General features: G+C 39.3%; 3 protein-coding genes and 1 long non-coding RNA gene across 15 annotated transcripts; 2 read left to right on the plus strand and 2 right to left on the minus strand.

Annotated features, from left to right (window-relative positions):
• The first annotated feature begins 264 nt into the window (after positions 1-264).
• Positions 265-25,072, plus strand: CLCC1 (chloride channel CLIC like 1). Of its 4 annotated transcripts, none has more exons than XM_078451599.2 (11): positions 265-355; positions 9,766-9,907; positions 10,326-10,427; positions 13,475-13,582; positions 16,049-16,270; positions 16,512-16,652; positions 18,530-18,623; positions 20,103-20,200; positions 20,460-20,606; positions 22,870-23,211; positions 24,630-25,072. In XM_078451599.2, exons 2-11 carry the CDS (start codon positions 9,779-9,781, stop codon positions 24,885-24,887), a joined length of 1,641 nt encoding a protein of 546 aa, XP_078307725.1. In that variant the 5' UTR covers positions 265-355; positions 9,766-9,778; the 3' UTR covers positions 24,888-25,072. The 4 variants fall into 4 exon arrangements, with proteins under 4 accessions (XP_078307725.1, XP_078307726.1, XP_078307727.1 ...); XM_078451600.2 differs by having other exon boundaries at positions 279-359; positions 9,767-9,907; XM_078451601.2 differs by lacking the exon at positions 265-355 and adding an exon at positions 428-717 and having other exon boundaries at positions 9,767-9,907.
• A 2,088-nt stretch (positions 25,073-27,160) lies between these two features.
• GPSM2 (G protein signaling modulator 2) lies at positions 27,161-74,906 on the minus strand. 5 transcript variants are annotated; one of them, XM_060624253.3, is made up of 15 exons: positions 74,578-74,687; positions 62,978-63,282; positions 54,612-54,833; positions 54,094-54,229; positions 53,622-53,764; positions 52,955-53,078; positions 52,726-52,841; positions 50,037-50,192; positions 48,803-48,911; positions 47,504-47,633; positions 44,939-45,009; positions 40,730-40,906; positions 38,048-38,207; positions 36,967-37,184; positions 27,161-28,459 (listed from the first exon to the last, which is right to left on the minus strand). In XM_060624253.3, exons 2-15 carry the CDS (start codon positions 63,031-63,033, stop codon positions 28,232-28,234), a joined length of 2,046 nt encoding a protein of 681 aa, XP_060480236.1. In that variant the 5' UTR covers positions 63,034-63,282; positions 74,578-74,687; the 3' UTR covers positions 27,161-28,231. The 5 variants fall into 5 exon arrangements, 4 of the variants coding, with proteins under 4 accessions (XP_060480236.1, XP_060480235.1, XP_060480234.1 ...); XM_060624252.3 differs by lacking the exon at positions 74,578-74,687 and adding an exon at positions 74,369-74,460; XR_009607482.3 differs by lacking the exon at positions 62,978-63,282 and adding an exon at positions 29,730-29,913 and having other exon boundaries at positions 28,352-28,459; positions 74,578-74,906.
• Positions 74,907-95,831: 20,925 nt separating this feature from the next.
• On the plus strand, positions 95,832-137,352 carry AKNAD1 (AKNA domain containing 1). 5 transcript variants are annotated; one of them, XM_060623118.3, is made up of 15 exons: positions 95,832-95,959; positions 98,397-98,623; positions 99,270-100,367; positions 102,492-102,531; positions 103,156-103,304; positions 103,398-103,460; positions 108,384-108,514; positions 116,040-116,196; positions 122,174-122,259; positions 125,627-125,724; positions 129,275-129,397; positions 129,489-129,596; positions 133,544-133,625; positions 136,154-136,208; positions 136,964-137,352. In XM_060623118.3, the coding sequence occupies exons 3-15, from the start codon at positions 99,378-99,380 to the stop codon at positions 137,093-137,095; spliced, it is 2,214 nt and encodes a 737-aa protein (XP_060479101.2). In that variant the 5' UTR covers positions 95,832-95,959; positions 98,397-98,623; positions 99,270-99,377; the 3' UTR covers positions 137,096-137,352. The 5 variants fall into 5 exon arrangements, with proteins under 5 accessions (XP_060479101.2, XP_060479100.2, XP_060479102.2 ...); XM_060623117.3 differs by lacking the exon at positions 98,397-98,623; XM_060623119.3 differs by lacking the exon at positions 98,397-98,623 and having other exon boundaries at positions 99,275-100,367.
• Positions 101,577-128,317, minus strand: LOC132671819 (uncharacterized). Its single transcript, XR_013557459.1, has 3 exons — positions 128,108-128,317; positions 125,367-125,476; positions 101,577-101,698 (listed from the first exon to the last, which is right to left on the minus strand). It is a non-coding gene; the product is annotated as an uncharacterized LOC132671819 (long non-coding RNA).
• Positions 137,353-139,548: the final 2,196 nt, after the last annotated feature.

Here is a 139,548-nt window from a genome sequence, read left to right on the forward strand (position 1 = left end):
CGCCCATACATAGGACTATCCTCGTCGTTCATTATACCTTACTTAAACAATTTTTGTAGATGTTGCACATTCGGACTTAACAAAATACATCAATACTAAGAAAACACGCTACCCATTCGTATACTTTTGGCTTCACTTGCAGAGAGTTCAGCTAGCTGATCAAAGTAAAAAACCCTGGCCTAAACCTAGCGGACAGAGTCAGGCCCCGCCCCCTCGGCGGGCCAATCAGCCGCGCGCCCGGGAAGGACACACAGCTGCCAGCCGAGTAAGTCGATGAGGCGGTGCCAGAAACCAGGCGCCCGCTGAAGCGTTCGGCGGCTCCGCTAGGCGGCTCGCCATCTTTTCCAGCAGGCCGGCGGGTAGGTGCCCTTCTTCCCGAGACGCAGGCTGGTGACCCGGCCTTGAGTCGGCGCGGTTGGGTGTATGTGCGGGGGGCGGATTACGGCTTCGGCCCCGGCGGGTTGGGCGGGCGCTGCCCGGGGCAGGGGGCCGCGCTCTCCCGGGCTGCTGTGCCTGGAACGGCGAGGACTGGCCGCCTTATCATCGGGAGCAGAGCGGGCTGCTGGGGAGTTACACTGTTCAAAGAGCGGCCTAGGGAAAGGGGCAGCAACTGCAAAGCCAGAGTCGAGCGAACGCTGAATTTCCTGGGCTTCAGTTATCTCTGAAAACTTTACGCAGCGTTTGATCGAATACCGCCAGCGGAATAGCTCGGGTTTGGTTGTAGTTAATTTTTTAAAACTTCAAATCTGATTTGAATATAAGGATTAGAGATACATATTTATGAGTGGGTGGTGAAAAACAATTCATATTTTCTCCATGGCAGTGGTTATGAAGGTGTGGTCCCCAGATTAGTGTCATCATCGCCATCTGGCAGGTTGTTAGAGACGCAGATTCTCAAGTTTGAGAGCCGTGACTCCAGCAAACCAGACATAGGCACACGAACTAAATTGCGAACTCCTGACTTTTGTGCCATGCAACTTCTTGGTTAATACAGAATTTGACTCAAGTTAGTCTTGTCTTTCTCATACGTGTGTAATTCATTGAAATCAGATACTTTTCTTTGCTGATTTCCACTCAGTAGCTGTAACTTTCCTTGGAGATCTCAGTCTTTCTTGGTAGCTCTCCACTCAAGTTATTTGTTATCCCAAACTGTAAAATGAAGATGACAGTACTACTTCCAAGAGTTTTTGTGAGGACTCAATGAATGAATGTATGTAACAGTGTTTGGCATGTAGTAAGAGGACTATATATAATATATATCTAATAATTATATATTATGCATGTTTTATTATATTATTATATATTTATATATATTATATATACTTGTTATATATATTTGTTATATATATAATAATTTTGATATTAGTGTCAAAGCCTGAAGCAGATGAGAAAGGTGATTTAAAGTAAGCTTATTAGTCACTGTCAAGTAGAATCACAGGTGCCCCTCATTAAACTAAACCAACACAGGATGGTTACTTTTCCTTAACACTTTGCTGCTCAGAGTGTGGTCTGTGAGCCAATGTCTCTGCCATCACTAGGAGCTCTTAGAAATGCAGAATCTCAGGCCCACGTCAGATGTATTCAATCAGAAGCTGTTTTTAACAAGATCCCCAGCAGGTTTAGATGCAGCTTTGTTTGGAGGAAGCGTGAGATCAGCTATAAGATTGCTCAAGGAGTTACAGCCTTCAGTCAGTGACCACTGGGATTTGGCAGGAGGACTTGAGTTTGCAGCTGGTTCCACTCTTCTACCTCAGCTCCTGGTCTTGCATGATTTTTCATTTCTAATTCTTAGTCCTGGATGAAGCTCTGGATCTGCTGATCATTATTGGAGAAAGTAGCATAATTGCTAATAGCATGACTTTGTAGGGGTCATAGTCAAAACTCAGCTGCTCAAAAGGTTGTGGTTTTTTTTTTTTTTTTAAGGAGTGGCTTTTTTTTAATTTTTTAATGTTTATTTGTTTTTGAGACAGAGAGCGTGCACAGGGGAGGGACAGAGAGAGAGGGCGATAGAGGATTCAAAGAAGGCTCTGCACTGAGAGCAGAGAGCCGAACGTGGGGCTTGAACTCACAACCTTAGCTGAAGTTGGGTGCTTAACCGATTGAGCCACCCAGGTGCCCCTGCTTGAAAGGTGTTTGATTCATCTCCCTTTACATAATGCTCCCTATAGAGCTGTTTTCCCAAATCTCCATTCCTGCATCCCAGCTTCCTCACCCAGTGACATTCCTGGCTTCCTAGTGGATCATTTCACCATCTTCTTGATACATGTAATAATGTGAACTCTGTCAGCTTCTCTTCTTTTTGCTTTAGAACCTTTATTTCCATTCCTCCTTATTCATTTCTGTTTATGAAGGAGGGTAAAATCTTGTTGCCTATGAAAAGCCTTTTCTGTAGACTTGATTTTATACACTGCCATCTTCTCAGAGCTTCTGCTCCATTCAGAGATGCCCTTTGTCACCTACCTAGTTCTTCACTGCTTAGAATTAGGTTTCTCCCTTTTAGTCTGTGAAAGTCATTTCACACATGACCAATGAATTAAGCAATCCTGTGTGTTTTTTCCCCCAGACTTTATTTTTCTCAGCTTCTTTGAAGTATTTAATAACAGTTGACTAATGCCTCTTTCAAATTAAGCTCCTCTCATTTTCTACACATTGCATTTTTTAGCTTGTCTTCTACCGTGCTTATTAGTCTTAAGTGTTTTCTTTTGTGTTTGGGCCTTCTCAAGGCTTTATTCCTTAGTTTAACTCCTCCTCTCCCCCCCCCCCCCCCAATAAAGTATACAGTCATCCAGTATTTCTAACAGTCTCTAGAGTGTGACAGGGATCCTAGGATACCTTTCCCGCTGTTGTTTTACTTCGTATTTGGGTTTTACATTTTTTTTACATTTACATTCTGAGGGGTGGGGGGATGAGAGCGAGCAAGCAAGCAAGCGGCAGAGGGACAGAGAGGTAGTGAGCAAGAGAGAGAATCCCAAGCAGGCCGCTGTACTGTCAGCACAGAGCCCGAGGCCAGGCTTGATCCCACAAACCATGAGATCATGCATAACCTGAGCTGAAATCAAGAGTTGGACACTTAACTGACTGAGCCACTCAGGCTCCCCAGTTTTACATTTTTAAACATAAAAAGTTGTGGGGTAAAAAGAGTTGTGGGTGTTTTGTTTTTATTAGTGGTTTACTTAATTAGTATATTTGACCAGTTCCTTTGCTCATCATTGTTTCTTTTATTCACACCTTTTCTCATTGAGGTTAAACTTCTTTAACATATCAAGAGTCTGTGGGTTGGAATCTTTCTTAGTCTTTTTATGTCTGAAGAAATCTGTGTTAGTTTGCTATACCACATACCACCAAATTCCACAGATTGGTGGCTTAAACAACAGAAGTTTATGTTCTCACAATTCTGGACACTAGAAATCCAAGATCAGGTTGTCGGCACAGTTGGTTTCTTCTGAGGCCTCTCTAGGCCTGTGGATGGCTGCCTTTTTCCTGTGTCCTCCTGTCTTCTCTCTGACCTGTGTCTAGATTTCTTCTTCTTATAAGGACACCAGTCATATTGGATTAGGGCTGATGCTAATGACCTCTTTATGACTTAATTACCTCTTTAGAGACACTATCTCCAAATACAGTCATATTCTGTGAAACTGGGGTTTAGGATTTCATCGTATGAATTTTAGAGGTATACAGTTCAGACCATAACGGTATCTCATTCTTTTCCATTTTAGAAAAGGCTTTTGTAAAATCTGAAATACATATACAGAAAAGTGTCTAAAATATTAATGTTCTTATCAAATTTTTAAAAAGCATACACCTATGTGACTACTATCTAGATTAAGAACTAGAACACTTGTTGGGGCACCTGGGTGGCTCATTTGTTGAGTGACTTCAGCTGAGGTCATGATCTCTTGGTTCATGGTATTGAGCCCCAATTCGGGTTCTGTGCTGACAGGCAGAGCCTGGAGTCTGCTTTGGATTCTGTGTCTCCCTCTCTCTCTGCCCCTCCCCAACTCATGCTCTGTCTCTCCCCATCTCTCAAAAATGAATAAATGTTAAAAAAAAAAAAAAAAGAACTAGAACACTGTCAATATCCCAGAAACCTTCCAGAGGTTTTCCCTTGTCTCCTTGATCTCAGAGGGAAAGATTTCAGTATTTATCAAGTGTAGTGTTTGCCTGTAGTACTCTGGCAGTTTTCTTTTATTCGTGGTTTGCTAAGTGTTTTAATCAGGAATAAGTTTATCCTGTTTCATTTTTGATTTGGGGAAGGGGCTTCTCTTTTTCTTCATTAATCTTACTATAGGTATATCAAACTTTTTTAGTCATTTCAAAGAACTAACTTTTGGTTTTATTTTCTCAATTACGAGTTTCCTAAATTTTTTACTCATGTTTATTTTTTAATTTTTTTTAAGTTTATTTGAGAGAGAGAGCACACACGAGCAAGCATGAGTTGGGTGAAGGGAGAGAGAGAATCCCAGTCTCTGCACTGTTGGTGCAGAGCCAGATGCAGAGCATGGCTGATTAAGTCATTGGCCATGTGATTGAAATCAATCTCCACTTTCCTTCCCTCCCCTGAGGTTGGATGGATGAAAGTTCCAACCCTCTAATCCTGTGCTTGGTCTTTCTGATGACCATCCTCCACCTTGAAGCTACCTTGGGCCCAACGTAGTCACCTCATTAGCACCTCATCACAGACACTGCCATCACTCAGGAAATTTCTAGGGCATTTGGAGGAACTGTGGTCAAAGACCAGATATCCTTTATTATGTGGCAGGGACCCTCTGCACATAATAAAGGGGTTCTGTCTCTCTGCAGCTTTCTCTGCCTTGGTCCCCCCAGATACTCAGCTCTGTTTCCTCTGTTTTCTGGGCTCTGCCTGAGTTCCCCCTCCCTGTGCTCATGGCCTGCAAACTGTTAAGACAGTAAGCTGGGGCAATGGAAGGACTGTCTGTGTTTGTTTCCCATTTTTCTTTCTTTTTTTTTTTTAATTAAAAAAATTCTAAATGTTTTATTTATTTTTGAGAGAGAGTGGAGTGGGGTGGGGGACAGAGAGAGGGAGACACAGAATCCAAAGTAGGCTCCAGGCTCTGAGCTGTCAGCACAGAGCCCAACATGGGGCTCAAACTCATAAACTCTGAGAACATGACCTGAGCCAAAGTTGGGAGCTTAACTGACTGAGCCACCCAGTCGCCCATTTCCCATTTTTTCAAAGACAATTAGCCTTGCTCACCTAGTATCCAATGTCTTGAAAATTGTTGTCTCATAGATTTTGTGCAGAGGTTTCGGTTTTTCAGGCAGGAGAGTACATTTGGCCCCTGCTACTTCATCTTGGCCAGAAGTAGGAGTCTAGGGAGTGCTTTGGAGTACGGTGTACTATGCATCTTGACCTTCCTGTTCTTTGAATGCTTCAAATTTTCTCCCCACTCTGATCTTTACGCTTGCTATGCCCATTCTCTAGATATTCTTTTCCCAAGTCTTCTAAGGTTAGCTTCTTACCATTTTTCTGCTTAAATGTCGTTGTGGTTATCTACTGCTGTGTAACAAACCACCTCAAAGTTTAGAGGCATTTAAACATTTTATTCTTATGATTCTGTAGGCTTATGGGGCTTGACTGGACTCATCTGTGTAGCTCTTTTATTCCACATGATGTTGGCTGGGTCACAGGCCCAATACTGTGGGATTGGAATGGAACTACCAAGATGGCTCATTCACATGGCTGGCCATTGATGTTGGTTGCCAGCTGGGAGCTTAGCGTGTCCCAACACATGGCCTCTCCATGTGGCTAGGTCTTCTCACAGTATGGCAGCTGAGGTCCAAGAGCAGGTGTTCCAAAGTGATGAAGTAGAAGCAGCTGGGTGTCACATAGGCCAGGCCAGGCCCGTCCCAGAACCAACACAGCATCACTTCTGCCACAATATTTTGGCTAAATATTGTGAACCTGTGTAAAACATTTGTGCATAAGAGACTTCATTTTGTGACTGAAACTTCATCCTGTTTTTATTTATTTATTTTCTTCATTGTTTAGAGAGAATGCAAGGGGTGGGGGGGAGAGGGACTGGGGTGGAGAGAGAATCTTAAGCAGGGTCCGTCTGGGGCTCAAGTCTGGGATCATGACCTGAGCTGGACTCAAAGAGTCAGATGCTCAACCAACTGAGAGCCACCCTGGTGCCCCATTCATTCTGTTTTTGAAACAGGAATTGCATTCCACTGTTGAACTGGGCAAGGGCATATGACTGAGCACCTGACTGCTGTATCTGTATTTTTAACAAAAATTGGTCACTCTGCAAAAGGGACTTTGCTAGCAACTAATGCAATATACCTAGGAAGCCAATGAATTATAAATTGTAATAGTATCTCCCAGTTACAATACTTGGGAAACAACTGATGTAAGGTATTTTGTTTCCTCCTTTTTCTTATAAAAACCCCTTTTTCGGGGTTTTTATCTCACGGTTTGTGAATTCAAGCCCCGCGTCGGGCTCTGTGCTGACAGCTCAGAGCCTGGAGCCTGTTTCAGATTCTGTGTCTCCCTCTCTCTCTGACCCTCCCCCGTTCATGCTCTGTCTCTCTCTGTCTCAAAAATAAATAAACGTTAAAAAAGAAAAAAATTAAAAAAACAAACAAACCCTTTTTCCCTGCAGCGGGGCCACAATTTGGGCTGCTCCCCAAATTATAGTTCTAAGCCCAAAATAAATGCTTTTGTATCAGTTCTTCCTCTCTTCTCAGTTGACAGTGGTCACAAGGTTAGCCCAGATTTGGGAGGAGGGAAAATAAACTCCATCTCTCGCTGGGGACTTGACAGCATTTGTGGCCATCTTTAATCTCCTCAGAGACCTTCCCTAAAATACTCAACATTTCCTAACTCATCCATACCATTGTCCCCCTTTATTTTTTTCACAGCACATATCACTACCTGAAATTATATTTATTTTTTGGTCAAGTTACTGTCCCATCCTGTCCCCCATCCCCGTGTGTTCCTCCTTCCATGTAGCTTCTTAACAAATCATGGTCGGTCTAGTGTCTTGGTATCCCTGTCACATAAGATAGTGCCCAGTATCCAGTAGGTATTTAGTAAATGCTGTACAAACGAATGCCTGACTTTCCCCCAAAACCATGTTCTCATTCTCAATTTCTTTTTGAGGTTAATAATACCATGTTTTTGTAGTTGGTCAGCCTTGAAATCTTGGTCATGCCTGCCATCTTTCTTCTCTTTTGTGCATTCAGTAGCTGAGGCCTGTATGTATAGCCAATCTTCAGAATGTGATTCGGCATCCTTTTGCTACTTCAGCCTCCTTGGAAGACTCTCAGAATCCAGCTTTTCCCCCTCATTCTGTACACTTAGTGCTACCTTCATCTTCCCCAAATGTAGCTCCCATGCCTTTGAGAACTATTAGCCGAGAAGTCTGGCCATAACCTTTCACATCAGCATTGTCACTACAGCGTTGCCATCCCGCCATCTTCCTGTCTATCTCCCACCATGTCCATCCTCTGATGGTTTCGAAGGTTCACTTTGCTCCTCTGCCTCCCTTACCTTGCACACTTCCCGGTCTATTTCCCACACCCCATTCCTCCATGAAATCGTGCCTATGTCTTCCAGTCAGAGAGTGGCCTCTGAAGCCTCTAAACCTCTAAAACCTTGTGAATCCCTGTATGGCTTTCACCATTTGCAGCTTAAAACTTACTGGGTATCTCATGCACCAGCCACCGGGCTAGGCCTTGGGCTTGGAGAGGTGGAGGGGACAAGATGAAGAGCCATCAGGAAGGTGAATTCCGATACCTTCCCCTGGAAAAGTTCACTTTATAGCACAGTGGTTTTCTATCCTGGCTGCGTATTGAAACCACCTGAGGCGCTTTAAAATTCCAGTGCCTGGGTCCCACATTTAAGAGATTCTGATTTAATTGGCCTGAGATGTGGCCAGAAGATTGGGATTTTTAGAAGCTTGTCAGGTGATTCTTTTTTTTAAATTTTTTTTTTTTTTTCAACAGTTTTTATTTATTTTTGGGACAGAGAGAGACAGAGCATGAACGGGGGAGGGGCAGAGAGAGAGGGAGACACAGAATCGGAATCAGGCTCCAGGCTCTGAGCCATCAGCCCAGAGCCTGACGCGGGGCTCGAACTCACGGACCGCGAGATCGTGACCTGGCTGAAGTCGGACGCTTAACCGACTGCGCCACCCAGGCGCCCCATAGAAGCTTGTCAGGTGATTCTTAACACACAGCCAAGATGGGCAGCCACTGTGCCAGTGGAAGAGATTGGCCAATAAGTGGCTAATTTTGTTGTGTGTTGTGCTGGAAGAATAAAGAGAGCACTCGGGGAGCACAAAGAAGTGTTTAATTTAGCCTGGAGCTACTTTATTTCTACAGGTAGACTATAAACCCAGGGCTTTCTCATCTTAGAATTCTCTTATTTGATTTTTATTCATAGTAGGTATAAGATAAGGTGTCCAACAGAACTTTCTGCAGTGATGGAATTGTTCTGTGTCTGTACTGGCAGGCACAGGCCCCCTGTGGGTGTGTGAACACTTGAAATGCTGCTAGCATGATTGAGTAACTGAATTTGTAATTAATGTAATTTAAATTTAAATAGCCACATGTGCTTGGTTGTTTATGTATTGGACAGTGTTGAATAGAAGAGGTATTAAGTATTGAAATGATTTGGGGCACCTGGGTGGCTCAGTCGGTTGAGCATCCAACTCTTGATTTTGGCTCAGGTCCTGATCTCAAGGTTTGTGGGTTTGAGTCCCACATTGGGCTCCACACTGTTGCTGTGGAGCCTGCTTGGCTCTCTCTCTCTCTGCCCCTCCCACACCCTCCCTCTCTCAAAATAAATAAATAAACTTAAAAAAAAATGATTTGACAGTATTTCTGCCGAGACTTAGCTGAAGCAGGTTACTTTCTCTGAAAGGTTTGGGAGTTCAGTCACCTCATTTGAATCTTAATTTTATACCTTTCTAATTTTCCATGTGTTAAAAAAATTGGGGGGAGAGGGTTTGGTTAAATACCTGTTTATTTTAAAGCAGTTTTACTGATAAATGATTCACATACTGTATATAATTCACCGATTTAAAGAGCACGACTCGGCGGTTTTTAATGTATTCACAGATAATTGCAACCATTACCACAGTGAGTTTTCGATCATTTTTCATCACCTTAGAAAGAAGCCCTGTATCCTTTAACTACCAACCCTCTGTTATATCCTCAGCCCTGAGGACCTACTAATCTACTTTCTGTCTCTCTAGATTTTCCTGTTCTGGCCATTTCACGTAAATGGAATCATATTATGGTCCTGGGTGACTGACTTCTTTCACATAGCATAGTGTTTTCAAGATTCATCCATATTGTAGCACTTATCAGTATTTGATTCATTCCATGGCCTTTGTATGGAATGAATAAGATTCCTTTGTATGGCTAGACGACATTTTAGTTATCCATCAGTTGATAGACATTTGAATTGTTTCTGCTTTTTGGCTATTGTGAATAATGTGGCTATAAACATTTGTGTATCAGTTTTTGTGTGGATAGGTATTTTCATTCCTTGGATATACACCCGGGAATCGGATTCTTCTGAGTCTTATGAAAAATTCTTACTTTCTTTTTGTCTTGGCAAAAATATGTGTGTACATGTTTATATGTGAATACCATTTTACTGAGTATTTTTATTTCAGTTATTCAGAAAGAAAGCATTATCTTAGCACTAGAAGGAAGTAGATAGCCTTTATTACAAAACCATGTCTTCTAAAAATAATTCTATTTCATTATATCTATTAAATTTTTTTTTTTTTAGCCTTCATGCAGGATGCTGTATTCTCTGCTCCTTTGTGAATGTCTGTGGCTTATAACTGGTTATGCTTCTGATGATGACTGGATTGATCCCACAGACATGCTTAACTATGATGCTGCTTCAGGAACAATGAGAAAATCTCAGGTATTAAAAGAAAAAGAACAGCGTGTGTGTACGTAAGACCTTCCCAGGTCTGTACTGGAAATAGTCCACTTCGATTGCAGTTTTTCACAGAGCTGTAAGAATTGTATATCAGTGACTAGTAGCCGTGCAGATTATCTCCCTGACCTGCTTCATCTAAAATGATTTCAATCCCACCTGGTTATTTTTGTTTTGAATTGGAACGTAAAGCCCATTGAGCAGCAACTAATTTGATTTTAGCTCCTAGTATAGAAATTTGAGACTCTTTCTTTTTTGATGGTTCAATACAATTGAAGAATATAACAAAGTCATAAAATGAAGTCAAATTTTAGTCTTAACTATAGGTTTTACAACTTAACTATAGGTTTTAGTCTTAACTATAGGTTTTATAAAGGAAATAAAAATCTCTGTTTTGCTTTAGGTGAAATATGATGTATCAGAGAAAAAAGATGTCAGTCCTGACTTGTCATGTGCTGATGAATTGTCGGAATGTTATAGCAAACTTGATTCTTTAACTCATAAGGTTAGAATTTTTTTTAATTCATGAATTTTATATTCATAGTATGTTTAATTGCTGCTTCCTATATTTGCTAACATTACATATGCTTCTGTGTACTGTACAATATTGATATATAATTTTTTTTTAGTTACTCTGAACTTTTTTAAAAATAGTACTTTTATTTTCCTGTAATAACATTTATTTCACCATGTTGTAACTATTTCTTTATGAGATGAGCATTTCTTTTTTTTTTTTAAATATATGAAATTTATTGTCAAATTGGTTTCCATACAACACCCAGTGCTCATCCCAAAAGATGCCCTCTTCAATACCCATCACCCACCCTTCCCTCCCTCCCACCCCCCATCAGCCCTCAGAGATGAACATTTCTTGGGATCAAGAATGTTTTATTTACTTTTTTAAGATTTTATTTTATTATTTTTAATGTTTTATTTATTTTTGAGAGACAGAGTGTGAGTGGGGGAGGGGCAGAGAGCAAGGGAGACACAGAATCCGAAGCAGGCTCCCGGCTCTGAGCTGTCAGCACAGAGCCCGATGTGTGGCTCGAACCCACGAACCGTGAGATCATGACCTGAGCTGAAGTTGGACGCTTAACCGACTGAGCTACCCAGGTGCCCCTATTATTATTTTTTTATTTTTAAGTAATTTCTACACCCAATATGGGGCTTGAACTTACAACCCCGAGATCAAGAGTCCCGTGCTGTACTGACTGAGCCAGCCAGGCACCCCTGTTTTAGTCATTTTTGATTCTCTGTCACCTGTCACAGTGCTTGGTCATAGACTCATGACAAATGTAGCCCACGAAGAAATGGGCCTATGATCATCTGATGAGCATAAGAATTACTCTTGCAAATATAAGGGATTATTATAATTTAGTGTGTGGTAGCTATTCCTTCATTTATTCAGTCCTTTTATTTGTGAGACTGAAGTAGAGATGATGAGAAAGGAAATAAGTCACTATTATTAAGGGTTTGAATGTGTGTTGTGGGGTGGGAACCAACCTCTTGGCTGTGGAGACCATGAGCTGGTGGCCCCATGGAGAGGCCTTGGAAGGAGAGGGGGTGACAGGGGCCCAGCAGTGCTCAGTGCTCCAACCAAGGCAGTGACAAGGGTTGAAGAGGGAAATGTGGGACTTCTTCAAGGTGGAATAGGCAAATTTGGGTAGCTGAGGGAGAAGGGAAAGGGATGGAGTGAAGGACAGAGGTTTCCAGCTTGAGACACTGGGAGAGCTTGTGAATGGAGGCACAGAGATCTCGATTATGGATCTGTAAGCACTGCTGTGGTGCTAACTGGCTGTGAATGCTGTCTCACCCAATGCCAGTAAAGTAATGCTTGGATAAGATTTGCCTCAGTTTAGTTGTGTTTTGTAGTATCATTGAGTTTGTTTGGCTGCACACTAGGAAATGCAGAAATGCCTTTTTACAGAGATTTTTTATTCCATTCTTTGCAACATGGGCTCAAAATTGTCAAAATATGATTGGCAAAATGGAGTCTTGAGTTCTTATTTTTTTAATTTTTATTTATTTATTTATTTTTTAATGTTTATTTATTTTTGACAGAGAGAGAGGCAGAGCATGAGCAGGGGAGGGGCAGAGAGGGAAACACAGAATCCAAAGCAGGCTCCAGGCTCTGAGCTGTCAGCACAGAGCCCGACGTGGGGCTCGAACTCACAGACCGCGAGATCATGACCTGAGCCCAAGTCGGACCCTCAACCGACTGAGCCACCCAGGTGCCCCTTGAGTTCTTATTTTAAAAAACATTGTCTTTGGGGCGCTTGGGTGGCTCAGTCAGTTAAGTGGCCATCTTTGGCTCAGGTCATGATCTCACGGTTCGTAACTTCAAACCCCACGTCGGGCTCTGTATTCACTGTACAATGCTTGCTTCAGATCCTCTGTCTCCCTCTTTCTGGCCCTCTCTCTCTCTCTCTGTCTCTCTCTCAAAAATAAACGTTAAAAAAATTAAAACATTCCCTTTTGGACGCCTGGATGGATCAGTTGGTTAAGTGTCTGACTCTTGGTTTTGGCTCAGGTCATGATCTCAGTCTGTGGGGTGGAGCCCCAAGTCAGGCTCTGTGCTGACAGCGTGGAGCCTGCTTGGGATTCTCTCTCTCCTTCTCACCCTCTCCCGCTCATGCACATGCTCTTGCTCCCTGTCTCAAAATAAAACAAAAACAAACAAAAAACCCCACACATTCTCTTAAAGAGAAATTTAAAAGGTTTTTAAACCTTGCCTGCAAGCAGAGGAAGCTGCCACATGACTTCTCAAGTGTCCTTCTATCCTAAGTCTGAGTGTAACGCTCGGTTATTCTGTTTATCATCTGAAGCCCGTTTCCATGCTAACTCAACTCATGGTCCACACTCAATTAGAAAATAAAAGTTGCTTATCACAGGTTCTAATGTCTGTAAGATAGGTACTACCCTCACCTAGCAACTTGACCACTGCGGTGTCTGTAGAGCTAGGTTCAGAGGAAATCTGAATGATGAATTACGTGCTGAGGGGTTGCCATGTGTTGGACACTCTGGAGAAGCCATGTTCCTGCCCTTCTGAAGCAGCCCATACATAGAGTTGGGGATGATCGATCATTTACAGGAAAAATTGATAAAAGGCAAAAAGTAATATGCACATTCAAGGAACTCCTTGCTGGGCCCTTCATTTCAGCTTCCGGCTTCCTCTTGTGTGTTTCTCTTTCTATCTCTCTGTTCCTTATTCTCTTCCTTTCTTCTTTTGTTCCTTTGTTCATTGAATCATTACTTTGGAATTGGGAAGAGGCAGATGGTCCTAGATGTTCTGCTCATCCACATCTCTGCCTCCTTGCTTCATGATTTTTAGCTTTAAAATTGCCAGAGCCAAGTGCTGAACGTGTGTTCCTCGCTTGTTGCCTTCCTGCCCTTTGCAAAGAGAACCCACGGAAAGTAGGAAGTTCTATAGTTTTCATGTAGTTGATAATCACAAGCTCCTACCTTGATCTTGATGGGATCTCTAGGCTAGAAACTTGACCCTTACATTAAACTTTGATGCTAACTAATGTTGAATTTATTCTGTGATTACAGATCAGTGAGTGTGAAAAGAAAAAGAGGGAAGACTATGAAAGTCAAAGCAATCCTGTTTTTAGGAGATACTTAAATAAAATTTTAATTGAAGCCAGGAAGCTCGGACTTGTGAGTATTGATGTGATATTCATCAGTATGGTGGATCTTTTCATTATTTATTAATTTCACATGGGAGGAGGTGCTTTAAATTTGCTATTTGAACTTTACTAAATGGTTGGAAATGTAATACACTCATGACTTGGCAAGGAAATTCTATGCTGGCCCTTGTTTTCTACCACTTACACACTTTCTCATTCTCGTGATGTAAGATCATTCTGTGTTGAGAGAGACAACAATGTTTTTTAAGTAGTTTCCCCCCATCGCGGAAGCTTTTTACTATGTCAAGTACTACTTTGTAGAATTGCATATCATGTGCATATTGTTCATAATTAATGTTAGGATTCCAGTTTTTAGAGTCATTGTTTTCACTCTGGGGATTCAAAACATCAAGAAAAGTGAATTTTCTTTTTAATGTTTTTCTTTCATTCAAGAGAGACAGAGCGTGAGTATGGGAGGGGCAGAGAGAGGGGGAGACACAGAATCTGAAGCAGGCTTCAGACTCTGAGCTGTCAGCACAGAGTCCAACACGGGGCTTGAACTCATGGACTGCAAGATCATGACCTGAACTGAAGTCGGACACTTAACCGACTGAGCCACCCAGGTGCCTCTAAACATCAAGAAAAGTTTTAAGGGGAAAGGAATGTTAGATGAATATTTAATCATCCCACCTTATTTTGGAAGTGAAAAAGCAGATGTTCTCATACACGCACCATTTAATTCAAGTCTTACAAGTGTGTGGGGTGAGGACACAGATGAAGGCAGAAAATACCTACGATGGAAATATTTAATGTAGTGTTTTTTAAAAATAGTAATCAATGACTGCTTTTTTAGCTCAGTGACGACTTGTGATACCACATGACACTTTGTTTTCTTCTGATTTTATATTTGCTTTTTATATAAATATCTGCATTCTTAGAAAAAAAGAATATTCTATTTGTGTTAACTGGTTAATGAAAGTAAAATGTCTGTAATGATTTTGCTAACCTGAATACATGCTAATAAAAATAGTTATAAATATGTATGTTCAGGGGCGCCTGGGTGGCTCAGTCAGTTGAGTGGCCGACTTCTGCTCAGGTCATAATCTCATGGTTTGTGAGTTCGAGCCCCGTGTCGGGCTCTGTGCTGACAGCTCAGAGCCTGGAGCCTGCTTCGGATTCTGTGTCTCCCTCTCTCTCTGCCCCTTCCCCACTCATGCTCTGTCTCTCTCTGTCTCAGAAATAAATAAACATTAAAAAAAAAATTAAAAAAAAATATGCATGTTCATAGAAACTCCAGTTGGGCTGTTTTTCGAGATTCATTTTCTCTTTTGTATTACTGCATATTTTAGGACTTCTGAAAATTCAGTCAGATGGAAAGTCATAAATGAATCCTAAAGTAAACAACTCACGTTCGTTATTTGTGGATTCCATATTTGCGAATTTGTGTACACACTGAACTTCTTTTGTGACCCCAGAGTTAATCCTTGCAGAGCTTTTGTGTCGCTCAGACATGCACAGAGCAGCACAGCATTTGAATTGTCTGGTGCACCCATTCCCAGCCGAGGCTGCGCAATGCTGTGTTTTGCCTTGTTTCAGTTCTCAGACTATAAACAATTACTTTTTCATGCTTTATTTAGTGCCACATATTTCACACTTACGCTGATGTTGTTATTTGGCTGTTTAAAACAATGCCCAAGATTAGGGGCACCTGGGTGGCTCAGTTAAGTGTCCAGTTCTTGATGTTGGTTCAGGTCATGATCTCATGGGGTTGTGGGATCGAACCCCGTATCAGGCTCCATGCTGAGCGTGTAGCCTGCTTTAATTTTTTTTTTTAATGTTTATTTATTTTTGACAGAGAGAGCATGAGCGGGGGAGGGGCAGAGAGAGAGGGAGACACAGAATCTGAAGCAGGCTCCAGGCTCTGAGCAGTCAGCACAGAGCCCGACGCGGGGCTCGAACTCACAGACTGTGAGATCACATGTAGCCTGCTTTAGATTTCTTCCTCTCTCCCTCTGCCCCTCTCCCCTACTCATGCACTCTCAAAAAAAATTCCCAAGAAAAATCCTGTCCAGTGCCTCCAAGCACATGAAGGCTGGGATGTGCCTTACAGAGAAAAATATGCATGTGAGATAAGCTTCGTTTGGGCATGAGTTACAGTGCTGTTGGCTGTGAGTTAAGTGTTAATCAACAAGATTAAATAAGGTATCTTTAAGTAGAAACACACATTAAAGGGCTGTGCATTGACAGGCTGATGAAAATGTGTTTGGAACCTGACCGTGTATTTCCTGTAGGATCCATGGTTCAGTATTTGTTGACTAGCGTCCAAGGTGACTTTATAGAACAAAATCTCTGGTTTGTATGTGAGAAAAATAGGTGGATAGTATTATCCTTATTTTATACATGTGAAATAAGAACCACATACATATTTAGTTCCAGATTGGCTGTTGTCTTACAATGTTTCTCTCTTCTATTGTTTGTTTTGGCAAATTTAATTCAGCCTGAAGAAAACAAAGGTGATATGCATTATGATGCTGAGATTATCCTAAGAAGACAAACCTTGTTAGAAATACAGAAGTTTCTCAGTGGAGAGGATTGGAAGCCAGGAGCCTTGGATGATGCACTAAGTGATATTTTAATTAATTTTAAGCTTCATGATTTTGAAACATGGAAGTGGCGATTTGAAGACTCTTTTGGAGTGGATCCGTATAACGTGTTGATGGTAAGATGGGATGAGGGGGACGTAAGTAACAGCTCAGCTTTAAAAATCCCTTAAAATCTCCACCATGATTGTTAGGAGCCTGTATGGAGACCCTCCTGCTGTACTGAGGAGCGTGCGGCAGAAGAGCACTCCCGATTCGGCCTAGGAGTCCGGTTCTTTGGTCTCTGTTGACAGTTCCCATTTTCTGGTGGGGAGGATGGTGTGGCAGTAACTTTGCTTTCCCCTTCTTCCTGTTTTTGAGGTGCTTCTGTGTCTGCTCTGCATCGTGGCACTGGTGGCTACCGAGCTGTGGACCTATGTGCATTGGTACACCCAGCTGAGACGGGTTTTATTCATCAGTTTTCTCGTCAGTTTGGGATGGAATTGGATGTATTTATATAAGGTATTAAATACGCGGGAGGCTTTAAAACGTTCAAATGCCATTTCATAATAGAAGAAGAAGACCATGCATCAAGAGCTGATACATAACCTTCCTGAGGGCTGGAGGCAGTGGTTGGAGATGAGGCGGGGGAGGAAACTGGCAGCTGCTCACCTGCACCTGGTGTTTTGGGTCCTTGACCAGCTGGCGTGGTCCTCGTCCTCACAGCCCAGTTCCTGACGGTGGCAGCTGGGCAGCTAAATCAGAATAAAGCTAGGTAGATAGACTGTTTAAAATTTTATGTAGGTAATTTAGGGTATGTCCTTTTATTCTTTGCCAGAAAAGATACCAAAAGATTATTTTTTAAAAGTTCGGTTATTTTCTGAATATGAAAGCGATATGTTGATGGTAGACACATCATCAACAAAAATAAAACATAAAAAAAATTTTTTTTAAATAAATTTCAGTTCTTTCAAAATTGGGATCATACTGAATACAGAAAGTCAAATGAAGCACTATTCTTCTTGTCAAAATAGCATAACCAATGAAGGGCAATTTTAGATCGTTTTCGCAGGGTGAGTCAGGTAGCAAAGTGTTTTCGATGCATTTATCTGATTTAAGTCACTGTGATACATCCTTAACTTTTTGCTCTAAGTTCTGCAGCTTCTAGAACTAATTCTTCACAGATTAAAGGAAGAAAGTTTGGTTGAATATTGTTATCTTGGTGATTCCCCCCAGGGCTTTTATATAAAAAGATATAGTATCTTTATATGGACCATTTGTGCTGAAAATCATCCAGAGTAAAACACTTTATTGTGAATTGTAAAAAGAAAATGAGAAGTAGTTATTTAATGTATATATTTTGGGACGTGCTGTGAATTATATTTGAACTGATATTTAAAAAAATTTTTTTAATATTTATTTTTGAGACAGAGAGAGAGGTGGGGGAGGGGCCCAGAGAGAGGGAGACACAGAATTGGAAGCAGGCTCCAGGCTCTGAGCTGTCAGCAGAGCCCGACATGGGGTTCGAACTCATGAACCGTGAGATATGACCTGAGCTGAAGTTGGACGCTTAACCGACTGAGCCACTCAGGTGCCCCTTGAACTAATTTTTTTTTTTTTTTTTTTTTAAAAGAGACTCTTAAATTTTTTTTTTTTTCCCAACGTTTTTTTTTTATTTATTTTTGGGACAGAGAGAGACAGAGCATGAATGGGGGAGGGGCAGAGAGAGAGAGGGAGACACAGAATCGGAAACAGGCTCCAGGCTCCGAGCCATCAACCCAGAGCCTGACGCGGGGCTCAAACTCAAGGACTGCGAGATCGTGACCTGGCTGAAGTCGGACGCTTAACCGACTGCGCCACCCAGGCGCCCCTGAACTAATTTTTTAAAACAATCTTTTTAGTACAAAGGTTTTCCTTTCTCATCAAAAGTATGTACAAAGAAGGCAACTATAATTCTTTATCCTCACTTGTTAATATTAAGACTGTGCTTTGAGGGCACCTGGGTGACTCAGTTAAGCGTCCATCTTCAGCTCAGGTCACGATCTCACAGTTTGTGGGTTCGAGCCTCACTTCCAGCTCTGTGCTGACAGCTCAGCCTGGAGCCGCTTCAGATTCTGTGTCTCCCTCTCTGTCTGCCCCTCACCTGCTCATGCTCTGTCTTTCTCTGTCTCTCTCAAAAATAAATAAATGTTAAAAAAAATTTAAAAAGAAAAAGAGACTGTGCTTTGCCATGAACTGAAAAGAGCTACTATTTTAAAATAATACGTATTTTTTTTTGTATCGAACAAAATGTGAACAGTCTGGGGTCTGGTACAGACACTCTTTGAAGTAAGGTTTTGGATATGTAGACATAACCTCCTGTTAGCGGCCGCTCACAGCTCCCTCTTGGTGTTGGTCAGCTAGCCTTCGCACAGCATCAGGCCGAGGTTGCCAAGATGGAGCCGTTAAACAACGTGTGTGCTGAGAAGATGGACTGGATTGGAAGTCTCTGGGGTAAGGTGTTGGTTCACTGGGCCTTATCTTGAGTAGAATTTCCGAGAAGGAGAGAACATATTAGTAATTACAGAGAAATGATAAAATGCCGGAAAGACGCTTCCCATGACCAAATGAATCTTCAGTATCAGAAGAACATGCCAGAAGCGTCGGGTTTCAGACCGTGACACCTGTGCTCATGTAACATCACAGGGAAGGAATAGGACCTGTCTTTGCTGGCTCCAGTGTCACCTGTCTTCTCTATTGGACCGTGATGGAGCCTGTGCTCATGTCGTTCATCTAGTCCTTAGGAAGAGGGTTCGGCATGTTTATTAAAGAAGTGAATCGTGTTTATATAAATTAATATCCAGCTTAGACTTAATCTCCTCATAATGACTTATGAAACCTCATATTGTAACTTTACTATACATTTTTTAAATAAGAGGAAAATTATTTGACGTTTTTTAATCTCACAGACTTTATAAACATTCTCACTAATGTGACTGTCTTTACTTCTGTATATCTAGCAATAGGAATGGTTTAGTGTTCAAAGGCACTTTATAAATGCATGTCTGTAATAGCTGACCCAGAATAGACTCGGCAGATTGTACAAAACAGGGTGTCCAAATTAGCGTTTCTTCAAAAGTTATGGGAACTAAACCAATCCAGCCTTGCTTCCTGGCTGCAGGAGACAAGTGAATATATCCTCTAGCCCAGGCTAGTATGCAATGTACCGTGTACATACATTTAGAAAAATTGGGAGAACTAACGTTCTTTATTTTGTAAAGTAAGAATTGGTTTCTTTTTTTAATGTTTATTTTGAGGGAGAGAGAGAGAGAGAGCAAACAAGTGGAGAAGGGTCAGAGAGAGGCAGAGAGAGAGAATCCCAAGCAGGCTGTGCACTAGCAGCTTGGAACCTGCTTGAGATTCTCTCTCTCTTCCTCTCCAGAGCCTGCTTGGGATTCTCTTTCTCTCTCTCTCTCTCTCTCTCTCTCTGCCCCACTCCCACTTATGCTGTCTCTTTCAAAATAAATAAAACTTGAAATTTTATTGAGATAATTCTAGATGCACACGTAGTTGTAAGAAGTAAAACAGATCCTGTGCCCCCTTTCCCCATTATCCCCAGTGGAACCATCTTCCACAACTATAGCAACACAGCATCACAGCCAGGATATTAACTTCCACATAATCCAGCGATCTCTGATTTCCCGTTTTCCTTGGATTCATTTGTATGTATAAAGAACAGTTTTTAATGTTTACTGTTTAGAAATTTTCATAAAGTATGTTTTATCTGCATAAGACTCGTATAATTTGAGGGGATTTTTAAACATTTTGGGCATAAGGTGAAAACTTTTTAAATCAGTGTTATAGGGAGTCTATTTGTACAGCAGTTAAAATTGGTTGGCGGCAGGGACAGGGACAAAACCAAAATGTCTTATTTGGGAATGAAATGCAACTTTTTTTTTAATGACTCAGTGTTTTGTCTGTTTCTCTAAATAGAAGTGTTTAGAAGTTCGTGGACCTATAAGGATGACCCATGCCAAAAATACTATGAGCTCTTGTTAGTCAACCCTATTTGGTTGGTCCCACCAACGAAGGTATAGAACACATTTTGTCAAAATTACTTATACAAAGTCAAAAATCCCTTGTATTTATTAAAAGTTAGTGTTTTTACCGTCATTTTGCTACTAATAAACCTTTGCTCTAGAAAAAATACTTCCGTTACAAATGATTTTCACATTAAACGCATTTTAGTTTATGAACATAATTTCATCCCAGTGCACAGCGAATTTTGGCTTGTTCTGTGCACTCAACCATTTGAGGGAAAAATTAAGTTGCTATTATGTCTTGTTTTAGGCACTGGCAGTTACGTTCACCAACTTTGTCACGGAGCCATTGAAACACATTGGAAAAGGAGCTGGTGAATTTATTAAAGCGCTCATGAAGGAGATGCCAGTATTACTTCACATTCCAGTGCTGATAATTATGGCACTGGCTGTCCTGGTTAGTACATAGCACTGTTGACTGTTAACAGGACTTGCAGGAAAAAGGCAGTTCTAAAATTGCAGACTTTTTTTGCTGTGTAAATCAGGCTAAGTCATGCTTAATGGTATGAAAAGATGATTTTAAAGTGATGCGGATTTATTTATACTTACGTGTGTATTCTTATGTGTATAAGCAAGGAGATGATTCTCAAGTTTGATTGTGGGTGTTGTGGCAGGGACTTCGAGTAATAACACCCTTTTAAATTTGTTCTTTAACTTGTTGAAGTAATACAGATGAAATCAGTTGTTTTGTCCTCTTTGAGAAAGGGGGCCTTGTTTCAGTCTGAGTTTTTGCAGCCCTGAGAAGGGAAGGGCGTTGGCTTAAGCGCAGAATCAGGCAGGGATGTAGAAGAAGGTGTTGTACTGGGAAACAGTTTGGGGATCCAGGAACAGACATTGATTATGTAGAAACATTATTCGTCATTCATCCACGGCCTCTTCAGCTTTCTTATTGTTGATTTTCAGCCCTTACCCTAATGAAGTAGTTGTCACATAAAACAAAATACAAAGAACCCAGATGTGCCATGGGAAAAGCCAAGTTTGCATCTGTAAAGAAATTAAGCTATTTAAAATGTACAACTTTAAAGAATTTGCAGCATTGACTTTCTATATTGGGTGTGAATATACACAACACATGAGCAATTATCAGACGATTAGTACCTTCCAATTTTAATTATTAAATTAAAAAGGATTATCTTCCCTAAGGGTACAAAATTTACTATGCTTTATTCATTTTGAAATTGTTCCTGTTTTGTTTTTGTTTTTTGGGCTTGTGATTTTAGGAGTCAGGTTTAGGGGGATGATTTTGTTAGGTGACATTAATTGTGTAGTAGTGCAGATTTCCCTTGACTTACGGGGTTACATCCCGATAAACCCATTGTAAGTTGAAAATACCATACGTCAAAAGTGCATTTACAATACCTAGCCTACCGGACGTCATAGCTTAGCCTAGCCTGCCTTAAATGTGATCAGAATGCTTATGTTAGCCTGCAGTTGGGCAAAATCATTTAGCACAAAGCCCATTTTATAGTACAGTGTCAAATATCTCGCACAGTTTTTTGGATATTGTACTGAAAGTGAGAAACAGAATGGCTGTGCGGGTAAGGAGTGATTGAGGTGAAGGGGTTGTTCATCCTTGTGACCGCGCGGCTGACCGGGAGCTGCCCTGCCCGGCATCACCAGAGAAGAGCATACCTCAAATTGTTAGCCCAGAAAAAGATCCAAATTCTAAATTTGAAGTACAGTTTCTGCAGAATGTGTATCACTTTCTCACCATTGTGAAGTCTAACAGTTGTAAGTCGAACCATTGTAAGGGGTGGACTCCCTATAATCTAGTGTCTGACAAAAGCCCATCATCTCTTGATTCATCTGCCTGCGGAAAGGGTTTTACTGCTTCTGTCTTCAAATAGTTTCTCTAGCTCAGTGATTTTCAACTTTCTTATTCTCAGGACCCTTTTGTACTCTTAAGAACCAAAGCCCACAAAACAAACAAAAACGGAGGACCACGAAGAGCTCCTATTTATGGTGGTTTTGTTTATTGATAGTTTACCGTATTAGGAATTAAAACTAAGAAAAATTTAAAATTCACATCTACATGAGCACACGGTCCATGAGCTGTCAGAGTGAGGAAGTCATTCCAGCCCCAGAAGATTCCACACTCAGAAGGGAAGAGTGAGAAAGACTAAGGTCTTTGAAGTAGAAAAAAGTTTGACCTCACAGAATCCCTGAACCTGTCTCAGGGATCCCCCTCGGGGTCCCTGGGCCACACATTGAGAAATGCTGCCTAGGTTTTCTCATGAAATGGGACTCAAAGCCTGTTGGAAACTTACCCTACCTGAGAATGTTTCCATAATGATGTGCAATTCTGATTTTTAGCAACTACCTTATATGGTGGGTGTGAAAATAGACAACTGATGAGCAGTTATCAGTTAGTACCTTCCAATTTAAGTTTCTAGACTTTAGCCAAACTTCCCTTGGTACAATTCATTCAGAATGTGTTCAGCTGATTGAAATGTCTACTTAACACTTCATGATTTCTCACATTTTATTGGCTATTCTGGCCCAGTATTAATCTAAAGAAGAGACCTCTAATGAAACAATAGTGAAATGAATATGTCTCCAAATGCCACAAGTCAAGTTAGGTAATTTTGTTAGCATCCTGAATAATTTCATTGTGAGTCAGCCATTAAATACTCAGGACTATGTATTTCTTTTCCTTCTAGAGTTTCTGCTATGGTGCTGGAAAATCAGTTAATATGCTGAGACAAATAAGTGGTCCCGAGAGAGAACCACCCCGGGCACTTGAGCCAGGTGACAGAGGACGGCAGAAGGAAGTTGATTATAGACCCCATGGTGGAGCAGGTGATACAGATTTCTATTATAGAGGCCCGATCGGCCCCGTTGAGCAAGGCCCTTATGACAAAACATATGAGGGTAGAAGAGATGTTTTGAGACAGAGAGATGTTGACTTGAGACTTAAGACTGGCAACAAGAGCCCCGAAGTGCTCCGGGCATGTGATTTACCAGACGCAGAGGCGAGAGAGCATCCCAAGGCGGTACCCAGTGTAAGTCAGCAACTGTTCATTTTGCCGTCCTGTCATGCTAGGCCTGAGTGCTTCCTACAGAGCTTCTGGTTAAGCGTTTTTTCCTCTCTTAACTTTCACAGTTAATTATATCGTTATTGATATAATTGTTTACTCTCTCCTCCTTTCTAGTCAAAAGTTTGGCCTTCTCAGAAGAAATAAAGCCAGATTTAATTTTTATGTAAAGTACTATTTAACAAGTTAGAACAGGTGGTAGTTCATAGGAAATTTCATTAGGAAACCGAGCGAGCATGACTAAAATTTCTACCCGTAAAGAGCTCAGAGAGAAGTCCCCACTGAAGGCCTGGAGCCCTGGGGAGCCCGCAGGAGAGCCCTAAAGGCTCAGCTGGGTGGAAGAGTGGGCGGGGAGGGGCCACACCACACTTTCCCAAGTCTTTGGTATCATTGGCTGGCTAGAGTCTACTTTCTACCTGCCGAATGTTGAGGTGTTTTCTCTACATTATGGGTCATTTGAAGAGACATTGCCATTTCTGTTTGTGAGAGGAATTTATAGTGTCATTTGCAAAGTTCAAGTTGCAACTGTAAACCTTTGAGAAATAGCTGTGAGTGCAGAATCTAGGAGATTATAGAATCCCTTCCACGGAGTTTCTTATAAGAATAAACATACCTGCGTACATCTAGAAAATTTTCAGATGTGCCTTTCAGCTTTAATAGGTAACGGTAAGATACCGTTCATCCCAAGCCTCAAGTGACTTCCCATCTCACTTAAAGGGAAAGCTAGTTATCATGGTGACCCGGGGCTCCCTTGATCTGCCCACAGCCCGGCTCCGTTGGTACATGGATCTCTTCTCCTCCTGCTCTCCTGCTGTGCTTACTCTCCTTCAGCCACAGGAGCCTCCTCACTATTCCGTGAACTTACAACCTTTGTACTTGCTGTTCCCTATCTAGAATGCCATTCCCGTATATTCACATGGTTCATTTCTTCAGGCCTTTACTCCTGTATCACCTGATGTAAACCCAGCGTGGTAGTTTGTTAATTTGTTGCTTCTTTCCCCCAAGCTAATTGGAAGTTCCAGTGAGGGCGCGGGTTTTGTCGGTTTTGTTCCTGCTGTATCCCCAGCACATAGAACTTAATACAGACTTAATAAATAATTCAAATGAATTACTCTCACCAGGCAAGAGGAGTTAGCAGTACTGTTTACCAGTCCTCTTGTCCCTTCCTAAACCTGGGTCACTAGACCACCTGCCATATCCTCCGTGCCCCTGCCCCATTCCTCCGTGTATAGTTCTGTGAGGCTTAATAACATCTGTATCCTTACAGTACAGCACTGGAGCTGGGATTCGAAAGAGTTCCAAGTTTGATACAACAGATTTGCATAGGAACTTGTTAAACATGTTTGATTGCATTAATTAAACAATTAAAATGTAATTCTCTACAGCATAAATTTCCTGTTTTGGATGCAAAGCCCAAAGAGATTGGAATACCAGGAGAAAGCACACTGCCAGAAAGCAGCACTGAAAGCAGCCAGTCCACTAAGCGTGTCTCTGGTGCAGAGACATCAGAGAAGGTGGAAGGTACATCTGCGGAGGAAAAGGGCCAGCTCAGGACCGAGGCCAGAGGCAGCCCAGAGGAAGGCGGTGGTGCATCCAGCCCCGCCAGCTGTGGAAAGGACCTGGATGCTGGCCCATGTGGCTAGAGGAACACAGACTCGGACCACAGCTCCGAGGTCGTCTTTGGGTTTTGTAAAGTATACTCTTCACAACCGTGCACTCTTCTCTACACATATTCTGACATTTACTATACAGGTGCCAACTTCTACATTAATATTTTTATTGACCATCAGAACGAATGAATACACATGTATTTCTGTTTAGTTTTTAATCTTTTGTCAGTTTAATTTCATTTTCATATTGAAACCTCCCAAAAAGTTTTAAAGTTTTAATTTTGGAACGGGATTCATCGATGAACACCATGGCAAGTATCACTGATTTCAAATAAAGAGGTCAGTTTGATTCAGGGGACAGTGAAAAAGAAGTTGATGGTTCACAGACTTAGATAGGAACCAACTAGCCAACGTGCGTGGTGCCTAGCGAAGCCCGAGGACACCTACCTTAGTTAATAATTTGTTAGTCGTGCATTGGATTCGATATGTTTCTGCAAGTGGGAGTACCCAAAAATAGTTTTTTTTTTTTTTTTTTTTTTTTTTTTTCAACGTTTATTTATTTTTGGGACAGAGAGAGACAGAGCATGAACGGGGGAGGGACAGAGAGAGAGGGAGACACAGAATCGGAAACAGGCTCCAGGCTCTGAGCCATCAGCCCAGAGCCTGACGCGGGGCTCGAACTCACGGACCGTGAGATCGTGACCTGACTGAAGTCGGACGCTTAACCGACTGCGCCACCCAGGCGCCCCCCAAAAATAGTTTTTAAGGAGAGTCCACTGTGGTCAAGTTTACTCTTGTCATGCACTTCGGTGTCTTCATGCAGCCATGGAGTGTGTGTCCGTTTGTCTCTGTGTAGGCTGCCTTAGCTCATCATGGCTTTGTCATTCCCTATCCCATCTCCGTCTCTCAACTCTCCCAGCGATGACTGGGCCTGCTTCCTGGCCACCTATCTTACTTTACCCTCAGCTAAGAACTGAAGATGGCCAGGAGAATTTAGTTATTAGCACAGTTTAAGTCGGTAATCTGGGTTTTACATAGTCCGTAGACTTTGAGAATAGCTCTATTTCAATATGTACTTTACACATTGGTCAAGTACATTATTTTTGCTAAACAGCATAATCTCTCTACATCCCTGGTCAAATACTAAAAAATGCCACTGTCAAGATTTTTAAAAACTTACCTCAGCAAGAGGGTGTAAAATTTAACGTTAATATTATTTTCTAGTTTAATATTGCAAACATCTTTAGTATTTCATCAAAAAGGCAGTATTCCCCCCCCCCCCAAATACAACAGAATTTTGTATAAAAATTTGTAACATAGTAGGTATGTGATATATGAACTAATGCAAGGATGCCTGCAGTTTGGGGATTTTTGAACATCAATACATATAAAGGCCTCTCTTGTGGCACCTGGGTGGCTCAGTTGGTTAAGCATCTGACTTCAACTCAGGTCATGATCTCACGGTTAGTGAGCTCAAGCCCTGAGCGGGCTCTGTGCTGACAGCTCAGAGCCTGGAGCCTGCTTCAGATTCTGTGTTTCCCTCTCTCTCTCTCTGCCCCTCCCCTGCTCATTCTCTCTGTCCCCCCTCTCAAAAATAAACATTGAAAAAACCTCTTTGAGGGCCAGACCTGTTCATGCTAGTTGGTAAATATGCACCTAGGGTGGTTAGGTGTCCTTTGAGCTGTGATTAGACTCTAAAGAGTATCGAATGCCTCAGGTGACAGACTGTAACAATGAGAGTGGAGTTAATGCTGTTTGAACTTTTTATCAATCTAAAAACAAGTCTGTAAAAAATTAAAATTTCGTCTTTGTATTATTTCATTACAGATAACTGTTGGGGATGCAGTCCACTTTGACAGCAAAGCAACATACATTCAACTGCTGTCGAATGACAGCAAATAGGGAAGACTAAAGCAAACTGAACAGATCAAGGGCAGTCTAGAACTTGGAGTAATAGGCTTGTTTATTGTCCAGCTCATATTTATCAAAATCAAGAATTGTAGCAACAGGCTTTTAGGAAAATCAGTAAGGTATACAGCTTTTTAAAAGCAGTTTTTAAATGGAATTAATGAATGTTTACAGGCTCTTAACTGCAGTATACACAAAATATTTTACATTATTGTGGTTTGGTATGCTGTCTTTGCTCATTGAATATGCTTATAAGAAAAAACCCATGAAACTTACATACAGGTTTTAAAAGGACGCTATCTAGGACATTATATCCTATATATAATATATACATCATAAAGTGATCCAGGTGTTAACAGAGTACTTTTGACAAAATTTGATCTTAGAACCAAGAATACTTTTTTTTTTCCTGAGCCTTTAATGTGATTCCAGATCGAGTAACTTTCTTCTGTTTTATTTTTGTGAACATTGGCCATTTGGAGAAGTGATTCTCACTGCCCATCAAGTCATCTGAAGGACTTTGAGAAAGGACAGAGGCCCAGAGCCCCAGATACCATCCCAGCTGTGCAGAATCAAAAGCAACCAGAGGTGAATGAGTTCTGGGTGTGGGCATTTGCATTTTACAATTCAGCCTTAGCCTGTCCCATCCTTGCTGTCTTCTTTTGCTAAATTTACTTCCTGTCATGTCGTATTGCGTACCCTTGTAAACTGCCTTCAGTTCCTGAGATGAAGGGAGGCTTAATGACGACTGAGAGCTTAACCTACATTTTTCATACTTAAATTTTGTGAGTTTTCATGTGTTCTCTATTTTCATGGCCTAGGTTCTTGATACAACCACAGGAGTTTGGGTTTGTTTTTTGATATTAGGTCTTAAACAGTATTTTGCAACAGAAGATATAATTTTAAGCCACACACACTTTAAAATTCAAGGGTCCAGAACATGCTAAAAGTTTATTTCTTAGAGCTGTTTTTATAATGGGTTTGAACTAATAACATACTGAAAATAGGATTTTTAGCAGAAAAAAGATCTAGATTCTTTTAATAAAGACTATATAACTTTTTTACACATTTTACACAAAGTATGTTATTGTTTACTAAACAGCCTAATTTCTTACTATATCCACGGTTCAGTATTTAAAAAATGCCATCATCAAGAGTTAAAAAAATTATCACTTTACAAACACTAGGTAAAGGAATCTAAAAAGTTGCCAAAGAACACAATCCCAAGCATTATTCAAAAAAGTTGATGAAGCACCTTGTAGAAGACACCTCCACCCTGAAACGAGTGTCCAGAGAAATGTGAATTAATGCTATACTATTAAAGGTTAAATATTTACATCATTCTAAAAACATTTTAAGCTGTATTACAGTGCTATAATTTCTCCTTTTAAGGAAAAAAATAGTTTCCCTGCAGTGTTCTGAAAGGAAATAAGGTCATTTAAAAAAATATATCCGTAATAACTAGTGGTTTATTTTTTTCCTGTATTTTTAAATTCCAACAAAGCATTACTTTGCAAAATGTCTTTCAGCCCAAATTCAGCGTCTCTGTTTTGATCTCTTTGTAAAAGAACTCTCTGTTCATCCATTCTTTTCGCCTGAGAACGTAAAATCAGGCTAAAAAAGTCCTCGTCTGGTACTGTTGGTCCCTTTGTGGTGGCAGGTGGTGGAGCACATCTTTGATCATCTAATCTGGACCCCTGAAAATTTATGAGAGAGAGAGATTGAAACACAAATATTGTAGGGAAGGAGAACACCACCTTATATTATGTTGTCATCACAAGAAAAACATTTTTTTTTCTTGCCTTGTCTCAGAAATTTAATCTTTAGACCTGAAACCTAATAAAACCTTTTCAAAGACTTACATAATCAGAACATAACAAGTACTATGTAGAAGTATAGCCATAGGGGCGCCTGGGTGGCTCAGTCAGTTAAGCGTCCGACTTCAGCTCAGGTCACGATCTCGTGGTCCGTGAGTTCGAGCCCCGCGTCAGGCTCTGGGCTGATGGCTCAGAGCCTGGAGCCTGTTTCCGATTCTGTGTCTCCCTCTCTCTCTCTGCCCCTCCCCCGTTCATGCTCTGTCTCTCTCTCAAAAATAAATAAACGTTAAAAAAAAAAAAAAAAAAGTATAGCCATAACCTCAAGACTTTGGTAAGATTACTTAAGATACAAGGTCAAATCTTACATAATTGGCATTGACAACTTACCAATCCTTAGAAATACAATGTTATATATAAAACCCCTGCAGCACTACTCTGTCAGGTCAGGGGTCAGCAAACCATAACCTGCTGCCTGTTTTGTGCATAAAGTTTCCTTTCCGTTTCACCACAATGCTCATGTGTCTACTAATTACGAATTAAGTGTGGCTGGCAGAGTCCAGCAGTTGTAAGGGCCTGAAAAGCCTAAAATATTTTCTATGTAGCCCTGTACAGAAAGTTTGCCTTGCCCTATCTTAAACATTTAAATCTGTTAAAGAAACAAGCCAGATTTTTTCCCTTGAAGTTCTAACTTCTGATTCTTCTTTTAGAAGTACATTACAAATGTTACCCATCAAATAAAAAATACAAGCATTTAGGGGCGCCTGGGTGGCTCAGTCGGTTAAGCGTCCGACTTCAGCTCAGGTCACGATCTCGCGGTCCGTGAGTTCGAGTCCCACGTCGGGCTCTGGGCTGATGGCTCAGAGCCTGGAGCCTGCTTCTGATTCTGTGTCTCCCTCTCTCTGCCCCTCCCCCGTTCATGCTCTCTGTCTCAAAAGTAGATAAACGTTAAAACAAAATATATATAAGCATTTAAATGTGTACAGTATAGTATTTGGTATTGTAGCTCCAGAGTGGGACTGTGACAGCTGACATTTGAGTGCCTACTATGTTGCTGGGCACCGTGCATTTATATGCCTTAACCTTTCGCCCCACGGCCAGCCCTGTGACTCTCAGTGGCTGCCTTGTCAGCAGCCCCCCACCACCCACACACCTGGCTCCTGCTTCTTCATTTCTCTTGTCTTTAAGTTGGGGTGATTTCATTGTCCTCCAATTCATCCAACACTTCGGTACTTCACACCTTAGACCTCCTCTCCTCTGGTCTCCAGTCTTCACCTCTGCCTTATAAGCTCCCATCGTCCTAGGCCAGACTTGGTCATTCTCAGTAACTGCACTGTCTTGAAAATCAGGATTTCAAACATCTCATGTTGACTGCCACCTCCAATTTTCCAGATCAGGCTAGAGAGTACTCCCCCAGGAATTTTTTGTTAAATTGTGGTAAAACAGAATGTTTACCACTTTAACCATTTTTAAGTGTACTGTTCAGTATTAAGCACATTCATACCGCTGTGCAGTCATCAGCATTATCCATCTCCAGAACATTTTCATTCTGCAAAACCAAAACAGTAGCTCTCATCCTCCCTTCTCCAGCCCCTGGTAACCACCATTCTTTGTCTCTGTGAATCTACTTTGCCTCATGTGAGTCGAACTGTATTTGTCCTTTTGTGACTGCCTACTTCTCAGCATAGTGTCTTGAGCCATGTTGTAACCTGTGTCAGGATTTCCCTCATTTTTAAGGCTGAAAAATACTCCATTGTACATGCACACCACATTTTATTTATCCATCTGCCAATGGGCACTTGGTTGCTTCTACCTTTTGGCTCTTGTCAATAATGCTGGCTGCCTGAAGGTAGGTGTACAAATATCTGCTCATATCCATGCTTTCAACTGTTTGGGGTATATACCCAGAAATGAGATTGATGGATCATATGGTAGTTCTGTTTTTAAATAATTTTTTGAGGAATCACCAAACCATTTTTCATAGCAGCTCCTCCATTTTGTATTCCCACCTGCAGTGCACGACAGTTCCAATTTCTCTACATCCTTGCCAACTGTTTTTTTTAATGTTTATTGTTTAGAGAAAGACCAAGCATGAGTGGGGGAGAGGCAGAGAGAGAGGGGGAAACATAGAATCTGAAGCAGGCTCCAGGTTCCAAGCTGTCAGCACAGAGCCCTACCTGGGGCTTAAACTCGCGAACTGTGAGATAATGACCTGAGCCAAAGTGGGATGCTTAACTGACTGAGTCACCCAGGCACCCATTTTTTTGTTTTTTGTTTTAATGGTAGCTTCCCAATGGGTTCGTGAGATGGTATCTCATTATGATTTTGATTTGCATTTCTCTAATTTGTGATGTTGAGCATCTCTTCCTGTGTTTATTAGCCATCTGTAGATCTTCTGAGAAATATTGATTTGGATTCTCTGCCCATTTTTGGAATAGGGTTTTTGTTTCTTTTTTTGTGGTTAAGTTTTAGAGTTCTCTATATTCTGAATTAATCCTTTTATTATGTTTTGCAAGTATCTTCTGTGGGTTGCCTTTTTACTTTGTTGATAGTGTCATTTGATGTACAAAAGTTTTAAACTTTGATCAAGTCTAGTTTGTCTATTCTTTTGTTGCCTGTGCCTCATAACTAAGGTCTCATAACTAAGAAATCACTGCCAAATCCAAAATCTTGAAGCTTTCCTCTTATGTTTTCTATAAGTTTAAAGTCTTAGCTCTTACATTTAGGTCTCTGATCCATTCTCAGTTTTTACATATGGTGTTAGGTAAGGGCCCAGCTTCATTATTTTGCATGTGGATAGTTTTCCCGGAAGCATTTGTTGATGAGACTCCTTTCCCCACTTAATAGTCTTGGCACACTTGTGGAAAATCATTTGAAGACACATTCAAGGATTTATTTCTGGGCCCTCTTTTCCATTGGTCTATATGTCTGTCAATATCAGTACCATACTGTTTGATTACTGTAGCTTTGCAGTAGAATTTGAAATCAGGAAGTGGGAGTCCTCCAAGTTTGTTCTGCTTGCTCAAGATTCAGTTATTTGGGTTCCCCTAAGATTCTATAGGAATTTCAAGATGGAATTTTCTGTTATATAAAATACCTTATTTACATTTTGATAAGGAATGCATTATATGAATCCATAGATTACACTCTGGGTAGTGCTGGCATTTTAACAATATTCCCATTTATGTAGTGTAATTTCTTTCAGAAACATTTTATAATTTTCATTGTTCAAGTCTTTCACTTCCATGGTTAAGTTCATTCCTGCTGATGCTGTTTTAGGAAGGTTTTCTTAGTTTCCTTTTTGGTCTGTTTACTGTTAGTGTATGGAAACACAACTGATATTGGGATGTTAATTTTGTACCCTGTTATTTTGAATTTGTTTCTTAGTTTTTTTTTTACGTTTATTTTTGAGCGCGTGAGTGGGGGAGGGACAGAGAAGGAGGGAGACACAGAATCGGAAGCAGGCTCCAGGCTCCGAGCGCTCAGCTGAGTCCGACGCGGGGCTCAAACTCACAGACTGTGAGATCATGACCTGAGCTGAAGTCGGACACTCAACCGACTGAGCCACCCAGGCACCCCATGTTTCTTAGTTCTAACAGGGTTTTTTTGTTTGGTGAAATCTTCAGGATTTTCTGCACATAAGACTCCTTTCTGAACAGAGATAATTTTACTTCTTTCCTACCTGGATGCTTTTTGTCTCTTTTTCTTGCCTGATTGCTCTGCTCGAACTTACAGTACCATTTGAATACAAGCGGTAAAAAATGAGCATCTTTGTCTTATTCCTGCTTTTAGAGTAAAGCTTTTGTCATTTACCATTATGATGGTAGTTATAGGTTTTTCATAAGTGACTTTATTGCGTTGTGGTAGTTTCTTACTATCCCTAGTTAGTTGAGTGTTTTTATCATGAAAATGTGTTGAATTTTGTCAAATGTCAATTTAGATGATCAGGTGTCTTTTTTCCCCCCTCTTTCATTCTATTAATGTAGTGTATATATTACATTGATTATTCCCCTATGTTGAACCATCCTTGCATTCCAGTAACAAATTCCACCTAGGCATGGTGTATAATCTTTTAAATATGCCATTTGATTCTGTTTACTAGTATTCTATTGATGATTTTTGCATCTATATTCAAAAAGGATATTGGACACATAGTTTTCTTGTAGTGCCTTGTCTGGCTTTGTTATCAGGGCAATATTGGCCTCACAGAATGACTTAGGAATAGAAAGTATTCCCTTTTTTTCAGTTTGGTAGAATTCACCAGTGAAGCCAGCAGGTCCAGGGCTTTTCTTTGTTGGGAGGTTTTGATTACTGATACAGTATCCTTATAGATTATGAGTCTGTTTTCTATTCATGATTAAGTCTTGGCTGATTTTGTTTCTGGTTATTTGTCCATTTCATCTAGGTTATCCAACTTACAAGCATTCACAGTATTATCCAAAAATTCTTTTTATTTCTGTAATTAGAAGTGATGTCCCTACTTTGGTTTGTAATTTTAGTAATTTGAGCCTTTGTCAGTTGTGTTAAACCTTTTAACTAACCTGCTTTTGGATTTTTTTTTTTTTTTTAATTCTGTTCTTCATTTCCTTCTTTCTGCTAGTTTTAGGTTTAGTTTGTTCTTTTTCTAACCCCTTAAGCTATAAAAAAGGTTGTTGATTTGAGATATTCCTCTTTTAACATAAGCATTTGCAGCTCTAAATATCCCCCCGAGTACCGCCTTCCCTGCATCCCAAGGTTTTAGGATATTGTATTTTCATTTTTATCAGTCTCAGGGTATTTTCTAATTTCCCTTGTGTTTTCCTCTCTATCCACTGGTTAGAGAATTCCCAAATTTGTGGAAATTAAAGTTTTATTTATTTAGAGAGAGACAGTGTGACCCAGGGGAGGGGGAGAGAGAAAATCCCAACCAGGCTCCTCACCTTCAGTGCAGAGCCCAGAACGGGGCTTGAACCCACAAGATCATGACCTGAAATGAAACCGTGAGTCAGATGCCCAACCGAGCCATCCAGGTGCCCCTCCTTATTACTTATTATTTTAACTCCATCCTGTTGTGGAGAAGATACTTTGTATGGTATCTAATCTTTTAAAATTGTTGAGACTTGCAGCACCTGGGTGGCTCAGTTGGTTAAGCATATGACTTTGGCTCAGGTCATGGTCTTGCAGTTTGTGAGTTCCAGCCCCATGTCTGGCTCTGTGCTGACAGCTCGGAGCCTACTTCGGATTCTGTGTCTCCCTCTCTCTCTGCCCCTCTCCCACTCATGCTCTGTGTGTGTCTCAAAAATAAAACTGTTGAGAATTTGTGGCCTAACATGGTCGATCCTGGAGAATGTCCCATATGCATTTGAGAAGAATGTGTATTCTGTGAGAACTAGCTGATTTATTGTGTTGTTCATCATCTGTCTGGTTGTCCTACCTATCACTGGGGTGGAGAGTCTTGAAATCGCCAACTATTTTTATAGAAATGTCCATTTCTCCCTTCAGTTCTGTCAATTTTTTTTCTTTATGTTGATGGCCTGTTACTAGGATTTCAGTATTTTTTTTTTAATGTTTATTTGAGAGACAGGGAGAGAGACACAGAATCCAAAACAGGCTCTGAGCTATCAGTACAGAGCCTGACACAGGGCTTGAACTCACAAACCATGAGATCATGACCTGAGCCGAAGTCTGATGCTTAACTGACTCAGCTGCCCCAGGTCTTCGCTATTAAAGCCACCAGGATTACTGACAGTTGTCACTTCCATACCCTTCATTTTCCTACCTCCTTTCTTAGATGCAGCCTAGGTTCCAAAGTCCATTATTAAAATCATTTCCTGGCATGTGCTTCTCTCCTCCTCCATCCTAGTCTATCAAATTACTGACCCTGATTAAATCTCTATCCTTAAGTAGCTGGTTATGCCTTGAGAAAATACATTACTTCAGTGACTGTGAACTTCGAAGGAGTCCTCAGTGTAGTTCAATAATCCTATTACTTTTTGCTGGTCAATATACTTTCAGTTTCTCAAAGTAACTATGTTCTATTCTCTTCAAAATTACAATGCTCCAACCCCAATCTCTGTTAATGGCCCTACTTCTTACTTTGCTAAGAAAAGAAAAACAACCAAATTTGTACACACATACTCTGCTGCATCACCGGTTCCTCCCTCTACTTGATCATTTACATCAGCAGACATGAGGTATTAACTCCCAAAATAAGAAAAAAACCAACCTCTATATACTTCATCTTTAACTCTGAAAATCCCTTGAAAGTTTTGTTTACTGTCTCCCCTTTAACACTTTCCATTTTCTCAACCCCCTCAATCCTTTGTCCCCATCACAGTATCTTTCATAATGACTAATAATCTCCACATTGCCAAAGCTAGTAGATCAGCCACTTCTCAGCAGTGTCTGACACAGTTGAACATTCCTTAAAACACTTTCTTCAATTTGCTTTCTACCACTCTCCAGGCTGACTGCTGCTTTGCTGGCTCATCTTCCTCTATTCAGTCAGATTTTGGAATGCTCAGGGCTTAGTCCTCCTGTTTCGGTATCTATTCTTTAGGTAGTATCTTCCCGGGACTTTAATACCAGCTATATGCTGATGACTCCCAAAGTCATTTCTCTCTGGGGCTATAGGTTTTTTGGGGGAAGGAGGGGAGAGTGAGTATGCATGAGCCTGGGAGGGACAGAGACTGCGCCGAGTGTGAAGGGGGCTTGATCTCATGACCGCAAGCATCACAACCTGAGCCAGTATCACTAGTCAACCTACTGAGCCACCCAGGGGCTCCAGATTTTTATATTCAGTTGTCTACTCAACATCTCCACTTAAATACCTATTTATGTAACTCAAATTTACATACCGAAAGTAGAACTCCTGCTTTTTCTTCCCAAACCTGTTTCTCCTCTCAACTTCTCTATTTTAGTAAACTGCACCATCCACTGACAACAGTTATTCAAAGCAAAAAAGGCAGGAGCCCTTCTTGATTGTTTCTTATACCATCTGATTTATTAACAGGTCTTGCCCATCAACCATAACTTCAAAATATATCCCTGTTCTGACTGCTTATCATCACTACTACCACCACACTAGTCAAAGTCGTATCTTTTGCCTGAATTACCACATTGGTTTTCTAGCTGGTTCTACTAACAGCCTCTGCCACTCCACATGCTTTCAGCAGTAGACAGGATGATCTTTCAGACCCTCCAATGTCTTCCTATCACATCTGGAACACAAGACCTCATCATGGCCTATAAGATCATAAGATCTAGGCTGGTTACTTCTCTATCCTTATCTCCTACCACTCTCCCTTAACCTTTATTTACTCCATGCCAGTCACACTGGCCACCTTGCCATTCCTTGAACCTGCTAAGCTTTTATATCCAAGAAGGGACTTGTCTCTGCATAGAATGCTATTTCACTAAATATTCACATGGCTATTTCACCTTATTCAGATCTCTGTTCATCTGTCAATCCAAGAACATCTTCCCTAACCACCACCACCCCCTGGCTACCCCACCCTTTTATCTGGCTCTAATTTTCTTTATAGCAAGTATCAGTACCTGTCATATAGTATCTATCATCTACACGTGCAGAGACTTACTTACTGTCTCTCCCATTAACACATAGGATCCTTTAAAAGCAAGTACATGGCAGGGCACGTGGGTGGCTCAGTTGGTTAAGCATCCGACTCAGGTCATGATCTTACAGTTTTGGGAGTTTGAGCCCCATGTTAAGGCTCTATGCTGACAGTGTGGAGCCTGCTTCAGGTTCTCCCTCTTTCTCAAAAATAACTAAAAAACTTTAAAAGCAAGTACGATATCTCCATAGTAAGTACTCAGTTTTTTTGCTGAATAAATGAGAGGTTGGTAGTATGTATCATCATCTCTTTTTATGAATGAAAAAACAGACACAACTAGGGTCAGGCAGTGGAAATGTCTCTTTAGTGAAAATAAGGATTATTTTTCTCATGGTCGTGTTCAAGCCATCTGAGGTATTCCTTAACCATTGTGGCAAATAATTATTAAAATAAAAAATGAAAGCTATCTCTGTAAGAACATTTCTCCTAAAGCTCTCAACAGCATAAAGGGCCCCAGCTAGACTCTCCCCATATTAATCACTGGTTGCTCCGGATACTAACATTCAGGAAAGTGGGGCTCTTTTCTAGGTCTCCTCCCAATGCCCTTCAGTCTCCTCTCCACCACAGGTCAGAGAGAGGCATCAGCAACACCTTACCTTACCACCCAAAATACAAAATAAGAAGCTATCACAGGGATCTATAGTGTCTGAAGGATCCCTGAATGATAAGTGTGTCCCTAATACAAAATGAGCCTTTCCCAAATTATAATCAAAATACTGCCAAAGCTCTCAACAGCATCTGAGCTACACACAGACCAATAAAAATATGCATACATACTTGACATTTTACAAGGATGTCAAAGAAGTCTTCATCAGGCTCTTTGTTGTCATTAGTCATCAAGTGGCCAAGTACGGACTTATTGTTGTTTTGTGTCAGACGAAGCCCTGGCAAATTACTGAAACTGGCCCTTTGGTCATCGAGACGACGGCTCTGTGAGCTGGCAAGAAGGTCTAAAAACTCATCTGTGTTGGGGGACACCACGGAAACAGACGGTGCTATGAACAGGGGAAAAAAGTCCCAAACATTATGAAAATATTTAAGCATATTTTTAACATACATCTAGTTCTTTCTGCCTTTTTCAGTCCCAACATCCACTGCCTCCTGCTTTAGCTCTCACTGAGAGGCTGGGGCCTGACCAGATGGGCAGGGAGGGAAGAATAAATCCCAGAATACTTCAGGTGATTCACTTGGAGGTTATTCAGATTTGACTATCTTTCCTTTTATCAACCACCTGCTCAAAATGTAACTTTACAAGATCTTGGGCTAGATTTCAGAAGGTAAATAATCTCTCTTACATAATTTCTCACATGAAGATGAATGAGACTGTTTTTATTCTCTGCCCTGCATGGGAACCACTTAGCTAACTTAAATTATTGCTGCTAAGTCCTGGTCTACAGAGGAAATCTTCTGGTAGCTGAAAGAGAAAATCTTAGATAATCCATTTTAGACCTTTCTAAGGCTCAGGCAGGCCTTAGCTTCCGCCTGAGTTAGAGGTTCCTCTTCAGTCCGTCTTGGCTTTTCTTTTTAATCCAGACAGAAAGCATTTGTCTTTTACATAGAATTATAACTAAATTTTTTCCTATTTTTAAAGTTAGATTTTTTTTTTCCTCCAGTCCCGAAGAATCTAGGGAGGAAATATGATATAGTTAGTAGAAAGTACCTGGACTAAAATACAGATAAACCTAGGGAAACCGAAACAAAACCTTGTTTCAAACTGAAGAAATACCAGCATTTCAGATACACCTGGATTCAGGCTCATTTACTGTACCTGCTCTGATGAGAACTAAACTCTCAGAAAGAAATCACAAGAATATCAAAGGGAACTACTAAAATTGGGGGAGAAGCACAGATCACTCACCTTTCATCATTACTCGAGGTGGAGTGGAAGAAGCCGCAGCTGAAGCAGTCCCGCAGCTCTGTTCTTGTAAGCAGCACCTCTGATCATCCATCCGATTGCTCTGAAATCGGCTTACCAGGTCAAAGAACCCTTCGTCTCCAATAATATCTGCACCGATTTTCTGAAATATTGAGAGAAAATCTGAATATTCCAGCATTATCATGAGATCAAGGGAACAATATCATGATATATATGCAAAAGGGTTAAGATTAAAAATTGACACTTTCGGGGTGTGTGGGTGGCTCAGTCGATTAAGTGTCCAACTTTGGCTCAGGTCATCATCTCGTGGTTTCAGTTCGAGTCCTGTATGCAGCTGTCTGCTGTCAGTGAAGAGCCCGCTTTGGGACCTCTGTTCCTCCCCCCCCCCCCCCCCAAAATAAATAAACTTTAAAGAAAAACTTACATTTTCATTATAAAGAATTCAAGATGGCAACCCTGGTAATCAAGTTATTTCAATCCAATTAACAAAAAGCATTTCTAGTTATTTTAGTTTTTAATCTCTGTATTTCCAAGGCTAAAGAATAAAGAAATGTACCTCAACTCTGGGGAACTGCTCCAGATATTGAATGAATTATGTAAATATTAGTGATCCCAGGCTCAAAGTTTGGTTCTAAGATTCTACAACAGAATTTAAAAGTAAACTAAGAACTGAAAACTAAGAAAGCACACTGATTTCCAAGATCCTTTATCATATTTACAGATTTGAACATCTTGAAAAAAATGTGAACTTCAAATAAATGAGTATTTGAGGCAGAGGGGAACTGGTCATACTTTATTTGGAAGGCTTCAAAGCTTAATATGACAGATGCAATGTTTAATAAAAGTTTCATTCTTCACAATGATGTAAATATTATAGTAGAGATACATATATATATAATGTCCTAGGCCTCAGGAAAAAGGCAGAACTAATTCTTCAGGGAAATAGGGGAAACTGGTATTTGAGTTGGCTCCTGAAGAATGAATAACCATTAGCAGGGCAGATATGTTTCATACTGATTAATGTGCAATTCCAAAGGTCTGTAGTATTCAGGGGATTAAGAACTGAAGGGTTGGGGAGGTGAAGAAGGAAGAAGCTGCCAAAGCAAGGGCCTCTGTATGATATACAAGTTATACTGTGTGAAATAAGAGAAGCACTGGTAACAATTTTAAACAGAACTGGCGCCTCCAAAAGGTTGCAGAAATTACGTAGGGAAAGAGATCAAGTTCAGGTGCCTATTCCAAAAATCTGGCTAAGAGATGCAGTACTACCCTAAGAACTAAGACACAGTAGCAGAGGTTTATTTTCAAAAGGTGGGGGTGGGGACAGATCTAAGGGATGTAGGGATTGATTGGATATGGTTAGGGGAGAAGGAGTCAAGAATGTCACCTAACTTGGGTGACCGAGTACATAGCATACATAAAGGAAACAGGAGGGTTTGAGAGAGTACAGTTTTTAATGTGCAATCTGAGGTTTGGTATTAAATATATACATAAGCTATAGTAAGATGTATTAATCACTAACAAGACTTTCCTAGGTGCAAAAAAGGCTCAAATTCAAACTTCTAAACATTAAAACGCAGGAAGGGTCCAGAAGTGGATGTTTTTCAGTTGAGCTAAGTGGGCTTCGCTAAAACCTGAAATCTTGAACAAAGGGTATGCCTTTGAGATCTGCTCTACGTCTATAAAAATATTCCTGAGCCATTTTTATATACCCATAAAGTTTCCTTTTGTTAGTCATACACATAAAAAACTGGTAAAAATCAATACAAAAGACACTACCAGGGTACAGATATGATGGGATGCTGACAAGAGGACCAAGAGAAATTGGTCAAAAAAATAAAAGACCAGCAGTTTTTCCAAAAGCTCTCACTGAGGGGTGCCTAGGTGGCTCAGTCGGTTGAGTGTCCGACTTCAGTTCAGGTCATGATCTCATGGTCTGTGAGTTCGAGCCCTGCGTCGGGCTCTGTGTTAACAGCTCAGAGCCTGGAGCCTGCTTTGGATTTTGTGTTTTCCTCTCTCTCTGCCCCTCCCCTGCTTGCACTCTGTTGCTCAAAAATGAATAAACAAAGAATTTAAAAAAAACTCACTGGAAAATGGACTTGATAATTGGAAGTATCATCTTTGTAATTTATTTTGGTTCTTTTATCAGAGTGTAGGGTAGCTAGACTAGAGATATTCCTGATATTTTCTTATTTCTAAATATTTTAAGTTATATTTAATAAGCTGATTCCTGTGATCATTTTTCATCAAAACAGTTTTTAACTGTTATAATTTCAACATAAATAGAAGTTGATGCTAGCAGATACTATTTTAAATCAGCATTTTAAAATCCTTGAACATATGAATTTAATTTGTACTAACTTCTACAATGAAAGGAGTTTTACTAGGAGACACTGTAGTAAACTAAAAGGTAGTATTTTTGTAATTAGTGACAAATAATTACTGTCCAGAGCAGTGAAGCAACATATCCATGAATGGAGTAATTACAGTTTCTAGCTCTGAAGAAGACTGAAAAGATAGGGAAATATGGAAGACTTCTTTGAATAAAAAAAGATATTTTATATTAAATGTCTAATATAATTTATCAAATATTCAGTATGAATACAAGAAAACTAAAATGTAGGTACTCAAAACAGAATACTCAAAAACTTATTTCATACATACCCTCTCAGAATTTGGAATTCGATTATCAATGGAATTACTGGCATCTTGGAGAACTTTAGTGGAGGAATTAGTTTTGCATTTTTTCCCCTTCAATCTGTTGACAAAGAGCAGCTTCGCAGAAGGTTTGGCAATAAGAGGTTTTTGTTTAGCAAGAATTTCACTGTTCCAGTTCTGTACCTACAAAATTATAAACAGATATGGAAAACAGGGCATGAAAAAAACCAAAGCTATTTCTGGTTTTCTATCATATTAACCTGCCATTGCCACTCCTCTAGTGTGGGGTGCAGCTAGATCTCTTAATAAATTCCTTTTTGCCAGTATATCTATTTTCAACAGCTTGTACCAAATGCATACTGTGAATTTTTCATCACCAAAACATTAAAGTGGTGACTTTTAGGAACTTAAGAGTAAGAAAACAGGGGCACCTGGGTGGCTCAGTCAGTTAAGCATCTGACTCTTGATTCTCACTCAGGTCATGATCTCAGAGTTTGTGGGATCAAGCCCCCATTGGGCTCTGAGCTGATAGTATGGAGCCTGCTTGGGATTCTCTCTCTCTGCCCCTTCCCTGCTTGTGCCCTCTGTCTCCCTCTCAAAATAATTTTTTAAGAAAGTAAGGAGTGCCTGGGTGGCTCACTCAGTTAAGCATCTGACTTCAGCTCAGGTCATGATCTCACAGTTCATGGGTTGGAGCTCCACATCGGGCTCTGTGCTGATAGCTCAGAGCCTAGAGCCTAGAGCCTGGAGCCTGTTTTGGATTCTGTGTCTCCCTCTCCCTCTGCTCCTTCCCACTCACACTCTGTCTCTCTCTCCTTCAAAACAAAATAAGCAAAAAAAATTAAAAAAAAAAAAAAGAAAAGTTTGCCAAAATCCCATAAAAATATGGAAGGTCAAAGAGCAAGTTTTATTGTGGATGTGAGTTAATTAAGAACCTGTTACAACTGGAAATTCTGGATATATGTGGAATTTTTAACGGTATAAATTAACATCTAAGCCATACAGCAGTAATTTTTTTTGGTCATTTTTTGTTTTCACTAACTACTAAATTCTCAATAGGGAAAACATCAGTCATTTATATAGGTCTAGACCTGGTTTAAATATACTTAACCTCTAAACAACAGACTCAATATAACAAATATTTACTGGGGGTTGTGGGAGGGGGGATGGGCTAAATGGGTAAGGGGCATTAAGGGATCCACTCCTGAAATCATTGTTGCACTATATGCTAACTTGGATGTAAATTAAAAATAAAGTTACTAAAAAAACCCCAAACCCTAAAATAGTAAGAATGACTAAAAACCATAAAAAACAAAAAACAAATATTTACTGAGTGGAAAGGAAAAACACAGTATGTATAGTAGCTACATGACATTTGCAGCTTTAACACTCGGTCTTAAGTGTTTGTAAGTCCAAAGGTCTATGTAATGTAGTAATTGATAATAAAGTTACATCACATGAGACACAAATTAGGATAAGTCTTGCCCTGAGGCTATTGTACCTGAGTGAGAGATAGCTAGTGAGTGAACAAGCCAGCTATCTGGGTAAGTTCTGGGTAACAAATGAAGTTTGTTTTATTTTTTTCCCTCTGTTCCTTTTCTCATACAGGTGATAAGGAGAAACTATTTGTTGGGGTGGACTACAGGGTCTATTGACTCGAGAAAAGTAAACAAGCCCAATTATTAGAACATAAAACTCGGGGTGCCTGGGTGGCTCAGTCAGTTAAGCACCTGACTCTCAATTTGGGCTCAGGGCATGATCTCACGGTTTGTGATTTGAGCCCCATGTTAGGCTATGTGCTGACAGCCTGGAGCCTACCTGGGATTCCCTCTCCCTCCCCCTCCCTCACTCATGCTCTCTCTCTCTCTCTTAGAAATAAATAATAAACTTAAAAAAAAAAAACACAAAACTCTACCTAAATCCCAAGTGGAAATGTGAAAAAAAAATTTTTTTTAATCTTTATTTTTTAGAGAGAGACAGCGTGTGAGCAGGGGAGGAGCAGAGAGAGAGGGAGACACAGAATGTTAAGCAGGCTTCAGGCCCTGAGCTGTCAGCAAAGAGCCTAATGCGGGGCTCAAACTTGTGAGCCTCAAGATCACAACCTGAGCCGAAGTTGGACGCTCAACCGACTAAGCCACCCAGGTGCCCCAGAAATGTGAAAAATTTTTAATGTTTCCTATATACTTATTTGGACTTCTCAACAAAAACACTGAAGAATACAGACTGGAACAATGTCTTAAAAATTATGAAGGAAAATTATTTCCAATTAGTAATTCCATAGTAAGAATTATCAGTCAAATGTGAGAGTAGCAAAAAGGCATTTTCAGACATCCAGGGTCTCAAGAGTTCCCTTCAACTGTGTTCTTTCCTAAGAAATATCTTTAACACAGAATCTCCTTTTTTCTTTACATATGCTTCTTAGCTTGGTTGAGAATAATGAAATAATGAATCGCAACTTTATTATGAGGGAAAGAAAACACAGAACTAATTCCAAACATATTTTAGAGACAAAACTTTGCCATTATTTGGCTCTTGGAAAATTAAAGGGTTGAATCTAGTCAGCTTCTTAATGAAATCTATTGTTAGTACCACTTCAGAGCTAGGCACAAGGCAGCAAATTAATTTTGCTAATTAGTATGTTCCTACAAGAAATAGGAAAAGAGACCTAAATTGACTTAAAAGTTGTTTGTTTTTTTTCTCTTAATAATTTGCAGGGGTGCCTGGGTGGCTCAGTCGGTTAAGTGGCCAACTTTGGCTCAGGTCATAATCTCAAGTTCATGATTTCAAACCCCAAGCCGGAATCTGTGCTGATAGCTCAGAGATTCTGTATCCCCCTCTTTCTCTGTACTTCCCCTGCTTGTGCTGTCTCCCTCTCTCTCTCTCTCAAAAATAAACATTAAATAAATAAATTGCAGATTAGCCTAATTAATTAATTGCAGATTAGTCAGATTTGCAAACTGACAAGATAAGATGTAGACAGATATCTGGGGAAATCACAAAGTCCTTCAGGAGTTAACTAGGATTTCTGAAGAACTTTATATATATATATCTGGCTGATTTGAACTTATGAAAACTTTTCCCACAAAAAATGTCAATATTAAAAAATCATATGCCTATTATAATAGGGCAGAAAAATTTTTAATAACATGGAAATAATATTAACTACACATTATAAAATATCTATAAAATATTAATATTCACATGAAAATGCAAGATGAATAAATACCAAAATATTACTTGTAGTTACCACTGAGGGTGGGATTACTGATAACTTTAATTTCCTTGTTGAAATTTTGAAGTTATTATAATGAACCTATTTTATAAAAAGTATTTTAAAAAATATACCATAAAAGAACAACAGCCTGCTTTAACAATGTAAAAATTAAAGGTGGAAGAAAGGACCTAGATTTCTTTTCTTCACTAATCTTTTCCCTGGGTGGGGGGATGGGTGAACTAGGTGATGGAGATTAAAGAGTACACTTAGCATGATGAGCACTGAGTAATGCACAGAAGTGCTGAATCACTATACTGCACACCTGGAACTCCCATAACACTGTATGTTAACTACACTGGAATTAAAAAACTTAATAGAAAATTATAAAAAAAAAAAATAACTTTTCTAATTATAAAGTCCCTTCTCTGTTACTGAAAACAAAAGCCTAAGGAAGATGCATCTTGAATAAACAGTTATTAGTGAAGAAAATGCTTTTAAGAAATGCAGCCAGAAAAACTAGCTTGATCATACATATCACTTATCTTACTAATAATGTTGCTGTTACTTAGTTGGGGGAAAAAAGCTTCCTAACCCTTTAATTTTCCCATTTAAAAAAAGTAACTAAGAAAAGTAATACACGTACATGTTAAAATGTTCAAACAGTTCAAACTAAAACTGTGTACAAAGTATCTCTTCTGAGACATCCACTCCTTTTCCCAGAAGCAATTGTTATTTTTATTAGCAGGTCTCTTAGAGATTCTTCCTGAAATGTTTTAAGCATCTACAAAGGATATAGATGCATAATGCTTCTCTTAAACAGATGGCAGCATATTAGGCACATTCTTTTTAGACTGCACTTTTTAAAAATTCTTTTTAAAGGAAAATTTTAAAGTGATACCCATACAACACAAGGTTTATTTAAACTATTCATGTAAGTTAAAAGTTACTTAAATATTTGATTATAACAGTTCAAGAAATTTAAAAACCTAAGGGCTGCCAACCTTTTCTGGTGTTAACTTCATAAGTTCCATGTTTTCCATACTGTGTCGGCGTCCAAACTTCGGGCGTGCACCTTTGTAAAAAAAAAAAAAAAAAAAAAAAAAAAAAAAAAAAAAAAAAAATTCAAATACATGGGGAAGTCCTTAAGACTACAAATTCAGCATGACTAGGTTATTCAATTTTAAAGTCTTTTACACAAGCCCATATGGAAGGAGGAAACATACAAACATGTATTTTTTTAAGAATAATAATTTTCCATACCAACTACATAAAAATAGAATATACACTCCCTCTAAAATGCTTTGATGTAGGGAAGTTACATTTTGGTTGGAAACTAACTTTGGTTACTGACATTACCCCTTAATTTAGAAAAGGCATTTTATAATAACTGGTTTTATACTATCCACAGAAACTCTTAAAAGAAAATGAGAAGGACAAATCCCGTATGATCTTATGGTGGAATCTAAAAAGAAAAAAAACAACCTGAACTAGGAAAAAAAAGAGATCAAACTTGTGATTTACCAGAGGCAGAGATTACGGAGGGGGAAAGGAAGAAGGTGGTCAAAAGGTACAAACCTCGGGTTATAAGGTAAATAAGTACTAGGGATAGAACGTACATCATGATGACTACAGTCAACATTGCTGTATGACACTTAGGAAAGTTGCTAGGAGGGTTTATCCTAAGAATGTTCATCATAAGAAGAATTTTTTTCCCTTTTGCTATCTGTATGAGAAGATGGATGTTAACTGAACCTACTGTGGTGATCATTTCACTAGGTATAAATCAGGTCATCATACTGTACACCTTTAATTTACAATCATGTATGTCAAATATTTCTCAAACTGGAAAAAACACAAATTTAAAAAAACCACTAAAATGATTATAGTAGGGGAAAAAACAAACTGTAGGGTAGTTTAAGTAAGTAAAAACCAGTTGGTTAAATCTCTGACTTTGGCTCAAGTCATCATCTCATAGTTCATGGGTTCGAGCCCTGCATAGGGCTCTGTTTTCAGCATGGAGCCCGCTCCAGATCCTCTATCCCCCGCCTCTCTATGGCCCTCTCCAGCTCATGTTCTATCTCTCAAAAATAAATAAACATTAAAAAAAATAATAAGGGGCTCCTGGGTGGCTCAGTCGGTTGGGCATCCAACTTCAGGTCAGGTCATGATCTCATGGCTCGTGAGTTCAAGCCTCGTGTCAGGCTCTGTGCTGACAGCTCAGAGCCTGGAGCCTTCTTTGGACTCTGTGTCTCCCTCTCTCTCTCTCTCTCTGCCCCTCCCCCACTCACATTCTCTCAAAAATAAACAAACAATAAAAAAATTTTTTTTAATTAAGTAAAAACCCAAGGAAAAGGCTTTAGGCCTTCAATTTCAAGGTAAGAATCAAAGTAACACCTCTAGTTCTATATTGTTACTCATATTCATTTTAAGATCACATTAGATGAGAGATTTAATGCTGACCAGGAAACATGTTAAATAAACATAAACATGGTCCTCAAAAGTTTTTTCAATAAAGTTAGCATTGAATATAGAGAAATATATTTTCATATCCATTTTCACATTTTCATATCCAATCAATATTTTAAAGATTAAGCAATATTTTAAAGGCATAATATATGATACCTAATACCCAGCTTAACAAATAAACCACTATCAACATATTAACTCCTCTGTGACTCTCTGAAAATGTGCCTCCTCCTCCCTATAATTTTTTATATTTTCATATATTTCATGTTTCATCTATATATTTACATATATATAGATCTCCAAGCAATTTAGTTTATTTTATAATAAATGCTCTCATACTGTATATATCATCTAACTTGCTTCCTTTGAGAAACTTTATGTTTGTGAGATTCAGCCAAGTTCATGTGTAGTTTAATTTTGACTGCCATTTTAGGACTAGGAAATTCTTTATCCATTCTACTGGGGACAGAGATTTAGAGTGCTTCTTATTTTTTGTTATCATAAGCAGTACTATTACAGAAATTCTTGAAAATGTCTCTTTCTCTTAGTGACACAAGCAAGTGTTTCTTCCAGTTTGGATATCAGTGGAAATGCCAGATCATATGCTCAGTACATCCTCAACTTTACCAGAATGTTGCCACATTGTTCTTGAGAGTAAACACATTTCTGTCACCATCAACACTGAATGAGAGCTTCCATTACCTACGTTTCAATACTGGTATTATCAGACCTTTTAATTTTCATCTAAGAGATAACCTTAGAAATGAAACAAGAGCTAAACAAAAATCAAATATGTAAAAACACTTGAATCAAAAAGAATAAACAATAAAATATTTTAATTTTGTCATCAAACATTTATAAATTTGAGTGACCCTATAGAAAATAATCATACCTTTCTTTACCATTCCTAAGTTCAAGATAACAACCGTAAAATACCGTATTCTACAGTGATACATCAACAGGACTATGGTAAAGCAAAAAAGTATTATAAAAATTTGAGCTTCCTAAGTTATATATTCTCTCTGGAGATGGTTAACATGTTATGAGTAATTTAAATGTAATTGAGGATAAAGAAATTGGGTTGAAGACCTGTTACTTACCATGCAAATTGTTATCAATTTCAATATTTTCAGACATTATTGAATTATTTGTGCTGTAGCTCAGACCAAGAACCATTTGAAGATCTGAGAGATTCAGTCGTGCTGTTAGTTCACCACTTCTATCCCCAACCTACAACCAACAAGCATTTATATTTTAGAGTAGTATTTAAAGACAATGGTGAAGATTAGCTGAAAATGTTATGAACCTAAAACTGGAAGAAAATAGAAATGAAAACAGTTCTATTAGAATTAAGAGACTGAATGAAATGGGTTTTTTTAATAATAGTTGCTTTAAAGAAAAGGGAAGCTTCTAAAATATGGCAATAGGAAAGCTGATTACATTCTACCAATACTTCCATTCTCTAAATACTAATTGCTCTTAATCTCTACAATCATATTTAATAATAACGTAGGTTATTTTGTGACACATTAAGTTGCCAACACATGAATAAAATTTCCTTAGAATATTGTTTCCATACCATAGTATCTATTAAGCCAGCAACAGATATTACACTAGGCACTTGTACATACACTATCTCTAATTCTTACAATGATTTGCAAGGTAGATGTTATTCTTCCCATTTTACAGATGAGAAATGAGGTTCAGAAAAGATTTCCAAGCTCAAATAGCCAGAAAGCAGAACTGGAACAGGAACAGATAACAATCTTTTTTTTTTTTTAATTTACTTTTTTAATGTTTATTTATTTTTGACAGAGAGACAGACAGACAGACAGACACACAGAGCATGAGCGGAGGAGGGGGCAGAGAGTGAGGGAGACACAGAATCCGAAGCAGGCTCCAGGCTCCGAGCTGTTAGCACAGAGCCCGACATGGGGCTCGAAACTCACAGACAACGAGATCATGACCTAAGCCGAAGTCAGACGCTCAACCGACTGAGCCACCCAGGTGCCCCAGGAACAGATACAATCTGGATTATAAATCCTTGATTATAACAACCATGTTAAAAAAAAAAAAAAAAAAAGACAACTACAACAACAACAAAAAACCCTGTTTTTTCTTTCCATACCATGCTACTTTTCCATGTAGAGACAGGAGGCATATTTTAGTAATCTTTCCATTCCCCTATGCCTGGTCTTACCTTCCTATCTTCCTACATCAAAGCCAATGCAAACAGACCTCTGATCTGTATCTCAAAATGCTTTGTGCAGTTTTTATGCCAAGGGAATAACATAGATTTATTACTAGGTTATACAGGAGAAATCCAGAGAAATAATAGGGCTTCCCCCGTGCTAATTTGTGAATCACATAGCACAGACAGGCGTTTTTTAGTTACATACCTCTCTTGAAATTTCCAAGTGCTTTTCAGCAAAATGCATTGCTTGATCATGATTCCCTAGAGCTGTGTATGCATTTCCTAAGCTCCAACATGCTCTTCCTTCACCAATTCTACAAAACAATTCAAAGCTAACATATAGTTATATGAAAGGAGAGCTGTGTGTAGAATAAAAGCTATTTAGCAGTAATTAATGGTATAAACAATGTTTTGGATTTGTTTTTTTTTTTTTTAAATATATGAAATTTATTGTCAAATTGGTTTCCATACAACACCCAGTGCTCATCCCAAAAGATGCCCTCTTTAATACCCATCACCCACCCCCCATCAGCCCTCAGTTTGTGCTCAGTTTTTAAGAGTCTCTTATGCTTTGGCTCTCTCCCACTCTTGGATTTGGTCTTTCATATAAAGAACATACTATCACATCACTGGAGACATATTAGAATACCCAGACAATACCAAACTCAGAGTCAAGCAAAAAATGGGAAACATCCTTTTCAAACATACAATTTATTATAAAATAATAAAATCTAATAGGTCTTCTAGTTAAACTGCCCATTTTCTTTCCATGACAGCCCTACCAAGTAATCATTCAGTCCAGGTTTGAACACCACTGGGGAGAGAGAATGTACTACCTCTTGAAGTAACATATTTCATCTTGAACAATTACAGAAAAGCAGTTCTTCATACTGAAGTAAAAATCTCTTTCTAAAGCAAACATCACAGACTAAATGCCTGCACAGATTCTGTTTTATCATACAGTTTTTTATTTAAAAAAAATAGCCACCAATATTTAAAAATCAGAAGATTTCAAATAAAACTCAGGACTTCCAGCTTCTCTTGAAAACAGAGGAGTACCTGGACATTACAGACCCTTGGTCCTGCCTGGCATCAGTTAGCTGGAGCTGAGTAACAGCTGCCCCCTTACGCTGGGCCTTATCTCTAAGATCACCACAATTCCCACACTGTTCTAGTCAGGAGGACCTTTGCAGGCAACCGAGTTTGTGACCTACTTATTGATCTTGGTTCAAGGCTATATGGACCATTGCAAACTCCTATGACATGCTAGCCCTTCAAGCAATAACGTACAGAGAAGGTAACTAAAACAGAAGAAATTCCTTAAAAAAGAATTAAAAAGAAAACAAAGGAAACAAACTTAAAAACAAAGGAAAAATTCTAAGGATTCAATAATGCATCTATATTTTACTATAATTATAGTAGGGAGCTGTATAACTTACCTATCATTCAGCTCTTGAGCAATTGCTAAGTGCTTCAGATGATAATCGATGGCCTTTTCATAGTCTTGAAGCAAAGTGTATGTGTTTCCGAGACTATAGCAAGACTGTGCTTCTACAGCTCTGTCTTTAAGCTGTCGAGCCAATAGTAGTGTCTTTCTAAAAAAAGAAATTAATTCTTACATAATGATCATTTTTATTTTTGGCTATAATAATCATAAAATAAAACACTAATTTTTCTTCCTGCCTCTAAAGTAAATTTATTTTAGAGTTTAATGTCTCATACTTTCTCCATCACTTTCAGACAAAATGAAGTTGTTTTGGAAACACAAGAACCAAATCCAGACTCTCAGAATAAATTTGAGAGCCCTATTAAATATTCTTCAGAGAAAAGGAATACTGACACAAGACCAAATGTCTCTAAAAAAAACTATCCAAGTTGTAGTGGCAATAGCTTAAAAGTAAGAAAATTTTGTCCACATAACCTCTCTTTTCAATTATACTGTTGTCTTTGCATTTTGCCAAAATTCAAAACATAGTACTCAAAATTCTAATGTGTAGAATGTGTAGAATCAGTAGTCACTGATTCATGAAAAATATTAAATACCACATTTAAACATTAACCAGATTCTACCTAACACACATTGAATCAATGAGAACCTAGTGTCCCAGTTAAGAGTGTGGACCCTAAAGTTAGAATGGGTTCAAATCCCAACTTTGGCAATTATTAGCTCTGTCACAGGGCAAGTCACTCAAACTCTCTGTTTCCTCGTCTGTAAAATGGGGAAAATACCTCACAGGGTTTTGTGAGGATGAAACAAATTAGTATATATGAAGTGCTTAGAATGGCATCTTGTTCACAGGAGATGCTAACAAATGTAAATACTGTTTTGATTATTATTATCAGCACTTAAGCCTACAGATGCTTTAGATCCAGTAACTTAAATGACTCCTACAGTTTATGCCAAATAGTACAAATATTTCATGTGATTTATAATTATACAAAAAATAGGTATATGATAGATAATATAGTTTTAAGCAAACAAGCCTGAAATTTTATATTTAATGGTGATACCTTCAAAGCCGTCACCTTGGGAGACCACACACTTATTCTAACATTGCCTCCTCTCAAACATTTTTGCAAGACTTCTGGAATTGCTTTGAGTTCCTGGAGTATTTTTCTGGCACACCATTATTCTTCGACGGTATAATATGTAAATATTCAGAAGTCCTTCTGGAACAAATTCAATTGCTAAAGTAGGTTTACCAAACTGCTACTACTACTGCTTTCTATCCTGAAGGATAGCGATTTAAAACATTAAGATAGCCTTCTTGTGCAGTCCTGAGAGTTCTGAGTTTTAGCCTGCTAATGGAGAGGGCAGCGGGAAGAAGTTTCATTACTTCATACTCCTGTTCTTTACTCAAACAGCCACCATCCACTTTATTGCAGAATTTTTAAGTATTTAATACAAGTAGATCATCTATTAATTAAGACATTTCCATGTCTTTTGGCTTTAAAATATAAGAAACTTTTATATTTAAAATCAAAATATAGGGGTGCCTGGCTGGCTCAGTCAGAATAGCATCCAACTCTCAGGGTCAGGAGTTTGAGCCCCATGTTGGGTGTAGAGCTTACTTAAATAAATAAAACTTAAAAAATAAATCAAAATAAAATCAAAATCAAACTACGTATTCCTTATATAGTAATGTATTTTATTTACGAGGATATCTTATATCTAACTAATCAACGAACAAATATTACCCATTAGTCAATGTTTAAAGTAGGGTGGGATGACATTCTAGTTTTTAAGATGGACCTAAAGCAATTTTACCTTTTGTTTTTAGATGACAAACTATCCCAAACCCTCTCACACTGGATTTTTTAACAATAAAATACAACTCAATCATTGTATCTTTGGTTCAAACTGGCTTCTGCCTAAGGTCTATATGGGCCTTCAATCCCCACTAATTAGAGAAAACTCCAAACTAGAAAGCACAGACCAGACAATCTCAAACAGTCTACACTTTCCTATTATCTATGTATCAAGTCTATTGAAAGACCAGAAAGACCTTTCCCAGAGGAGTTGGTTTGCCAACTCCTCAGGCAAGTGAATGGGGGCCTCAGTTTATGGTGAGGATCAAAGATGGGCAGGAGAGGGTGGGTGAAATGTTCAACACGAGGGTACAATGGTGGGGAAAAGAATTAAGTGATCACTGATGAAAACTAGGGCATATTTTTGTTATCAGACTTTCTTGTGGCTTTTTGCAAACACATAACTGGGTGAAAAAAAGCATATAAATATACATACCCCACACACTAAACAGGTTTAAAAGACTTTAAAAGTTTAGAATTTCATTTAAAAACAGTTTTAAAGATAAAAAATAACAAAAATATAAAGGAGTCATACTGCTATGATTAAATCGAAGGTACAATATTTATTTAGGACTATGTGCCACGTCCTATGCAAAGTAAATGCTTAATATATCCTTTCATTCAATCCTCACAACAATCCCAAAAGCATCATCCGTTGCTTTTGGGCATCATCCATTACAGATGAAGAAATTGAGGCTTAGAACTATAAGTTCCCGCTGCTAGTATGTGCAAAAAGCAAGTTTTAAACCCAAAGTCTATGATTTTATAGGACTGCATAACTATTCATTTTACATTTATCTATAGAAATATTAGACTAACTTGTAGTATTCAGAGGCAGTTTCAAATTCACCAAGAAATATATATGCATTTCCAAGGTTGCTATATGCTCTTCTTTCAGCTGCTTTATCTCCAAATTCTTTTGCAATAAGGAGACGCTGAAACAGAAAATTCTAGTTAGATATAGCTATAATAAAACTAAAGAATAATCTAATCACTATTCAGAACACTGATGGGGAAAATGATCTGGCCTCAAAGCCTTGCACTATACCTGTTCATGGGCTATAACCGCATCCCTGAAGTTGCCAAGGAGGTAATGTGTGTTTCCAAGATTTCCAAAGGCACGTCCTTGGGCTGCTCGGTCACCCAAAGCAGTCACTAGTGATAGGTTTTCCCTAAATGATAACAAAAGTTGTGAAAAAAATACGTTTGAGAAAAAAATGTATTGATTTAATTTACAAATCAAATTCTTATCAAAAAAATTTCTAAGCTTACAGTCATAGTGTAAATTTTAGAGGTATATGTATGATGGAGGATGATTATGGGAAATAAATGGGAACACTTTACTGAACCATTCAGGCAGGTTTCTGTCCAGAGTCAAGGACAGATTCAATCTTGGAACCGTTACAGCTAAGAAGTTCTATGAAATTCTACTGATAAAAAACTAAATTTACTCCAAATAGTTTAGACTAACGATTGATATTTCTTGTTTTTGCCACTAAGTGGCACCGGTTAACAATTTAAAGGAAAGCTTTCCTGGGGAGGGGATTACTCTATTCCAACACTATAACATTTTAGCAGCGATTTGATGGTTTATTTTTACTTGCTAGTCCATAATTCTAAAACCTTTCCCAAACTTAAAAACGTATTACTGGATAAAGAATGTAGAGCAGGTCCAAGCCTTAGGTGGGCCACAGGACTACATCAGTGCTACTTACTCATAATAATCCACAGCTGCCTGCAGAGCATTTCTCACATCTTCTGGAAATTCTCCCATGTCTTGAGGACCAGGGCAGGCAAAACTTTTCCCTTTGGCATGATACACATTTCCAAGATTGTAAAGTGCTCTTGCTTCTCCCACCTAGATGAAGATATCAACAGAGTTTACGTTTTGAAATCAGAAGCCAGGTATTATAATGCTTATCACATATATTTATTTATAATTATCCTTGATGGTCAAGAGAAAGAAATGTTTACGATGGCCATCCATACAACCAAATAAATGATTACTTATGAAAGAATGTCTACTATTTTTTCTCCACTATTTTAAATTTCTTACTTCTATTTTTCTATGAATATTTTCTTTATTGGTATTAACTTTTAGATAAACTACAGAATAATTAAGTAAAATTAAAACACAAAGCAATTTCAAATAAAACATTTGGCCCACTATGTAATATTCCTTATTACCTTGTCATTAAGCTCTCTGGAAATATCTAGGTGTCGCTGACAACAAACTACAGCTTCATCAAAATTCCCAAGAACTTTTAAGGTGTTTCCCAGATTACCGCTAGCTTTGGCTTCCCCCAGCTGATCTCCAATAGTCCTGGGGGGAGGGGAGGGGAGGGGAAAGCAAATGGTGTTAAAAATAAAGCAAGCAGCCAGAGTATAGTTTTCCCTAGAGGACAACTGACATGCTTTAGGTAAGAAGGACCTGTTATTAGCCTTGAAACCTACTTTAAATAAAAATGTAAAACTTATGTTTCTGTATTTAAATGTAATTAATTTTCATTCATTTAATTAAACTCTAGTGTCATTTCACTACTATTAAATCATTTCATTAAACTGTGATCAGCCTAAAGTTTTAAAATGCAGTGCTACTGAATCAGAACTCACTAAAATGTATTAAGTTCATTTTTTTTAATTGAATAAACATTTTTTAAGAAACATTCAAGGAGAAAGAGTATTAAAAAGCTTAAATTAATTACCTTGCTAGAGTTAAATCATGATGATGGTATTCTAATGCTTTGGCATAATCATGCAAATAGAAATAAGCATTGCCCAGCTGGCTGTAAATAGCACTAAGTGTTTTTAGGTCTTCAGTTCCAACTTGAACTGCAGCTTCAAAGAAGGACACACCAGCACGGCAGTCTCCTGACTTACACAGACGTTCCCCTTCCAAGGCCAGTTCTAGGCAAGAAGCTTCCATTCTATAAAATTACATAGGACAGACATTTACAACATTATATTATAACTGCACCACAGTATTTTTAACTTCAGGTAATACAATTTTAATGTTGGCTGTGTCTACTCTTGCTTAGAAGAGCTGCCTCTATAATTAAAGTATATATACATTATTGATAAAACAGTAAACTATTATTTATAGCATGAGCTAATTTGCCTAATCAAATGTCTCTGAGCCCCAGAGGTCTTTTATATAGGATAGCTAAATACCTCTACATGGAGCCCATTTTAATTGGCCCACCCAGAGCAACCCACTTCACCAATGAGAGAACCTAAAGTAGTGTTTCCTAAAGTATTCTGAGTTGTGGCAGACTTATGGACTTCCTCAGAGTGTGGGAGAAAACAGGTACCTGGGGAAGGTGATGTCTTATAATTAATACTCTTCTCTATCTAGGTATCTAAGTGACCTACTCAGCCATACATCAAGCCCTCCTACCATCCCTATCCCTTTCTCTGTCTCAAACACTCACACACACTCCTTTCTGTCCTTACCACCACATGGTATCTCTACCTCAGAAAAAAAAGGAGCAAAGTATTTTGATCTATAAGGCATACTTCTATAAGAGAACTAAGTGACAAGAAACTTTGTTAGAAAGCAGTAATTTAAATATTTTCAGAAATTCTAATTCTCAAAGTCTGTCACTGGATTTTTAAAAGCTAGAAGAATTAAGTTATTTTAAATATACATTGGAGAAAAAGCAATGATACTTTAGGTTCTAATCCTAGATTTTAGAAGGTGACTTTTACCAAAGTTGCCACTGTGTTTAACATTTTTATGATTTCTGCCATGTTTATATTTTACATAATCATCCACTTAAGTGTGTTTCTACAATTTGGCAAATTTCTTTGAAATTGGCACATGTAATTTTTAAAAATCTGGCTTCAAAGCAGTATCCATGGAACTGTGAGGAGTTTGGTGTGATACTTATTTTCTAATGCACATTAAAACAAATATGTAAGTATTAAAATAAAAAAGTAAAATTACCTTATGTAACACCAGTGGTAGGGACACATATCACCCTTTGGGAAACTCTGATTAAGCTCATCAAACATTCTAATTTTGTTGAGCAGCATGAAATTACTCATTACTGGAATTAGCTTTGAACAACTCTAACAGAGCAGTGATTCCTAATCCTGGCTGCACCACAGCAGAGCTCATATGGAGTGCTTTTTAAAGCTCTCAATGCTGGGTCCCACTCTCTAGGTATGAGGTCTGGCTCATAGTATTTTTTAAACACCCCCAAGTAATTCCAACATATAAGCCAGAGTTGAGAATCACTGCTTTAACAAGAAATAGAAATTAAACCACAACTCGCCCTAAATTCATTCAAATAGGATTATACTTTTGTATTTCTAGTAGCAGGCCAATCAATTAACATGTTTCTTCAGATGCTGTCTTTTAGCCTATAAAACTCCAAGGTTCCTTAAAGCCATAAATTAAAATGGGATTGCAAAAGTGGAAAATAAATCTGATAAAGAGAAAAGTCTGGACTAAGATTAACAGAGCCAATTGCAAAGGTTCAAAGCAGACTTTTGGTTATGTAGCAGATTTATGTAGTTATCTATGATAGGTAAATTTCAAGTTTTACATCCAGGTATCCTTTTTTTATAATTCAAGTAATTAAGTAAAAGGATACAGTGTGATCACAATTACACTAGTGATTTCACCCCCACTTAATGGATTTAGGCAAAATAATGCAAATGAACCTCTATTTAACATTTTGCTTCAACATTAGACCAATTATATACAAAGAAGAAAGATCTAAAGCACACAGAAAAATTAATCAGTTAAACCAGAAAACTTAGAATTTTTGCTATATTTACTTATTTATAAATTTTTTTTAATGTTCATTTATTTTTGAGGGAGAGAGAGAGAGCACAAGCTGGAGAGGGGCAGAGAGAGAGAGAGGGAGACACAGAATTCGAAGCGGGCTCCTGGCTCTGAGCTGTCAGCACAGAGCCTGACACGGTGCTCAAACTCCGAAACTGCGAGATCATGACCTGAGCCAAAGTTGGACACTTAACTGACTGAGCCACCTAGGCACCCCTGCTATATTTATATTTCATGTCATTTCAAATTAATAAAACCAATTTTCATCTTTCACAAGTAAAAACTGCCCTTTAAAACTGTATTTTTGAGGGGCACCTGGGTGGCTCAGTGGGTTGAGTATCCAACTTCAGCTCAGGTCATGATCTCGCTGTCTGTGAGTTCAAGCCCCTCATCAGGCTCTGTGCTGACAGCTCAGAGCCTGGACCCTGTTTCAGATTCTATGTCTCCCTCTCTCTCTCTGCCCCTCCCCCACTCATGCTCCATCTCTGTCTCTGTCAAAATTAAATATTTAAAAAAACTGTATTTTTGAAAATTAGGGACTTCATAAAGAAAAAGATTATTTTTGAGGTTTTATGAGGTGATTGCTGTATTTTGTGTATGAAGAGAAATGAGGCAGTACAAAGACTACTATGTAAAAAATGTGATTTTCTTAAAGGATTCTTTTGCTAGACTGGCTACCTAAACTAGGTGTCTTTATTTGTCTGAAAACTGAAACCACTGAACTTTCAAGAATTACCATAGGAAAAAAAAATTGGAAATGATATTTTTACATATAAAATACTTTTTCTATTAAAAATTTTTAACTTAAGCATGATTCTAATTATGTAAGAAAATTATATATTGAGCAATTTCACTGGTAGGAATTGATCTTAAAGTTATATGTACACAAATTCAAGAATATATATGTGAAAGGACATTCACAGCAGCAAACACACACACGCACACACACACACACACACACACACACACAACTTAAATGTCCATCAACAGAGTGTTAAGGAAAATTACACGCCACTGTACAATTGAATACTAATAATGGCACATGATTTCACTGAAGGAGAAGTAGAGAAATAGTTACATACAGCAGCACCATCAGTTCAGGATGATTAGCTGGCTGGCCAGGAAATTAGGGACAAGGCAGAACTGGCTATTCATAGATAAGACATGTAAAAATTGGAAGTTTACAACATGTTTGCCTATATCCATATAAACCAGAGAAGTGTCTTCTTCAAATAAACATCTTCACCACAAATATTTGACTTTCTGGTTTGAAACTTACACAACGTTTTACCGGAACCATCAATCCAAATTATGTATGTAACAAAATTTAGCTGCAGACTGAATTTATAGCTACAAATTTTTAAAAAGACATTTTAGATAATTTCATTAGAAACAGTGACAGCAAACTGGAACCCTGCTGGCTGCTCAGCTGTCTCTGAAGTCCATGAAGTAAGAATGTCCTATAAGAGAAACTACCTTGGAAAAGTTATTTCAGTAAGTAATTCCCAAACTAAAGTCCTCAACTCTCTAGTAATGATTAATTCTGAGATATATTGTAGCTCTGGTATGTTTTATTAGAAAAGAAGTCAACATTTTGGCAAAATCTCCAACACCTAAAATCAAATATATCTAATTGCATAACAGTCAAGGCAGGTTGGCTTATAAATTTTTTAGAAGATCATTAAATAGTAAGAGAGAAAGTAATTTCATATCCTCTCTGTCTCTATGAGAGAATAGAATTACTTCATTTGTTTACCAGCTGGGTTGGAAACAAAGAACACACTCAGAGTAGAAGACAAACTGGGAAAATACCTCCATTAAAATACATCCCACATACAAAGTTTCTTTTATTCTTCCTAATGGCCTAACTAGTTGTAGAATCAAAGAAAGTACATTCCTAATAACTACAAATAAGCACAGTACTACTATACTTAACTGAAATGTTTTCATTTTGCCAAAATGTTATAATTATAGTTATAATTCCTCATTTTTTGCACAACCCCATGTCATTTCAATTTAATTTTTATATTTTTAATTATTATTACTATTCACTTTTCTTCCACGCTAGATTTTTCCTTTACCTTCTTAATTTTAGTTTCTTGTGTTCATAGTATATCAATGAAAACAAGAGAGGATTAAAACCTCAATGCTACATCATTTAAAAAGATTTCATACAGATTATGTTCAAATTTGACCCTACCCTCAAAAGGTTTACATACTATTTAAGAATAAACAATGGGATTGAGGTCTCAGGCTTCAATACAAGAGTGTTCTGCCTCTTCTCCACTGTGCTGTCTTCTATAGCTGTCAAATCTCTTTACAGACCTTAGTTCCACCTTCCATGTGTTCTAATTGGGCATGGATCTTTTCCATTACCAATCCTACCTCCCACAAACAATTTTCATCCATTCTGTTTACCACATATATCTATTCTAGTTTACTTGCGAAAGGGAAAGTAGTATAAATTTACCTTGATTTAGATTTAAGTTTTGATTGGTAACTTAGTTTTAAAAGTGATTTTACTGTATATTAAGTTAAATTCTCAAAATAACCTTCTTGAGAATTACTGTAGAGGTATTACTACAGAAGAGGAAATTGATGCTCAGACAGGTGGAGTGACCTATTAAGATCACAGGACTGCAAAGCTGAGAAATGAAATCCTGTCTTTGTCTCTAAATCCAATGCTCTTTCCACTAACATTACCTCAAACTCAATATTCCTCAAATACTCTTCAGGAAAGAATATTAACCACTACATTTACCTAGCAAAATTAAAGAATTCAACACCAAAACTGTATTCCTTTACAAATTGTGTGCAATAGTCTAATTTTTACAATATGAAAGTTACTGAAGTAGGAACAAAGACATTTTCCAAAGAAATACAAGAGAAACTGGTTTACTAATGAACCTGATACATCCATCTTTCAACATCAACAATTACCAATATATAATATTACCAGTGTGTTTCATCTCTATTTCCATCCTCACTCTCTAACCCTAGATTCTTTTAAAGTAAATTCCAGAAAGCATATGATTTCATTTGTAAATATTTTAGTATGTATCTCTAAAAGAGTCATTTTCAAAAAAAATTAATACTATCATGCCTACGAAAACTAATTATAATTACTTTAAAAACAATCATATACTGTTAAAACATTTTTTTTGTTTATTTTTTAGAGACAGCATGAGTGGGCGAGGGGCAGAGGGCGATAGAGGCACAGAATTTGAAGCAGGCTCTAGGCCTGTCAGCACAGAGGCTGTCAGCACAGAGCCCGACGTGGGGCTTGAACTCATAAACTGTGAGATCATGACCTGAACCGAAGTTGGCCACTTAACCGACTGAGCCACCCAGACACCCCCATCATATATATGCTGTTTTAAAGCTTAGAAACTAACTTCATTTTACTATCAGTCTCCATTTCTCTCTACCTTCATAAATAGGTCGCAAAATATTTCATAAAGTATTCTAATCTCTCTCAGGAGGTACCTTAGTGTCTAAAGAATTATTCTATTTCAAAATTATAAACTCATTGTGTCACAGAATGTTCTCCAGGGATGGATGAAGACTTCCAAAATGAAAGAACAAGAAGGATAAAACAATATATACTACCTGTTTACCAGAGCAGAGTAATAACTTATACCAGGCCATGAGTCCTAACATAAAGGATAAAAAGTATTACCTGCAATTATACAATAATCCAATATACAGAATATATATCAATATACAGAACACTGATCCTAAAGCACTGAAGAAGCTAAAGCTTTGTTTGGCATATTGGGATTTGGTTTTTTGTTTGTTTGTTTCTGTTTTTGTTTAAGCCTAATCTCATGACCTTGAGATTAAGACCTGAGCTGAGATCAAGTTGGATGTTTAACTGGCTGAGCCACCCAAGTCCCCCATGGCATATTCTTACTAAAAATAGTTACAGTGTTTAAAGTTTCGTTTGGTGAAGTCCTATACCAATACACAACTATGTCTGACCTATGCTATATCATAGAAAAAGGACAAATCTAACTTTCCCATAGGTAGATGTATAATCCACTCCTCCTTACCTGCTGCTCTTACACAGTATTAAGAAGTATACCACTCTTGAAAATGTTTAGCAAGACGAAATCTTACTCACTAGGTTCAACTGATAGTTATGTCCAATGAAGTTCAATATACATTCCATCACACGTGCACTATGAGTCAGATAACATGCTTAGCATCATGGCTGCCCTAAGGAAGTTAATGGTCAAAGGGAGGCCAAAGAGGACACAAACTTATAAACAGATCAAATGAATTTTAATATAGTTGATGCAAAGAAAGAGATATGCAAAGCATGTTATGGGAGCAAACGGAGGGCACATAGCCAAACTATGGCATTTAGAAGTGGTTTCCAAGAGTAGATAATTCAAGTCATAGAGTGCATCATGAGCAAAGGCACAGAGACACGGAACAGCAAGATATGTATAGGAAACCAGAGCTCAAAGTGCAAGGCTAGGACTGGAAGAAAGTAAGAACAAAGGAATACACAGAAGCTAGAAAAAGGAAGATATTGTATACTATGTTAAGCTTGGCTCTGCCCTACAGGTGACTAGGAGGCACCAGTGATTAAGCAGAATTTGCACAGTTAGCTCTGTGTTTTTAGACTGAGCCCCCTAGTGGCAAATTAAAAAGATGGCTTCTAAGAGGTGAGAATGGAGAATGGAGTGAGTCTAGAGGAAGATGAAGGGGGCCTAAACCACAACAGTGATAGGGAGGATACAGATGGGGTAGATAATTCCGAGCAACATTTAGGAGATAAAACTGACATGACTTCACACTGGATACAGAGAGTGAGAAGCAGAAAAAAGCATGTAAGATAACTCCCAAACTTCTGGAACCATGCCCAAAAGGGTAGAGTTATATTAAAAGCTCATTTTAATTATGTTGAATGTCCCCCATTTCTTTATTCAAAACTTTTTTATTTTTATAAATTTTTTTAATGTTTATTTTTGAGAGAGAGAGAGAGAGAGAGAGAGCACGTGACCGCGCGTGTGCGCAGGGGAGGGGCAGAGAGAGAGGGAGAGACACAGAACTCGAAGTGGGCTCCAGGCTCTGTGTTGTTAGCACAGAGCCCGACATGGGGCTTGAACTCACGAACTGTGAGATCATGATCTGAGCTGAAGTCGGACACTTAACCAACTGAGCCACCCAACTGCCCCTAAAACTTTTTTATTTTTAATAGAAATACCCTCATATTACAGACTATACAGACTTCCTCGGCACCATGCCCTAACACAAATCTGCTCCAAAGTACAATACATCTATTTCTTAAATGTGTGTTAAGATATCTAGGATTTGGCAACCAACACCTTCAACTTAGTAGATATGCTGAATAATCCTCACTGCTACAAGTTTTATTTACTATTAGCTTATGACATTTATGTTAAAGAATCTATTAGTATTCTAATCACCTTACTAATGGTTACATGCCTTTCATTCTAATATTTATGTTTATATTCATTATATAGTTTAGTGCAATGACCAGAACTTCTAGAATAAAAGTTAAATAATAATGGGGGCACATGGGTGGCTCAGTCAGTTAAGCATCTGCCTTCAGCTCAGGTCACGATCTCACAGTTCATGAGTTTGAGCCCCACATTGGGCTCTCTGCTGTCACTGCAGAGCCTGCTTCAGATCCTCTGTCCACCCCCCACTTCTCTGCCCCTCCCCTGCTCACACTTTGTGCTCTCTTTCTCTCCCTCTCAAAAAATAAACAGAAATTTTAAAATAAAAATGAAGATATCATTGCTTTGCTCCTAAATGTATCCAAAATGTCACTAATATTTTATCATTAAATATTAACCTATTAGTTTATCATGTTAAGAAAGTACCCATCCATTCCGTTACTGACTTTTTTAAAAGTTCACTCATAAAAGATCACCATCAAAAACTGAAACAAAAAAATTAGGTCATTCACATATGGTCCTATTACAAATCCAGCTTTTACCTCAAACATTTAGAAACAGATTTCATTTTTATACCTGTATTATAAGTTACAAAATATAAAGTAACTATTCATAAATTCTTCCAAAAAATGTTAATAAACGATAATATATAATTGATCTCTACCACTATTTTCCCATAGAAAGGATATAAAATCTTACCACAACAAAAAGAAAATATAGTTTATAGGAGATACTAACTACAGCTAGTATAATTTGAATATATTCAAATTTAAATTTGAAATGATCAGAGTGAAATACATGTTTAATAAGGATTAAAAGTCACCCACTAAGAAAGTAGTGGTCTTACCTGTAACGAACATGAAAAGAATGGTCTTCCCTCATGCTTATCAAATTTTCCTCCATCGAGTCATATTATAAGCTGAGTAAAATATGAAATTATTTTATTTTCAGCCAATCCAGTTCTTTACAATGTAGAATTGTTGCAGAACATTGTCCAGTTAGTATATTAATGAGTTGGTGTTAATACATCCTAAGCTCCTGCTTCTTCTTTATTAATAATGAAAGGAGGTCAATGTCAGACAGCTTAAAGGTTCAAAATGTGTCCCAAATCCTTGCATCTTTGGCCCTTTCAGCAGCACTTCAGCAACATTTCTGCAAAAGGAATACAAGATGCTTTGCTTGAAGTCCTATTTTCAAACAATAACCTAAAGTAATTCCAAGCCGTACATAATCACACAGACTGCTGTCATGTCAATCATGGGAGAAAAACAGCAGAGGGCTTAACTGTCATCACACAGCTTCTAAATAAGGATGTGAATGAATAGATGAGATTCATCTGAGGCCTGTACTTTAATTTTTTAAATCATCCTAAAATACGATAATTTTATGTATTATTTTCTATTTACACACAAATTTAGGAGAATGTGTTGGAGTATCTAAAAACAAAATTATGATACTTCAAGCTTTTAAAAATTGCTATTGTAACAAGTTAAATGAAAAATTGGTAATTATTCGAACAAGTCAAATCCAAACTTTAAATTTATTTCTTCACTATATTTGTGCTGATCATTAGATTATATTTGTATTCATTTGTTCTCAGAGCATATTCTATTTTTACTTTTTAAGATCTTTAAAATGTTTTTATTACTATTAAGTACAAAAGAAATTTAGAAAATATGTGTATAGTAGAATAACATAACATTTATATAACACCACCCAATTTAAGAAAAACAACTATATTATCACTGCCTTTGAAGTCTCCTGGGTGCCTCAATCTAACCCATCACATCTTCCTTTCCCCTCTAGGGTGATCTCTAAACTGAATTTTGTTCATTATTCCTTTCTTGTCTTTATAACTTTAGTACAATGCTTATATAGGCCTAAAAATCATATCATTTAGTTTTATGTGGTTTTACTTAACATTATGTTTCTGAGATTCATCTTGTTGCACATAACTACAGTTTGCATATTTTTACTGCTGTGGACCAAATACATTTTTATTCTGCTACTGATGGGCATTTGGATTGTAATTTTTGGATTTTTTGCTACTACTAAAGTACTGTTATGAACATTGGTAGTAATAACTCAATGTACTGGTTAAAAACTACAGCAGATAAGCAAAAGAGAGAATGAGTGAACTAGAAGGATATCTGAAGAAATTATCCTGACATTCACAAATAGATTAAAGAGACAAAAAAACACTGAAGAGCAGTTCAGAGAACAGGAAGACAAAATGAGAGGCTCTGACAGAGGTCTAATTATAGTACTAGATGGAAAAAACAAAGAAAAGTAAAGGCAAAATCTTCAGTGATAAAGAGAATTTTTCAGAATTGAAGACAGATTTGAATTAGCAGATTGATAAAGCACACTAAGTCCTAAACAGGATAAATAAAAATGAATCCCATACCCAGATCTATCACAGAGAAACTACAGAACATCAGATATAAACTATAACTTCTAAGGTAACAACTGACAGAAACAAAGAAGATATATGTATGTGTATATATAAATAGATGTAATTTATAAACACACACACACACAAACACAATTATTAAGTCCTGGAATCTCAATGTTATAAACAACACTATAGGTAAATTAGTCTAACATTTTACTACCTCATTCCCGGAAAAGTCTTAAGGCAGCTAATCCTAATTTTGAATAGTCCTTTTAGAAAGTTGTTCCATAGTTTGAATAATCTTTCCATTTCTACCTATTTTTTCCCTTCTGCTCCATCCAATAAGCCTAATTCCTTTTGCACATCATCCTTTTAAATATTTCAACTAGGGATGCCTGGGTGGCTCTGTCGGTTAGGAGTCTGACCCTTGCATTGGGCTCTGTGCTGAAGAGTGCAGAGCCTGCTTGGGATTCTCTCTCTCCCTCTCTCTCTGCCCCTCCCCCATTCAGGCTGTCTCTGTCTCTCTCAAAAATAAACTTTTAAAAATAAATGAATAAATATTTCAACTATAACATAAACTAGACTCTAAATCACACATACCCACTGCTTTGTTAATCAAGTACGGTTTGAGAGAGGTTAGTAGGAAACAGAGCAGTAAGGATTCCTGAGGAGGAAGAAGGTAGAAGGTGGAAAGGACTAGCTTTGGGAATATTGACAAGCTTCCCAGAGGAAATGATGTTTTCATATTAATAACCAGTTTGACACATAAAAAACACAAAATATTATTCCTCTTATCCTTCCCTTGGCCAGCAAAAGGAAGTGTCTTAAGAAATGATGAAAGACAGGGTAGCAGCTATTAATCCAACAAACCTCTTTTTCTTTTGTTCAGAATTCCATTGTGCCTCCTTAATAATAAAACTCTATTAACACTATTAGTGTAGATATTAACAGCAATAGCTTCAATGTACATCTAGATTACACAACAGCTAAACTGTCAACCAAAAGGTCTTCCCCTATCCACACTGCGGTTTAGGCTATTTAGGCTGTTATTTATAAAATGGGGCAGAAGGTGAAGTACTAGAATAAATTAAATTTTGAATTAAGTTATAACTTAATTGGAATGTTATTTTATCCAGATTATGAAATTCCAAATTTTAGCAATCATTAAAACTATATTAACTTCATACTTATTAAAATGGATACATGTAGTCAAATTAACAAATGTAAATAAATGGAATTGTGAAATACCTTATTTAAGACTGCATAGAGAAACATTTTAAAAATAATTAAAACAAGCAAGAAGATAGAATGCTATTCACCATTTCTGTATGGACAATTTATAACATGGTTTTACTATTCCCAAAAGAAATGTATACCCAAAGAAGTCACTCTTTCATTTACAATCTCCAAAATAAAGTAGCATTTATCTTATAATTATTCACTGAACAATTCTTGATTCAATGATTAATTCTGCAAGAACTCTCTGATTTAGTAACAATGTGTTCATTTATGCTCCACATTACAAAGAGTTAACCCACTTCATATTTAACACACAGTTTATATATTACCAGTGTGACAGTAATAAAATCTGTAATAAATATTAAATTATGTTCATTAGGATAAGAAAATTTAATGACAAGACCAGGAAATGGAATGGAAATTATAGGTTTGAAAGAATATTAAGAAGTCATCAAATTTAACCTCCAATCTCCATTAAGACTTACAACTAATACTTTACAAGGAACATATTATATGTGCTTAGTAGTATCTCCCAGGTTTTAAAAAACAATGCTCCTAAAACCTCACTGCTAACAAAAACCCTCAGCATCTTTTGGTCTGACCATACAGAAATAAAGAGAAAGATATATATTTTTTTCTATATGCTAGAAATTGACAAAAGCATATTGAAAGATAAGCTAGTATATAATTCTGATTGCCTCAATTTTTTTTTAATTAAAAAAAAATATTTATTTATTTTTGAGAGGGCGAGAGAGAGGCAGAGCACCAGCAGGAGAGGGGCAGAGAGAGGGAAACACAGAACAAGAAGCAGGCTCCAGGCTCCGAGATGTCAGCACAGAGCCCGACGCGGGGTTTGAACTCAGGGACCGCGAGATCCTGACCTGAGCCGAAGCCGGATGCTCAACCAACTGAGCCACCCAGGCGCCCCAGCCTCACTTTTAATTACCTGATTAGGAAGTCAAAATAGGCAGACTCCCATTACACAGCTAGGTGGACTTCTAGGCACTGTCCAAGGTATGTAATCAGAGTAAACAATAAATCCTATCCTTACTTTACTCCATCAACAGTAAAATATTTGCAAACTAAGCAATGGGGAAACATAGTACACAGTTACATGTATTATCATTTGTCCTTTCTTTCAATTTATTCAAACTATCCAACTTAAATGCCGATAACCTCTGGTCTGATTCTTTAAGTATCTCTATAAACTGGTAACACTCATCAGACAATAAATATAACTTACTTTTTTTGCCTCCTGGTTAGATAATCTAAATTCTTTAAACTTTTTATCCTAATAATTCCCTGTAAGGAGCAACAGTCAAATTCTCCAAATCCCTTTCAATTGTAATGTTTCAAGTCAGATACAGTAGCCCTTTAACAATTTGGGCAGGGATAAATATGGACAAAGAATCAAGAACACACTTAAAATGAAGTTCTTTTATATTAGACTTAAGGGTACAGGTTATAACAAATACACATCACAGTAATAATGGGGGTAATAAAAAAAGAATGCCAAAATAAAGTCCAATAGAGAGAAAAGTTCAGAGCTTGGTTTTAGTGTGGCAGGTGCTGAGGGAACAAAATAAAAGCAAGAAAAATTATTTTGACATGAGAATACATGACTGACATGGGAAATTAGTGCCTAAAGCAAGGGAAGTCAAACCCTAGAATGGCTGGGTACTTGATTAGGTAATCTAGCTAGGAATACCTAAAGAAAAATGAAAAACAATGGCCACTGACTAGATACGAGAAGTAAAGGTCAAGCAGTAACAAAGAGCACGACAATATTTCCAACTTTCAAGGTAGATGGAACAGTAGCATTGCACAGTGAATGACAAATCGGATTGCAATAGGGATACTTCCAAGGTGAGAAAATGGAATCTTAGACTTTGAGGAGGGAAAAGTGTAATACTTCTTTTAAACTTGTACTTGGTAAAGTGCTATATTCACAAATAATAGCTGGAAAAAATAAAGATATCAAACGAGATAATTTGAAATCATATAAAATTTGGTAAATGGGAAAGAATCAGAAGGGTAAAAAGTAGAACTGAGTGACCGACATTACTGAATTTTTGCACAACTTACATTAAAAACTGTTAAAGTACCAATGAGATCTAAATGTTAATCCTGCAATAAGTCAGCGGCAAAATTAAAGAGAAAGTGCAATGAAATAAAAATTAAAGCAATGTATAAAAGTTCTGATTCTTTTTTCAACATACTCAATCTCTAAACCAATACTATAACCAAATTTTTACATAATACTCTGAACTAAAGTTAACTCAAAATTATACCTGTGTATCCATATATAATCTATGTATAGTGTTGAACATGGTTTTAGTATCAACTGATAATTGTCATATATAGCAAATGTAAATTACTTTACAAGATCCCAAGTTAATAAAATAAACAATCACAGTGCTTAGTTAAGCAAATCATTCTATTCTCTATCATTCTGGAGAAATGCAAATTTACCACAGATTATGCTGTAAAACTGTATGAATAAAATTTTCCTTAAGCAAATACATAATCCTAAATACATACTCCAATTAAGGCTACGTCTTAATTTATTGTAAATTTTTAAATCTGCAACAATCAATGTTAGTCTGTGAGACAGTAGGCCAAGTTAGTTTAGAAAACAAGCATAGCTAACAGTGTAACTGCTATGTAACAGTGTAACTTTCTAATGAGCTATTTGTGACTATCAATCAGCTAAATAAATAGAATAAAATTCAAAGAACAGATTAATGGTTCTAGATTCCAAATAAATCTTAAAAAGGTATACCACCAGTCAGAAGGCTTTCCAAGTGTATTTGAAATTAATCCTCAAGGTCATTATGAAAGATAGCAAATCTATGCAAACTAAAGGCACTATTTCAAACTTTTTTATTTATTTATTTTTAAGTTTATTGGTTTATTTTGAGAGAGAGACAGACAGACAGACAGACAGCACGCGTGCACAAGCAGGGAAGGAAGGGACAGGGGAGAGAGAGAATCCCAAGCAGGCTCTATGCTGTCAGCACAGAGCCAGATGTGGGGCTCAAACTCACCAACAGCGAGATCATGACCTGAGCCGAAACCAAGAGTCAGATGCTTAACCAACTGAGCCACCCAGGCAACATTCTCATTTTTATTCTTGGCAGGTTAAAAAAATATATTATGATCCAGGGGTGTCTGGGTGGCTCAGCCGGTTAAGCATCTGATTCTGGATTTCGGCTCAGGTCGTGATCTCACAGTTTGTGAGTTCAAGCCCCATATCGGGCTCTTTGCTGACTGTGCAGAACCTGCTTGGGATTCTTGCTCTGTGCCTCTCCCGCAGTCATGCTCACACTCTCTCTTAAAAAAAAAAAAAAAAAAAAAAAAAAAAAAAAAAAATCTGGATATACGTGTGTGTGTGTGTGTGTATACATATATCCAGAGCTATGGCCTTTAGAAATGTCAAAACAACAAATGCAACCATTTCAGAGTACTATAACCTAAACAATTTTAATGATATACAGTAAGAATTCCTTTTCATGTTTTCAATGTTTACAACTAAAAGCTCACCACTCTAAACAACTAAACTACGCATAATCTTCCTTTTTTGATGGGGAAAATTTATACTTAAAGACTCCAATGAATTATCCCTGGATAACCAAATACAAATATATATGAAATTTCAAATTAGATAAATACTAAAAGAAAATGTAATGTAGAAGAAAAAGATTTGAATATTTCAAACCTTCATCTTAGCATTGTTGTTAAACAGCGAGAAAGGACCAAGTATGCATCTACTTATATGAGAAATGCTGAATGTTTGTAGGTCAACAGCAGTTTCCAAAAGTCTCCACACAAAGCACTATGGATATAATAATTATTGCATGAGCAAACTCAGTGTCTTTGGTTTGGCAGGCCATGATAAATCAGGAAGAATATTGAAGATTTTTCTGGGGGGTGATAAACTAGAAAGGGGCTCCATTTTTATACTATACATGGAGTCAATCTGAATTATGCCAATCACTACACCAATCATTAAAACTGCTGTTTTGTAATTACAATCCTCAGTGATTACAATAATTCAAGAGGATGAAATAGTTGTTTAAAAATTTCAAGGACAAAAGACAGATTACTTTTATGTAACATCCCTAATCTTGGTTTCCTTTTTTCCCTGCAAAGCAGTTACTGAATCACAAGTACTGCTCCAACAAGACTTTATATTTAAAAATATAGGTAAAGGAATAGGTATGTTCGTTAGATAAAATTAGTATTTTTCTCCCTATTACTCGGTTTTCTCATCAAACTAAAGCCCAGAGTTTGCAAATAATGTTAATTTTCTCTCCTACAAAACAATGTTAAATATAGTCCTTTTAATCTATTAGAAAATTAACAATCTTCTGAGTTTCAATTAGACACATAAGAAAAATGATTTATAGTTAACTGTTATAAACACATAAAAATGGGATTCATAGAAGTATTACAATACCAAAGTTACAAACGACATTGTAAGGACTGAGGAAAAAAAAACACATTCTAAATTTTCATCATTCCCAATTATATATTCAGTGCTTTCCAAATGACTACTCAGGTTAAAAGACCAAGAGATCACAAGAATATGTCTGCAATCCAAAAACACTGACAATTTACACTAAGCCCAATTTCTACCAAAAGAAAACAAAACCCTTAAGTGTATAGTTCTTGCCCTTTCTGATCTGTAATCTTTTTGTTAATAAATGAATAAATAAATAAATAAATAAATAAATAAGTTTATTTAGGCGTTTTTCTTTTTTAGGGCCTATATAAATTTTGGACAACCATGATGCAGTTAATTGGAGCTCAAAGAAACAAATTAAAAATACAGCTTTTGAAGACACTGCTGTGCCACCCCCCCCCCAAAAAAAAAGAGAGAAAGAGAGAGAGAGACAGAAGAGATAGAACAAGGAGAACACAACTCACAGAAAAACTCGTTACCAAGTTACCAGAGAATATTGACTTATAGCTATTTAGTACTATCTGTGTTGGTGAGTCATCAGCTTAAATCAATACATATATGAAAAACTGAGTAGTGAACAGAAGTGGTCCTTTGTATTAGGCATTGTTCTAGAGTTAAGTGACAACAAACTAGTTCTCTTAGCAGAAGGACTTTAAAGAGGCATAACTGGTTTCAAATAAATTTTTAAGTAGAAATAAATCCCAAACGCACAATGGTTTAAAAATGTCTATAAGGGTCCCTAGACAGTTTGAATTTAGAATTCTTTATAGGAAAATATAACTTTATCTTCTTCCAAATGTTATCACTATCCTGTGAAAAAATATGATTATTCATGGGATGAGCACTGGATGTTATATATGTGATGAATCACTAAATTCTATTCCTGAAATCATTATTACACTGTATGTTAATTAACTTGGATTTCAATTAAAATAAATAAAAATAATTTTTTTAAAATGTGCTTAGTCAATTCAGTAATGCTATGAGATATGGTAAGAATGATTCTAATTTTTTTTTTCTAGGTTTATCTATTTTGAGAGAGACAGAGAATGGGGGGAAGGGAAGAGAGAGAGAGAAGGAGACTGAATTCCAAGCAGGCTCCGCCCTGTTAGCGCAGAGCCCAACACAGGGCTCAACCTCACTGAACTGTGAGATCATGACCTGAGTGGAACCAAGAGTCCTACGCATAACCGACTGAACCACCTGGGTGCTCCTGGAATGATTCTAAATAAAAAGGACCAGGGAAAGCTTTTTGGAAGCAAGGAATCCACATTGCACCTTAAAGGATGGGTGGACCCTTGTGAGGCAAATGGAGGAAAGGCATTCCAGTCACAGGGAAATGACTCAAGCAAAAGCAAGGAGGTAGGAATGCACAGAATGTGTGCCCAGGACAAGCACACTGGATTAGGAGTAGGAAAAGACAAGTCTAAGAAGGTACTAAAGTGTACCTCATGATCTCACAGTTTCCTGAGTTCAAGCCCTGCATCAGGCTCTGTGCTGACAGCTCAGAGTCTGGCACCTGCTTCAGACTGTGTGTGTGTGTGTGTGTGTGTGTGTGTGTGTGTGTGTGTGTGTGTTTCTCTCTCTGCCCACCCCCCCCACTCTCTCTCTCAAAAATAAAGACATTAAAGTATTAGGGGCTGTGAATATATATGTGGCCTTGTATTTAACCCTGTAATTTTTTCAACGAAGGAATAACAAAGTTGGGTCTGTGTTAGTAAGATAAACTGGCAGCAATGCATACGGTAGAACATGGAGAAAGAAGATAGATACTTCAAAAAATTCTAGAAGCAGGGCACCTGGATGGCTCAGTTGGTTGAGCATCCAACTTCAGCTCAGGTCATGATCTCATGGTTCCTGAGTTCAAACCCTGCTTCAGGCCCACAGCTGTCAGCTCAGAGCCTGCTTCAGATCCTCTGATCTCTCTCTCTCTCTCTCTCTCTCTGCCCCTCCCCCACTCACACCCTCTCTCTCAGAAATGAATAAATATTAAAAAAAAAAAAAAAAATTCCAGGAGTACCTGGGTGGCTCAGTCAGTTGAGCATCCAACTCTTGGTTTCAGCTCAGGTCAAGATGCCACGGTGAGTTCGAGCACCTCATGGGGCTCTCTGTGCTGACAGCAGGGAGGCTGCTTGGGACTCTCTTCCCTTCTCTCTTTGCCCCTCCCCTGATTGCTCTTTCTCTCAAAATAAAATAAATAAACTTTAAAGAAAAGTTTTGGAAAAATTCCAGAAGCAACTACTGAATAGGAAATTTTCTCTTGTCATCTCACAACAAACACCAAGCAAATTGCTTTGCACATAATTGATGGTCAACAAACTTTTGATTTCTTGCCTGTGAAGAAGAACTATGAAGTGGCAAAGAATCCTAGCATAGTGAGAAAACTGGGCCTTAACACATATCTGCTCCACAGTAAAGAGTAAATTCATATTCATGTAAATACCTCAGAAAAGTTTTACTCAATTTTTTACTGTCTTTATAAAATAGATGATTAAAGGATATTGAAAGTGTTACATGATTTAAAAGGTCCTAAAAGGAAGACAGTTGTCCTAAAAGGAGGACTGAAATATTTCTGCATGGTTACCAACACACAACACCTAAAGGCATCTTAAAAGTGAATTATGTCCCTACAAATGGAATCCAGAGATCTGGAGGAGATTTAAACAATCGCACAGAAGCAACACAGCGAGGGCTCTGGGATCAGGCCACAGTTTGAATCCTAGCACAGTGACTTATTAGTTATGTGATATTGAGCTAGTTAAACTCTCAGAGTTGGTTTGGGCATAATGACACTTATGCAACATGTGTTGTGATGATGAGAGATAGGATTTATAAAGTACCTAACCCAGTGCCTGGCTCTGGAACTTAACAAAAGTATAAAGTATAGTAGTAATGATAGATGACATTTTTTTAAATGTCTACTATTAGACTAATCTAAATCCGCATCAGGTTTTTGAATTCCAGAAAATTACAAAATTTTACTGTTTGGGTAAATCTCAGACATATTCTATGCTTAAGTACAAGGCCATTTACAAAATCACTATAGGCTATCTTCGTTGTAATTAGCCTAGCACCAAGTCTGGAATTTATATTAAAATATAATATTTGTAACACTTCATGCCTGACTTAATAACATTGGAAAATACAGCTAAACTGCTGATCTAGCCAAAGCAGATTTGGGGGGAAATGATTCTACAGCAATATCGTACAACTTTTTACTTTGTATCTGCTCCACTGCTTATATTATAAATAACAGCCTAAAGAAAGAGCTTGCCTGAATGAATCCATGGTAAGGTGTAAAGCAGAGGAGGTCCGAGACTGCCCTCGTCCCGAGCCCTCACTCTTCTCACACCCGCCCGGGTCAACCAACAGCGATCGTCCTTTGTTTAGAAGGAGGCAGCAGAAAAATCAACTAAAGCTGTTTCTCCAACAGGGACGACCCTAGCAAAAGTGGTTTTTATCTGAGGTAATCACAGCGGTGGTTATCAGACCGGAAATCTTCGCGCACCCTCCTAAAGTGGCAGCCTGAAAATTCAGCTGGGCTGGTACATTAACCCCCCCACACACACCACGAGAGCTTCCAACACAAGCCGGCAGAAAGGAAAGCCAAGAACCTACTCCGCTTAACTCTGTGGCAGGCTTAAATTATGCATGAAAGCAAATAAAATTGCCACCCTTACTCGTTTTCTTCAGCGGAGTTCAAATGCTACTAGTTAACACGATCTAACTAGTTACCATTTAAACAAGGAAAGTATAGATTTTCCACTTTTTACTCTTCGTAGGTTTTTTATAGATTTTCGGTAAGGGCTTTCTCAACATTCTCTGCTTGCGAAAACTTTCCGCAGCAACTACCAATTTCTACGGTAATTCGACAAGTCTGTGCCCAGAATTCGCGAACTGAAAACGAAGGAGACGCAGGTGTCCGACAAACACTGCCGGCTTCAGTCGGCAAGCGCAAGACTACAAGTGAGTGCTGTCTGCCTCGGGTTAATTCCACAGGCGTTCGGGGTTTTAAGCCACTGTTTGTTACACTCAGAATGCGTGAGGAGTCGCTGTACCCTATCATACTTTTTATTTTAAAAAGGGAACAAAGCTCTTAAACTTGAAAAAACTTAAAAAATCTCTCAACAAGAAAGCACCTCGCACATCAGCCAGCTACTCCGCATCCCGTTTCTGGTTTCTTCACTCGGGTCCCTGGCAGCGCCTGTCCCCGCCGACCACCCCGAACAAAGCGGACGGCCCCGGGACCCCGGACCCTGAACCCACCCCCTACCCCACAGTGCCGCACACACCCGACCCTCCCCGTCAGTTCCCTCCGCGAGGCGCCCTCAGACGCCTCAGAACTCACCTCCCGCAGGCCGGCGAGTCCCGGGAGCGCGGCGGACGCCACTGAGCTGCGGCAGCGGCCGCCTGGGGCGAAGGACGGGTGGCTGTGGCCCCTCCCCCAGGCGAGTCCGCGCGCCGCGGGCGCCTCACCAGGCAGGGGCACCGCGGCAGGCAGGCGCGCGGCCCCCGCCCCAGCTCGCTGCGGGTCACGTGAGCCAGAGCTCCTGCGGCTCTCCTCGCCCCCCTCGCCTCCTTCCCCTGTCCAGGGGTCCCGCAACACCGCCCGGCCTCCTCCGCTCCCTCCTCTGCGCCTGCGCCCCAGCTCGTCTCTCCCATTCAAACCGACAACGCCCCGCGTCTTTCGGACCCGCCAATGGCCGGCGTGGGGGAGGAGGGGCGGGGCGGGCGACGGCGTTTTTGCCTCTGGGGTTCCGGAGGGGCGTGCGGGAGGGGAACTGGGAGACTTTGGGGGGCTTGGCCCCCTGCCGCTCCGGGGCCTATCCTCAACCGTCAAGTTGAAACTGCACTATTATTTCTTATTCAGACGCTGAAGGGTGGAGCGATAAATATCTCCCAGCAAAATGTTCAGAGAGGGTGGGCGCCGAGAACTAATGCGATCTGCGCTTAAAGCTCCGACGGCCTGGAGAATGAGTTTCCCAAGCAGCATATGCGGGATATTTAAGAAAAAAGAGGGCTCTGTGACAGGAACAGAGGGACCCGTGTCAAAGTCGAACAAGGCAGCCTCAGTTCTTGCGGGCCTGTCACAATTCTGGCGTTTCCATCTGTTAGGAAAGCAAACTTGTGTTGACTGCAGAGTTGCCGGTTCCCAGGAAAACTGGGTGGCAGTCTACTCAGTTTCAGGCCAATGCATTCCAAACACACTGGGAAGAGTAGTTTTATTTCCGTGCACCTCCTCTCCACGTCAAGTTTAACCAAAAAACTGGTCTCAGTTTTTCACAAAAATAGCAAGTCTCTCTGGGCTGAAGAATCAGATGAATTTAATTAGATTATTTCTCAACTATTTCTCCACCAAAATGAAATTTACATGTTTCTGCAGGCTTAAAGAGGTGTTAGAGAAATCCCCACTTTCAGTATCTCTCTGAATGATGGCCATAACCAGTGATCCAAGCAGCATTTCTCTTACTGGGAATGTATTGCTGCAAATTGGTTAAAATAACAGCCTTGGCATCAGACTAGACCTGGATTTGAGTTCCATCTCTGCCAATTACAGGCTGATTGACCTTAAACGAGTTCCCTATCCTTCTTTAGCGTTAGTTTCCTCAGCTGTAAAACACGGGAAAGAAATCCTGTTGTAATATAAGGGTGGTTGTGATGCTTCAGTGAGTTAAGTTTTGTTAAGGAGTTAACATAGTGTCCGACTGCTTACTATATGGTACTTATTATCGACAACTACCTTTAATATCAGGTACTTATAAATAACAACTGAATTAGATGGCTGTAACATTTCAGAGGTAGGTATTATAATACCATCTTACTCATAAATTCTTTTTTGGGTGTTGATAGGAAAACCACAAAGGAAATGCCTTATGTCAAATTCAACATGTCCAAAAATAAATCATTATTTCCCGCCTGCAGATCTTCTCTTACACATATGACTTTCTATCACTGGTATTAGTTATCTCCATCTTACTCAAGTTAAATTAGTTTTTAAATTATCTTTTAAAAGGCATAACTCAGATTATGTCACTCTCCTATTAGAAACTTTTAGTTTTCATTTAGATTACATTCATTTCAATTTCTCATTTGATTTAAAATAAAATCTAAATTCCCTATCAGGGCCCACAAAGCTCTCGGTCATCTTGCCCTACTCACCTCTCCCCTCTCCTGTATTTCTCTCTCCTAGCTTACTTCCCTCCAAATACACAGGTCATTCCTCCATCCCTAGAATACACTTGATCTTAGCCAAAAGGCCGAGAAGCGATTCTCCATCCCTAGAATAGACCAAGCCTCAGGGTTCTCTCAGGGCCTTCTCCCTGGCAGTTGCCCCTGCCAAGATTTTTCCCCTCCGGCCCTTTAAATGGCTGGGTACTTTTCAGCCCTCAGCTTTCAGCTTATTCATTACAGTATATAGCAAGTATTTATTAAGTTTCTGCTATGTGTCAGGAACTGGTGTAGGTGCTGGGAATATAGTAATGAGCAAGACCAAGCACAGCCCCTGCTTTCATGGAGCTCAATAAAAATAAATAATGAGAAAAATATCAGGTTGTGACAGGTACCAAGCAGAGAATTCAAAATAGGGTGATGTGAGAATGAGTGACTGAAAGACTGCATTGAGGGTCAAGGTAGAAAGAAAGTCCACTTTAGGAAGATGGTATTCAAATCAAGACTTTAATTATAAGGAGCCAACTTTCAAGTAAAGCTCAGGGAAGAGAATATTAGGGAGAGGGAGCAGCTAATGCAAAGCCCTGTGAGGGCAAGCTTTGTCTGGGAAACTGTAAAAAGACCACTATGGCTTAAATGAAGGTGAGGTAGAGAAGAACATACAAAGTGAAGTCACACCAGATCATATAGACCTCTGTAAGCCAGGATAACGAGTTTGGGTTTTATCTTCTAAATGTTATAATAGCCAGAGGACGATTTTAAACTTGAGAACAACTTCATTTGTTTATATTTTTAAAGGAGTACTTTGAAACAAAACCAGAATCTCAGACATTCTGTAAGACAGCCCGGACTCTTCATAAACATCATTGTCATGAAAAACAAACCAATCAAAAAAAGGTACATGAATCTTTACGGAGTCCTAAGTCAGAGAGGGAGGGAGAGAAAGAAAAAGAAAGGGAGAGAGATACACATTTTATTTTATTTTTCAGTAAACATTGAATCCAGATGGATATCTTCTCTTTATTGAATAAGCCAACAGAAAACATTTCATCACAGGGTTTATGAAATCCCCCACAAAATAAAGGAGAGGGAACCTCTTTCTGAATATTCAGATGGAGAGTAAAGTCTGAAACAACTTATTGCAGAAGTACAAGAACATTCCAGGGAACATCTGCATAATAGGATGCAGGAAGACCTGGCATAAATAAGAGAGACACACATTTTAGAAGCAATTGGGGAAATTTGAATGTAGATAATATATTACATAATATTAGAGATTTACTGTTAATTTTCCTAGAGGTGACATGGAATTATGGTTACATAGGAGAATTTTTTTTTTTTATTTTTAGGAAATGCAAGCTGAAATACTCAAGGATAAAAAAACATCACTTCTGCGACTTATATTCAAATGGTTCATCACTTCTGCACCTTATATTCAAATGGTTCAGCAAAAGACAGAGAAAGGAGAGAAATATAAACTAAATATTAGCAATTAGATCTAGGTGAAGACATATCTCTTATTCTTGTACTATACTATTCACGTATTATTCTTTTACATTTGCTAGAAATTTAGAATGTTTCAGAATAAAAAGTAGCAAAGAAAATCAATCTGTAGACTTCCATGTCTGACAGTAGTAAACCAGATTCCCTGTTCAACTCTCCCACTGAAAACAACTAAAACAACTTAAAATGCTTTTAAATATTTTTAAAAAAATAGAAAATTTATTAACGAACCAGCACTCAGATTAGGATTACTCAGAAGCTAGGAACTAGTAAAATAGATTAGCAGAGGAACTTGAGTTTTAGTTGTCATGGTCTCATGAAGCATGGAAAAAGGAGACAAAGGCCAAATCCTACCAAGATGAGGAATCCAATGAGAGACTCCACACATAGGTCAGCATCCCCTAGATCTTTTCTTACTGTCTTTTACCAGAAGACAACAAAAGAAAATTACCTGTAATCATCCTCAGCATAGAATGAAAGAGGAGATATCTCCTCTGAGATTTTTTTTTATTTTTTATTTATTTTTTTAATTTTTTTTAAATGTTTATTTATTTTTGAGAGAGAGAGTGAGACAGAGTGTGAGTGGGGGAGGGCCAGAGAGAGGGAGACACAGAATCGGAAGCAGGCTCCAGGCTCTGAGCTGTCAGCACAGAGCCCGACGTGGGGCTCGAACTCATGGACAGTGAGATCATGACCTGAGCTGAAGTCGGACGCCCAACCGACTGAGCCACCCAGGTGCCCCAAGATTTTTTTTTTTAAACCAAAGGCAATAATCTGCTCTACCTGGCTTTGTCTGAAACTCAAGCACATAATTTAAAGTGGTTTCAGGTTGGTGGTGCCTCCAGCCAGCTGGCAAAGGTAAACCAAATCACCTCTAAGAAAACCAACTGCTATAGACTGAATATTTGTGTCTCCCCCAAATTTTATGCTTAAACTTAATTCCCAACGTAACAGTATTTGGAGATAGGGTCTTTGATTACGTCATGAGGGTGGAGCACTCATGAATGAGATTAGTGCCCTTGTTAAAAAAAAAAAAGACCCTAAAAACAGCCTCTTACACAGGGACACAGTGACACAGTGAAATGAAAGTGCTCTGAGAACCAAGAAATGGGCCCTCACCAGACACAATCTGCTGGCACCTTGACTTTAGACCTCCCAGCTTCCAGAACTGTGAGGAATAAATGTTTTGTTTAAGCAACCCAATTTATGGTATTTTGTCAGTTCAAATGGACTAAGACACCAACTTAATCCAGACCCCAAAAATTTACACAGAGAAAGTTCCAAGAATTATTCTTAAACAAGAATTAGCAGGGAAAGACAATGGAATCAAACTCTTAAAGACATTGAAATTGGAATTACCAGTCATAGATTATAAATATGTTTAATATATTTAAAGCAATAAAAGATTGAAAATATAAATAAAGAGCAAAGTTCTGCCAAAAATGAATAGGCAGACTTAAAAAATTATTCAGGGGTGCCTGGGTGGCTCAGTCGTCTAAGCATCTGACTTCGGCTCAGGGCATGATCTCACGGTTTGTGAGTTCGAGTCCTGTGTCAGGATCTTTGCTGACAGCTCAGAGCCTGGAGCCTGCTTCGGATTCTGTGTCTCTGTGTGCCCCTCCCCCACTCACGCTCTGTCTCTCTGTCTCTCAAAAATAAATAAATGTTAAAAGAAATTTTTTTTAAAGAATTAAAAAAAAAACCCTTCTAGACTTAACAAAAAAAAAGACATAATAATTAGAATTCAAAAGTCAATGGGCAGGTTTAACAGCGATCAGACATGCTGAAGAGAAAATTAGCAAATTGGAAGCTAGAACCAAATTCATTTTTTCATGTAAAAGAAAAACATGGAGGATAGAGGGAGCTCTAATGTGTCTAACTGAAATTCTAAAATAAGAAAAATGGACAATACTTTAGGCAATATTTTAAAAAGAAAAAAAGAAAAAAGATATTTACACATAAGATAATGAAAATGCAGAGCACCAAAAACAAGTAACTTTACAAGCTGTACAAGAGAAAGGGCTGACTACCTCCAATGAAACAACACTTAGCTGATAGGTGAGTTTGCAACTGTAAAAATATAAGCCAAAAGAATGTGCTGAGAGAAAATGACTGTCAACCTAGAATTGTTTAACCAGTGGAAATATCATCTAAAAAGGAGAGTGAAAGAAAGGCATTTTTAGATGAACAAAAAGTTATTTTGCCATCACAGGCCCTCACTAATGGAACTTATAAAGGTTCTGTTTCAAGAAGAAGGAAAATGATCTTAGATAGATAAAGATGCAGGAAGGAAGTGATAATCACAGTAAGTGGTAAATATGTGAATAAATATAAACCACTATTAACCAATGTCATTGCTCTTTCTTTGTAAATTCACTCATTCATCTGTTCAATAACACCTATGTTTAAATAACTACTATGTGCCAAACACTATTCTGGGTGCTAGGGACATAGTGGGGTTTTTACTGCATTTCCACATCTCTTGAAAACCCCTCTGGTGTTGACACTGCTGACATTGACACTTCTTGACCATTTTCCAATGCCTTGGAGAAGAGAGAGAGCAATGAGAGTGTGCATAGCCTTACAACGTGCAAGGTTGTTAGGATAGCCCAAGCTTAATGTCTTCTTTTTGTTTTGTTTTGTTTTGTTTTGTTTCGTTTTGGGTTTAAGATAAAGCTAGGGTGGCTGGACTCTCCTCTGAGGTATAAAAGACCCAAGTCAAGGCAAATTTGAATAATCAAGGAGAAAACACTTTTTCTTCCCTTTCCAACAAAGTCTATCAGAGTGTAAGAGTGCTTCCTTAATTAAAACCAAGTCAGAATATTAGGTATAGGGGTTCCTCAACAAAGATGTGGACTTGGTAGCTCTCTACCTTTTGGAATAAAAGAGGGGGGAAATGAGAGGGAAAGAGTTTTACAAAGGAATGTCTAAGAAAAGGGGCATGGAACAGAGACATCAAAATCCAGGGGAAACAGTCTATTTGTAGGCTTAATCTTCCATTTGAAATGTAGAATGATTTAATAAATAATGATAACTAAGATTTATTGATGCTAAATATGCACCAGCACTGTTCTAAGCACTTTACATGTTTCAGGATTATACCTGGACCCTGACTGATTTAAGGACTAAATGAATTAACATGTGTAAAATGTGTCTGACAATGCCTTACCCATAATAAGTACAAGATACTATTAATTAATATTTAATCTTTACCACAACTCTATGACATAGGTACTAAGAGCATCCCCTTTTACAGAATCTTAAGTTGGTTCCCTAGAAGCAGATTCTGAAACAGGGATTAAATATGCATGATTTATTGAGGGAGGGCTTTTCAGGATGAACCTGTAAGGAAAAGAGTAAAACCAGATAGGGAACAGAAAACAGCCAAGCAAGACTGTATCTTAGAAAATCTAAGCCTTGGTCTGATTTATACAGGGAGGTCTCTAGACTGTAGAGCATAAACCATAAAATTAGCCCCCACTTTATAGAAGAGTGGCAGCTTTTTGTATTCCTGTATTGGGATGGGATGGGGTGTAACTTCCCCAGCTCCCTGTAGTGCAAACTCTAGAGAGAGGGACAGCTGTAATCCTTAGTAGCCAGCCTCACAGGTCTGAGAGATGTGGGTACTGGTCAGTAAAAGGTATCTGAACAGGGCACCTAAGCAGCAAAACCACAGCTAGTAAATGGCAGAGCCAGTCTGTTTCAGGGCCATGCTTTTAACCTTTCCCTATATTGCTTCTTATAAAGTTAAAAGGAAAATGACAAATGGAGACATGTGATAGGCAAAGGGTTAATTATGAAATACTTATATTTAAAGAGCTCTCACAATGAAACAGCCTAACAAAAAAATGACAACAATCCAAATAGAAAGGCAAAGGACAAGTACTAGCACTTTCTAGTGGAATTTTAAGAGACCGCAATGAGCCCACATATTAATTCCAGCTTCACTAGTGTTGAAATAAATTCAAATTAAAACAATGGGACATTTTTTTTTTCCTACCAGATTTCAGATGAAAAAGAATAGTACTCAATGTTGGTGAGGATATGATGAAATTAGTCCTCTCACATGTTGCTTTTGGGGCTGGAAATTGGCATAACCATTTTAAAGGGAGATTTTGTAAGGTATATCAAAAGCTTCAGTACCCCTTGACCAAATAATTTTATTTATGGACTTTACCTATGTAAATGATCAGACAAGTGTGAAAAATAAATGTACCAGATGTTCATCACTTTCATCACACAATCATTTGTAATATGGAAACATGAGATACAATTTATATGCCCAGAGATTGGTAAAAACAGTATTTGTTCATCCATACAATGGAATATTATACAACCATTTAAAGTGATGGCTTAATACACAGTTAATACACAGTGGAATGACCACACACAAAGCCATTCCCTCAAGTTTAGAAAAAGTAGCTATTCTGCCTAATTCATAGAAACAAACACAAAACATCAAGCAACAAAATATCAGCAAACTGCATTCAATAATATATTAAAAGGATCATATGCCAAGATCAAATAAGATTTATTTCAGGGATGCAAGAATGTTTCAACATCTGCAAATCAATCAGTATAACAAAACACATTAACAAAATGAAAGATAAAAATCACATAATAACCTCAATAGACGCAGAAGAAGGGGCACCTGGGTGGCTCAGTTGGTTAAGCATTCAACTCTTGATTTAGACTCAGTTCATGATCTGACGGTCATGAGATTGAGCCCCATGTCAGGCCTGTGATGCACATTGAGCCTGCTTGGGATTCTCTCTCTCCCTCTTTCTCTCTGCCTCTCTCCCTGCTCACGAGCATGTTCTCTCTCTCTCTCTCTCTGTCTCTCAAAATAGATAAACAAACATTAAAAAAATAGATGCAGAAAAAGCATTTGATAAAATTCAACATCCATTCATGATAGAAACTCTCAAAAAAGTGGGTTTAGAAGGAACATACCTCATGCTTGCTTCAGCAGCACATATACTAAAATTTGGAATGATAGTGGGAATATATGTCAACATAATAAAGGCCATATATGACAAACCCACAGCTAATATACTCACTGGTAAAAGAAAGAAAGAAAGAAAGAAAGAAAGAAAGAAAGAAAGAAAGAAAGAAAGAAAAAAAAAAAAACAACCCAAAAACCTGAGAGCTTTTCTTCTAAGATCGGGAGTAAGACAAGGATGTCCACTCTTGACACTTTCATTCAACATAGTATTAGAAGTCCTAGCTATGGCAATCGGACAAGAAAAAGGAATAAAAGGCATCCAAATTGGTAAGGAAGAAGTAAAACTGTCATTATTTGCAGATAACATGATACTATACATAGAAAATCCTAAAGACTCCACCCAAAAAAACCTGTTAGACTTAATAAATGAATTTAGTAAGGTTGCAGGGTACAAGATTAATATACAGAAATTGGTTGGATGTCTAGACAGTAATAACAAAATAGCAGAAATAGAAATTAAGAAAACAATTCAATTTACAATTGCACCAAAAAGAATAAAATATCTAGGAATAAAGTTAACCAAAGAGGTAAAAGACCTGTATGCTAAAAACTACAAAACACAAATGAAAGAAATTGAAGATGACACAAAGAAATGGAAAGACATTCCATGCTCATGGATTAGAAGAACTAATACTGTTAAAATGTCCATACTACTCACAGTGACCTACAGATCCAACGCAATCCCCTTCAAAATACCAATAGCATTTTTCACAGAACTAGAACAAATAATCCTAAAATATGCACAGGACCACAAAAGACTCTGAATAGCAAAGCAATCTTGAGAAGGAAGAGTAAAGCTGGAAGTATCACAATCCCAGATTTCAAGATATACTACAAAGCTATAATAAACCGGTATGGTACTAGCACAAAAATAGACAAATATCTATGGAACAGAATAGAGAGCCCAGAAATAAATCTACAAAATTAATCTACAACAAAGGAGGCAAGAATGTACAATGGGGAAAAGACAGTCTCTTCAATAAATGGTGGCAGGAAAACTGAACAGCTACATGCAAAAGAATAAAACTGGATGGGGCGCCTGGGTGGCTCAGTCGGTTGAGCATCTGCCTTCAGCTCAGGTCATGATCTCACACTCCATGAGTTTGAGCCCCGCGTTGGGCTCTGTGCTGACAGCTCAGAGCCTGGAGCCTGCTTCAGATTCTGTGTCTCCCCCTCTCTCTGCCCCTCCCCTGCTCATGCTCTGTCTCTCTCTGTCTCAAAAATAAATAAAAACATTAAAAAAAACTTTTTAAATAAAAAAATTTATAAAAAGAATTAAACTGGAGCACTTTTTTATACCACACATAAAAATAAACTCAAAATGGATTAAAGACCTAAATGTGAGATCTCAAACCATTAAACTCCCAAAAGAAAATATAGGCAGTGATCTCTTTGACATCAATCTTAGAAACATTTTTCTAGATACTTCATCTTAAGCAAGGGAAACAAAACCAAAAATAAGCTATTGGGACTATACCAAAATGAAAAGCTTTTGCACAGAGAAGGAAACCACCAATAAAACAAAAGTCAATGTACTGAATGGGAAAAGATTATTTGCAAATGATATATCCAATAATGGGTTAATATCTAAAATATATAAAGAACTTATACAACTCAACCTAAAAAAATTACCTAATTCAAAATGGGCAGAGGAACTGAATAGACATTTTTTTTCCAAGGAAGACACACAAATGACCAACAGACACACGAACAGATGCTCAATATCACTAATCATCAGGGAAATGCAAATCAAAACCACAATGAGATAAATTCACATGAGTCAGCATGGCTATTATCAAAAAGATAAGAAATAACAAGTGTTGGGGCACCTGGGTGGCTCAGTTGGTTAAACATCCGACTTTAGCTCCAGTCATGATCTCACAGTTTATGAGTTCGAGCCCCACGTCAGGCCCTGTGCTGACAGCTCAGAGCCTGGAGCCCACTTTGGATTCTGTGTCTCCCTCTCTCTCTGCCCCTCCCATGCTCACACTCTGTCTCGTTCTCCTTCAAAAATAAATAAACATTAAAAAATTTTTTTCAAATAGCAAGTATTGGCAAGGATATAGAGAAAAAGGAACACTCATGCACTGTTGGTGGGAATGTAAACTGGTGCAGTCACTGTTGAAAACAGAACAACAATTCCTCAAAAATTAAAAAAATAGAAATACCGTATGATCCAGTAATTCCACTACTGGGTATTTATTTACCCAAAGAAAATGAAAACACTAGTTTGAAAAGATATATGTACCCCTGTATTTATTGCAGCATTATTTACAATAGCCAAAATATAGAAGTAACCCAACTGTCCATCAAGAGATGAATGGATAAGATATCATAATCATATATATATATATATATATATATATATATATATATCAGATACATATACAATATTTGCAATTTGCAATTTGTGACAACATGGATAGACCTAGAGAGTATTGTGCTAAGTGAAATAAGTCAGAAAGGGAAAGACAAATACCATATGATTTCACGTATGTGTGGAATCTAAAAAACAAAACAAATGAATAAACAAAGCAGAAAAAGACCAATGATATAGAGAGCAAACTGGTGGTTGCCAGAGTGAAGGGGGGCTGTTGAGCAAAAAGTGGTTAAGGGCAGTGGAAGGCACAGGCTTCCTTTTATGGAGTGAATAAGTTATGGGGATGAAAGGTACAGCGTAGGGAATATAGTTAATGGTATTGCAATAGGATTATATGGTAGTTATACTTGTGGTGAGAATAGCATAATGTATAGAGTTGTCAGAATCACTACGTTGTACACTTGAAACTAATGTAACATTGGGTGTCAACTATATTTCAAAAAAAGATGGCTTAAACATACACTGGTTGACAGATACAATATATTGGATTGAGTTCTTTAAGGGGCACTATAAACAGTTATAAAACACTATCAATACTAGCATTTTTTAACACATTTCACAACGAACATGTATTACTTTTGTAATAAGAAAAAATTAGTCATATTGTAGATAGTAGATAAATGAGCAAAGGACTGAGGTAATTCACAAATGAAAAAATAAAAAAGACCAATAAACATATGAAAAATGTCCAACCTTACCAGTCATCAAAGTACTGCAAATTAACAGTGTTGAAATACTTTTTTTTTAATTGACTAAGATTTTTTTTAATGTTACTGTTCAGTGTTACAGAGCATATCAAAGAATCACTGGCATGTTGCTGGTGAGAGTATATGCTTGTACAGCCTTTTTGAATTCAGTATTAGGAACATTAAAATGTTTATGCTGTGTCCTAACACTTTCCCACATAAGAATTTATCCTGAGGAGATAATTTAAAATATAGGTAAGGATGTTTACTGTTATGTCACTTAAAAATATTGAAAACTGGGGGCGCCTGGGTGGCTCAGTCGGTTGAGCGTCCGACTTCAGCTCAGGTCACGATCTCACGGTTTGTGAGTTCGAGCCCCGCGTCAGGCTCTGGGCTGATGGCTCAGAGCCTGGAGCCTGCTTCCGATTCTGTGTCTCCCTCTCTCTCTGCCCCTCCCCCGTTCATGCTCTGTCTCTCTCTGTCTCAAAAATAAATAAAAAAAAAAACCATTAAAAAAATTTAAAAATATTGAAAACTGGATACAATCTAAATGTCTATTGTTAGAGAAATGATTGCAATATAGCCATGTAGTAGATATAACTATTAAAAAGATATTTATTTCAAAGTATAATATGGGGAAATGTTCTTTATGTCTGGTGAAAAAAAAGCAGGTTGTACAACTGCTCATTTATTATGACCCCAACTATGTAAAACATGTTTAATAAATAGAAAGAATTATGTTGAAGTTTTCTGACGCTGGACATTTCTGTATTTTCCCATTTTATACATTAAGTTAAAAGCATAAAGCAATAAAAAAGGTTTAAAAACTAAGACAAAATACTATGGAGATGAATATTCGCCCATAAGGATGCTCTCTGTTACTTCCTTCTGATGCTTTCTATTTAAAAAAGAGATATGAAACAGGGATAAATATTTAGAGGTGAGAGGATAACAGGTTAGGAATTTGGCAGGGGTGAGGGTAAATGCCATACACTACATTCTTGGACTGAGGGCATCCCAGGATGAGAAATTTTTACTTTAAATCCAGAACAGGAGTTGGTAAAGGCAGGTGAGCAAGGCAACCCTTTAAGACTTGTGGAAAAAAGAAGATCCTTTTAAGAAGCCTGTCTGAGAAAGAAAAGCAAGTAAGTAGTTCAGGGCTCTGATCAGGAAACAGCCCTGTGTTGCTTTACAGGGTTAACTTTTGGGGTTCTCTAAATAAAGTTCAAGTGGTCAATATCACTGCTTAACAACGGATTTGGAGGCTCTTGTTAGCAAAGCAATCAAATGCTTTTAATTCCAGTGATGTCAGGCAGAAAGAAGTTGCACAATGAACCTAACTTACTACTCTGTTATTCTAAAGATCACTTAGGGTGGATTGCTTAGAAAGGAGGCGGGACTTTCTTACCTGTTGCAGTCTCCCATGTGTCCAACTTCTAAGAGTCTGTTTGCCTTTAGGATAGTATGCGTACTCAGATGTTTCCCTCTAAAGATTATACCCATTATTTTATGATGCTATTATCAGTCTTAATTATGGGATTGCAGATGTGCCCAGAGGTTCCCTTGATGGCAAATCATATGAATCTAAATTGTGGTCATTTAGAACTCTTTCTACTTTAGTGGCTAGAAAAGACACCTCATATAATTTTTACTGACCCTTCCAAGCCTACCCGCCCCCGAACCCCGCCCCCGGTCCCTTTGGCATCAGTGGGACTTCAGTAGGACCCTGATCTCAGAGACATAAAGGACCAAGTAACTTTTTAGAGGTGCCTCACTTCCCAGTTAGCTCATATTGCTTCCAAGAAACCAGGTATAGCCATCCAACATATACTTGTTGCATGCTGGAGGAATTATGAAGAGAAGGTCTTACAAAAATATTGAGCAACACTCCACTTCAGTGTCTATGAATTCCCCTCATTGCTTCTACTCACAATCTATTACAACCGTCTACCCCCTGACCATGGGCTTTCTTTAAGACGTTTGTGAGTTCTCAGAGTCACTTAAGTCCATTTAGAAGGCTTATAGAACTGCTCTCCGTCAAGTAGGCATCAAGGTTTTTTCAGTCCAGCACTTACATGCCCTTCCCTCAGGGGAAGAGGAGGGAGAGAGAGAAAGAAGATTTGGCATTTACCGAGTACCCTCCATGTGTCAGACGCTAAACAAGATACTCTGTTATACTTCTGTCCTTTAATTGTCACTAACACCTTTAGCCCCATTTTGTGGATGAGGAAACCAAGGTTCAAATCAGTTAGGTAACTTATTCAAGTTCCTCAATTAATAAGGAGCAGAGCTAAGAGTCTGGTTTTTTTCAAATGCGTGTTCTTTCCGGGGCACCTGGGTGGCTTGGTCCGTTAAGCTTTGGAGTTAGCTCCAGTCATGATCTCACGGTTTGTGAGATCAAGCCTCTAATGGAGCCCCGCATTGGGCTCTCTGCTGTCAGCATAGAGCCCGCTTTGGATCCTCTGTCCCCCTTTCTCTCTGTGCCTCCCCTGCTCGCACACGTGCTCTGTCTCTCTCTCTTTCTCTCTCTCTCTCAAAAATAAACATTAAAAAATAAAATAAAATGTGTGCTCTTTCCATCCTCCTCAAACAGCCAAATGAGTCTTCTTCTCTGCTTCCCTCCTCCCTCTTTCCCCTTCTTCCTTCCACCAAGGTTTTATCCTTGTAATAAAGGCTATTAGAGAGATACGCAGAATGCTCTGAAAGCTTATATCAGGGGAAACAGACCTAGTATAGGAGATGAGGGAAGCTTCTAGAGGAAATGACATGCTAAGGATGAGTAAGGAGTGACCAGGTAGAAGGGAGGGAGGGGGAGCAGCCACTTCAGGCTGAGTGAACAGCGTGAAGTGAAGACCCCAGGGTGGGAAGGAAAGGATGAAGTGCAGACAGTAAGAGGGAAAAGTGACACTTGGCTGGTGAAGCAGACAGGGGCAGGGAGAGTGAGTGCTTGCAGCTGGGGGAGAGGATTCTGGTCCTTTCCCTGAAGCACTGAGGATGAGGAATATTTTCAGTCTCTATAAAGAAAACACCCTTTATCTTTAGAGTAGTGTGTTTTATTTCGAAATGAAGGCCTTATTGGCATCTTGCATGTGATAATTCTTCTTTTTACAGGGCTGCTCTGTACATAGCTTCCACCCGGTCTCCAGGTACAACGTGCTGGTAGCACCTTCCTGGTCAGACAGCACTGTGATAACCAAAAGCACCCCATAGTTTCTGAAATCCTCTGGAGTGGTCCTGCCTCCTACTGACAGCCATCGCTCGAGTTGGGGCCACAGTAGTGTCACCATCACCAACTTCATGACCATGCTTTATCCCTTCATCCACTAGCATCCAATTTCCTCTTCTGGTGGATGTCCTTCCCTACAGATACCCTAATGGCTCTGATGTTTGTCTCTATGACATACTGGGAGCACTTCTAATTCCATGAAATAGCTGTTGAGTCTCTGCTATATGCCAAGGTTGGGAGTACAGATAGGCTAGTGACAGAGACAGATGTGAAACGATTAGTTACAATACGGTGAGGAAAGTGCAACCAAAGATGCTTGTCCAAGAAATGGAGGTGGTGGAAGAGGAAGTGGTGGCTTCTCTTGGCCAAGGAGGCAGAGAGGACAGCAGCACATTGTATGGAGACATAAAACACCAGGTGAGCTTGCACAGCTATAAATAGCTTGGCATTGTTGAAGCATGAATTTCAAGTCCAGGTGTGGTAGGAAGACAGGTTGGAGAGGTAGGCGGCCCACACAGTTCACAAAGGATCTCCTATGCCAAGCTAAGGAACCGAGATAATATGCAAAATAAGCTCCCAAATGTGTTATACTTGCAAATTTTCAATCATCCTGAAATGATAACATCTGAATGAGGTGTTTAGGAATTTTCTGAAGAGCTATATAGATAAGGTTAGTGAAGCATGACACAAGTTTCTCTGTGGCTCTTGAACCTCATTATGCAGTTCTTGGGTGCCTTGGAGGATTTTGAAGTTTCTTTTCATGTGTGTTTTAATACTGTTGTTTATTTATTTGTTATTTTTATCTTAGAGAGAGAGTGAGACCAGGGGAGAGGGGCAGAGAGAGAAAGAGAATCTTTTTTTTTTTTAAGTTTATTTATGTATTTTGGGAGAGAGAGCACGGATACACACAGGCATGCGTGCGTGTGTGTGCGTGAGCAAAAAACAGAGAGAGATAACAGAGAGAGAGAGAGAGAGAGAGTAAAAAAAAAAAAAAGAGATGGGGGAGGGGAAGAAAGAGAGGGAGAGGGAATTCCAAGAAGATTATGCTGACAGCATGGAACTCAACACCAGGCTTGATCCCATGAACCCTCAGATCATGACCTGAGCCAAAACCAAGAGCCAGATGCCCAACTGACTGAGCCATCCAGGGGCCCCTCCTGTGTTTTTAAACAGCTTTATTGAGCTGTAACATATAAGAAACAGTACATAATTAAAGTACACAATTTGTTAAGTTTGACACTTGTATGACATATTTATACATCTGTGAAACCATCACCACAATCAATATATCCATCAATCCTCAAAATGTTCTCATGTCCCTTGGTAATCCTTCCCCCAGCCTGCCCCTCAACCCAAGGCAACCAGTGATTTGCTTTCTGTCACTATATATTAGTCTGCGTATTGTAGAATTTGATATAAACATGTACTCTTTTCTGGCTTATTTCAAATAGCATAATTATTTTGAGATACATCCAAGTAGTTGCATATATCAACAGCTATCATTTTCTGTTTTTTAAACCTTCCATGTTTGAGGTACGCCCTCCTATAGTGTTCAGTTTGCTCCATGAGATGACAGAGTTCCATTTTAGGAGGGGCTTTGGGGGTAACAGATATAAGAGATACTAGTTGGGTAAGAAATGATGAGGCACAGATCCTAGTTTTTTTTTTAATTTTTTTTAATGTTTATTTATTTCTGAGACAGAGACAGAGCATGAGTGGGGGAGGGGCAGAGAGAGAGGAAGACACAGAATCCAAAGTAGGCGCCAGGCTCTGAGCTGTCAGCACAGAGCCTGACGCGGGGCTCGAACTCACAGACTGTGAGATCATGACCTGAGCTGAAGTCGGACACCCAACCGACTGAGCCACCCAGGTGCCCCAGATCCTAGTTTTCTAAGAATTCTCCAAAATAGGGGCACCTGGGTGGTCAGTTGGTTAAGCTTCAGACTTCAGTTCAGGTCATGATCTTGAGGTTCGTGAGTCTGAGCCCCACATTGGGCTCTCCGCTGTCAGCCTATTAGTGCAGAGCACACTTCAGACCCACTGTCCCCCTCTCTGCCCCTCCCCTGCTTGTGCTTTCCCCAAAATAAATAAATATTAAAAAAAGTTTTTTCCAAAATATAAAGTACTGTGATAAGCAAAATAATGGTCCCAAAGATGCCTATGTCTTAAGCCCTAGAACCTGTGAATATGCTCCTGTACCTGTCAGAAGAGACTTTGCGGGTGATAAGTTAGGGATTTTAAGGTGAGGAAGTTATTGTAGATTATCTGGGTGGGCCCATTTTTGTAATCACAGGGTTCCTGTTAAGTGAAAGAGGAGGTACCAGGGTCGGAGTCAAAAAGAGATTGAAGATGCTATGATGTTGGCTTTGAAGATGGAGAAAGGGACCATTGGCCAAGGAATGCACATTGTGTTTAGAAGCTAAAAAAAGCAAGGGAATGGATTCTCCCCTCAAGCCTCCAGGAGTAATGCAGACTGCTGACACCTTGATTTCAGCCCAGGGAGACCCATTTTTGGACTTCCGACCTCCAAAACTAGAAGATAATAAATCTGTGTTGTTTTAAGCCACTGAGTTTGGGATAATTTGCTACAGCAGGAATAGAAAACTAATTACCAATCTTTCTTTTTTTTTTTTAAAGTTCTGGTGAGTCTGAACTTTCTATTTCCTCCCACTTTGTGCCACGTGGTCTAATAGGAACAGAAGCAAGTTGGCTTTGGAATCAGACTGACCTGTTCTCAGCGCACAGTAGGGATCATAGAGTATTTATCTTAAGGGCCACAGAGAGGACTGATGAGATGAAATACACAAAGGGCTCAGCACATAGTTGGCCGTCTATAAACACATGCTTTCTTTACTTTCCACCTAATACTAGAATCTCAGGAACCAAACCCTCGCTGCTAGTGACCTTCTGTGTAATTTTGGCTAAATTGTTTTTTTTCCTTCAATCTGTTGAGGTTAAAGAGAAATACTTATTAAGTCTCTGAGAGTGTTTACTTAGCGTTTGTAATGTGGCTGGATACGCTTGGTTAAAAAGCAATGTTTAGATGCAAAGTACTGTTATCTTTTGAACAGGTAATTATTTCCTGTCCTAAATTGTTTAGCACTGTACTGAGTTTCCATTTCTGAGATGATGATATTGCTTGAGTGGATGAAGAAATACCTCATCTGGGTAATGTGTGTCTGAATTAATTAGTGTTTATTAAGCCTACACAAGCCAATCATAATTGGCTTAATGTTGAGCATTATTTTTCCTTTTGTATCGTTGTCATTTCTAGGATCTTAATATAGCAAGCAAAATTGTCCAATAAAAATTGGTATTTCAGGGGCGCCTGGGTGGCTCAGTCGGTTAAACGTCCGACTTCAGCTCAGGTCATGATCTCGCGGTCCGTGAGTTCGAGCCCCGCATCGGGCTCTGGGCTGATGGCTCAGAGCCTGGAGCCTGCTTCCGATTCTGTGTCTCCCTCTCTCTCTGCCCCTCCCCCGTTCATGCTCTGTCTCTCTCTGTCTCAAAAATAAATAAAACGTTAAAAAAAAATAAAAAAATTGGTATTTCAGCATCTGATTAATATTTACTTCATAGTGATGCTGGGGGGAGTCTAATTGATTACTATGTAAAATGCTCTCGGTGTTTTTTGTTTGTTTGTTTTTTAATAAGAAAGGGGTTAAGGAAGTAGTACTAGTATTCTTCTATAAGGGCATAATTTATATTCTGGCCCTTATCTCCAGGGGTTGCCAAACTTAAGCTAGAAAGTTTAGGGAAAGGACAAGGTGGATGTTTTTTGTTTGTTTGTTTTTAATTATACTTCTTTAAATCAGTGTGCTTTAAAATTTGTTATTAGAGGGGTGCCTGGGTAGGCTCAGTCAGTTAAGCATTGGACTCTTGATCCTTGCTCAGGTCATCATTGCACAGTTCGTGAGTTCAAGTCCCATATGGGATCTGGGCTGAGAGTGAGGAGCCTGCTTGGAATTCTCTCTCTCTCTCTTGCTCTCTGCCCCTCCCACCCTCTCAAAACAAATAAAACTTAAAAAAATTATTATTAGAATTATTTTCAGAAAATCAATTGGCAAGAGTTTTCTAAATGTTTCCAAAGCACAGCAAAGGTCCATGGTTTACAGCACAAATTAGACAATCTATGACTATATGGTTATGTCAACGGGAAAATTGGATAAAGAGATAGCACTGATCTCCCAAAGCATAAGAAAACCAAGAAAAGTCTGCTGGTAAAACACAGGGAGGAAGCTTTTCCAAATACTGGTTCACACATAGTTTCAAAAGGGTTTTTTGATCAGATTTTTCAAATAGTTTCAGAATAAATAATTTGTAACAGCTAGTCATCAGATTCATGCACACTCACCTAAGATGGGCTGTAATAATATACCCATATGGCTCTCGAGGGAGCACTGGGTTGATTTGTTGTTCCAACACAGTGTCTCCATTCTACCGCTCAACAACAGGAGGGAACCAGACGCCACGCTGAAAGGTATATGGTTACAGCTATAGACACTGCATTTGTGGGCACCCACATTTCTGAGATAAAGTTAGCTGATAGCATTACCAGCATGTAACCAAATGCAGTCATTGCAGAGGGAACCTGTATCACGTTACCTTTGAAAATATTTGAATCTAGAAACACCATACACTGGATACAAAATCCATGAATACCTGGCCTCTGGGCGTGGCCTAGGACATATTATTCTGAACGATCTCCTATATGCCTTCATGGGTAAACAGAAATCTTGAGCTAGAAATAGAGGGAGAGAGCTTGAAAATTAAAACAGAGTCAAACTAAGTATTTTTGAATGCTCTTAAAAGACCACACACACACGCACACACGTTTTGATCACATCAGAAGTTCCTTATATAGCCATATATAGTCTTATAGTCATTTCTTGCAATGGAAGGAACATGGAAGAAGCAGGCACACCATGATTTGGAAGCTCAGTTTTTGTTCTATTAATTAATTGCAGCCAACTTCCTACTATTGAAAAAAAGAAAGATGATTTAGAGTTAAAGGATTGCTTATCTGTATTAAAAGGTTCACTGGTTCATTCCATCGATGCCCAGAGACCCCAAGATGGAGGTGAGTTTCTATTGCTACTGCTATTGTTTTACTTCTTCGTGTTGACTGTGGCATGTGTTGGTTGAAGTCTTATAGAACAGCATATTGCCTTAGGTGGTACAAAATATTGTTGCAGGGGCTCCTGGCTGGCTCAGAAAGTAGAGCATGGGGTTCTTGATCTCAGGGTTGTGAGTTTGAGCCCCACATGGGTGTAGAGATTACTTAAAAATAGAAAATCTTTAGGGGTGCCTGGATGGCTCAGTCGGTTAAGCGTCCAACTTTGGCTCGGGTCATGATCTCACGGTTTGTGGGTTCGAGCCCCTCATTGGGCTCTGTGCTGACAGCTTAAAGCCTGGAGCCTGTTTCAGATTCTGTGTCTCCCTCTCTCTCTGCACCCCCCCCCCAACTCATGCTCTCTCCCTCTGTCTCAAAAATAAAAATAAACATTAAAAAAATGTTTAAAAAATATATAAAATCTTTAAAACTATATATGTCATTGGATCATGAACTTAGAGCTCCTAACTGTAATCTATTCATATTCTTCATCACACACATATAATGGAGGAAGGAGAATTTGGGTCCAATAGTCAACTATTTTTTATTAGTTACTAGGGTTGGTCTTAGAAGAGTGGCGTTCAAGACACCTTAACACCTGAGTGTTAAGTGGTTCATACTTTAGTGCAGGGAGTCTTAGAAGGGTAGGTAGAAACAATGTTTGCTTTCTCCTCCATCTTTGAGTCATATGCACCATGTCTGCAGGCTAACAAAGGTCTAAACACAGAACAGAAGGTATTGGGGATGAGGTTAAGAGATTGTCACAGGCACATGGTCCCACAGTTTTCTTTTGAAGACAGAAATTATCTTCCCATATAGAACATGATACACAACATTGAATAAAACAAACATCATCCACTAGCCAGAAACAATGATTTTCTGACCATCTTTGACCTCTAACCAGTAAGAAGTTTTGGTTTTCCCTTGTATAGACATTCTTTTTTTTTTTTTTAATGTTTATTTACTTTTGAGAGAGAAAGAGAGAGACACTGCAAATGTGCACATGCATGCAAGGGAAGGGCAGAGAGAGAGGGGGGACAGAGGATCCAAGGCAGGCTCTGTGCTGATAGCAGAGAGCCCAATGCAGGGCTCAAACTCATGAACCATGAGATAATGACCTGAGCTGAAGTCAGACACTTAACCAACTGAGCCACCCAGGTGCCCCCCTTGTATAGACATTCTTAATTGATTCTATGAGATTCCTAGTCATCCCAGCCATAGTTACCTTTTTCTCTTAAACTAGTCAAATTACTGAGCGTAAGTCAGCACTTCAACACCAAATTCAAACTTTATAAAAAAAGTAAACTACACAGGGAATAGATATGTAGCATGGTGAGCACCTTGTTGTTCATCCCTGCTCAGGGCCCAGACTAAAAGTGTTTTCACAGGGCTGGGCTCCTGGGATGTGCTAGCCATTTGCTCAAAGTGTTCATGCTCAGGGTGATTTATGAGCTATTGCTGAGCACATAATGGTCAGTACAGCTACATAAGCAGTCTTGGCCCCAAATGTGTTCACTTGAACTTAGTAAGTCAAATTGGGTCTATAGAGAGGTTCTGTTGGGTTCTGACTGGAAACTGGATGCGCCTTTGAATTCCAAGACTGAGCTGGGTTTGACGTGAGAAGATGTTCCAGTTCCCTCCAGCTACCTGTAAGGGGCCCATTATAATGCCAAGGATGTAGATTGTCCTTTAATTAGACTAAACCATTTTGATATTTTACACACACACACACACACACACACACACAACAATAACAATAATAGTAACAGAAGTTGTTTTCCCATGTCTAATGAGAAAGTTCTTTAAACTTCTGGCTTATCTTGGTGGTCTCTTTCTATTTTTCTTAGCATAAATTAAATTTTATCAGTTTAAGTGGGATGATATTTTAGAAAGTAGGATCTGGTTAACAAAGGATCTTTCCTTCCTTAGCAAGAAAGACTTAGACGTCAGCAAGGAGCATCTCAAGATACAAAGAAGGCATGAGGAGGAGTTTGGGGCTATAGCCTAGGTCACTACAAGTCTTGCAAAACTAGAATTCATCTTTCTTTTCTCTGTAGGCATTTAAAGATACTCTTTTTACCCTCAGAAATCAGACTTTTTTATTGAAGTATATTTGACTTTTCATATTGTGTAATTTTAAAGTGTACACATTTAATTTGATACATTTATATATATATACTGCCATTGTAGTGATAATTAGCATCTCTATCACATTACATAATTATCATTTCTTTTTAGTGGTTGGAATAATTAAGTTCTAGTCTCTTAGCAAGTTTTATGATTATAATACTATACTGTTGTCTATATTCACTGTGCTGTGCATTAGAGCTGTAGGGTCTATTTGCCACTCATTTCAAGTTTACACCAGAAAACAACATCTGTCCTAACCCCCAACCCCCATCACCCATTTTACTTTCTGTTTTTACAAGTTTGGCTCTTTCAGATTCCACCTACAAGGAGTATTATTCAGTACTTGTCCTTCTGATTGACTTATTTCACTTAGCATAATGTGCTCAAGGTCCATTCATGTTGTTGCAAATGGAAGGACATCCTTCTTTCTTATCTTCTTCATCTACTCATCCACTGATGGGCACTTAGGTTGTTTCCATGTCTTGGCTGCTATGAATAATGCTGCAATAAACATGGAAGGGCCTATATCTCTCTGATATCCTGTTTCCATTTTCTTTAGGTATGTACCCAGAAGTAGGATTGTTGGATCATATAGTTGATCTATTTTAAATTTTTTGAAGAAACTCCGTATTGTTTTCCAGAGTAGATGAGCTGATTTACATTCCCACCAACAGTGTTACAAGAGTTCTCTCTTCTCCACATCCTTGCCAATATTTGTTATCTCTTGTCTTCTTGATGATAGCCATTATAACTAGTTTGAGGTGATATCTCATTGTGGTTTTGATTTGCATTTCCTTGATGATGAATGATGTTGAGCATCTTTTCATGTACCTATTGACCATTTGGATGTCTTAGACACATTCTGTTTAAATTTATTTAGTGATAGTTTTCACTGCCAAACAATATATTCATTTATAGGTAGATTTTTAAAATAGTTTTAAAGCTTTTATAGAGATCGTGTCTCATATATGCTGTTTCTTCCTTGATCCTTTAAATATTCCCACAAATAGAGTACCTAGCCTTCTATATCTGGGCATTCTTCAGTATTGTTTTTTCTTTTCTTTTCTTTCTTTCTTTCTTTCTTTCTTTCTTTCTTTCTTTCTTTCTTTCTTTCTTTCTTTCTTAGTAGGCTTCACGCTCGGTGTGGAGCCCAACATGGGGCTTGAACTCACGACCCTGAGATCAAGACCTGAGCTGAGATCAAGAGTCAGATGTTTAACTAACTGAACCACCCAGGAACTCCTTCTTTTTCATTTTTAAACTACAAATTACTGAATGCTCATTCTGTGCCAAACACTATGCCAAGAGATTTACATGCATTATCTCATGTTCTCCTAGCAATCCTATGAACTAGGTATTATTATTCCTATTTTTCAGAAGAGGAAACCAAGACTCAGAAAAATTAAGTAACTTGCCTGAAGGCATATAGCTAATGAGTAGAGAAGCTGGAACTCACATCTAAGTCTCTCAACTCTTGCTTTCCCACTGTGCTCTTGACTTTCCTGGGAAGCATTTTTCCTTGTTCTTCAATTTGGGTTGGAGTATTCTTTAATTCTGTTCATGAAGATATGCCTCACTTCACAGTAAATATTAGGCACTAAATAATTCACAGTAATCCTTCAGTGATTCTTCTCCTCTTTCTCCCATCCTCCTCCTCCTCTCCCTATTCCCTCCTCCCCCTCTTCCTCTTCTTCCTCCTCTTCTTCTTCTCTTCTCCCTCCCTCCTTCCCTCTTCCCCCTCCCTCTCTTTCCCCCTCCTTCCCTCTCTCTCTCTCCCCTCTCCCCTCACTTTAAACAAAATATTTTTTTGATTTGAGTTCTCTAACATTGGCATATATCTATAAATTAAGATTTTGAACAATGTTCTGTAGATGTCTTTACCACATTTAGTTTGTACTCCTTTTTTCTTGGACAATTTAGCTCTTTTTTTTTTTTTGGTCAAACATATTATTTTAGATTTTCAGGTTATCTAATAAACCACAAGTTCACAGACTCAGAAAAATTTAGAAGGGGAGAGAACCGCAGAGATCCACTCATCCAACCCTGTCATTATATGGTCAAGGGAGGTAGCTGGTGGCTGCAGGCCCCCTGGTTGAGTCAGAGCCTCAGTTACTCCACCTAAAACTGGAGGAAATCTTACTGCTTCTAAGGAGTTGTTCCACGAGTTCGCAAGTTGAGAAGAGGTATCTAAATGGATGGTTTTTTTTACAGAGAGGGAGGGAGGCAAACCATAAGAGACTCTTTTTTTTCTTTTTCTTTTTTATATGTTTATTTATTTCTGAGACAGAGAGAGACAGAGCATGAGCGGGGAAGGGCAGAGAGAGAGGGAGACACAGAATCAGAAGCAGGCTCCAGGCTCCGAGCTGTTAGCACAGAGCCAGCTGTGGGGCTCGAATTCCCGAATCCATGATCATGAGATCATGACCTGAGCTGAAGTTGGTCACTTAACTGACTGAGCCATCCAGGCACCCCTAGCCCTGCTACTTTAAAATAGTAATCTTTCACTTTCACCCTAAGTTCTTATTTTGTGGAATATATATTCCAAATAGCATTTCCTAAGAGAGATTGAAAAATACATGCTCATCAACTGGAGATCAAATTCTCCCTCAAAATTTAATGAATGAAACATGTAAAACCTCCTCCCAACCTTTTTTTTTTTTAAATTCCTTGCTTATATACCACTTGGCTGAGCATTCTGCCTTCATATTTATAACTGAATTTCCCTAAATGAAAAGCATTCATTTTGTTCTGGCATAGACAGCAATATAAGCATAGTGTCATACATTATTCCAATATATTTAACAATGACGTTCTTCTTGTTTTGCACAGACTAGGAGACACAATGAAGACAACCAATGAAAACCAAAAGATCTACAGTTACAATTAAGAACATCAAAAAGAGGCAGCAAAGGACAAAGGAAGTCAGGCTGCACATACATGGAGGAAGCCACTTTCTCAGAAGACACAACTCCTAAGCCACAGGAACATTTGCTTTTTGGTAGGGATTTCTCCCAAATTAAGATATACAACGATTACAATTTTACCTCAAAAAATGACATCCTTGATGTCTCATATCAAATTATGTCAACAGTAGATGATCCTCAAAAAAAGGCCACATACAAAGAGATTTGTGGAAATGCAGACATAACCAAGACTTGGGATAAAATGACTGAAACTGTTGTTAACAAAAACTATGATAAAGAGAAACAATCCACCATAAATCTTGACATGCCAGCTAATGAAAGAGACCCTTCAAAGTCAAACCTTTCTGATATTTTACTCCATCATCTTTCCAAAGAGGAATTCTTAAAAGGTCAAGGCATTAATTGTGAAACTTTCCCTGAGATTTCTAATGCTGACTGTTCTGATGAAGCCATTATTAAAAATATTATTTTGCACTATGCTAAGAATTCTTGGCCAAAAGAACAAACCCCGGAACTCACGGGCCCTCTCAGCCCCAAAAGGGATGATGAAAGCAGCAATAAGCCCTATTGTTCTCGAACTATGAGAGAAGAAAACACCTCTAATTTAGAAGAGCCAGTGGTTGCTGGAGAGAGCAGCTATCAAGAAACTTCAAATTTTCTAACTAAGATCAAGAGTCTATGTGATAAACCAAAAAGTTTCCAAGGGCAGCCACCCCAGAAACAACAGACTGAAAAAGCAATTTCAGGCAATTGGTTCAAATATGGCCATGACCAGGTTCATTACCAGTTCTCTGATTTCTTTAAGGTTGCTCCCAAAGTGAAAATCCCTAAAAATAACATAATTAATAAGCCACTTATAATAGATACAGAAGCCAGCCTTTCTCCTAAACTGAGAGATAAGTCAGTTATGATGCAAGATATTTTAGAAAGCATATCTAGGTCAAATTGTATTGAAAAACAAAAGCAGAAAAGGAAAACTACTGATTCTTCACAACAGACAGAGGTGAGTAAAAGTAGTCTCCAGGAAATGCATAATCTGGGCAACTTCCCATCCATATCAGTGGGCCTTTGCAAGGTGCATGGAACTGACTTCTAGTCTTTGACCCCTCAGAAGCTCAGTGGGTGTCTTCCTGAGAAGAATCAGGGGCTGGACAAACAACACACAATAGTATAAATTCCAAACTCTTTGACCTGGAATTTGAGTCCCCCCGCTGCCCTGCTTTTTTTTGCTTCATCCTACCCTTATAAACTTAGCTCCCATCCCTCAGGAGTCATCTTCAGTGACCTGGCTGGTCCCCAAGCTCTCTGGCCGCTCACCCACTGAGCTCCTGCCCTCCATGGAACATCCCACCTATGCCTATTCAAAATCTGGTCATTTTCATGGCCTCTTTCAATTCCCTGTTGGCCACAGGACTTTTCAGACCCTCACTCCCACTCCCATTCAGTCCTTCACATCCTCTTTTGTTTAGTTTTCTTTCAGAGCATTTATCTCAGCCTGCTTTGGATCATAATAATTTGGAAATATCTGTTTCTTCCACTAGATTTGAGTACTGTGGAGGGCAGTAACCTTGTCTTCATCTTTCCATTGCCTAATTCCCCTAGGGGATTGGCCTTGTGTCTTCTATATATTACACCCTTAGTTATTAACACTAAATCAGATCAAATTAAGATCTTTAATAACATAATCCAAGCTTGCTACATTGGTAACTAGTTAGTACCATTTTTTAAATGCTTATATTGGGATTTTTTTTTTTTAAGTAATCTCTGCACCCAACATGGGGCTCGAACTCACAACCCTGAGATCAAGAGTCACAGGCTCTACTGATGGAGGCAGCCAGGAACTCTCAAAGACCAAATTTTGTTAATGTTTAATTTATACTATTTCCCCTTTCCTCATCTCCCCGTCCCCCCTTCTCTCCCAACACGTTGAGGCTCAGGGCCTCAATTATTTAAGATTCGGTGGTGAGGTAAATTCACATTAATGATCAAAGTAAACATTTCAGTTCTTTGGCACTTTGTCAGGACAGTATGATCTTTCCCTGAAGCTTTGTATGAAGGGCACTCTGGACTGAACACTCTGTGCCTGTTTCCATTTCTACTCCTTCATGCTTCAACTCCCTTCTCTAGCAACTGAATGCTCTGGGAAGCTTGAACAGAACCCCTCCCCCACCCCCACCCTACCCCTCCCCCCCTCCCCCCCTCATACCTGAATCTAGCAGCTCCACTTGGCCTTGACTGGAATGTTTCTCTATGTCTGACATTGGCAAGTCTCAGGGGTCCTCATCCTGCTTGCACCCACCCCTGGGTGCACAGGGGTGCACAGTCCTCAGTGCCCTGAGGTTAGCAGGAACAGAAATGGATATTAGGCTCACCTCTCTCTGGCAATGGAAGTCTAAAGTCAGGTGTCTTATTTTCTCTTGTCCTGCTAATGGAGGTTGGAGAACTAGACTCTATCAGTTCTCTATCTGTCATACAGTTGAGATATTCATAATAACCAAAGTCTAATTTGACCACCACCATTTAGCTCTCTGGCACTAGCATGTTTCTGAGCTTTATGTGTAGACTCTCAAGGTGAGTCATCTGGAATTTAAGCTCCTGTCCTGTTAGCTTATGGCAAGTAAACAAGCACTATCATGACATACATTTTGGAACTTAATGCATACTATTTTATATTATTCTCCAGAATGTGGCTACTGTGTGCATGGTGTTAGTGAGAGTACCAGTGACAGAGCTGGCGACAAGACCAACAATGGCCCCTGCCCTCATGGACCTCATGGTCCAGTTTTAGGAGAAACGTTTCAGTGTTCCCCACAATAGTATCAAACATGGTAGTAGTAACAGATATGGTAATATCTAACACTTAATCCTTGTAACAACCCTAGAGGTAGGTTCTATTTGTACCCTTATTTTATTGCTGAGGAATTTGAGGTTTACAGCGATGGAGTCATTGCCTTGGGTCACCTGGGAGGTAAGTGTCAGAGTGGAATTCAACCTTGGCTTTGGGAGCCCAGCTCTTGACACAACTCTGGGCTGCCTCCATGATGACCACAACATTTTGGATCATTTTGAATAATGGCGTCACCGATCTGTGTCAACAATAATGTTTTCTTATCCTTTAATTGTGCAGATGGAGCCCACAATACATATTCACCAAGAACATCTCACAGGTACCAGCATTTTTATTTTATTTTATTTTATTTTATTTTATTTTATTTTATTTTTACTATTTATTTATTTTTGGGAGAACGCAAATTCAAGGGGGTGGGCAAAGAGAGGAGAACAGAAAATCAGAATCAGGCTCTGTGTGGACACGCTGACAACAGCAAGCCCAATGTGGGGCTCAAATTCATGAACTGTGAGATCATGACCTAAGCCAAAGTTGGATGCTCAACTGACTGAGCTACCCAGGTGCCCCACTAGCATTTTTAAACTTCTGATTTAGATATACATTTTGAAAACTTTTTTTAAACTTTTTTTTAACGTTTATTCATATTTTGAGAGACAGAGCATGAGTGGGGAGAGGCAGAAAGAGAGAGGGAGACACAGAATCTGAAGCAGACTCCAGGCTCTGAACTGACAGCACAGAGCCCAATGCAGGGCTCGAACTCACAGACAGTGAGATCATGACCTGAGCTGAAGTTGGACGCTTAACTGGCTGAGCCAGGCGCCCTGAAAACTTTTTTTTAAATAGCAAATGGTGATGGTTGCCACAGACTTCTGTTTTTAGTACTTCATAAATCTGCAGTGAAGTTGAGATGAACAGAAGCCAAAACTTATTCTCTCTTATACAGGAATAGAATCCGAGACAAGTCTCTTTAAGGTGTCATCAACCTCTCAGAAAGACCCTTGCCCAAGGTCTTCTTACATATTTCAAAAGATAACTGAAGGGAAACAGATGTGCCAGAAGTTAAAAGAACAGACTGATCAACTGAAGACTAAAGTAATATTTTTAAAGATTATGACCAATAGAAGTGACCAAATTCAGACATAAGACATCATGCAATTAATGAAATATTGCATTTTTTCACTACAGGTACAAGAATTTTCCAAAAGCATAGCACAGGAGTCTCCTTGTCATTTGCAAGACAAGAAGCTGGTAAAAATTTTATCAAGTTTTAAACATCTTTGTTAGGGAATTTGATGTGCATAAGTATGAATGACTTTATAGCACCATGTTTCCTCTACACTGGGGGGCATAGAAATGTTCTGGTGGAAATGTTTTGCTGAAGATTAAGGGCTGTGACCTCCAGAGGTCTAGCTTTGTGTTTCACATATGTTGTACCCTTAATTATTAATGATTAATGAATTGAATTAAGACCTTTAATAATCTATTTCAAGCTTGATATATTTGGTAACTAGTACAAAATTTTGTCAATGTTTAATTTATACTATTTCCCCTTTCCCTCTACCCAACCTCTCAACATGCTGAGGTTCAGGATCTCCTTGATTATCTGGCTCAGGGGTTTGTGTTATAGGAGCTAAAAGAGCTTAGAGTTCTATTTCTATGTGTATTTATCCCTCGTTCATTCTCAGAGGAGTCTATTACTTATGGCTATTATTCCTCAGTGGCCACCCAACAATAAATCTGAGACAATGGTAGGCTTAAGAGAATAACATGCCAGCTGTTATACAGGGCAAGTCCATCCAGAGTTGATGGGTCCTGGGGGATACAGATTATAAAATTTGCCAATATCTGACAACTCAACATATAAAACTTTGAAAACTCAAACCTGATCTTAAAACTATGCTTTTCAGATGAAAATCTGTGATTTTCACATCCTTGCTTGTTGTTGCATTTAATCAAATCACTAATTTATATTGTAACCACAGTTCATCAGTGCCAGAGTTGTGGGAAGTTGGGGTGGAACATGGTAATGGGGCAAAAAGCTGAGATTGTTAGAGCCAGAAATGTGCAAAGTCAAAGATGTCATTCAGGCCACTGGGTCAGCAACAAGGCAGGTGGTCAGAAGTCCTGATGTGAAGGAGCACGAACAAAGCAATGGCAGGCTGTGCGGTAGAAACCAGACAGTATAGACAGAGGAAAGGAGGACTCAAATGTTAAGAGACACAGTTGATCACTCTCATTCATCTATTGTATTAATTAAATAACTTATTAAGTAATTAATTAATTCAACATATACTTATCAGGTACTTCCTATGTCCAAGACTCTGTACCAGGCACTAGAGATTTGGAGACAAAGAAACAATTTCTTTTTCAAGTGGCTTACAGTCTCCTGGGAACAGATAGGTAAATAGACAAGCAACACGAAGCTTGAGAAATAATGCTAATGGCAGCTTAGAAGCGGCTCACCCTTGACAGTTAGAGGGTACTTTGCAAGGCTCCCTGGAAGTGACTGACCTCGGAGTTTGGCACTGTAGGATGAATATGTATGAGATTGACAGGGTAGTTACAAAACAGTGGTCCAAGAAAAAGAATCACCAGTCACAATGGCACAGGGGACAGAAAACCCTGATGGGATGAGGAATCGTGTGGTACTGTAATTAGCCAGATGGAATCCAGGGTTCATGTGGTGAAGAGGAAGGGACAAGACAAGGACTATTCATGAAAGACCTCTAAACCATGCTAAGAAGATTATATTTCACCCTGAGTTGAGTGAGGGGGCAACACTGGAGGACTGAAAGCCAAGAAATGGTGAGCACCATGGGGGCAAGACTTAGGGACAAAGCCTGGCTAGGAAGCCATACTCCAGGTAACAAGTTATGAGCGCCTGAACCAAAACTAGCAATGAGGATGGAGAGGGGGACAAATCTAAGAGTTTAACAAAGTGGTTGCACATTAAGAGGGGAGAAGAAAGGAAGGGAGGAGGCTTGGATGAGTTTCAGATTTCTAGCGTGGGCAACCAAGGCCAGGACTAAAAATGGAAGATCCAGTTCCTAATGGGTGTGGGAGGCAGGCAGGAGGCAAGGTGCCAAGTTCATTTTGAGGTCCCTGTAGGACATCCAATTGGAAAGATCCAGTAGGCAATTAGAGCAATGGATTTGGACCTCAGAGGAGTTGCTTGGGCCAGAAATGTAAATCTGGATATAGTTGTGGGTTGAAGCTATGAAGTATATGAAGTTTACTCCCAGGCAAACCTGCAGAGTAAGCAGTAAAGAAGCCCAAGGAAAGAATCAGCAAACAGGGGCAGGTAAAAGAGGGTTCCTCAAAGGAGACTGACAAGCAGTGACCTCAAAGCTCAAGGCAGACCTGCAAGGGGAAGAGCTGTAAAGCCAAAAGAAAAGAAGGGGGTATGGGCCACAACAACACATGTTCAAATAACAGGAAAAAAAAAAAATCAAGAAGTGAATTGGATTTGGCAACCAAGAGATCATGAGGGACCTTGACAAGCCCAGTTTTATTTAATGAAGTGATTCTGTAAAAGCCAGATTGCCGGAGTGAAGCAGTGAATGATAAAAGAGATATCAAAAAAGTCTGGTTTTGGGGTGCCTGGGTGGCTCAGTTGGTTAAGCATCCGACTTCGACTCAGGTCATGATCTCACAGTTCGTGGGTTTGAGTCCTGCATCGGGCTCTGTGCTGACAGCTGAGAGACTGGAGGCTGCTTCAGATTCTGTCTCTCCCTCTCTCTCTGCCCCTACCCTGCTCACACTCTGCCAAAAATAATAAATAAATATTTAAAAAATTTTTTTTAAAAAGTCTGGTTTTCAGGAACTGGGAGAACACAGATTTTTAAAGGGCTGAGCAAAGCAGAGGGAACTGGTTCAAGGCACTAGCCTTCTGAGGCCCAATCCAGGAAGTTTCCCCTTGATGCTAGAGGATATGAGGGGATTCGTATTAGGGCAGAGATGAGAGTCAAGGTGATTCCTGACAGTGTCAGCCTTGGCCTGAGATTTCCAGGCCCATTTGATTCAGCATTGGAAGAAGGCCAGAGAGGGCGACACTAACCTGCTCAGCATGAACAACACAACAGAATGGAAAGCATCTGGATGTTGGAACAGACAATGTAGTTCTATATACTGGCTGTATGATCTTAGGCACTTCCCGTCTCAGAGTTGCCATGAGGATTACATGAGGTACATTTACAGCTAGAAAACTGTGCCCTATCTTCTTCTGAGATATAACACAATTTAAATCCCAAGATCTTAAATTATAATTTGTAATTGACTTTCTTTTCTCTTTCCTTTGAACACCTAATTCCTTCTTACGTTTTCACTATCTGCATGCTACCAATTCCTAAATTCCTGGTCCTACTTTCTCATCTACAGCTCCAAATGTTTGTGTGTATCTTTACTTGGCTCTCCCACTCTTGCTGAAAATTCTACATGTCCAACATTGACAGCTCCATTCAAATCTGTTAGCCTTTCCAAATTCCTCAGTTTAGTCAGGGGTTCACATTCTTTCCACCTCCCAAGCTAGAAACCTGAGCATTGTCAGTGAGATTTACAGTAGTACCAGGCAGGGTCCTGGCAGGAACTAGATGGTTTATTCCGATGGAACAACTGAGGGGAGTTTAATAAGGCATCATTTTACAACAGCGTGGGTAAGGTTAAGGGAAACCAATAAGGGACAGAAAGCATCTCATAGAAGGAACAGTGGGGCAGAAAGGAAGGAGGAAGAGCAGATATTGGAGCCTAGGGAGAGTAGCTATAATGGTAGGAGTAGCTGACAAGCTCTGCTTTTGGTAGAGAGACACAACCAATCCACTGGGATACAGGCAGGAGGACATCAGGGAAATAAAGACCCCTACCTCATCTTTCTTCATTTCCTCTCTTCTGCCATTGCTTTCCATTGACTGAAACCAATGCCAGGGTAGGGGAGCCTATTGGTGCAGTCCACTGAAGGTCAGCTTCCTGGCTGGGGCACGGAGAAAGATGGAGGACAAATCTGGGTGGGGGGAACATGGAAGACATCTACCACACTTGCCATTTTTTATGCCCTATGGTCAATATGTTTCCAAACTTGGAATAATAATCAGATTTAATAATGATGATGGTGATGATCCTGGCACTAAGCATTAACTCATTTAATTTTCACAGTATGAGGTGAGGGCTATTATTGTCTCAGATGAGAAAACTAAAGTTTAGAGTTCAAATTGACTAAAATCACAATAATTATTAGGTGAAAGAGTCTGAACTTGAACCCTGGGGTGTCTGATCCTGTAACCCTATTGTTGTGTCCCTCCAACCATCCTTTCCTCTCCATGTTCATGGACACTGCCTGGTCCAGGCCTTCCTGAGCATCCTTCGAGCCTGATGTAGGTCTCACTTCTTCCACTGAGCCATGGCAAAGTGCCATGGCAAAGTCCTTGAATCCAGTTTCTTTTCCCAACTGGAATAAAATCCCTGAGACTGATGTAACTTTTGTATCTCTCACACATTTAGCCCAGGGCCACGTATAGGCAGTGCTCAGGGAATATTTAGCTATTGGGGCTGCAGTGTTGAAGCCTCTATACATCAAGACCAGACCTTAACCTGCACCATGTAAGTGTTAATCTGCACGAGGCTGCATGTGTTGACGTCTAGAAGACCCATTTGAAGCTCTGGCTAAACTTCCTAATGCCCCATCCCTCCAAGTGCCATAGACTCAAACTCAGATCCTCTAACTTCAGTCCCTTTTAAGGTCCTTGTGGCTTCAGACATACCTCCTAGAGCTCCAATTTCCTCCCATATACAATCGAGATAATAAAATCTACTTTGCAACATTTACAACACTGATGTGTGGATTAAGTAAGATAATGCTCAGGAAAGTGCTCTATAAGCTAAAAGCCATTCTGCAATAGCACAGGACTATTGATATCCTATTAAGGAGTTCAGAGGCCTCTGAGTGGGCTCTGGGGAAGAAATCAGAAGTCGCCGTTTTGAAAAAGCTGTGTGCTAGAAGGGCATTGTGAATGTGGAGATGCCTGGGTTGCCTCTGTTTTAGATGTCAGTCTCTGAAACAAAACAATTGCCAGGAGAAAGATGGTGGCTTCATTTTGAAACTACTATAGTGTACACCCTCCTTGTATTTTGGGGGGAAACAACCACTCATGCGTGATCCTGGTGACTTTACTGCTGCAGGTCCTGGAGAAACTGCAGGGACATCTTGAACTACTGGAGCAGGAGTTTAGGGACAACAAGGAGAAGCATCTGACTTTGAAGCAAATTCACAGGCATGAATCCCCAGCTGTTGGTGACTTTGATCCAGAAAGGTCAGGCTTAAACTGTGTGAGGTGGAGGGGTCAGAGGCAACCTCCTTCAGGTGGGATTCCGATGTGGCTGCTGGCTTAATGCTTGCACAGCCCCTGGCCTAGGGTCAGCAAAAACTGTGCCATCAGTGAACAAGTGTTAGCGCATGAGACAAACAGTGTGGAACTCCCGCTACGTATAAGGTCCTGTCCTGGGCACTGACCCAGGTGGAGTCCTCCACATGAACAATTGTCCCCCAGAGGAGCGATTTTGTACTACAATCCTGCCCTTTGTTGTGTGTCATAACTGGTTCTGAGACCCAGAACAGTGTAAGAAAATCCTGGAAAGGCTCACACGCTAACCCCAGAGGGCCTTCTCTCTAAGCTCCTTGTGTCCTGGCCTTCATCCCACTCCTTCCTCTGTCTCCCCTGCCTGGTTCTTCTGTCCTTCCCTTTTCCCCCCTTTTCTTTCCTATCCGCAGACAATTCCAAAGGGGCAGTGGGTATGAGAGGACCATTGCTAGGTTGGTTAATGTGGGGGTGAAGAACCCACAAAGCCTGATAAATTTAGGGAAAATATTAAAGCTTAAAGTCAAAATGACTTCTGAGTTAATTCACATTAGAAACTTGGATGCAATTGGGGCGCCTGGGTGGCGCAGTCGGTTAAGCGTCCGACTTCAGCCAGGTCACGATCTCGCGGTCTGTGAGTTCGAGCCCCGCGTCAGGCTCTGGGCTGATGGCTCGGAGCCTGGAGCCTGTTTCCGATTCTGTGTCTCCCTCTCTCTCTGCCCCTCCCCCGTTCATGCTCTGTCTCTCTCTGTCCCAAAAATAAATAAAAAACGTTGAAAAAAAAGAAATAAAAAAAAATTAAAAAAAAAGAAACTTGGATGCAAACTCACTGAAGTTTCCAACTGGCCATTTTTATGGCCCTGTGCTCCTCTCTCTCCAATCCAAACAATTTTAAGATGTATTCCAGGACTCAAGGCTAGGATTGTTTCCATTTAATTTCCTGGTATGAATTAAAAGAATCCATTTAGGAGACTTAATCTCTGTAAATTCAACTCTTTCTATTCATTGCATTTTAACATGGAATCTTTCTTGATGCCAGATTACTTTAATGGTTTATATTTCGGCACTAGTGTCCTGAGGTATTTTTTCCAAAGTACAATTTCACCTTTTCAAAATGAATGAAATCTCTGTCTACTGTTATTTCAATACTGAGTAATTAGACAGCAAGGATGAGGTTTTAATATTGATTTTTTTTTTTTGCCCAAAGGTTTATTTTGTTTTCTGGGAAAAGAAAGATCTCTACATACTTTCACTATTTATTTAAAAACTAATAGAGTAAGGATATTTATTTTCCGAGGAATCCCACTTGTCTAGGCAGTCATTTTAAAGTTGGGCCTCTGTGCACATTAAGACCAAAGTTATGCAACACCTTATTTATATCCTAGTTACACCCACAGTGTGCTGGACCCAGTATAAATCAAAAAAGTTTCAGCTATAATTATGTCCCATATACAGGAAAAGCTTTCAACACTGGGGCAAGGGAAGACCCAGTCTCTCCGAAACTCGGTTAAAACCACCTCAGAGCAAGCAAGGCTGCTCGGTTTGACACTGGTCCTCTTGTTCTCTCATGGGCATAATGTGGCAGTGAGCAGAACCCCATACAATTAATTGTCCAGAACCTTCTAAGTGTTGAATCTAAAGGCCACTGTAGATGGCTTTCTGCAAGGGAAAGAATTCTGCAAGTTCATTGACTAATTACTTGTTTAAGTCTGCTATGTGCTCTTATTAAAACCTTATTGGGGCACCTGGGTGGCTCAAGTAATTAAGCATCCGACTCTTGATTTCTGCTCAGGTCATGATCTCGTGGTTCATGAGTTTGAGACCTGTGCTGACAGTGTGGAGCCTGCTTGGGATTCTCTCTCTCTGACTCTCCCATGCACTCTTTCTCTCAAAATAAATAAACGTTAAAAAAAAGCAACAAATATATTATTGCCTTTAAAAGGTAATATGCAAAAATAATTCTTTTATTTCATGCATCTTGTTTGTCAGAATGTAGTCTGATAGTCATTTCACACGCTGACCCCAGAAGTCAAGGAGTCAAGAAATGGGGTTCTGCCTCCACCAATCCCTCTCTCTGATATTATCAACATACAATCTTCTGCTTTACGGAAAAGATCACAGAATCCCTCAAAAATGTCTTTTCTCCATCTCCAGGTCTGCATGTTTTCACCTCCTCTTTCTTCCTTCACTCACCTCCAACCCATCTGGCCCTGGACCTTGGGCCCATTTCTTCCCACTACCTTCAGGTCTATCTCCACCATTTCAGAACTTCCTTCAAATTTTCAGCCTCTCCTTGTCCTCTGCTTAATTCTCATTTGCCTGCTAGATTAGAGCATATTTTCCTATATTTTACTTGATTATCAACAGTTTTCCATGCATAGATCTTTGTCCCACCGCTTGCTGAGTACAGCAGCCTTTCCCACGGGATGAAAAGGCCACTTTTATCATATAAAAAACCCTCCACATATAGATAGGACTGGTTCTCTTCCATCCCATTGATCTGCGTTTCTATTTCTACCTTAACCACACAGTTTTAAATTACTATAGTCTAGGGTTGCCTGGGTGGCTCTGTCGGTTAAATGCCCCACTTTGGCTCAGGTCATGATCTCATGGTTTGTGAGTTTGAGCCCTGTGTTGGGCTCTGGGCTGACAGCTCAGAGCCTGGAGCTTGCTTCAGATTCTGTCTCCCTCGCTCCTCTCTCTCTGCCCCTCCTCCACTCATGCTCTGTCTCTTTCTCTCTCAAAAGTAAACATTAAATAAATAAATAAATAAATAAATAAATAAATAAATAAATAAATTACTATAGTCTAGTGTATATTTTGACATATTTCTTCTTTAAATTTTCTTTAGCTGTTCTTGAACACCCTTCTTACTAATAAACTTTATAAATAGCTCACCAAACCTCCTTAGGGACATGCCACTCGAATTTTGTTCAGAATTGTGTTGAATTTACAGATTAGAGAAGAGTTGAAATCTTTGCAATGAGTAGTCCCATCCAGGAGCATGTTTCCTTCATGCAGATTTCATGCATGTTTTGTTAGATTTATTCCTACCTATTTTGTAGGTTTTCTCAGCATTATTAACAGATGTTTTCTGTAATTGATATACAGGAAATAAAGAAAAACAATATATTTAACTTCTGCTGGGCTATCTTATGTATTTCTGTTCATAGTGTTTTTTGATTAGCTGTTGATTGTCTTAGTTTTTAGGTATGACAATCATAGCATTTGAAAATAATGACAGGTTCCCCCAACTCCCATTTCCCCCTAAATATTTATACTTTATCTTTTCTTCCATGATTCTTATATATCATATTTTTTAATCAATTTATTTTATTTGCTAGGTTTTCCAAAACAATGTTAAATAATACTAGCAAAAGCAACCATTCTTTTCATATTCCAAACAGTAATGGGATTTTTTTCAAGTATGACTCTTGCTGTAGTTTCAAGAAGATAAGTTTATCAAGAAAGTTTTCTTCTATTCTTGATTTACTAGGATTAGATTTGTTTTTTTAATGTTTTAATGTTTACTCAAATGGGATTTAGAAATCTATTTAGTTTATTTCCTAACTCTATTAATATAATAATAAAATGTATTAATAAATATCCTAATGTTTAGTTATAGAATGGGAAATTTTTCCCTTTTCTTTTTATGTTTCAAAAGGGTTAAAGTCTTACTAGAACTCACCCATAATCCCACTTGGATTTGGTGCCTTTTGGGCTGGTGGATTTTTTATTGTTTTTTCTATTTTTCTCTGGTTAGTAGTTTTTTTCCAGATTTCCTACCTCTTTTTGAGTAGATTTTAACAATTTATGTTTTTATAGAGACTTGTCCATTTCATCTAGATTCTGAACTGTATTGGCATCAAGTTGTTCAATCCCATTTGATTTAAAATTTTTCTTCTGGTATATTTCCTTTCTCATTCTTAATGTTACTTATGCTTTTCAGTCAGACTTTCCTGTGGTTTCTTTTATAGATATTTTCAAAGACAATGTTTTATTTTATTAATCAAATTCTTTTAAATTATATTTATTTCTCCTTTTGGGGGGTTCATTTGGTAGTTCTTTTTTCTATTTTCCTGTTTTGGATACTTAGTTTATTGATTTTGAACTTTGCTCCCTTGTAAATGCATGCTAAAGCTATAAATTTTTCTCAGAGTACTGCACTAGCTACATTACATTGGTTTTATATGTTTTTTTCACATTTATTATTCACTTATAGAGTATCCTTAATGTCTATTAACCCAAGAGTTAGTAAGATGAGTGTTAAAATTTCCAATTAGTTGTTTGTTCTTGTTGTTGCTATCTTTTTGTTATTAATTTCCAGTGATCAAATTTTTAAGACTTTAATTTTTTAAGACTTTAATTTTTAAGAGCATTTTTCATAGGAAAATTGAGAGGAAGATACAGAGATTTCCCACATACCTCTGCCTGCACACATGCATTATCACCATTATCACCCCTCACCAGAGTGGTACATTTGTTACAACTGATGAACCTACACAGATCCTAACTGTTCAAAGCCCATTTTCTGCATTAATGGTTTACTGTTGGTACTGTACATTCTATGGTTTTGGACAAATGTATAATGACTTGTATCCATCTTTATAGCATCAGAGAATTTTCACTGCCCCAAAAATCATCTGTACTCCACCTATTCATCTCTCTGTCCCCACCCCAACCCTTGGCAACCACTGATCTTTTTACTATTACTATTTATTGCTTTTTACTATTTCCAGAATGTCACATAGTTGGAATCATGCAATGTGTAGACTTTTCAGATTGGGCTTCTTCCACTTAGTAATATGCATTTAAGTTTCCTACATGTCTTTTCACAACTTGATAACTCATTTTTTTTAAGTGATGAGTAATATTCCATTGTCTAGATGTACCATAGTTTATTTATCCATTCACCTCCTGAAGGACATCTTGGTTGCTATCAAGTTTGACAAGTATGAATATAGTTGCCATAAACATCTGTGTTCACGTTTTTGTGTTGACATAAGTTTTCAACCCCTTTGGGTAAATACTGAGTGCATTGGATTGTATGGTGAGAATATGTTTAATTTTTTAAAAAACTGTCAAACTGTCTTCCAAAGTGGCTGTACCATTTTGCATTCCCACCAGCAGTGAATAAGAGTTCCTATTGCTCCACATCCTTGCCAGCAATTGGTATTGCTAGCATTCCATATTCTGACCATTCTAATAATGTATAGTGGTATCTCATTGTTTAAATGTGCATTTCTCTGATGAACTATAATATGGAACATCTTTTCATATGCTTATTTCCCATCTTTATATCTTCGTTGGTGAGATATCTATTAAGGTCTGTAGCACATTTTAAAATTGGGTTGTGTGTGTTTTTTTATTGTTGAGTTTTAAGAGTTCTTTGTATATTTTGGGTACTAGTCATTTATCAGAAATGTCTTTTGCCAATATTTTTTCCTGGTCTGTGGCTTATCTTCTCATTTTCTTGACATTGTCTTTCTCAGAACATAAGTTTTAATTTTAATGAAGTCAAACTGATCAATTATTTCTTTCAGGGATAATGCCTTTGGTGTTGTATCTCAGAAGTCATCACCATACCCAAGATTATCTAGGTACTCTACCATGTTATCTTGGAGTTTTATACTTTTGCATTTTACATTAGGCATGTGATCCATTTTGAGTTAATTTTTATGAAGGATATAACATCTGTGTCCAGATTCAAATTCTTTTTTCCACATGGATGTCCATATGTTCCAGCAGCAATTGTTGAAAAGACTATCTTTCTTTGCTCCATTGAATTGCCTTTTCTCTTTTCTCAAAGATCAGGTGACTATAGTTATGTGGGTCTATTTCTGGGTTGTCTCTTCTGTTCCACTGATCTGTTTGTATAGTCTTTCACCAATACCACACTGCTTTGATTGCTGTAGCTTTATAGTAAGTCTTGAAGTTGGGTAGTGTCAGTCCTCCAACTTTGTTCTTGTCCTTCAATATTATGCTGGCTATTTTGAGTCTTTTGTCTCTTCATATAAACTTAGAATCATTTTGTCAATAGCCACAAAGGAACTTGCGGGGATTTTGACAGGGGTTGCATTGAATCTATAGATTGAGTTGGGAAGAATGGCCATCATGACAATATTGAGTCTTCTTGTTCATAAACATGGAATATCTCTCCATTTATTGAGCTCTTTGATTTCATTCATCAAAATTTTATGTTTTCCTTATACAGATCTTGTATATATTTTGTTAGATTTATACCTAAGTATTTCATTTTTTGGATCTTAATGTAAATAGTACTGTCTTTAATTTCAAATTCTACTCGTTCATTGATAGTATATAGCAAAGTGATTCACTTTTGTATATTAAACTTGTACCCTGTAACTTCTCTATAATTGCTTATTAGTTCCTGTTTTTCTGTTGATTCTTTTGGATTTTCTACACAGACAATCATGTCATCTGTGAACAAAGACACTTTTATTTCTTCCTTTCCAATCTGTATACCTTATATTTTCTTTTCTTGTCTTATTGCATTAAGTAGGACTTCCAGTGCAATGTTGAAAAGGAGTGGTGAGAAGGGACTTCCTTGCTTTTTTCCTGATCTTAGTGAGAAAACAGTGATATAATTATTAATGATTTGGAATTTGTTGAGATTCTTCTTTGTGGATTAATATAAGGTAAATTTTTATAAATGTAATGGATTTGAGGAAAATGGGTTCTTCCTGGGTAAAATAGGTATTTATATTTATAGATACATTTACACATATACATATATGTATACATGTATATATATATATGTGTACAGATGCATATAGATGCAGCTTGTTAATCAAATTCTTCAGATAGTTCATTTCCTTCCTCTTTTCAATTGATATAAATCATTATTTCCATAGAATCATAGCTCTTAGAACTGTAAAGGATCTCAGGGTGCCTGGGTGGCTTCGTCGGTTAAGCATCTGACTTCAGCTCAGGTCATGATCTCTGTGGTTTGTGGATTTGAGCTCCATGTCGGGCTCTGTGCTGACGGCTCAGAGCCTGGAGCCTGCTTCCAATTCTGCGTCTCCCTCTCTCTCTGCGCCTCTCCCACTTGTTCTCTTTCTCTCTCTCTCTCTCTCTCTCTCTCTGTCTCTCAAAAATAAATAAATGTAAAAAAAAAAAAAAAAAAAAAGAACAGTAAGGGATCTCAAAATAATTAGATCCAGAGATCCAGATAAGCAGAGTATTGTTTTCCCATGTTATAGTTGAGACATTGGAGGCACAGGAAGATTAAGTGATTTTCCCAAGGATACACAGCTAATGAATAACAAAATGAGGATTAGAGCCCAGGCCTTTGGAATGAAACTCTAAACAGGATGCATGTCAGGGCGGGTGTCCATTATCCTTCCTGTCTGAAGCCAAACCACCTTAATAATATAGACCAATGCTATATTCAAGAACTGTTGTTACTAATTAGAATGTTGACTGCATATCCAATAAGATGCTTGTTTATGTTTATTAGAGAAGTGGAAGGTGAAATCTTCAAGTTGGAGATGCTACTTGAAGATGTTAAGGAGAAAATTAATAAGGGCAAATATACGTCAGCCGTCTGTCTTCCCGGGAGTTCTCCAATCATCCCTGATGAGTTGGCATCCACATCCTCTCCACCCTCAAATGAGGTAATACAGCAACCTACAGCCTAATTTTATGCCAGGAAAAGATGTTTTTTATGCATTTATAGAATCCTAATTCATGAACTCATGAATTCTATTTTAATATCTCATGGAAATTTAACTTTCCAAAGTCCCATGGAACCAGCTTTTAAAAATTAGAAGCTATTTTAAGTGTTGGTTTTTGAAATATCTTAATAGTTTAAGATGTAACAACTCAGTTTAAACTGATGAACCACTGAAAAGCTATTTCTTCTGGATGAATAGCAACATTTTTGTGGATCGTGCCTGGAAGAAATAATTTTTCTTCTTAATAGTTTTATATTCCCTCTTCTACATAAAGAATAACATACTCAGCAGGAAGAACTATTTTCCACGAGTCCGCTTCTGCATTTTCCTTCTCTCAAGTTCAATTCTTTTGGATTGTTTACATATGCAAGATTAGGAATTCAAATCAATCACCACCCAGTATTTCTACACTTTTTGTCTTTGTGGCCTCAACTATCAGAACATTCAGACTAAATTAAAATTCTGAGAAACTGAATCATCTGGATAATTGCCTTAAATTGACTCTTTTGTTTCAGACAGAATTTGCCTGTGGCTGACATTCAAAATCTGAATAGGTTTTTGTTAGAGTTAAGAACAAAATGCTGAAGATTATATAAATATCAGCCTTGCCAGAGAAGTGCAGTTGCCCCTTCAAAACAACCTGCCCAGCAAAATTTCATCCATTTATATAACCTTGACACAATGCCTCCCCATCCCAGGCAGAATTCTTTGTTCAGACCTCTGTGCCCCCACAGCACTGTGTCTCATTTGTCCCTGTGCCTTTGTACCTATCTTTTTATCCCAAACATCTGACTAAACGCCTGGTGTAGCATGAATGCTCTGTATAGTAACCTCTGGGCCCTTGTGGATTTAAGAGTTTCAACACCTCACAACTGTCTCCAAGGTTCACAGCACTTTATGCCTCCAGTTCTGAACCTGAACTAGCTTCCAGGTGGTGCGAGGGAGCCCAGGAGCCAGCTTAGCCTTTCGCCCAGCAGCTCCCTCAGGTCTGGGTTTGCTCTCCTTTATTTGGTCCCAAGTTTACAGCACTTGCTGTGAAATAATGAGAACTCTGTAACTTTGTGATAAATAGCCCTGAAAAGAGAGTCTACTGCTAGGATCATTCATTCCTTCATTCATTCAGGTACTTTTCAGGTATTGGGGTATAACATAAACAAAGCAGGGGCACCTGGATGGCTTAGTTTGTTAAGCGTCTGACTTTGGCTCAGGTCATGATCTCACAGTTCGTGAGTTTGAGACTGGGATCAAGCCCTGTGCTGACAGCATTGAGCCTGGAGCCTGCTTCAGATTTGGTGTCTCCCTCTCTCTCTGCCCCGGCCCCACCCCTGCTCACACTCTGTCTCTCTCAAAAATAAATAAACACTAAAAAAAAAAAAAAAAAGCAGACAAATTACTTGCCCTCAAGATGCTTACATTTCTGTGAGGGACACATACAATAAACAAAATTAATGTGTGGTTACAGAATGTTAAAAGTGAGATGCATTTAACATTATACATTCCTGTGACTCTGAAGCCGAACTGCCTGGGTCTGAGTACTGGCTCTGTCACTCATCAGCTTTGTGACCTCGGGAAAGTTACGTAACCCTCTCTGTGCCTCAGTTTCCTCCTCTGTAAAATAAAGATAATAAGATCTGCCCAAGCTTCCAAGTCCTCTTCTGCAAAAAGTCTCTGCAAACTGTAAAGCTCTGAACCAACAGAATTATTGTTTACTTCTCATTATAATTTTGTTATCATTTTAGGCCCACAGAGTTTTAATCCCAACACTTCCAATTAATTTATAATGAAATAACCTCAAGTGTGGTCCCCAGACCAAGAGCATTAACATCACCTGGCAGCTTGTTAGAAATTGGCATGATGCTACAGTGTCAAGTTAATATAAGTAAAATATGTGAAACAGAGCCTGGCTCATAGAAAGCATACTACCTGGGTGTTAGCTTTCGTGACTATTAAGTAATGGAATGTGACCAAAAGTCACTCACTGTGGGAGGGCAAAGTCACTCGGGAGACATGGTCAGGGAAGGTAAGATTTGAATTGAGTCAGTTGGGAGGGAGGGATGAGAAGGCAGTAGGTAGGTGAGGAGTCTGGGGACAAGGACTCCAGGTAGGATGTGATGGTGCCTTAGGGGTGGGGTGGTGATGCTGGAGCCCTTGGTGTCCTTTCCCATGGGAACTGATTGGAGCCCTTTCCCCTGGGACTGCAACCCTAAAGGCAGTCCCTCTGTGTGGCTCCGTGGATTCCCAAGGAACACTGGGGCCATCCTTTGGAGCCCATGTGGGCGTGAGGGGACAAAGGGCACCCCGGCAGGAGGACCCCCTCCTCCGAGGGGCTTGGTGGCCTGGCCCCACAGCCCTGAGTCCTCAGCCCTGCAGGCCCCCCTACCAGCTCCCTCAACACAGCGACAGGCCCCTTCCTTCTCAGACAAGTTCCCAGAGGAAAGAGGGAGAGTGGCCACATGATGTCCCCATCACACCCTACCTTAGGTTGCTCCTTCCCATTATCCCAGGAATGCTGAAATTAAATTCCCACTGACTGTTAGGCAAATAATCCCCCAAAGTGAGACTCTCACGTAGCCTAAGAACTGATTCTAAAAACTTCCTTAAAAAACAAAAATACCAAAACCCAAACGACAACAACAACACGGAGTAACTAGATCAAATGGCCATAAGGTTGTCCTCTGATTCCAGGGTCATGTCCAGCAGCCCAGTCCTGCTTAGTTCAGTTCATTCGGCTGAATCTCTGACCATAACCAGTGTTACTTACTGAATGTGGCTCTGAAACTGGCATTGTTGAGATCACCTGGCTCTTATACTAACACCTTGGGTGTTAGTGCTGGAGACAGCTGCTGGTATTGCTAATGTTTCCCACTCTCTCAGCACTCAGGAAACACCAGTCTGAGGCACCTGTTCTAGATCAGGGCTTCTCCAACTGCAGTGCATCTAGGAATTGTCTGCAAATCTTACTGGATGCAGGCTTGATTCAGTGGGTCTGGGGTGAGCCTGCAATTCTATAGTTCTAACAAGCTCCCAGGTGATGCCAATACTTCTGGTCTGGGGACCACACCTTGAGAGTATTTCTTTTCTTTTTTAAAAAAAATTTTTAATGTTATTTATTTTTGAGAGAGAGAGAGAGAATAGAGTGTGAGTGAGGGAGGGGCAGAGAGAGAGAGAGAGAGAGAGAGAGAGAGAGAGAGACAGAATCCAAAGCAGGCTCCAGGGTCTGAGCTGTCAGCACGGAGCCCATGAACCATGAGATCATGACCTGAGCCAAAGTCTGATGCTTAACCAACTGAGCCACCCAGGCACCCTGAGAGTATTTCATTATGAATGAATTGGGAGTACTGGGATTAAATAACCCCCCTGGGTCTAAAATGATAATGACAAAACTATAATAAGCAGTAAACAGTAATAGTTCTGGTGGTTCAAAGCTCCACAGTTTGTGAAGACTAGGCAGAAGAAGAGTTGGAAACTTAAGAAGGTAAGATTTGCCCAGGACAAATATCACGGGACACTGGATCCCCCAGTTCAGGTGGGGGGCACCTGCCTACATTCTGCTCATGTAAATCTGCCTTAAATGTGAAGTGCAGGGCAACCCCTGTAGGCCTAAAAGTGAGAACTGATGAAAGAAAACACAGGGAAAACCCTTTATTTTTTAACTATAAAAATGATTCATGCTTACTGCAAAAAAAAAAAAAAAAAATTAGAAGGTAGAAAAAAAGTATAAAGAACATTTCACGGAAAGAAAAAGCATAGCTAATATATTAGTGTGTGTCTGCCCAGTCTTTTTTCTTCTCTGCATACATATAAATTTTTGCAAAAATGAGATCATACTGTATGTATTGGTGTTTTATAGATGTTTTTTAATGTTTATTTATTTATTTTGAGGGGGGTGGGGTAGGGGAGGGGCAGAGAGAGAGAGGAGAGAGAGAATCCCAAGCAGGCTCCACACTGGCAGCACAGAGTCCGATGCAGGGTTTGATCCTATGAACCGTGAGATCCTGACCTGATCTCAGGTCATTGAGAGTCAAATGCTTAACTGACTGAGCCACCCAGTCAGGCTATACATATAGTTGCCCCATACGTATTGTTTTATGATGCTTTTTTTCATTTAACATTCTATTGTGGGCATCTCAACAATCACTTAGAATAGATCTATAGCTTCATTTTTAAGGATTCCATTGTATTTCATTATACCAATTCATTTAACCAGTCCCTTGTTGATGGACATTCAGGTTTTTTCCAGTTCTTTGATACGATAAACACTGCTTCAGTAACATCATTTTATATGCAAGCTTTTGGCCATACTTGATATTTCCTTAAAATAAAAACCTAGGAGTGCAGTTAATGGTTCAAGAGGCACAGAGTGCAAATTCTGATAAGCTGGCCCTTAGCAAGGTGGTATCTGTCCCAGCTGTGCACGGGAAAGGAGATGTGTTCACCTGAGTGCACCCTGGGTATTTTTTTCCAACCTTTGCTAAAGTGATAAGTGAAACCAGTTTCTCATTGTTTTCATCTCTATTTCTTTGACTATTTATGAAATTTAACTCATTTTCACGTTTCTTGGCCATTTGACAACATCAACATTTTAACTAATATTTGCAAAACTGAAACCGCAGCCACTTTTTTAAGGCAGACATATTGAAAAATATTAAGAACCAATAATGTTCAATATTGAGGTTTTTATTACATAAAGTGCTCTGACAAATGCACAAAGGAGTAGTAAAATTATGGTTAATAACACAAACATATGGGTAAAGGTTCAAATCCCAGCTCTGCCACTTACACCCTGTGTGACCTTGCCAGGTTGTTTAAATCCTCTGAGCCTCAGATGATTAAAAATGGGCATTAAAATGGGCACAACGTTTCAGGATGGTGGGAAGGAACAAAGGAGGCTGTATGAGAAGCACGTGACCCAATGAGTGATCAACAAATGGTTGTTTTTATTAATAGGGAAACACTGAAACCCTCCAAAAAATTAATGGACAAAGGATATGAACTAAAAGTCACAAGTAGGAAACACAGCCAGTAAATAAGCACATGGGAAAATGTTTATCTCCTTTAATAATAGAGGAAATGCTAATTAACACAAGGTGCCACCTTCCCCTTCTTGAAATTACCAAAAACATTTTCAAGGATAATTCCTGATGCAGAGGAAGGTGTGGTCAAACTGAGCTGCCCACATTTTGGCGGTTGTGTAATTCTTACCACGTTTGTGGAAAGCAATTTGGCAATATGTATCATCATGCAAACATGTTCACAACCTTTGACCTAGACATTTCCTAAGGAAGTAATTCAAAATATGGAAAAAGCTATCTGTACAATGATGCTTATGCCAGCATTGTTTATAATGGCGAGAAGAGCATGGTTTCTGTTTACATAAAGGGTAAAACCATAGTAAAAAAATATACACGGGGCGCGGGGGTGGGGGCGGCGTCAGGCCTTTTCGGTGAAGTAGTGTAATTTCTCTGTGTTAAAAAGGGACATATAGACACTTTAAGCCTCTAAATGATTTCTAAATCTCATTTTAATTCAGTTTAATGCATTTCTTTGGAAAAGCTTTTAGACCTCTACTAACAGTGGTCAGATTGATGGATTTAAGTATCTTCTTAAATCTGTTCATCCCCTGGTGGAGCTTGGGGTCATTTGAAACTAAGGAAAGAAAAAAAGGGGGTGCAGGGAAGTATTCTCTCATCTGTAAACTAGATTTTCAAATGTTTGGAGAAGGAAAGAAACCAAGCCAGTGTTGCGGCCTTCTTTCTCTGAGCCCCAGGCCATTACAACACAGACCCCATCGAGGGAGTGAGAAATCAGAACTGAAGGAGTCCTGGAGTGGTGAGTTTGGCTGCCTCTGTGTGTGAGCAGCAGAGGGATGAGTCACTTCCTCAATCACATCCACATCTGTCTGTGCTTTGTGGTGCAGGAGAACCCCAACAACACCTCAGGAAGGCCCAATCGTGCAGAGACAGCCAGTCCAAGCTGTGCCTGTAGCCACCTGGTCTTTGAATGGTGAGGGCTTCTCGCTGCTAAATTCCCAGGGTGGGTGGAAGCCGGTTCTGGTATAATAGCTCCAGTGAGAGTGGGCGTCAACTACTGGAACAGGTGCCGGAAGCCACTGACCAAGTCACAGAATCACAGATCTCAGGGCTGGGCATGCCCAGCCTCCCTCCTGTTTCACAAACCCTTCTAGCAGTGGCTCGAGTGAGGAGAGCATCAGAGTCATTGGGGAGATTTTTTGATCATGCACATGCCTCAACCTCACCTAGTATATCAGACTCACCAGGGCTGGAGCCCTAGTAGGAATACTTTTAAATCTGCTCAAGATTCTCCTAATTCCCTTGGTTAAGAATCAGGGCTGCGGAACACGAAGGGTGGTTTGTCCTGTAGGCTGCATTTGAACATTATCCACACGGGAGATTATTGGGCACCATTATATAGCAACTTCTCATGATGAGTGAAAATCTTCCCTGTCCTTCCCTCTGTCCCCAGTCCCACTGGAAATAAGCCTAATCCCATGTATAGGGGTTTACTTCTCCCCATTCTTCAGCAAGAAATCTGGAGGTTACAAGCTGTAATTGTGCAAAAAAAAAAGCTATAGATGTAAAATCCTAAGGAGAAATCCTTCGTGTTCTTAAAACTTTCTTTGGCTCGGGGCGCCTGGGTGGCTTGGTCGGTTAAGCGTCCGACTTCGGCTCAGGTCATGATCTCACCGTCTGTGAGTTCAAGCCCCGCGTCGGGCTCTGTGCTGACAGCTCAGAGCCTGGAGCCTGCTTCCGATTCTGTGTCTCCCTCTCTCTCTGCCCCTCCCCTGTTCATGCTCTGTCTCTCTCTGTCTCAAAAATAAATAAACGTTAAAAAAAAATTAAAAAAAAAAACAACTTTCTTTGGCTCAACTGTTAGGCCATATGGATTCAAAATCCTTTATTTGAAGCTTCTATCAGTTAGTGAGAGGCACCAACTCCAAGCTCAGGAGGCACTGTGGACTTCTGCCAAAGCTTGGCTAATTTACCTTCCAAAGGTCAAGAGTCAAGGAGGGAGGAGCAACCATTCCTTGTGGTTTAGCAACCACTATTACATGCACATAATAAGCTCTAATAGAAGCAGATGACAAGGTCTGAAGTTAGAAAGCATTCCGCCACGGGAATGGGCACTTGTCATAAGTGTTCTACTGAGTTTCCACCCCCTGAAAAAGGAAACAGCATGCTGTTTGTGCTAAATATGACCATGCGTCATCTGGTGTGGACCATTATTTTAACTGACATGCCAGTCATCAGCTTTGACCCTCCTTTTAAATATAGGAGGCAATAGTGATGCCTACTCCCTGAGTCACCACAGGCCCACTATTTTTATTTATTGAGTTAAACCTAGGTTTTGGGATTTTTTTAGATTTTATTAAGTATAATAAAGATAGTTTGACATTTCAAAACCATTCTGATGAAGGATTCAAGGTACTAAATGTTTGTCTTTCAGATTCCTAGTCTAGAACTTCAGATACTCTTTACATACCAAGTCAAGGACCAATGTCCCAGACTAAATTTTCTGTTTTATCATGGACAAGAGGGAAGGAAAAACACAACCAAGTGCGAAATCAGATCTAACAATGCATCTAACACTGGGGTGTGAAGTGAAGATACACATGATTTATAAATTGAAATCTTGGTAAACTACCTAATACTCCGAGGAATTAATTGAACAAAGGGCTATATATACTCTTTGCTCTTCTAAAAGATTTGGTATCTCTCAGACAAGACATGTGCTTTATGAAGCTAGCTGGCCTTTGAGGGATATTTTTATATATATGCAGATCAATGGTCTATATGCTACATATAAAATGCAAATCCCTTTGTGTTATGTCTGATGCAGGATTTGGGATTTAAGAGTCCACTTTAGCTACTCAGTCTTCTTGGAAAACTGTCTTCTCAAGTAGAATTGCCCTTAGCTCTTATGGTTGGCAAGAAGATTTTAAGCGCACAAAGAAGTTTAAAAGAGGCAGAAAAAGAAAGTCATGTGTTAGACTGAACTCACTTGAAAGAGATCCAAGTTTTCCACTTTGGAGAGCAGATGTTCAAATGCCCCGAAGGGGGAGGGTGGAGACAGAAAATGAGGTGTGAGAAAATATGTGACTCAGGAGGAGAGCATGTTTTTCCAAGGAGAGGGGAAGGGCCCAGCTCATCAGCCCCCAACCCCACCAACTCCAGAGCACAGTGGCTCTCTCCACAGAAGGCCGGCCTGGGCATAGGCCTAGGCATAGCTGGGTGTGCTGCATTTGCCAAGCAACTCCTAGGGCTCTCACCCCATCCTCGAGGGGATCAGCCTCATTTCTCACCAGCCACGTGCAGCAGATCTTGGGCACAGTGCCTTCCACACTAAGAATGAGCCACTTTCCCGGAGGGGCTATTACCATATCGCTGGGGCTGAGCAAGGGCTTTGTTAAGAATTGTGATTAACTAGAATTCCTTTGAAGGGGTTAGGATTTCTGTGAAGAAGCCAGGCAGAAGCTACAGCCAAGTCAGAGGGTGTCCTGGTAACTGAAATTGTAAGGCATCTTTCTGATGCCCCCTGGTGGCCTTGTACAGCTAAAGTTAACCCTACATGCTCCCTTAGCTTTTAGCCCCATACACACCGGACAAAATCCACCTTGCTGGGCTTTTTAGACACATTCAGCTTATATTTACGGAGCCAAAGCCACGGGACCTAGTACTGCCATGTGGCACATCTTCTTCCCCTGATAAGAAGTGAATTTGAGGAGTGCCTGGGTAGCTCAGTCAGTTCAGTGTCTAACTCTTGATTTGGCTCTGGTCATGATCTCACAGTTTGTGAGATCGAGCCCCATGTTGGGCACTGCACTGAGCGTAGAGCCTGCTTAAGATTCTGTCTCTCTCTCTCTCTCTCTCTCTCTCTCTCTCCTTCACCCCTACTCATATGCACACACTCTCACTAAAATTAAAAAAAAATCATTTAAAAAGAATTGAATTTGAGACATGAGTATGAAGAAAACTCCAAATATAATTCCATACTTCAAATTTCTATATTGCATATGTGTGCATGATAATTAGATATTATCCTCTGGGGAACAAACCAGATTTACTTTCAACATCTGGTAGACCTGTTCTTACCAGGCCAAGTTGTCGCTGGGTGCAGTTTCTTATAGGGAAGCTCTAAGAAAGGCAGGCAGAAGGGATCTCTGTGTGGAGGACAACATGCCACGCCCGTATCATCCCAGTCTCTGATACAAGAAATTTAACATTTCAGTTTTACCGATACTCTCACGATTTCTATTAGAAGTATGTTAATAAAAAAAATAAATAATAAATAAAAAAAATAAAAAAGAAGAAGTATGTTAAATGTTTATTGGATCTTATGCATCTTTTTTTAGGAAGGAAAATATGGAGAAAAAAGGGCACAGAAGGCCCAGCTGTGGAAGGTGTCCCACTGCCCTTCAAGAAAAGGCACTGCACGCAGACTCAATTCTCAGTAAGTTAAGGGGCCTGGTGCTGTGGGTGCTCTGTCTTCAAGGTCCCTCTCCAGGGGTCTGCCCACTTTAGGCAGACCATCTGCCACACCAAATAGCATTACCCAGACTAGGGTGTTACATATTGTGTTTTTTTGCAAACCGTAAAAAATTAATAATTAAATAGATTCAAACAGATCAAGTGTGGTCAGAGAGTGCGAAAGTGCCCACCTCTGTTTGTGTGGGAGCCACAGGACTCCATGCACTCAGTCGTGCAGTGGCCTTAGTTCTATGTGTCATCCTTGCAGCACGACCCATAATCTGCACCTGGTGAGCTCACAGGACGTGGGAGAGTTGCTGCCAACTTGTCCATAACATTTCCCAGAAGCAAAGAAAATGAGAGCTGGGAGGGGACCTGGAGAGCACCAGGGCATGGAATTCAATGATTTTTAGTCATAGGAGCCTTCCTCCAAAGGTAGTTTAAGCAGAAAAACATCCCTGGCAGAACCGCCCTGGGTGAGGAAGAGGTGAGGCCAAGGCCTGCCTGTTCAGGCAGCTCCTGAGCATGAAAATCACCACCTGAGCCTAGTCTACCCTGTTTCTACGTGAGAAACCAGGTCCGGAGAGCTAAGGAGGCTTGTTTACATTCATACAAGCTGTTAGTCAAGAGCCTTTCCTTCAAGTCAGTATTTTTTTGCTATGTCACATGGAGTTCTACTTCTTCTCTGCAGACGACTCATTTTTTTTTACTTTTTAAATGTTTATTTTTGAGAGACAGAGAGACAGAGAGTGAGCAGGAGAGGGGCGGAGAGAGAGGGAGACACAGAATCCAAAGCAGGCTTTAGGCTCTAAGCTGTTAGCACAGAGCCGATGCTGGGCCTGAACCCATGAACCATGAGATGACCTGAGCCAAAGTCAGACGCTTAACTGACTGAGCCACCCAGGCGCCCACCTCCCTTTTTAAAATTTTTTAAATGTTTACTTATTTTTGAGAGAGAGAGAGAGAGCGAGAGCATGAGTGGGGGATGGGCAGAGAGAGAGAGGGAGACATGGAATATGAAGCAGGCTCCATGTTCTGAGCTGTCAACACAGAGCTCGACACCCGGGCTCAAAATCATGAATCGAGAGATCATGACCTGAGCCAAAGTTGGCCACTTAACCGACTGAGCCACCAAGGCGCCCAGATGATTCATTTTCTGATGGTAATAGTAATGTTTCATTGACTGAACACCTACTATATCAGATGCTGTCACAGAGCTTTCAGAATGTGATCAGAAGGCCCTTGGGGGTCCCTGAGACCCTTTCAGGGGACCACAAGGTCCTCTCTTTCCCAGCTACATATCTGTGCAAAGCCAATACTGAAGGAGATTGAATGGAGGTGCAGCTATGTAATCCAGCCGCCTTCTATTAAGCCAGATATTCAAGACACTTGCCCAAACATAAAATACTGCCTCTTCTAATACTCTTCATTAAAAAAAAAAAATAATAACCTCTTTGCATTAAAAACCTGTTATTTGGTGAGCATAAAATGAATTACTGTTGGTTTTAAATGACATAATAAATAAAATATTTTTAAATGCCTCAGTTTAAAATTCTATTAAAAAAAAAAAAGCCTTGGGGTGGCTGGGTGGCTCAGTCAGTTAAGCATCTGACTATCTCAGTTCAGGTCTTCATCTAAGGGTCATGAGTTCAAGCCCTGTGTTGAGCTTCACACCCAGCATGGAGCATACTTAAAAAATAATAATAATAAAAATAAATAAAGAAAAAAAACTTAAAGCCCTAGGACTCTCCATTCAGTCTTGGGAAAATTTGAATGATTCTGCACAAGCAAAAATGACTTGAAATTTATAAATAGGTACCTCTATACCAGTCCATCATCAACTGACTGTTGTATAATAGCTCTTCTCCAATACAGGGGGAGATTTTTCACCACAGGTGTAAAAAAGGGTGCATATTATGATATATGATAGATAAAAACTGTAATAAGCAGAAGCTCTTTAAGGTCCTCAATTTTAAGAGTGTAAAAGGGTTCTGAAAGAAAAAAAAATTGAGAACTGCTGACATAGTGTATAACATTTAGCTATCCTTATACCCCTGTAAGTAGGAATTATGATTTTTATTTTACAGATAAGGAAATGGAGACTCAAAGAAATTTAATGACTTGCCAGTCAAAGAGCAGTTGTATTATCTACTGCTGTGTAATGCAGTATCCCAAAACTTAATGGTTCAAAACAAAAAACATTTTCTATCTCATAATTCCTATGGGTCAGGAATTTGGGGGCAGCTTAGCTGGGTGAATCAGGCTCAGGTTCTCTCATGAGGCTATGGTCAAGATGTTGGCCAATACTGCCATCATATGAAGGCTTGACTGGACTGGAGAATCTGCTTCTAAGATGGTTCACTCACGTGGCCATTGGCAGGAGGTCTTAGTTCCTCATCATGTGGGCATTTCCAGTAGGTTGCTTGAGTGTCATTATGACATGGCAGCCAAGTGATCTAGGTCTTTTATGACCTAGTTTTGGAAGTTATACACCATCACTACCACTTTATCTGTGAGAAGCAAGTCACTAAGTCCAGTCCACACTCAAGGAGAGTGGAATTACGCTATACCTTTTGAAGAACATATAAAAGAATTTGTGGACATATTTTCAACCATCACAGCTAACTAGCGGTAGACCCAGACTGCAAACTCAGGTCTGTCTGAACCTCATGCTATTGTAATTTCCTTGAGCTCTGGATTGAGAAGGAATTCAATGACTATTGACTGACTGAGATTTGGGGGGGTGGGGTAGGAAAACCATCCCTAGAGCTCATTCCATTTATGACTTACTCTTTGAAAGATAATGTTACAAAGGAGCGTAATCACGAGAGAAGTAAGGCAGGTAGCCCTGACAGATGCTTTGTCACTCGGCCTCATCTCTCCTGGAACTGAGATGTTGTTTGAACACCCAAGCCTGTGTGCTTACCTATCCGGCCCAGGATCTCATGTTCTGGTCTTATCTGGAAGTCTCCACTGCCCACAGCCTGCCAGGTTCTAGACCGGTACCACACACACACACTCTCTATTACTAGCCCCTCTTTGGCAGAGATGAGGGCAAAGCTATAATTCAGTTTCCCATATCAGCTCATGAATTTGATGTAGAGTAAAACCTTCTTTTCAATTGTCTGGATGACAAAACACAAGTTCTTGGCCAAAACAGGGTCTGAGAAGAGAATGTGGGTGTGTCAGGGCAAATCTGGAAAAATACCAATCTTGCGTTTGTAGTTAATTCAGGGGGTCAAATTCTCACAGACCCATCAGTTCAGCAGGCCTTCACTAAACACCTACATGTGCTAGGAAAACCTTGAGACTTTCCTATCAGATTTGTTACTTCTGAAAACATCTCTCAGTTGTCATAAGGGGATTCCAAATGCCATCCTGAGGCTGGTGACTCCCCTTGGTAATGCAGCTGGGGAAGTTGAACACTTCTGCACCTAATGCATACCTCCCGTGGTTAGAGCTCTACTTTCCACACACTCTATGACTATAATGAAGAAACTCACCTGTCCTTTGTGTAACTTGGGATTTTTCAGGTTCTGATACAGGCCACAGCTGCTATTCTGCTCCTGGGACCGGACTGCTGAGTGATAAATGTCAGAACTGCGGCACTAAGAGTCATAATTCTGGAAGAACCTGTGGCAAAAAACCACCTGAAGGTGAGTGAGACTTAGGGGCCTTAGAAGGAAGGCATAAGTGGGGACAGCTGTTGTTCCCAGGCAGTGAGCTGTATTTCTCTTTTCTTTTTAGAATTTCATTATAGATACAACACCCCAGGAGAGAATTACTTATATCATAGTGAAAGAAGCAACTTTGTCCAGCTCTGCTTTTTAAATGAAAATAAAAATTCTTCATCTTGTAAGTACATCTGCTGCATGATCTCATCTTTGTAAACAACCTGGTCTCCCAGGCGTGGGGCACCCACATCACACCAGCCACTGCTTCTGTTTGGGGAGGCCCTGCCCTCTCCAGTGTGCTGTCTGGATCTCTAGTACTCATCTGACGCTCCCACATCCTGGATGGCAAAAGGCTGGGCCAGGGCTGGGAGATAAGAAATCCTAGCAATAAAGGACTCTAAAAGTTTTTAAGGGCTAACTCAGTGTAAGTTGGTAACAAATTGCAAATATTTGCTAAACAAATGACCAACTAAATAATTGCCACTATTATTGCTATTCAGGAGTGGTCAAAACCTTAAATATATCCCTACTGAAAGTCAGCATGTAAAATAATAGACTATTTTTACACTCCTTAAACATCATATTGCTAATTTCAATTAGCAATTTGGAAAAAACTAAAATCCCACATTTATTTATAAAGATGAATAAAACATGCCCCCCACCCAAGGAGTTCACAATCTCTTAAGAGGAACTCATACCCAAATAAGGAAAGTTCATGGCAAAACGTGGTGCTAGAATTAACAAAGTCAGAGTGTGCTAAGGGTACAAAAAAGGAGGGAAGGACCTGTTCCTTGTTGTACTTCTGAATGACAGTCATATCTGGTTCTTCGACATCCTCTCCTTGTGGGAAAGTTCATACCTCCAGAGCTCTTTCTCTCCTGAGTGACAAGGCGTCAGGGAGAATGTTTCTTATCTTTCACAATTGCCAATTTCCAAGACGAAAGAATGCCATTTACCTGATTGAACTCAGCTGGTGAGTCCCCTACACCGCCATCCCCCAGCTGCTAAATCCTCCAACTGGATGTATTCTCTCAAGACGACAGCCACTAAAACTGCAGAAGCAACAGGGCTAATTTCTTTATCATCTCCCTGGCCTTTGAGTCTACAGCCCATGGGACTTGTTATTCTGATATATGAGGGCATGAGGGAATCAACTATGTCATCTGAAGTGTGACCTTGAACTACATTAGTAAATGTATAGTGGCTAAGAGGGTAGATTCATAGGGAGGCATATCTGCTCAATGTTGAAAAGAACCTTTCAGAAACTGGAATGGAGTGGGCTGTTGTAGGAGGATGTGAGCCCCATCTGTAGAGATGTCTCTACAGATCCCATCCAGAGCCAATGTACTTTGTCAGGATGTTGCAAATCTGTGGACTGGACTAGAATCAGAACTGATGACACTATGGTCCTTCCCAACTCTGAGTTTCTATGTTTCAAGTAAAATCCAAAATTATATTTGGAGACTAGCAAAGGATTAAGACTGAACTCATTTGTGCCTCTGCTCATCAGGACTTACGTTTGGGTGGTCAGCATGATTAATTTGGGCTTTCTAGCTTCTACCTTCCATGTCTTAGGGACAGTATTTCCCAGATCGCTTGTCAAATGGGACCCTCCTGAGGGGGAGTGAAACCTAGCTACCAGAGACTGGTGAATAAGATAGAAGACGTGGGAGGAGACCCAGCAACAGAGAAGGCAGATTTATTGGCTGTTGGGCATTGACTCTTCTCCTTTCCTTTCCCTGGCTTTATTATTGTCTTCCATGGTGACTTTCTTACATTGATCTTCTCTGTTTAGTCTCTATTTTCTGGAGTTGTCTTAGTAACATAATTTAGTTTTTGACTCCCCAGAATGCTTGCACCTGAACTTGAAGACTTCCAGGAATCCATTTGGTCCATGCTCTTGAAAGGGATTATCCCTCCACTTGTCAGATGAAGTAGCTGAGTCCACAGAAGTTGGACAGCATGCCCAGGTGTCACAGAGTTAGCACCCAGGGAACCTAAATCCAGACTCCTGGTCTCTTGTCTACTGAAAAAACTCCTTTTAAAGGGGCATCTGGGTGGTTCAGTCAATTAAGTGTCTGACTCTTGATCTCAGGGTTGTGAGCTCGGGCTCCACATAGGGCACCATGCTGGGTGTGGAGCCTACTTAAAAAAAAAGTCGATTTTTTTTTCTTTTTTAGAATTTAATGACTATTCTAAGATGTCAATTATTTCCAAATAAATTGATTCAACATAATCACAGAATTTTAGAGATGATCAAGGAGTGCAAAGACTACCCCCAATAACCATTTTGCTCTCCGCAGGTAAGAATTCTGAGAGTTTTAGTTTTTATTTTTTCAGTGCAGAAAGAATTCAGTATATTTATCTATTTTTTAAAATTTATATATTGTTTAATTTACATCCAAGTTAGTTAGCATATAGTGCAACAATTTCAGGAGTAGATTCCTTAAGCCCCTTACCCATTTAGCCCATCTCCCCTCCCACAACCCCTCCAGCAACCCTGTTTGTTCTCTATATTTAAGAGTCTCTTGTTTTGTCTCCATGTTTTTATTTTTGCTTCCCTTCCCTTATGTTCATCTGTTTAGTATCTTAAAATTCCTCATATGAGTGAAGTCATATGATATTTGTCTTTCTCTAATTTTGCTTAGCATAATACCCTCCAGCTCCATCCACATAGTTGCAAATGGCAAGGTTTCATTCTTTTTGATTGCCAAGTAATACTCCTTTGTAGATATATACCACATCTTCTTTATCCATTCATCCATCAATGGACACTAGGGCTCCTTTCATAGTTTGGCAATTGTCGATAGCACTGCTATAAACATTGGGGTGCATGTGCCCCTTCGAAACAATACACATGTATCCCTTGGGCAAATACCTAGTAGTGCAATTGCTGGGTTGTAGAGTAGTTCTATTTTTAATTTTCTGAGGAACCTCCATACTGTTTTCCAGAGTGGCTGCACCAGTTTGCATTCCCACCAGCAGTGCAAAAGAGATCCTCTTTCTCCGCATCCTCACCAACATCTGTTGTTGCCTGAGTTGTTAATGTTAGCCATTCTGACAGGTGTGAGGTGGTATCTTGTGGTTTTGGATTTCCCTGATGATGAGTGATGTTGAGCATTTTTTCATGTGTTGGTTGGCCATCTGGAAGTGTTCTTTGGAAAAGTGTCTATTCATATCTTTTGCCCATTTCTTCACTGGGTTGTTTTTTGGGTGTTGACTTTGATAAGTTCTTTATAAAGTTTGGATACTAACCCTTTATCTGATATGTTGTTTGCAAATATCTTCTCCCATTCTGTCAGTTGCCTTTTAGTTTTGCTGAGTGTTTCCTTTGCTGTGCAGAAATTTTTATTTTGATGAGGTCCCAATAGTTCATTTTTGCTTTTGTTTCCTTTGCCCCTGGAGACGTGTTGAGTAAGAAGTTGCTGCAGCCAAAGTCAAAAGAGGTTTTTGCCTGCTTTCTCCTTGAGGATTTTGATGGCTTCCTGTCTTACATTTAGGTCTTTCATCCATTTTGAGTTTATTTGTGTGGATGGTGTAAGAAAGTGGTCCAGGATCATTTTTCTGCATGTTGCTGTCCAGTTTTCCCAGCACCATTTGCTGAAGAGTGTCTTTATTCCATTCGATATTCTTTCCTGCTTTGTCAAAGATTAGTTGACCATATGTTTGTGGGTCCATTTCTGGGTTCTCTATTTTGTTCCATTGACCTGAGTGTCTGTTTTTGTGCCAGTACTATACTGTCTTGATGATTACAACTTTGTAATACATCTTGAATATCAGGAGTGTGATTCCTCCAGCTTTTTTTTTTTTTTTTTCAAGATTGCTTTGGCTATTTGAGGTCTTTTCTGGTTCTATACAAATTTTAGGATTGTCTGTTTTAGCTTTGTGAAGAATGCTGGTGTTATTTTGATAGGGATTGCTGAATTTCTTAAAATAAATAAATAAGCTGAATTTCTTTTCCTGAATTCAGAAAGAAAGTTCTTTGTTTTCTATGTTCCCTAGTTTTCTTATTAAGATTTCATGAAATATTACATTCATACAGAAAAGTTCGGGAAATGCTACCCATATGTCCACCATTTGGGGGTCATTTTTGATACTCTGAATTTAATCATAGCTAACATTTTTCAGCTTGTTCAAAACCAGAATGGATCTGTTCCCAGACATCGAATCCAAAATCCTCTCAACACGAACATGAGCCCATACCAGAAAAGTAAGTATGATTTTATTAATGATAATAACCATGCAATGTGCTTAGTGCATTAAATTACTGGCTCAAGGTCACTGAGATCATAAATCGTAGAGCCAAGATTCAAACCAAAGTATGGCTAATACTTCATTCATTTATTTATTCAACAAGTATTTTGAGTGTCAATAGCAGGGTCTTGGTCGAGGTCCTGAGGACACAGTGAAAAATTAAACCACTGTCCCTACCCTCATGGAAGTTACCTTTCTGGTAGAAGAGCCAGTCTTTTAAGTGCCACAAAGGGGGTGTACAGAGTGCTATTACCTAATTTGGGGGTTCAGGGAAGCTGAACACCAAAGGATAAGTGTGAATCAACTAGCAAAGGGATGTGGAGGTAAGAGGGCATCTAGTCTATGAAGGCTTCCTGGAGCCGAAAGGCCCCTTGGCAAGTTCAGGAACAGTGTAGTGCGAGGGGCTGTGGGGCAAGATGGGGCTGGCAAGGGGAAGCTGAAGGGATGGGTAGGGCTAGACCATGCAGGGGCTTGTCAGCTACAGGAAGTATTTCAGACTCAAGGGTATAATAAGCCAATGAAGTTTTTTAACGAGGCTGTTTTTAAAGTTTCCTAGTGTTGGGGCACCTGGGTGACTCAGTTGGTTAAGCATCCAACTCTTGATTTTGGCTCAGGTCATGATCTCAAGGTTCGTGAGATTGAGCCCCCATCAGGCTCTGCGCTGGCAGAGCAGAGCCTGCTTGGGTTTCTCTCTCCCTTTCTCTCTGCCCTTCCCTGCTTGTGTTCTTTCAAAATAAATAAACTTAAAAAGTTTCCCAGTGTTTTTAAAAGATCACTCTAACTACTAAAGGAATGGGAATGGATTAAAGATGTCAAGAATTGGAGCACGGAGGCCAAGTAAGAGCCCAGTGCAATAATCCAAGTGAGGTGATGGTAGCTTGGCCAAGGGTGAAAGAGAAGGAGAGACAGAGGTCTAGTATTCAAGAGCTATTTAGGAGGCAAAATCAATAGTGTAGCAGAGTGGTTAAAAGTTCAGGTTCTGCACTCAGTCTGAACTCACTAGCTACTACCATATGCAGTGCAGTGTTTAAGAATGTGGCCTCTGGGCAGGTCTTGGGTTTGCATCTTGGTTCCGTGTCCTTGGGCTGGTTGCTTGACCTCTTTGTGCCTCCCTTTCCCCACTGTGCGTCTTCATTATTCTCCAAATGGGAATAATAGTAGTACCAAACTAAGAATTGGGTCAATACATATAAAGCACGTGGAAAGGTACATGGCACTCAGCAAGTGATGGCGATTATTGTTGATCATCATGACAGACTGGATGTGAAGAGAGAGAGGACTCTCAAGCCCATATCCTTCCCACTGCACCACACTGCCCTGCCTTGCCTGAAGTTTTTTTATTAGCTAGGGGCTGCTGATGGTCTTTGATGTTCTCAACCGGATAATAGATCCAAAGTGTTAAAGTGACCTGAAGAACCAACTCCTGTTAATGTGGTAGAGGAGAGACACGAAGGGAGGCTTAGAGTCACAAACATTTGAAATCAGACTTCCTGGAGATGACTGCTTACAAGTGCTGTAAGTACCAAAGAAGTCAATGCTTAACAGAAGGACTCTCAAGTCGGGGAGATATGAAGATGGCTCCATGGCCCACCTGTCAACAGGCAAGACTTGTGGCATCCCCTACAGCCACTATTCATGGCATAACTCCAGGCAGTGCCCTTCACAGAGAATGTGTGAATGAAACCTCCCAGAGCTATGCAGTGCACAACCGAACAACTGTACATAGTGACCCTGGCTCTCCTTATTCACCCAGACCATCATCAGAGACAGTCATACTTAGTGTAGTAGTCCAGAGGTGCCTATTTAAAGAGGTGCTGCTTTTCTTCTTTTAATTTATTTTGAGAGACACAGAGTGCACACATGTGGGGGAGGGGCAGAGAGAGGGAGAGAAGGAGAAATCCCAAGGAGAGCTGGTGCAGAGCCCAACGTGGGGCTTGATCTCATGAACCGTGAGATCATGACTTGAGCTGAAATCAAGTGTTGGACACCTAACCAACTGAGCCACCCTGGCACCCCAGCTTTTATTTTTCTATTGCTGCTGCCTAATTGCTATGTAAGCTCCCTGGTGCTGAAGCGAACTCAAAGTGCCTACAATTGGCAGATTTGTGTGCATTTGTTTTATAAATATGCCAAGGTAGGTTGGCCCCTAAAGAATGAAAACTGAATAAACTGGAGTGTTGCCTCTTTCTGTGACAATGGAAAGATTCTGGGAGGAAACACTTCCCAGATCATGGTCATGGAACCATCTTTTTCTGAAGCTCATCTGTGGTCAGCCACACGGGGACTATAAGAGCTACAAAAAGCGGAGAGTGCACAAAGTCCTAACACCCAACATGCACACAGCCATTACTGAACCACAGAGTTAGGGAAGAGAGGGGAGCTTTACACAAGTATCAGTGTGCTTTTGCCTTCCAGAAAAAATAAGATTTTCATGACCTACAGTTCAGACCTTGCTACACCCACACCCCATTTCCACTTCTGCAGGATTTCTGGAAGCAAATCCTTAAGCAACTTGCACAGTATGGAAACGGAATCTGAGGTGAGGACTTAGAAAAATCCATACCAGAATCCTTGCAGCTTGTAAGTATGGTCTTGGTCACAAAACTGATGGCTTTTAAATTATTACAGTATGGTGGCACCAGGAAATGCTCTGCTAATAAAAACACTTTGTGCTCAGCACTAACATAAAGACACACAGCCTGAGCAGCCACATGGTTTGTATTATTCCTAAACTGGTTCCAAGGGAAATTTCCTGGAGAAAGTGTTTTGTGGGTGGTGCCTCCACTACAGGATCCCCCTGGCCCAGGAGTGAAGGTAGTGGACTGTTTCCAGCTGCTCACAAGTCTGTTCCAGTGACACTGGGGTTAGAGCTGCCAGCACTTCCCTGTTTTCAAATCAAATTCCAGGCCACCTTCAAATGCTTTAGAATGCAAGCACTAATGCCCCTGGGTGCCCTCTCAGGGGTTATGACCCCTAAATCCTCTTCAATCAGCCCCAATAGCTTTCCTTCTTTCTCACAGATTTGTTCCTCTGCACCAGGGCAACAGCCCAGCAGGTTGCTGACCTCACCCTCTGATTCACACTCATCAGTCACGTGTTGGGTCTCTTTTCTGTCCCTTTCTCTAAAAAATATATTCCATCTCAGACTGGTTTCCTAGGAAACCAACCGTTAAAAACAGGAATAGACCGGGTGGGAAAAGAATGCTCCAAAAATTCCACCTTGCAATGTTTAATAATGAGATAACCCAATTAACAGAAACAGTAACTTTAAATATGTGAATTTTTCCTCTGTAGATTTTAAACTCGTCTTTGGATCATGCCCTAAGGACAGCAACCATTTTGAAAGAAACTACTGATCGAATGATTAGAACTATTGCAGAAGATCTTGCCAAAGTACAGAGATGGAGGAATCGGCTGAAATACTAGTTTGACCCAAGGCAACCAAAGACTTAAAAAAAAAAAAAAAAGAAAAAGAAAAGAAAAATGCAAAGAAAACTTTATCTTCCCTCAAAAAGTATCTTATTACACAATTTAGGAAGGTGATTTTCTAGAGACAATACCAAAACCATAGAAAATGAGGGGCACCAAGTGCTTAAAAGGAAAAAAACACAATGGACCCTGATTCTTAAATTGAAATCAACAAGTATTTATTTTCAAATAAATCTGTTATTCCTAACTCATAATGGAAGAAATTAAAACAATAAACTAGGGGTATCTGGCTGGCTTAATTGGAAGAGTATCTAACTCTTGATCTCAGGGTCATGAGTTCAGGCCTCATGTTAGGTATACAGATTACTAAAAAACAAAACAAAACAAAAAACAAAAACAAACACTTAAAAAAAGGACAGAACAAAACAGACTATACTTTTGCCTTTTAGTATGGCAAAAAATAAAGTTTAGAAAACCCAGCATCAGCGAGGCTGGGGATGACAGGTGCTCTCATACACTGAGGGTGGAAGTATAAATTGGTGCAACCTAGTGGAAAGAAGGCAACTTGGTACCAAATTCTACAAATGTCAAAGCACTTAAATTCTGAGCAGCAATTCCACTATTAGCAATGACTTTAGGTAACTCCCACAATAGGCCATGGTATTACACATGGGATGGCCACCAAAGCACTGATGGGAAGAGCCCCCAAGTAGAGCTAATCTAAACACCCAAATGAGGAATCATAAATAACAACAGTCCTGCAATCAGTCAGTACTCTGCGGCCACTGAAAAAAATGTAGCCACTGGGCGGGGGGGGGGGGGGGGGGGGGGGTGGGTGGGTAGGGAAGACAGTGAAAAAAGGCAAACACGTAATAATACATGCAGTGTGACTTTGTTTGTGTATGTTTTTCAAAGGGCATACATATTTTCTGGAAACACACACAGAAATATTCTGTGGACCTCTAAGAAATGGAGATGGGAGTCATCCAGGGAAGGAAGAATCTTTCCTTTTCGTTTACTTTCTGTATAATACGAAATTCTTATGTTTGTATCATAAGTTATGTGAAGATCTCTTAAAGTCAGAAATACGCAAACACGTTAGTCCTGTATTAATGAATTTGGGACAAAAGTAAAGACAATTCATTACGACTATGTACCAGGTATTAACTACATTTCATGTAGAATGCCAGAACAAGATCCTGATTTGCTTCTTTAAGGCTGATTTAGAACCTCTTTAATGACAGAGCAGCACATCATTAGCTCTTTCCCTCTTTCCTGAGGCCTGTATTCACTCAAAACAGTCAACAAATGGTTTCCTAACCCCCAGAGCTTTGCTTAGTGGTAAAGAGAGTTGAATCCATTCCCACTTTGAAGATCTTTGCGGTGGCCAAGGCAGCTGCTATTTGTCTAGAGCTGGCTAGAGAATAGGCTATTTTTAACTTTGGAGCTTGGAAACTGGTTAAGAGTGCCTTAGAAGAGATAAAGCAGCGCCAGCCTGAAGATGCCTCTGACTCTGTGGCTACAGGTACTTTAAGCTGTGGCATTATAAGGAAGATAGTGAACACTGGTAGTAGCACTGTAAGAGAAAAAAGGGAGTTTAAACTGTGTATATGCTCTTTCAAGAGGCTTTTAGATTCAGCACTTACCTAAATTTAATCACCACTTGATAACCTGTTTTATGTGCCAAGCATCACTATCCTGTCCTCAAGTTTAAAATTATACTTCTCTGGCTGGAAGGGTTCTTATATGATTCATTAGTTCTTAACCTTTTTTGAGTTCAACGCTCTTTGAGAATCTGATGAAAGCTATGGAGTCTCCCTCCCCCATACTCCACTCTTGCAGGGAAAAGGGATGTAAGAACGCACAATTTTGCACACAATTTTTAAAAGTTCAAAGACACCGGAAGCAAATCCACGCAATCCAAGTTAGAAAGGACCACCATAAGTGAATGTTCCTAAGCCCTCAATTAACCTTTATAGAAAGTTAACCCCTGTAATCATTTATTTAAAAATATGGCCCACCTCTACTTTATTAAACTATATTCTAAATGTTAATTTTATATTTCCTTAATGACTGAGGATCATTATGAACAATCACTGTGACAGGCTTAATCCAAGAAACAGAAATAGGGCTATGTCCTTAAGAAGTCCTGGAAAAGTGCTAAGCTCTGATTTACAAAGGTAATTTTATATTTACTGATCATGTAGTCTTGGCTGTCTCCTCCCTTGTTTGTATAAATTCTGACAGATCTCTCTTTTAATTCTGATGCAGTAACAGACCAGAAAAACGAGCTCGTTAACTGTTTATTTCCAATGCTGAGTCAAGGGACTCACCATTGTTGAGGGCAGCGGTGTGGTAAAAAAACATCTGGCAGCTTCCACTGTCCAGAGGCCTCTTCATGTCTACTTCCAATGTGTAGCTGTGCTCTGGCTGCTTCAGGTTGCCAGGAG

Source organism: Panthera onca, chromosome C1 (genome assembly GCF_046562875.1).
Source record: "Panthera onca isolate mPanOnc1 chromosome C1, mPanOnc1 haplotype 2, whole genome shotgun sequence".
NCBI lineage: Eukaryota > Metazoa > Chordata > Mammalia > Carnivora > Felidae > Panthera > Panthera onca.

Bases quoted from the DNA above. Each gene is read 5' to 3' on its own strand.
- CLCC1 (XM_078451599.2), top strand. From the start codon at position 9,779: ATGCTGTATTCTCTGCTCCTTTGTGAATGTCTGTGGCTTATAACTGGT. The intron at 18,624-20,102 runs GTAAGGTGTTGG...TTCTCTAAATAG, and splicing joins CTGGATTGGAAGTCTCTGGG to AAGTGTTTAGAAGTTCGTGG. The intron at 20,201-20,459 runs GTATAGAACACA...GTCTTGTTTTAG, and splicing joins GGTTGGTCCCACCAACGAAG to GCACTGGCAGTTACGTTCAC.
- AKNAD1 (XM_060623118.3), top strand. From the start codon at position 99,378: ATGGAGGAAGCCACTTTCTCAGAAGACACAACTCCTAAGCCACAGGAA. The intron at 100,368-102,491 runs GTGAGTAAAAGT...TTAATTGTGCAG, and splicing joins ATTCTTCACAACAGACAGAG to ATGGAGCCCACAATACATAT. The intron at 102,532-103,155 runs GTACCAGCATTT...TCTCTTATACAG, and splicing joins TCACCAAGAACATCTCACAG to GAATAGAATCCGAGACAAGT.
- GPSM2 (XM_060624250.3), bottom strand. From the start codon at position 74,891: ATGGGAGAGACGAGCTGGGGCGCAGGCGCAGAGGAGGGAGCGGAGGAG. The intron at 50,193-52,725 runs GTTAGTCTAATA...TTCTTTTTTTAG, and splicing joins ACTGCCTCTGAATACTACAA to AAAGACACTACTATTGGCTC. The intron at 47,634-48,802 runs GTATGTAACTAA...TGTTGGTTGTAG, and splicing joins ACTTGGAAATTTCAAGAGAG to GTTGGGGATAGAAGTGGTGA.